Genomic DNA, 144,179 nt, shown 5'->3' with positions numbered 1-144,179 from the left:
ACATAATTTAATTTAAAATAAAAAAACAGAGGGATTAGAGCAAGCTAGTTTCATGGGATCTAATCTCTCTAATTATTTAATTATATAAAACTTTGATAGAACAGGAACACTAAGAGATTATAACCATGCATGCAGCTCTCATGAGGATGTACTGTCTCAGTACAGCTTGAGCTAAATGCGTCACCACTAATGTTGCTGTCGCCATGACAGTGCTAGCATGTTGGAGTTTAGCAGGAAGTGTTTAAAGAAGTAGCAAACATTTCAGTTTGTACATTATGCGATAGATTTGAAGCCAGACAAGCCAAATATGAGACAGCAGACAGACTGCAGACAGAAACGTAGCTTAGCTTAGTACAAAGACTGGAAACTTGAGAAAATGTGCTTGGCTCCACCCAAAGGTAACAAAAACAGCTGCCAGCTCCTAACCTCAGTAATTAACGTGTTATATTGTATATACCATATGTTAGTTTGTTTGACCTGAAAAAGCAGAATATCAAATAAAAAAAGGTTAGGATTTGACTGTCTTATTTGCGGGAATGTTTCTTGGCCAGGCAAACATTGTTTGTACCATTTGCTTTTTGACTATGATCAAATTAGCATAATTATTTTGACCTCAGAGCCATGCAGAACGTTTTTCTTTAATTTGTCCAGGTTTTGAGATAGATCTCTGTCCACACGCCGACACAATGGCAGACAATGTGGTGCAGAATTACATCTACGCATTATTTTCCTTATTTAACCATTGTTATGGGATTAAAGAGACACTACAAGTCAACTAAAGCAAAACCCATCTGCATGGCTATTTATCTTCAGAGGTAAATGAAAATATATTATTTAGGTTCACATACCTTTTAATGTGAGATAGGGGAAATACCTGACAATCCCCCTATCATGACATTGTGATAAGGACATCATGATAATGACCGCTGATCCTAATCTGGTCGAAAGACTATTTCAAGCTCCTTCATGAGACAAAGGAGGAATCAGTATACAGGATCAACGCTTACGTCACCACAAGGAGAGCGTGTCTCTTATCTCATCCAACACATTTTCCTGGTCGGATTCTGACGTCATGTTCTTTAATTAGATCAGTAGAATGGCTGCACTAGTAGTTCAAGTAAAATATTGAAGGATTTAATAGTTTTATGAACATGGTTTGTTCTATTGTTGGAAACGAGGCCTGTTATGTACAAATGCTGCAGTCTCCTGGCAAACTTCACACAAAAAGACCATAAAAAGACGGCAGATAGAAAACATTCATCACTGCATGTTCCAGAATGTTCCTGGAATGTTTGTAAAGATCTAGATTTATGGGTCAGAGAGAAATCAAAAGTGTCCAGAGTTGATGGATGTGGCGGTACGCCGCCTACATTGAAACACATCCCTAATGCCCTGAGGCGTTGTTTTCCAGATGGTGAGTTTTAGTGTTGCAGAGTTTAGAAGTGGAACTAATCACTAGAAGGTTCAATGTGATGTTTAGTCATAGAGGAGATCGGCCTCAAAACGTTATAATGTCTGAAGAAAAAGGTCACATCTGTAACGGAAGTGGACAAAAAGAGCTTTCAGTCATGTCTGGTGTTGGGTTCATGGAGAGCTGTTTGCTTGGTAGGAAAAACAACTAAGCCAATTTGTAGGCAGGATTACAAATTCAGATTTCATCTTCCTGTGTCACAGACAGAAAAAAGTACATATTGAATACATTTAAAACGTTTTCCTTAACCTGTGTTTGTGCCACTAAATCAACCACATGTGCTATGAGGCAACCGGTCACCCTACCTTTGGTGTCCACTATGTTTCGTTAGATAACCCACACTAAATGTAGTATGTTGCACTTAACCACGTGAAGACCACACTTTGTAATTTTAATGTCAATTAGATGATGTGTATCACATAAGGCTGAGTTCCTGTACACAGCAGCTGGCGCTGTGACTATGGCTCATAGTAAACCTGTAAATGTCATCAGGCCATTACTCTTATCAAGCTTATCTATAAGGGTCCCCCCTTATGTCCACAAAAAAAGTTTTTAGATAAGGGTTCCCCCTTATGTCCAGAAAACACTTTTAAGATAAGGGTCCCCCCTTATATCCGGAACAAATCTTTAAGATTAGGGTCCCCACTTATGTCCGAAAAGGTTTTAAGAAAAGGGTCCCCCCTTATGTCCGGAACACATTTTCTTTAGATAAGGGTTCCCCCTTATGTCCGGAAATGCTTTTTAGATAAGTGTCCCCCCTTATGTATTTAACTGATTGTTTAGATAAGGGTTCCCCCTTAGGTCCAGAACTAACTTTGTGGATAAGGGTCCCCAATTTTGTCCAAAACTTTAAATTTGGGTTAAAAGGTTTATGGGTGAATGGTAAATCACGTTTTAGATAAGGGTCTGGACCAAATATTTTGATAAGGTTCCCCACTTATGTCAGGATTGTTTTTTTAAAATAGGTTCCCAGGAAACTATACACACACAAAACTAAAATCCTGACACGCCCTTATGTCCGAAGTCTACTTTTTGGATCAGGGACCCCCTTATACAGTATAGAGAGTTAACTTTTTAGATAAGGGTTCCCCCCTATAACAAGTTTACTTTTTGGATATGTGTGTTATATGTCCTTATGTCCTGACTCCTGCATATTATTTTTAGATAAGGGTCTCCCCTTACGTCCGGAATAATTTTTTTAGATGTTTAAGGGTCACCCATAACTTAAAAAGTCAACTTTTTGATTAGGGTCGCCCTGTCCGGAACTAACTTTGTGGATAATGGTCCCCAATTTTGAGTTAAAAGGTTGGATGAATGGTTATTCACTTAAACAATTGATCAGTTGTGAATAAATAAGTTAAAAAACATTCCATAATTACTTTCTTCAACTTGAGTTTAAGCTGGGTTGAGTAAACGTTTCCAAAAACTTGATATCATTGTTGTAGTACCGTTTACATCCCGACAGTAATCAAATGCTGTTTATGTTCATCATGATAATTTGACCTTTTTTTAATGTTCATTTTTGGAGAATGGCTCGGAGGGAGGACTAAAGAGATTAGTTTTGTTGCTATATTAAGCATTAATCTTAGCTAGCATCTAACATTTAGCAGCACTAGCTCCAACAATAATTATTGGTGCTAGTGCTGCTAGCTGCTTTCATTGGAAAACAGTTTGCAACACTGGGCAGGTCTTTTTCTGTTAAATAATTAAAAACTTGCTGGAGTAGTCACTGTCTACAAGTGTGTTGATCTTTTTCTTTACTTTTCCCCGAAGCCTTTCACCAGTTTGTTGTGCTGGATGATCAGCCCGCTCAGACAAAACATGAAGTGTCCTTGGGCGCCCTGCCCTCCCTGCTCCTCTCTGCCTCGTTTCACCATAGTAACACATGGACAGCAGAGGAGGTGAAGCAGCTCTCTGCTCGCTTGAGTGTCACGTTGTTTTAGTGTTTTACGCTGTTCACATATCACTCACTGCAGGCATGTCAGGGTTATCCATGTTGGTGAAAGGTGGAAATAAACAGTTCACAACACAGTAGGCCTACTAGTCATGTGTTTTTCCCATTCAAGCATGAAGGCACACATACATTCCTTTCAACAGATTCCATTAAAATAAAAAAACAACTGAAAATATATTTTTGATACAGTCCCTTAGAATGACACACAGAAAAGTTTCCGACTACTACAAATAGCATTGTAACTTTTTTTTTAACTCAGGCTGTTAACCCCACCCAACCCTTATCTCAAACCCTTAAATACCTCTCTGTCCTCAGCTGAACAGTGACTTCCCTTGTGACTGTTTTTTTAATAAACTCCAAGCGCTCCAAGCTGAATTTTCCGGCATTCTATACAGTATAAAGCAGATTAAGTGTTTAACACAGGTGAAATGTGACTTGTTTTTTCATTTATTTTATTGATTGTTTAGATTCTGAGGTAATTAAGGACATTTATTTTCCACAAAGTCTCCAATAAGGATGGAGGGCAGACACCGTAATTCATTGTGATAGAAGAAAGATAATTAACTAAGGCAGCTCATTGTTTATCACCTTCTAAATGAGTCATATGTCTGACTAATTCATGGTGAAATCTGAAAAGAACAGAATTGACACAAGGGACGAGCTTCAGGTTAAAAAATATGACACAATAAATGAAGGAAAACATGAAATGTGCTTTGTATAATATCAAAGAAACAGCTACCGAACTACAACGCTGCTGTGACAATTTGAAAGCTGTGAAATATGCAAATAATCATCCTGTTCAGGGTTTAAAACAAGCACAGAGGTCCAATGAGGTTTGAGTTCGAGCTCATGCCTGAACATGCAGAGAGAAAACAAACCGCTGGAGGATTCCCTGTAGACAGTGGTGGAAAGTAAGGCAAGTCAAGGCAAGGCAATTTATTTGTATAGCACAATTCATACAGTAATGCAATTCAAAGTGCTTTACAGGATCAAACAGAGCAAACACAATACATTGAGAAGAAATTCAAAACACACAAAATAATTAATTAAAAGAAAGAAAACCATGTTTAACAGTTCGAAAATTAGAACATTTAAATTTGAAAAGCCATATTAAAAATAAATGTTTTTAGACCTGATTTAAATGATTCTAAAGTGCTAGCCATTCTCAGATGTTCTGGGAGTTTGTTCCATGCATTAGGAGCATAGATGCAGAAGGCTGCTTTCCCACGCTTTGATCTCACAAATGGAACAGTGAGCTGGCCTGCGCCTGAAGACCTAAGGGGTCTGCTGGGTTCGTACCACTGAAGGAGGTCGTTGATATATTTGGGTCCTAGCCAGTTTAGTGCTTTATATGTGTGCATTAAAATCTTAAAGTCAATTCTCTCACTAACTGGAAGCCAATGCAGCGATCTCAGCACTGGAGTGATGTGATCCGTTTTCTTTGTCCGTGTTAAGATTCTGGCAGCAGCATTTTGAATTAGTTGGAGTTTACGGAGTGATTTTTTTGTGAGGCCTGTGAAGATGCTGTTGCAGTAGTCAAGCTTGCTAAAAACAAATGCATGGACAAGTTTTTCAAGGTCTTGCTTGGACATAAGGTCTTTAATACGCGAGATATTTTTTAGATGGTAGTAGGCTGATCTGTTGATTGCCCTGATGTGGCTGTTAAAATTGAGGTCAGAGTCTAAAATGATACCTAAGTTTCTTGCTTGACTTTTCGGTTCGAGTAATAGTGATGTAGTGATGTTACGTATTGTGCCGAGGCTTCGGAGCATGTGTCGAGTAATCCCTGAAGCTTTTTGTGAAGCTTGTATCGAGGCTTGTATCGTTTTTGGGCCAGATGACAGACGAAGCCTCGCTGCCTGTCGATACCACGTGACTGTTTCACGAAGCGATTCAGATCGGTTGAACCACAACGCTCATATGCATAATACCGTTCTTATTATACATCCATGCATATTACCCATGGATGTATAATAAGAACGATATTACCCCTCTTGTACCCGGGCCCGGTGACACGATGGAATTAAGAGAGCTCAGGGGCCTCATTTATAAACGGTGCGTACGCTCAAAAGATGGCGTACGCCAGTTTCTAGGCAATGTTTGCGATTTATAAAAAACAAACTTGACGGGAAAACGTGCGGTCCTCCATGCAAACTCTGACCCATGCGTACGCACTAAGCACAAAAAGGGGAGAGACGAGAAACTGCGACACCGTTGGCAGAAGGAAGAATGGAGAGAAATATGTGGAAATAATACCATAAACAAAATGTTACCTCTCATTTATCATATATGAAGAATTCATTTTCAAACATTGATTAAAGCCAATCTTAAAATGATTAAACAAACGCCTGTTTGGGACTCCTCAGTGCACACAAAAACATAACTTGGAGAAATAAATAAATACGGAAATGTTATTGATCACCCCTCGATTATGTTCTCTTGTTAAGAAATGTATTCTCATAAATGATGCGGTAAACAGAAGGATAGAATTACTTTAAACTGACGCCGTTTTGCATTTCTATAGGTTGTAGATACGAGCATGATTTTATCATGTTTAATCTTGTTTTATGCCGTTCGCCAATAGCCTACTTGATAATTCGCTCATAAAACACAGGAGGTTTGGAAACTAAGAACACCATATTTGGTAAATTGTACAGCTAATATAACAGTGAGTTATCCGACCGGCCCACCACGGTACCGCAAGTAAATAGCGCTAGTAAATTGTCGACGGGAGTGGGGGGGGGGGTGCTAGTGACTTATCCGACCCAATGGCCAGTCCGCCACTGGCTCAGACCCTCACTTATATAGAGGTCGGAACATATCATAAGTATAAATAAATAAAAGCATAAATAAATGTAGGAATAAAAACATGAATAAATACAGGAATAAATACGATTCAGTGTTTTCAGGTAGATTCAGTGTGTGTGCTGTGGCTCAGCTTGAAAGCAGTTGACTCATGACCACAGGGTCCCTGGTTCAACGACTGGTCAATAAGTATTTTTGTTGTTTATAAAAGCTACAGCTAAATTAGATAATGTAGTTAATAAATGTATTCTTTGATATGGTTTAGCCTTTCTCAGGCTACAACATGGTTAAGTTTATGAATATTATTAAGGAATACAAATCCCTCTTTGCAATGTTTAGCAGCCTCCTTAGGCTTTTCAATCACAATCATTCAACTGGAATACAAATATGATTTAATGTTCGTTGTTTAGAGTTAGTCTAAGGCTTTACTCATTGGGAACTCGGTATGAGATAGAGCACACTGTTGAGATGTCTGCCTGTTTTACACACTTTGACCAACAGGGGGTTTGTGTTCAAATCATAGGTTCAAATGAAGCCCATGATGAAGCCTCATGAGATGAACCCTTTTGCGAACCAATTGGCTGGAAAGCTTCAAAGCTTAGGCTTCATCTTGCCATCACTAGTGGAAAGTAACTAAGTACATTTACTTCACTGTACATCTTTGAGGTACTTTACTTGAGTATTGTTCTGCTACCGTGTGCTTCTACTCCACTACAATTAAGGCAAAAAACATTATTTAATTAATATGAAAGGGGACCTATCATGCAAAATGAACTTTTTGATGTCTTTTATACATAAATATGTGTCCCCAGTGTGTCAGGGAACTCACGCAGCGTGAGAAAATAAAACCCTCTCTCTTTTCCTCCGTACCCAAATCTCTAAAAACGGGGGTACAACGGAGCTGATCCAGATTTGCGGCCGATATGACGTCAAATCGGCGGCGGACCCACAGCACTATCAGAAAGTTGCTATCAGAAACAATGCCCGACTGTTTTGGACGTAATATGGTCGGTGTTTACATTAGCATCGCTAACACTCAGAGCTAACCTGTACTGGAGAGCATGTGTGTGAAGAAGCAGGAAATAAAAAGGAACTCGCCTTGTGGTATAACCGGCAAGAGAGAAAGCCTTTGAGCTCCATACTGTTTCAGAGATAATCCTTGATCTAATAATCCTTGTTTCATCACCACAGCATTTTAGACAGTATCTGCCAGGTCCCGCATGAGCCGGCATAAGCTCCGCCCCCTCTTATTCTTTATTTTGTTCAGTTTAAAAAAAAGAAAAAGCTTTATTTTTGTATTAGCCTTTATTTATACAGGTGAACATCTCATTGAGACACAGGGTCTCATTCTCAAGAGAGACCTGTTTATACCCAGAATCAGCACTTAAGTAACAGGAAGAGAAATAGAGGGATATGAGGCATGGCTAGAATGGGTGATCTGTTTGGTTTTTTGATCAAAACACTTCATAGACATGTTTTTTATATATTTGTATATATCTGAGACCTATGCTATTGCCTAAAAATAGCATGATAGGTGACCTTTAATATTGTACACCACGCTTGTGATTAGATAAATGTAGTTATTAAAATATCATAAACAAATACATCTGATGCATTTTATTATAAATTAAGCTACCCAACAGTAGGTTAAGTGATAAATAGGAACCAACCTTCAGCAGCTGTAGCATTGAAGACCTATGCCTAGGCATATGCTGCGCATTTATCTATCTTTGATAATGATCAATATAAATTATATCTAAAATGGGCCATAACAAGTTGCGATGTGAAAACTTTGCTGCCTTCCTTTAAAGAAGTACTGGCTTGAAACGATACAAAACAGCATTCAAATAATTTAAATGGCAGCCATTATGAGAAAAGTGTGAGGGAGAGAAACTTCCTCTGCAGAGAACTTTGAGATTTTAGCCTTTTCAGACCATTTACATGCACAGATATATAACACAAAGTATAATAGGGTCCCTTTAACGTAACAAGGTATTATATTTTATAAACTTGCCAGTGTTGCGGATGTTTTCCAACTAGCAGCTGTCAGATACAGTTTTAATACAACAGTTACATCTGAATTCTTGTAGTATAAAGAAGCAGAACATGGAAATGAATAAAGTAAAGAACATGTAGGAGGACGTAGGAGAAATAATCTATACATGCAGAAGCCTGACAAAGGGCATATGAGGTTTCTGCTGCCTGTGCATAGAGATTGCTTAACCCCACCTCAACTCTTCGCTGAAAAACAAAATATAAATGAAGGACAGACACTCTCGACTCGCCTTATTCGACCTAAATCTCGCAGCCAGCTGTGCCATAGGTCGAAGCTGCAGAAATATGCTGCTCACGTGGCCGAGGCAGACACACACAGTATATAACATGATGTTTCATTCACAGCCCTGGCTGTGGTCCAGGCCGTCCTCAGGAAACCTCACATCCTGCTGTTAACATACTGTAAGCCTATCTATCGTGCTCTCGGCCGAGCTAACAATGTAGGGATTTGCAGAAGCAGATAAAATGGAACAAACAGACTGGATCCAGAGCTCCATTAAACACAGACGACGGGTTTTTACGGCCCTGCTGTGACAGCGGCTATAACTTTGTCAAGATACACTCTTCTTGTGTTTTATTTTGATGGGTTGTGAACTAAATGATCATATGTGTAACACTAGAAAAATGTTAAACTAATATACGAATGTCCTTACATTTTTAGAGGTTGGTGTTTGTGCTATAACTTTATCAGCTGGGAAAAGCAGACCCAAATGTTGCTGTTTTTATATCTTGAGTGATAACAAGATGTTGTAAAAGGGGCACTTTGCTGACTTTACACATGAGGTCAATAGAGGATTGAAACTACAGTAAAACTGCAAAAAGCAGCATGTGCTTTTATTTGCTTTAGTTATCAAATGTTTACTTATATGGATCTATAGAAAGGATGGGAAATACTAGGAAATTGTTTATTTGAAACTTGTATAAATATTAGGCTATTGAATAACGTCTATCTAGCTCTGATTTTGCTAACAAGGCTTGTATCACGGCACCCAAGGCTTACAGCACTAGCATGCAACACAACTCTATATCCTCCTAAAGAGAACAGATTATGGTCATCATGACATGTCTCCATGCTTTAATGTTGAAAAAGCTCTTTTTGTTTCTCATACTGTCTGTGCTGCAGCACCTCTTTTCACCCTCTGTTCCATACCAAGGACTTTAAGGCAGACAATAACTCAGAATAAAAAATAATCTCAAAGGAAATCTTCCCTCCAACTTTAAGAAACAGCTTTATATATGTTACCTAAATGAATCATTACTTTGAAATATTGTAAAATGTACTTTAAATACCTGCCCAATTTCACAAATATGTTGCAATGATGAAAAGTAAACTCAAAATCTTTTAAATGTTTAAGATGTTGATCAGTTTGTGTTATCAAGAACAGTAATGCACAATATTCACTTCATATCCAGGACTCATTGACCACAGTAACTGAGTAACCCATAATGTTGATCATTAATATATGTTTGACAGTGATGTTGATGAAAATGGCTGTGTGTAGGGTGAAATAAGGTCCCGAGCAGTGATGAAAATCACAGAGAATTACACAGTTGTGTTGGAAACGGTCAGTTTGTGTTGATGTTTGACAGCCACCTAGTGGAGAAAACACAATAAATGCTGTTTAAAAGATAAGTGGTGAATGTTTTTTGTATAACTCTTTAAAAAATCCCATATAAATAACCAAAACCTCATATATCTTCTTTAACAATGACATGTTCCTTTATTACTATGAAGGCACACTGTAGTTGATTTTAACAACATCCATCTTGTTGCAATACATACTCACTTTGGCAACAAATGTGGATAAGTCTGACTTTGAAAAATAGTCCACAAAATATAAAAAAAATATGCCATATATTTATAAAAATCAATACATGTTAGTTTGTACCTTTACATGGTATTTGAGATGCGAGCGGAGGAATCGAGGAGGGGAACCGAGGAGAGAGGAGGGGAAGCAGCAGGCGGTTAGAGAAATGTGAAATCCTCTCCTCTAAGCGGTCATTTTAAAGAGACGTCCATTAATGATGACAGGAGGCACAGCAGCCCTCTGTCTGATGGACAGAACTGCGTTCATGATGATTTATATACTTTTGCTAAAATGGAGAAATTAAATTACGGCCCAAAAGTTTTAATTACAAGTATTAAAACCTAAGCATAGTACACCAAACCAACTGAGACGTGTCTGTCCGCCTTTTACACACACACACACACACACACACACACACACACACACACACACACACACACACACACACACACACACACACACACACACACACACACACACACACACACACACACACACACACACACACACACACACACACACACACACACACACACACACACACACACACACACACACACACACACACACACACACACACACACACACACACACACACACACACACACACACACACACACACACACACACACACACAGCTCCTAAAGCATATAATATATAGGCTATCAGGATACAGCCGTTGTGTATTTTATTATGTGAAGCACTAAATATCGACTCTTTGTTTGTCCTCCAGAGAGCCTCCTCGATGCTCGATCCTCGAAGTGCATTTAGATAAATTAGATTACCTTCAACGGAGCGCGCTGAAATCCATTTCCGGGTCACTATACCGGAGGACCGAGGAGTCGAGGAGGGGAAATTAGAGAAATAAGAAAGGCCCCTTGTATCTTTTGTGAGTGAATAACACAGCCGATATACTGCACACTCCTCACTGTTGAACCCATTACAATCAGTGTTGTTGTTGTTTTTGATATGTTTTAACACTGGGTGGCTTACTGGTATAAAAGGTTGGATGGGTAACAGGTGGCAGTGATTGAGGCTCTTGCGTGAGCACACAGTTGTTGACCGTTAAGCAATGCACTGTGGTCTGGTTGTAAATAAATGGTATTATAAGTCATTAGCGTTGTTGTTGAACCCATGCGTCCTCACTAGTTTTACCCAGTTTAGCAATCCCTTGATGACATTGAAGGTTTCTCATTTCTCTAATTTCCCTTTCGACTCCTCGAATCCTCGGTCCTCCGGTAGTGACCCGGAAATGGATTTCAGTGCGCCATGTTGAAGGACATCTCATTTCTCTAAACGCCTGCTGCTTCCCCTCCTCTCTCCTCGGTTCCCCTCCTCGACTCCTCCGCTCGCATCTCCTGTGGGCTAAGACACCAGGATAGGAGTCGAGGAGGGGGATTAGAGAAATGAGAAACCTTCATTGAGTAGCAGTGTTTACCACACTCACCTTAAATGTGTTTCCCCTCCATCTGCCTTCCTGTTCATAGGAGTTGATTATTGGCTCCACCAAGTGGAATATTTCAGTATTACAGCCTGCCCCACAAATACTTTATAGATGAATGTGCTGACCATCAGGCGCATGATTGTCACCTGATTGTCAGCTCCTGTCAGCAGTTCCAGAGTGACCAACACAACCACGTTGGCTGACTTGGGACAAAAGCTGATTGAAGAATGGGAAGCCATCCCACAGCACTGTGTGACCAAGCTGGTGACAGCATGAGGAGGAGAGGCTGCTGTGGCTTCTATGATTCTTCCATATGCTATTGAGGCAGCTGTTTGTTAAATAAATAAATTGTTGAATTGCCAATATGTCTTGTTTCATCAGACTTCAATCATCCAATCCACCAAACAAGAGTCAACAGCTAAAAACAGCTGTTTGGCATTGGCAAAGAAGAATTGGCAAATGTTTGATGGGCGCACCCCACATATTCAGCTCTGCTGCTCATCCTCACAAATGCTTGTTCCTCACAAATGTGGCACCATTTAAACGGAAAATAAACAGGCTTTCCAACGGTATAAGATTTATTGCCAAGAAGCAATCTTTTACATTGTCAAATGTTTCTGTTTATCTTATGGAGCTTCTTTTTAAAAAAAATTGTTTTTACTAAGTTTGTAGTAGTATAGGCATCAATGTTCATGTTTTTCTCTATCTTTATAAACACATGAACAAACTTTGTGTGAGAAATGGGAATATTTTGTAAAACTCTGAAGCTACACATATTTTATTATTTGCTGGTTTACAGATAATGATAGACGCCCACAGGCTCTGACATTAATCACTCAACATATTTTCAGTGTCCAAACCTATGCTCAGTTCAGGTCACCTGTACATAGCCGAGTGACGCGAGTAGATATTCAAGTTCATTGAAACGTTATACTGTATGTTCCTAGTGTTCATCTCTTACATGCAAACAGACAATAAAGTGTGGAAAATGATGAGTGTCCAGGTGGAACCTGAAATGACAAAGGGACAGATTAATTTAGTGTGGTCTTTCCTATAAAAAAAGATTCAAATTTAAATAAGAAGACAAATGCCTATAAACAACCTGGCAACATTAAATGGAAATCAAAACTTTATGAAAGATAGTCAGATAGTTCTTATTGTCAACCAATCTCATGATACGACTAAAACCAACAGGAAATGTAGGCCTAAAAGGTCATGTCTGCGTATCATATCGTGATACAGTATCTTCTTCCTATGTGTCAAAAAAGGCGATATTTCCTAGTGACCAGCAGTTTAGGAGAAGTATCCTACTCAGGCCCGGTTCTACGGGGGTGCATAAGGGTGCATTGCACCCTCAGTTGAGTCGTTATGCACCCTCATTTGAAAAATGAAAAGTGAAAAAATGAAAAGTGAAAAATATTACATTTTGCCTACTATTACTAACAATAGTAGTAATAATAATAATAAGAAGAAGAAGAATATAGTTGAAATAAAATAAATTGTAATTGTGGTTGAATAGCATTGTCTGCTGCATTTATTTGATCAATTTAAACGGTAAGTAACGTTATTATGTCAGGTGCGCGTGACCTGTGCCGCTGCACATTCATCATCTGCAAGGTGCTTACACAGCAGTCAATGATGGACATCAGAAAATGGTTATAACAACCAGCCCTTATCGCCAGCAGTAACACTGCATCTGCTGCAGGTAATAACAGTTCAGATCATGGGGACATTACGGCTACAACAACTGGCGCCATGCTCTTATAGGCTATGTGATAAGGGACTGGGAAGGCATAATCAAACAAAGAGCACATAGATCCATAGATCTCTTAATGTTGCTCTCAAAGTGCACCAGATTGATGGTTTTAACTTCAATATTTAAAAAAAATAATAATCCCGGGGGAACATGCCCCCGGACCCCCCCCCCCCCCCCAGAGGAGGTGAGGACCCCCCTAGAGGGTGTTAGGTCCACTCCCCACTTATAAAAATAGCACTTTACCACTGCACCCTCTCTAATCTCAGATGCACCCTGAGTCATTTTGTTCTGGAACCGGGCCTGATCCTACTAAACATGTGTTTCCTCCTAGCGAGCCATGTTGCTCTTTGGATGTCGATCATATCGTCCATCACTTTGGTTCATACTTTATTTTCAGTTGAAAGCTTAAATTTGTCCAAAAGTTTGGACAAGACAAACTCCCTACAAAATTAATGACATTCACATGTGCCTGTGTTATGCTGGTTAGCTTATTAAATGTTAGCATGATGGTGAACATGATTATACCAGGTTAGCATCAGAATGCTATAATTGTAAAAACCCTGTCAGCATAAGGTTTAAAACACTGCAATGCTAAACCCTGCAGAGTGGTGCAGTGAGGATGTACTTTTGTAGGCAGACTCTTTTAGCAATGTCGTGGAGCTCTACCAAGTCTGGCTCTTCAGTTGCTAAGTGCACCCCCTATCTTCCCCAGCTATTTTCTAACTGTCTGAGTGCTGTTTGATATGCCTCTTTAGTAGAAAACTGCACAGCTTTAAGCTAAGAGCCACAGACAGAAAGACACAGTGATGATTTTGTTTTTTTTGGATTTGTTGACAAGAAGAAAGCATTAGATTTATAGTAAAAGTACGTTTGGTCTGTATGACTGTGAAGCGTGCTTCATGTAAACATACCTGACTGATCCCCTCCACTCTTTGGAGCTGAGGTGACATACTCTAAAGAAACAAAGACATCTTGTTAACCCACAGTATCACAGCATGTATTCTTTTTGATGGATGTTAGTCCCGCCTCCACCTGTCAGACTCACCTGACATCCTGGCCAGCTCCATGCTGTAGTCAGAGAACTCGTGGGGTTTGCTCACCGTACAAACGTGAGCACCAAAATCCTCCATGTGGACGTGTTGGATGGTGAGTGTGATGCTGCCGGGGCTGTAGCTGATGGTGTACCCCCTGGTGCAGTTCTGGTAAGCTTTGTGTTTGATGTAGTGACACAGCAGCTGGTTGTTTGGGCCCCTCCACTGCACAGACAGCTGAGGGATGTGTGTGCTATCCTCATAGTTGTACGAACACGGAAGGGTGACTTGCTGACCAGGCTGACTCAGCACTTTTACAGCACTGCCTGGGGACAGAAGAGCATTGAAGAGGTCCTCCACACTGACACACCCAAACACAGGCATCTCTTTCTTTGCAGCTGCCACTGGGCTTCAAGCCTGTTTAAATCACATCTCAATATCACACAGTGGTGAAAGAAATATTCAGATCCTTTACATGTAACTGTGAAAATATTTTACTTCAATTAAAATCTGATCAATTCATCTGATCATAATTTTCTCAATGAACTGTTTGGTAAAGTACATTTCCAAAACATCTTGTCAGTCCAAAACCCAAAGATTTTCGGTTTAGATATGATGGAAACGGTAAAAAGCAGGAAAATCTACATATTCAAGAGCCTAAAAATAAGCGTAAAAGCTTATTTGATTCTCACTTTTTAGTCAACAAATTGTTGAAGCTCTACCTTTTTCAGTAACATCTTCCCTATCAGTGTTGTTATTTGCTGTATTCATGTTTATGTTGCATTTTCTCTGATGTATATGTTTGTGATTGTACTAATTTATATCCTGTATTGGCTATTTTAATCTACAATGCAACATATTCTATCAAATGTGTTTGCAGATACATTTTCTGTAAAAAGACAACTTTTCACAAGCTCAGAGATACAGCCCTGTTGTTTTGTTGATGCATTTCCATTTTTGTTGCACTTAAGAATTATGAATACTTTCCATACCTATAAAGGAACACTTAATTTATCAGTTTGTCACAAACATCAGAAAAGCAGAGATACATGGTGTTCACTGGACAGGAAAGTGATGACAAACCTTAACTGGAAAAGTAATCACTGTTATTCTTTGCTAGAACTATGAAGCCAGACGTTCAACAGTATCAGTCATGGGTGGTATTTAAACAAAAATAAATCCAGGGGATACAATTGTCAATAAAAGAAACGTCCTACATGTTCAATTAAATCTGATTATCTGTGTCATTGAACCTACCTTCTCCAACAATTTGCGACATAATTATTCCGAGGAACAGCGCAGCCGTCGCAGTCTGTTCTAGAGGTGTCCTCCACATTTGGTGATGGATTCGAATACTGGAATTCATGAATATAATTCAGGAATATCAAAAACCTCCAGCAGAGAGTTCAGAGATGATGCCTGCCTTGTTTCACTTTTGCTTTCAGTGTTATATTTAGCTGCATGAGATAGCACTCTGTGGTTACCAGGCATCATAAGACTGCTTGTAATAAGATCATATGTTTTGGTTTTAGTTTGAAGTGTATTTGTGTTTTTTAGGGGGTTTAAACATTGAGTCAACAAAAACAGCCTGTACACAAGGTGGTTACATCCTTTCTAATGATCAAATCAAAAGATGACACAGAGAACGCCAGACTCTGAAGGGTCAAAATAATAATATTTTTATGTCATATATTATGTTAATGTTTTAATTACGCCAGTACCATTTAAACCACACTTGTGTCTCCTGCCAGCAGGTGAAGCTTCTCTTGCCCAATGTGAGCAGTCTACACATTATATGTTTACACACTGCGGCTTCAACATGCTTTCAGCCATCATGTAAACATTTTGATCGGAAACGCGTGAACACGTTGCTAGCGACTTTTCCTAACAATTATGTTTATTGAATTTCGTACCATGCCATGTCTTCAGAGACTATTTTCAAGAATAGAAACAGTTGGTTGAGTTAGATAGTGACCCCAGATTTACAAAGCTTACACAGGAAGGTTACGGTTGGGCGATTGATCATAATTGATCAAGTTAAACTTTCCCCCAACTCTTATCAGTTCATCTTTAAGTCCAAGTGAATTTTTGCCAAATTGAAATGAATTCACACCGGACCACACTAAGACAATCAGCTATGATGAAAGGTCAGAGGTACAATTAGATGTATTTATGCATTTAGGATATTTATATTAATAAATGATCTTGCGAGTTGTGTTTGTGTATAAAGGATAAACGCAACATCACATCGCTCAAGAAACAGAAATCTGCACAGAAATCTGTTTAATATCATTCAGTGCCATTTACACAAATAGACTTTTTGTTTTCAAACACACTCACAGTAAAATACTGTCCTAGCTAAACTTCCATTGTATAGAACTACTGACCACAATAACATTATCACACTGTGCACAAAAAGGAGAACACACTGTACACTGCCACAGGCCCACTGAGGTATATGTACAAATACACACACACATACATGCACTCACACACATTCAGTCTCGTTGTGAAGTTTATTTACAGGTGCTCCACCATCTTAAATACGACTCATCTTAATACTTATGTACAAACTCTTGTAAACAAACATTTGGACAATTATTGACGGGGAACGGAAACTGATCAATGATTTATGAAAGTTGTTGACTTCAGGCCTCGTGCAAGAACCTCGTGTGCGAAGACAGAATTTTAACATATACAAAATGACTGAGTATGAATAAAAATACTCAGTTTTCTACAGGGGAGAAACACCTGTTTGACTTAAAAATCTAAATGCCAATAATACATTTATGTTGTATTCATATGGTATTTTATTTATATACCGTAACCCGTCTGATTTACCTTACTTATTTTGTAGATATGGCTAATTTGACCAGTTTGATTTGTTTTGTTCAGCTTGCTTTGTTAGTTATTTCTCTCTTTCTTTGCATTATGTTGTTCATGTTTTCAAGACATCATAAAACTAAATGAATAAAATAATCGTATTTTCTCAATATGATATGTACAGCTTGAATGTTACTATAATAGAAAATGAATTAGTAAAACAAAACTTTGCATTGTGCCAATTGACGGAGATTTTTTATTTTTTTAAAACAAACAAATCAAAGGGCTGCATTGGTGGGAGTGTGTTTCTTCAGGTATCAGTGAGACATTTGAGTTCCACATTGAAAAGACTGAAGGCTTACCAGACTCCACAACACTCTACTGTGATAAAAGCATACTATAATACAGAACTTAATACCTGTGCAAAGCAGAGACTTGTATCTTTCTTTTCTTTTTTGGGCCAGAGTGCCTTTTTTAAGAGATATCGTGGTAAAGGTGTGAATCAGAGGGGAGGACATTGCCTGAAAGTTCGTCGAGGCAGATTCTAACCTGTGTACTGGACAAAGGACTCTACCTACTGGCCACTCAGCTAAATGGCAGCCTGTAACAAAACAATCTTTAACCAAATGTTTTTTAGCATTTTCAATTCAGAGCGTTTCCCCTGTAAGTATGGTTCTACTCTAATGTGAAATTGTCTTTAGCTGTATTAATATATTCAAATACTGAGAGATACTAATGTTACTTTTTTGACCTGCTGATTTCTTTAAAAAAACAGACTTAGATCTCCACTGTGTTTCAGCCTATGATGTGTTTGTGAGTTAACAGGTGGCCCGAGAGGCCACAAGAGGTTGCATTCATCAAGTTTGAACAGCACATGTGTGCACTTAAGCAAACCTCAAAGCAAACATAAAAAGAGGTTCATAATGAGAATACAATCATAATCTTGCATGAGGCCTGACGTGTTCTGATTTTAATTGTTGATTCACATTTTTGTTCTTGTGCTGACAGCTTTGAGTGTTCTAAGGGAAGTTAAGATGTGCTGAGTGTACCTGAACTGTGCTGTGCAGACTCTCCCTGATCCGCATTATCCATCATCACGGCCGACTGGAGGTTAAAGTTGGGCACACAGATTGGACTGAAGTGACCATCTATAGTTCTGTTAGCCCACTTAGCACCAGTGGTAAACCTTTACTTCAGAAAAAGACAGTGCTTAGGTGTTGTTACTTCTTTTGTGCCCAAAGAAGGACCTTACCACCCTGCTGCTGCTACTGTGAAGTACAAAACCAATGAGACACATAAACCATCACTGTACAAATGCATGTAATATTTTACAGTTTTAGTTTTCCTTCTGCTTGTGCCATTCCACTGGCTGGTGATGATGCAGCGCTTACTGGATGCCTCGGAACAAACACATCGCAAACACCATGGCGAAGAGCTGCAGAGAGTAAAGAAACAACATTCCCCTGTATGACATGGTTGCAGTGTTATATTTTATACTGTGCTGTACTTTGCAGTGAACTGGGTCAATTCTCTGCAAAGAGTCAGTATATTTGAAATTACTAAATTATCTTACAGCAGATTTTGCAATAATAGTGTCAACTACAATAATAAGTGCTCCGGCCCCAGCTGTGTGCATCTCTTTTTAGTGTCCCCGTTTCGGCGGACATGTTTTGGTGAGTTATTCTTCATTTGCATGTGTTTTGCCACATTTGTGTTTTTATATTTGCAGAGTTCATGAAAGTGCAGCACGTTCCTAAACGAAATGTTTTGGGCCATTGTAGCACATTTGCAAATGTCGACAACTGTACTACTCTTGTTTAATATGCACACACACACATACAAACCCTTTTTTATTTAAATTTGAATAAAAGCTTGCTTTAAATAGAATCAACACAAATCATTCATAAAATGATGCATGAAATCAGCATCCTAAAAGATAACCTAAGGAAAGTATGTTTATTAAAAGGAATTGATCGGATTTCTTTGGTGTAGAAAGTGGCAGTTTTAGATGTATTGTTTCTGTTGAAAACCTAAGCGTAATTATTGTTAACCTACATCACTGTCCTAAATCCCTGGCATAAAAATAAATAACAGGCGATAAACATTATTCAGTGTTTTAAAAAATAAGGAAATGAGGAAACAGAACATACTTCAATAGTCAGCACCACGATGGCCAGAGCTCCTGCGGTGTAAATATACATCTCAAAGTAGTCCACCACGGCAGAGTAACAGCCCTGCATGGATGAAACATACAGCGATATGAAGAAAACTGCCTGGGTATGACATTTTAAAAATATTTATCTAAGACAGCCATATGGTGATGTGTCCGTTTAACTGGAATAACGGGTTAGAATTAAAATACTTGTTGAATTATCAAACAATATAGTGTTTATAGACTTTTTTTTTTTTTTAAATATCAATACTAAAACTCATCAAATATTGATTTCAGGAATATTTATTAACTGAATAAATAAAGCTGCATATGACCTTGTTGTGTCTGAACACCATGCTGCCGCTCACACACTGCTCCATACTGACGTCTCCGGGGTAACTGTTCCCCTGGCAACAGGCCTCTGGGACCATTTTAGTGGGGCTGAGGAGCCTGAAGAGGCTCTCGTCGAAGTCCTCTGGGCCACTCACACCACAGCAGTCGAACTGTACACAGACACATGAAGGGAGGGGTCGATTAAAGGTGGAGAGGAGGGTGAAAAGAGGAGGTGAGTGTAGAATCAATGCTTCACCGTGGTCATGATGGCGTTCCAGGTGGATGTGAGGACATCAGTGTTGTTGTGACCTTGGTAGTGACGTTTCAGCTCCCTGCTGAAATACTCTCTCGTCAACTGGAAGTAGACACGAACACAGAATAGTTTAGAAACCTGGAAAGTAACTAAGAACATTTACTCAAACTCTGTCTGAAACCAGAGCCCAGTCTGCTCTGATTGGTTAGTTGGCCGGCTCTGTTGTGATTGGTCAACCTCTTAGAGATGAGTTGGAAATCTCACGTATGTGTTGGTGCGCTAGCATATAGAAGCGAAAGTGTTACATAGTGATGTCACTATGTTACTGAAGAAAACAAAGGAGTCCAATGGAGGTGTTTCAGGCAGGGGGGGAGTGGGAGAGAAATGGATGGAACTTGGGGATATTAGCCTCTGCAGATCATTTACATGCTCAAAAACTATACAACACACTACCGGAAAAGGAAATTGGGCCTCTTTAAGTTACATAATTGGGCCTCTTAAGTTCATTTTAGGTAGCCTAAATGTACTGTACTGTAAATAGGGAATGGGTGGGATGAAACCCTCTTTAATGGTCACACATACAGAGCACAAAGCACACACATTGAAATGTAGTTTCTGCTTTTTACCCATCCTAGTACTAGGAGCAGTGGGCAGCTATTGTACAGCCCCGGGGAGCAATGGGAAGTGGGGGCGACATGTGCCTTGCTCAAGGGAACCACGGCAGGGGACTTGAACCGGCAACCCTACGGCTCCAAGCCCCGACTGACTGAGCCACTGCCGGACTTGAGTATTTCCATTTTCCAGTACCTTTTTTTCTTTTACTTCTTTTTACCACATTTCAGAGAAAAATACTGTGCTTCTTACTCCCCTACATTTGTCTGATAACTTAAGTTCATTGGCCAATTCAGATTATTGATACAAAATATAAATAAGTGCATCAATGGAATAAGCATCAGCTCCACCTTTAGAAGGAGCAACATTAAATGAATGCACATATTAATGCATCAATAATTATAATCAATGATATAATGTCTATGATTGGGAAATTATTCTACGTTTTAGTACTTAAAGCATATTTTAATGCTTATGCTTGTAAACTTGTACTTTACTTGAATGCAGGGCTTTTCCTTATGGCAGAGTATTTTAACAATATAGCAATGCTATTTTTACTTAAGTGAAAGATCTAAGTACTTCTTCCGCCTCTGATCAACTCTTAAGGTACGATTGTCGGTCTGTTAAAAACACAACGTTACAACATAGCCAAACATTAGAGAAACGACATATGTACTGCTTCAAACAAAGGATAACATCTGCAATAGATATTCATGTGCCTCCCATGTCTCTATTCACACATGCAGACTAAGCACTGGAGCTGCCACTCTTTGTGATTTAAACCTTGGAATAACATCCTGGCACCACCCAGGGAGACTCAAGGGTCAAAGGTCAACACGGAGAAAGTTCAACTTTGCTTTGCCTCCCAGGGGAAACAGAAAAACGCCACTGATAGTTACGCCAACTCAAGTAGGATATAAAACAAAAGATAATCTGATCCTCATGGTTCTTATAGCTTCACGATTCTCTATGAACTTTAATTAGCTTCTGGGCTACACTTAACATGTCCACAACTTGACGCTTCTTAAAAAGGAAAAAGAAAGTGTGAACAGGGTTGAAGCTCAAACTACATTTTCTGCATCCATGTAGCTGCAGCTGTCTGCATGACATCAATTTTTGTATCTGTCTTTGAGGGTGCAGGTCAAACTTCTACAACCACACCGACTTTACATGTTGACTGCACCTGATCGAACACATCTGCTACACTGATAGACAACAGACTGTGTGTGGTGACATCCATACATCTTTTTACCATCAGCTGTTAAGTAAGGAGGCCTCTGACTTCCCCAGCTTCATAGTGCAACTTGACGGATAATTTTACAGTATTTGTTTTTAAAGATGTTTTAAAATTCATATATATATAAAAAAATAGCAGACCCCTCCAATGTCTTGTATACAGAATACAAACTGTAACCATCAGGTAGATGCTAAAGGTTAGGTTAAATACAGGAAAAGAAGAAGTAAAACTTCTAAACTCTGGACATAAGGACGGTGTGAATGAGGAGCGTAGATGAATGCACTTTATGTAGGCAATTAACAGCATGATGCACTCCACATCTGTTTAATGATAAGTTTTATTTTATTTAGCAGACTTTATGTCCAAGATCAATTTCCCTAGGGACAATTAAAGTGATTTTGACATTTTAGCTCCGTTGAGACAGTACTCACATGCTCCCTGAAGAGGAACGCCAGGATGGCAGCCGCCAGCTCGGCCAGGAAGATGAAGAGGATGAGCATGAAGAACTAAAAACAGTGAAGAAGAAATAATTAGTGTAGTCTAGGCAACGTATTTTTAATACAAAGATATTCTAATAATCATAGTTATACTCTGTAAAGAATGTCAAATGCCTAGTTATGACTCAAGACATGAATATTTTGGACAAAAAACATAATTAAATTGTCCGTTTACTCAACATAAAGTGTACTGAGTGTGAATAATAGTTTGTCCATAATGAATTTGTCTGGTGAAGTAATGGCTGAATAAAAAAAAGGATCGTATAAAGTATCTTGTACTTTTTGTAGACATGCATCACTACATTCCTCTAGATGGCGCACTTGTATTGTTTCACTCTGCTATTACATAACTTTGTGCTCCGGACTTGTTTTGTAGCATTTTTACCACTTTTTTAAGGCAAATATGAAATCGCAGCACTACATTTTAATTACATAGAACAAAACTGCTGTAAGAAATAAACAGAAAAGGCTTCTAAGAGTTATTAGTATATTATTCTGGGACTAGAGATACCAGATTTCTTTATTTAAATTGTAAAAAAAATACATCATCTGTATTTGTGAGTGTATGTGTTCTTTCTAGAACATATGAGTGTAAATACATTATGTGCTTATTGGATACTAGCCTTAAGGTAAAATAGATCCAAATAATTAAAATAATAACCTCTGCTTTACTACGTGATTAGAGTTCTCCAAGGTAATGGGTCAATCAATAGTAAAAGTACTTTACAGCATTATTCTAAATTTAAAAATGTACTTAACCCTGTTTTACTTTTACTGAAATAATCCCACAGGATTATTATTTTTCTTGCTGTAACACTAAAGCAAATATGTCCCTGTGTTCAGAAGATGTGAGACAGGTGACGCTGCAGCACACTCACAAACATCAGCAGACACTTGTTCTCCCTGATGGCTCCGCAGCAGCCCAGGAAGCCCAGCAGGAACAGCATACTGCCCATGGCCAGGATGACGTAGACCCCGGTGAACAGCACCGGGTTGGCCGCCACGATCTCCCTGAAGCCCATCGGGTCCACCAGCACCCAGACACCCACACCCAGCAGGAAGGAGCCCCCCAGCTGGGAGAGAGAGGGCTCAATGTTCACTTATTAAGACAGCTTTCCCCTGTCACAATAACTTATTTTGTTGGAAAATATATGGTGCCAGAAAAAAATTCAATAAAGTTATATAATTAATGACCATTTGATGACACTAATGTAATGAAAATATAATAGGGAAATAATGCAAAAACATGATTTAAAACAACAATTAACTTTGAATTCTTTAGAATATTCAAAAATTGGAGTTAGACTATGAGAAATATAAAAATATTCTAAATAAATAAAATATAACAACTAAAACAATAAATCAAATGGCAATTCTGGCACAATGGAAGGATGTTGACCACTGTAAAAAATATATATGGCCATTGGAAGGACGAAGTTGTGTCCTGTAAACTGTGATTTTGGGTAAAAAAAATATTATATTTGTTTTTACTTTAAAGTTAGCTCGATTAGACTGCTGGTAAAGTCTGATCTTCTAAAGCTTGTGTTTGTTTACCCATTGGCCAGAGCTACAAAATGTAGCCCCTGTTGTGATAGACTGCAGTTCTATCTCACACAGGCTCCGCCCTCTACTGGACTCTATGGGTACTACTCTCATCAATGATACGCAAGCGTTCACACACTAAAGTTGTATAAACGTAGCCGGCCAATCAGGGCGAGCCTACCTGAATGCGCGTGCAGGCTCACAGTATATAAGGCAGAGCTACACGTCCTGACTGTCATCCTTTTCTCTTCAGCGAGCGGGACAACACCTGAGAAAAGCATTCGAAACAAGTACAAAGTATCTTACCTCCAGGCAAGCGAATGGAGTCGCCACTGCAGGAAACCCGGGCCTGTCCCTCATGCCCAGCTTAATAGCGGGCGCCGATCCCCACCAGCTCTGGTTCGAGTGCCTGGGACCAGACCACGCCGAAGACGAGCTCGAGGTGGTGGACGTGGGAGACCAGGATATGGCCGAGGCGGCGCCACCAACGTTCGCCATCCCAGCCGTGCGGGTTATGGCTCTGTTTGCTGAGGAGGAAGAAGATGACTTCGCCTCATCGGTGTCTGAAACTTCCGGGTCCGGAATCCGCGGAAGTCCACCGCACATGTCTGCCCGCCAGGTCGCGTCAGACTACCGCTCCCCCCACCACTGCCGCCGAAGCCGGTAAGCAGGTTACGGTCCAGCCCGAACGGCGCAACCGGCTTTCGTCTCGCCCCCATTGCCAGATATCTGGCAGTGTGTGGAGGCGTCGTGGCAACGGCCACTGAAAGCGAGAGCTCCGGTGGCAGGAAAGGTAGGTATTCTGAGGGTGCGGGGCCGCACGGAGACCTCATATCCCGGCGTGCCCCCCCCCTCGATGAGAGCCTGGCAACACATCTGCCGCGTGACAGGGCGGCTGAAAATAACACTGGTGTGTTGGGCGTCTCGCTGATTGCTCTTCCGCAAGATGCCCCCACCTCACCGGATCAGAGCGATTATTTGACTGCAGCATCGGCCAAATTAATATCCTGGTCCACGTTATGGCCGCCGCTGCTTGCCGAGTGATGTCCCTGGCCACAGTGGGATCACGCCGCGTAGCACTTTCCAAAAAAAGACTGTGATGATCTCCTGGGAGCCCCCGTGTCTACGGAAGGGCTCTTTGGATCGATTTCCTCGGTCACGTGGATGAGGAGAAGTCGCAGCATGCTGCTTCTTGCTCATCCTCAGAGGAGAGAACACTGTCCCACACTCGCCGCCCCCGCTGTAACTCCAGTAAAGGAAGCAGCAGGTGGGCGTGTGCACGTGAGTGTAATAAACTTCAGAAAGTGCTGTCAAAGTGCTGTCAAAGCACTATGCGGGTTCAGGGACGCTATAGCCGGCATGTTGTTGTCAGAAAACACACCTCGCCTGGTATAATAGCTCCGATTAATGCATTTCACCGTTAATGTGAAACATAGCATTAATACGAAGGCGCGCGGCCCCGCGAGAGTGGTCGTGGTGCATTCAAGAACTTTGGCGGCGGAGAGGGCCACCAGAGAGTACCACAGCTTCTTAGCTGCGGCTCCACAGCTGCTTCCTCAGCTGTGTACTGACAGCATGGGTGGACAGGACACTGGGAGTGGGTTACTCACTCCAGTTCTGCAGCGTCCCCCCTCCATTCAGAGGCAAATCTATCATCCCAGGAGGAGATAGGTTTCCTTTCAACAGAAATTCTGGCCCTGTTGCAAAAACGGTGGGTTACGTATTGTAACCCTAGTTCTATAGGCACAGGTGGAGCCCTCTATTGGACTATATGCTCTCATAGAGAGAGAAAAAAATAGAGGGCAACCAGAGAGTACCACAGCTTCTTAGCTGCGGCTCCACAGCTGCTTGCATGTCCCCTAACACAGTTTTATGGGGAATGGAAGCTCAGCTGTGTACTGACAAAATGGGTGGACAGCACACTGGGACTGGGTTACTCACTCCAGTTCTACAGCGTAACCTCCTCCATTCAGGGCTGCAAAAAGTTCCACATGTTAAACAGTTACTGGAACTGGTGCAGCCGGGTGATTGGTTCACAACCATCGACCTGAAGGACGCTTACTTTCATGTTGAAATTGCTCCAAAACACAGGAAGTATTTGCGTTGTGCCTTCCAGGGGATAGCCTACGAGTACAACAGACTACCGTTTGGCTACTCCCTGTCCCCACGCACGTTCAGTGTACGCCCCCATCGAGAGCGAGGTGTACGCCCCAATCGAGGGAGAGGTGTACGCCCCCATCGAGAAAGAGGGCGCCACTCTGTCAGAGAACAGACGGACGTTCCTGCTTCCGGAAACAGTTCTGAATTGGTTTGAATCCTACTTAAAGGACATAAACAACTTTGTTTCTATAGGTAAATACACATCTGAGTTGACAAATATGACATGTGGGGTTCCTCAAGGCTCCATCTTGGGGCCTCTTCTCTTTAACATCTACATGTTACCACTGGCTCAGATAATGAAAAACAACAAAATAAGTTACCATAGATATGCAGATGACACACAAATGTACGTAACAATTTCACCAGGAGACTATGTTCCAATTCAAACACTGAGTAAGTGCATTGAACAAATCAATGACTGGATGTGTCAGAACTTTCTCCAATTAAACAAAGATAAAACTGAGGTAATGGTTTTTGGAGCCAAGTCAGAACGTATAAAAGTTAGCGCTGAGCTTCAGTGTGCAATGTTCAAAACAACAGATAAAGCCAGAAATCTAGGTGTAGTCATGGACTCTGACCTGAGTTTCATTAAAGTCACATTAAAACAGTTACTAAATCAGCCTACTATCACCTAAAGAATATATCTAGGATTAAAAGACTAATGTCACAGCAGAATTTGGAAAAACTTGTCCATGCCTTTATCTTCAGTAGACTCGACTACTGCAATGGTGTCTTCACAGGTCTCACTAAAAAATCTATTAGGAAGCTGCAGCTGATTCAGAACGCCGCTGCTCGAGTCCTCACTAACACTAAGAAAGTGGATCACATCACTCCTGTTCTGAAGTCTTTACACTGGCTTCCTGTGTGTCAAAGAATAGATTTCAAAATACTGCTGCTGGTTTATAAAGGACTGAATGGTTTGGGCCCAAAATACATTTCTGACCTCCTGCTAAATTATGAACCATCCAGATCTCTCAGGTCTTCAGGGACTGGTCAGCTTTCTGTCCCCAGAGTCAGAACTAAACATGGTAAAGCAGCGTTCAGTTATTATGCTCCAAATATCTGGAACAAACTCCCAGAAACCTGCAGGTCCGCTGCAACTCTGACTACTTTTAAATCCAGGCTGAAGACTTTTCTTTTTGTCGCTGCTTTTAATTGAACTATTCATATCTTAGACTGCACTCTAACTTTTATCCATGTACTTTTTCTTTTAATGTTTAATTGAACTATTCATATCTTAGACTGCACTGTAACTTTTATCCATGTATTTTTTCTTTTAATGTTTATTTTATTAGCTTTTCTTTTTAATGACTGATTTTAAATGCCATTTTCTTAATGTCTTTCATTTTTTGTAAAGCACTTTGAATTGCCTTGTGTTGAAAAGTGCTATATAAATAAACTTGCCTTGCCTTCAGGCAGTTTTCAGACTGTGACGGGGGGCAATGGTGACAGCCCTTACCATCATGCAGACTTTGGGTCTCATGGCGGCTGCTCACCAAGTGGTACTGCTGGGGCTACTGCACATGCGTTGCCTATAGAGATGGTTTGCCAGCCTTTGTTTAGATCCCAAGCATAAACGACGTCTGGTGACCATCGACAAGACGTCGTTTCAGTAGAGGGCAACCTCCGATACTGGGGGTCCCCAAAGCATTTGCTGAAGGGGAGGGACCTGCCTAGAGACAGCTATAGGTGGTGGCTGGTCTCTGACAGAGACCCGGCACATCAACCTTCTCGAGCTACAGGCAGTAGTACTGGTCTTACAGCACTTCAAACCCTTACTACAGGGCAAACATGTGCTGGTGAAGAGCGACAACCGCACCACGCTTACATCAACAGGCAGGACGGAGTCAGCCCCGCCGCCTTGTTGAGTGCAGCGGAGAACCTGTGGTTGTGGGCCTCAGAGAATGCTTTTATCTCTAAAGGCTCCCCACATTCCGGGACTGGAGAACAGTGGGGCTGGCCTCATGTCAAGAGGCGGGTCCCTGCCAGACGAATGGTGATTCTCCCTGGCTCGGCAGGACAATCCACCCTTGGGGGTGGACACGTTTGCACACGAGCCATGGCCAAGATATTTGCTCTACGCCTTTCCACCGCTGCGTCTCATTCCCCCACTCCTGGAGAGGGTGAGACAAGAACAGTTGTCGGTCATTATGGTAGCCTCAGGTTGCCACTCGGCGCCGTGGTACACAGAAGTGACACAAATGATGGTGGGCCAGCCCTGGACAGTTCCTCAGTTCTGGGGGCGCTGTCTCAGGAGGCGGGTGCAATAGGGGCGTTACCCACTCAGGGCCGACCTCTCCAGGCTTGGCTCCTGAGAGGGACAGGCTGAGAAGGGGTGGACTGTCTGACAAGGTAATTCAGACTATCCAGGCAGCAAGAGCGGGATCCACCACAGCCTGACGAAGTGGTTGGGATTCCTGCAGTTACTGGAACTGGTGCAGCCGGGCGATTGGTTCACAACCATCAACCTGAAGGACGCTTACTTTCATGTCAAAATTGCTAGAAAGACAAAACACAGGAAGTATTTGCGTTTTGCCTTCCAGGGGATAGCCTACGAGTACAACAGACTACAGTTCGGCTACCCCCTGTCCCCACGCACGTTCAGCAAATGTGTGGCCACAGCACTTCAGCCACTACGCGACCATGGCATGAGGGTTTTATTTTATCTCAACGACCTCATAGTCATGGCCAGGTCCAGGGAATGGGCAGATGTTCCACACAGCCCAATTGATCTTACACCTAACCAAGTTGGGGGTTTGCGGTCAATTGGAAGAAGAGCAGTCCCATACCTCACCAGCAGGTGGGGTATCTGGGGATTTTGCTCGATGCAGCCCCCATCGAGTGCGAGGTGTATGCCCCCATCGAGAGAGAGGTGTACGCCCCATCGAGAAGGATGGCAGGCTACGTGCCACTCTGTCAGAGAACAGACAGACGCCCCTGCTTCAGGCAGACTGAACGTTGGTGCGAGGAAAGGAGTCTAGAACCTCTGTCCGGTACATTGGGCTCTATTCTATCCTATCTACAGTTAATGGTGGACAAGGGGCTTGCTCATGCCACAGTCAAGGTGTATGCATCTCGTCCTGTCATGAGGGATTTGGCGGCAGATCAGTCTTTAGCCAACCGCTTAAGAAGCATTTTTTGCAGGGGATCAGGAGACAGCGCCCAGTGGTGCATGTCTCCACCCCGCAATAATAACTGATATTGGTGCTCGAGGCTTTGGTTACAGAACCGTTGAGGCCACTGGGGTCCGTGCACACTCTACACGTGGTGTGGCTGTGTCGACAGCCTTGTTCGACGGCGTGAGTGTGGTGGACATATGTACTTTAGTTTATACATTATTCGAATAATATAGGAATAGTAGATAGGATTACTTCAAATATAGTACCTTATATTTAATCTTTTTTCCCTTTAGACCCTTGTGGTTTATTCTTAAAAACCTTTACCCACCCCCCATTTTCCCTCTGCTGGTCTATGGCCTTGTAGAGGGTAACGGGGTCGCTTAGATAAGCGGGGGAGTGCATCTGACGAAGAGATAGGTTGTTATGCTCCCTATCTCTGTTTCTTATCCTATATCTAATAGAACTGCTCGGGTCTTGATAGATTGAGTGGGGAAGTTCATGAGATCTTTCTAGAGGGTTATCAAGAATAACTTTTATCCAATGACCTTTTCCCTCTTTGTCTGTGTCTGTGTATTCTCTTGTTCCGATTAACCCAGCCAAATCTTTTTTCTTGTTTTGTATCTACGCCGGGATCCGGAGTCGAGGCTGATCCTCTTGCTGTAGTCCTGTGTCTTGGATCCTCTATCCTGAGTTCTGGATTAAGTCGTGGACTTCGGGTCGTGGCTGAACCTGTCTCTGCGGTCCTGCCTTGGGTCTCGTCATGCTGCTTCCCTGATGGCTTCCTCAGGATTGTAGCTGACATCCTCGTGGATTCATCTTCTTATTACAGACAAATGCATTTCCTAACATTCGGTCTATATGCTGTAAAATGTATTATCTCTTCGATTTACACCCGGCATCTATTGCACGTCTGTCCGTCCTGGGAGAGGGATCCCTCCTCTGTTGCTCTCCCTGAGGTTTCTCCCATTTGTTCCCCTTAAACTGTGGGTTTTCTCTAGAAGTTTTTCCTTGTACGATGTGAGGGTCTAAGGATAGAGGGTGTCGTTTTTCTCATACTGATATTCTGAAGAATCTGTGCTGTTGTATTTGCTGTAAAGTGTTTCTACTGTAGGCTATTTTTATTATATGTACAGCACTTTGGCTCGACCAAAAATCGTTTATAAATGTGCTATATAAATAAAACTTGATTTGATTTGATTTGATGTACGGCGGCGTCTTGGTCTACGCCAAGCCGGTTCATAAGGTTCTATCTTTTGGACATGTCTGGCTCCTTCTCATCGTCTGTGCTTGCTGGGGCAACACAGGACTGGTGAAAAGAGGGGGGCTGTGGGTCGGTAAGCTGTATCTGACCCCCTGGGACATAATACACTTACGTTTCCCCATGCTCCTTAAGGACCTGGGAAACGTGGTGCGCAGTGTGTAGTCACTTGCGCTGGCACCTGCAAGGTGGAGCTATGGGCTTATTCAGACCAATTAGGCTCTACCCAGCCAAGTAAGCTGCGGCCCCGACTTCTCCACGGTCACAACCGGGTGATAGGAAGTTGGGGTGTGATGGCTGTTAACCAACAGGGTGTTTATTCATCGGGGCTCCACCCACTGTACCCATAGAGTCCAGTAGAGGGTGGAGCCTGTGTGAGATAGAACGGGGGGTTACGCCGTGTAACCCTAGTTCTATAAGCACAGGCGGAGCCCTCTACCTAGGGGCCCTGTCTTCCCTATGCCGCTCGCTAAAGAGGGTGTAGGATGACAGTCAGGAGGTGTAGCTGTGCCTTATATACTATGAGCCTGCGCGCACATTCAGTTCGGCTCGCCCTGATTGGCCGGCTACGTTTACAGTATACAACTTTAGTGTGTGAACGCTCGCGTATCATTGATGAGAGTAGTACCCATAGAGTCCAGTAGAGGGCGGAACCTGTGCTTATAGAACTAAGGTTACAATACGTAACCCCCCGTTTTCCTTTACAGATATACTCTAATCATATATAATGAATCAAAGTAATTTATACATGACATCTTGTCAGTAAAAAGCACAAGAGATTTAAAAGAGACGTAATGATCTCAGCATTCACTCACAGCTGAAATGTTCACAACATGAATATCTTCTGCTGTCAGTTAATTAAATAAGGGAATATTCAGACTTGACTTGAAAGCTTATAGTTAACATTTTAAACAACAAAAATGCATCTTACAACAACAACAACAAGGAAAGATGCTGCATTTTAAAACATTCATTAGCATAAAGCTATATTGGAAAACATATCAAAGACATGATTATAATTTTACAGGATTGTTTTCTGATTTTATTCTGATGTTAAACCACAGAAGGAGAGAGCACGAAGAGTGTTGAACTCACAAAGATGAAGAAGTTGAAGATGAACATGAGGTACTTCATACAGCTGAGGCAGTCCCCCTCCATGGCTGAGCCTCGGGCTGAGACCTCCCCCTGCAAACACACACACACACACAGTGTTTATTTAGCAGCATGAGACACTTTTGATTTTCTTTAGGGTTTGTGGAGACGATAAAAGAGCTAAAAGAGAGTACATTCTGGACATATCATCAGGTGGACAAAAACAACAAAATAATTATATTGTTTATCTTTAACTGTAAAACGTGACAATATGTAACTGTGTTTATTTCTTGTTTCACCGCCCCCCAAGTGACCAAAAAATGTATTAAGGCAGGTTTCAATTATGTACGAGTGATTAAGAAAATACTGCTATCAGCGATGCAACAATTAATCCCCTGATACCTTGATTATGAATCAGCTTCCTAAAGTTGTGTATTTTTTATGTCTATATCTCTGTAAATGTAATATCTTTTTGGTGTTGGACTGTTGTGAAACAAAAATAAGCAATGTTACATTAAGATCTGGGATATTCTATTGAGTTTATTTCACAATGTCCTGGACCAAGCATTTAACCGATAAATCCAGAAATATAAGCACAGTAATTGATTATGTAAAATAATAAGTTGTTCCAGCCCAAAATCCCAAATCTTAAAGCATCATTCACATGATACGCAACTCTCTCTTTGGAGCAGAGGTTGGGCGCAGGGCCTTGCGGTTGAAAAATATAGTTCAGTTTGAATTCTATCGTTACCTTACCTGCTACCTTGCAGCTACCTTGCAGCGGTGATCTGATTGGTAGGCGTCAAAAGATAAGCAGTAAACAAGGTCAAAGTTGAAACTATTTGAATTTGAGCGCAGCGCTAGGCAACAATTTAGAGCGGTGTGCAACGCCAATGGTAGCAACACGCAACTCGAGCAACACGTCAACGCAGACCCGTTTTACCGCATACTGTATTATGTGAATGATTAACTTAGTCAAAAGAACAATCTAAACATGTTATATTGGATATTTTATTGAGCTTTTTTCAGAGATTTATGGCAGTTTGTCGACAACATTTAATCAATGAATATAGAAATATAAAAAATATATGAATATTGTAAATTAATAAGTTGTTGCAGTCCTAGTAATATAAGAATCTTAAAGGCTAAACGTTAATTCAGCAGGAATCAAGAATATATTTTTCTGTTATTTTGAAGGCGTAAAGATGAGGGAAATTTCTTACAAGACAACATGAATACCGATTTGTCGCAAAGTTAAAACAATATGATTTGTCTTGCAGCATGCATACTGTAAATGTAACTCTATGCAGCATGTTGCATAAAGCTCCTGAACACTCTGTGTCTTATCTGCAGTCGATATGAGCAAACATGAGAAGCAGGACGGAGGAAGGTGCGATGACATTTTGTCAGTAACAGTTTTCGTCAGAGGACGTGACACTGCCAGCCTGTCCCTGTGGCTTGGTTTGACTCATGGAGGGACGTTGGCTGCTACTGAGGAGGACATGTTGCTGTAAGTGGGTCCATCAGTGGGGGTGTGAAGAGGACCAACTGTGCACTTATGGTCCCTGATGGTGTTTACCAGACAAAACATGCAGCCACCTGTCATATCAAAGAGGACAGAGAGTTTTCTTTAATATCAAATTAAATCAAGAGCAAGACTACTGTGAAAGGTCCTTTTAAGGGCCTTATTTCAGATGTAATCACATCAAACGTTGTGTCTACTATGGTTAGTATTTAGAGACAGATGATCACTTTTTATTCCGTCCATGTTGGCTATAGCTGTTTATGTTGACCGACTATTTCCAACCCTATTAATTGAAGGGAAAAGGATTCTTTGGAAAGGACACACAGTAAGATGTAACACACTCTTAGCGATCAGTATTGTAAATGAAGAAGCTTATAGGTTAGGACCTTGAAGACTTTGTCAGTCCGCTCCATCCTCATTTGTTCCTACTGAAGATGTAAATCTACAAAAACAACTCAAAGTTTGTATTATTTTCCTAAAACCGCTCTAATGTTTCACTGCAGTATGTTTACATGTTAATGGTAATGAAGGGACAAGTCACTAGGTGCAACAGTGTGGCTCACTGATGTGTTTTGAGCCTCGCTAAAAGTCACAGACTGTGATCGTTTTATCAATCAATCAATCAATCAATGTTTATTTATATAGCCCAATATCACAAATGTTACATTTGTCTCAGTGGACTTTACAGTTTGTACAAAATATCAGTATGACAATACGACACCCTCTGTCCTTAGACCCTCACATCGTACAAGGAAAAACTTCCGGAGAAAACCCACAGTTTAAAGGGAAACATGGGAGAAACCTCAGGGAGAGCAACAGAGGAGGGATCCCTCTCCCAGGACGGACAGACGTGCAATAGATGCCGTGTGTAAATTGAAAAGATAATACATTTGCAACATATCTGTGATCGTTTTATCCACTTCACACTGAATATTTTACGTATTGAAGTACTCGCGCGAACGTCCATGTATGCCTGACTCTTTGTAGTGCAACCATGAGGTTTACATGTGTTTCTTAAGAATGAAATTGGATGCAGATGTTTGTGTTTCACTCAGGATGAATTGTTATTAATTTGGCCCTAAAGACATCAGTTTACATTCTATTGACATTGCCTATAGCCAACTTTCTCTATACCTGACAAAGTCATTTTATTTTTACCGCAGTAATATCTAGCAGGTCATGGACGGCACATAAGTATCTGAAACCTTTCAATGTGTTGTTATAGAAAGAAGTTACAAAGAACAGATTTGGTTGTTCAATTTGGAGGTGAGCTGTTTTGGTGAAAATGTTCTATGCACTGGTCAACTCTGACATTTTGGGTTATTCTTTTTTTTTTTTATATCAATTCTGCATTTAGACTATCCATCTATCCATTGTCCACTGCTTATCTGGAGTCGGGTCGCGTTGGAAGCAGTGCCTGCAGAGGGTCCCAAACTTCCCTTTCCCTGGCCACATCAAACAGCTCTGACTGGGGGATGCCAAGGTGCTCCCATGGAGATATTATCCCTCCAGCTGGTTCTGGGTCAGCCCCTCAGTCTCCTCCCAGCTGGGAGTACCTGGAACACCTTTCTAAGAAGGTGGCCAGGAGGCATCATGACTAGGTGTCCGAACCAGCTCAACTGTCTCCTTTCTACACAAATGAGCAGGGGCTCTACTCCAAATCTCTCCCAGTTGACTGAACTTCTCAGCTTATCTCGAAGGGAGATGCCAGCCACTCTCCAGAGGAAACCTATGTAAGCCGCTTGTAACCGCTATCTCGTTCTTTCGGTCATGACCCATCCTTCACCACCATAGGGGGAGAGTAGGAACGAAGATGACCGATACATTGAGAGCATTGCCTTCTCAGCTCGGCTCTCTCTTAATCCCAACGATGCAGAAAGCGTTTGTGATAATGCTCTTGATGCTCCGATTCTACGGCTCATCTCACACTAAATTGTCTTTTTTAGACTAGTGGTCTAAAAGTCCAAAATAAACATGTTCTTTCACTAACTTTGTCTCTTTGCGTTTGTAGATTTCTTCTAAATTAGAAACAAAGTGAGCATTAGCTAATGCCTAATTTGCATGTCTAAACATAACATTTTAGAAAACATGTAGTACAAAAAAAGTTATGTAATAAACTGGGGAAGTTTCAAGGTAATATCTATTTGTCGAATGGTCTACCCTGTTTTGCTCTTTTACTATTGTCTACATTATCCTAGTGTTTGAGCAATACATTCTGTATTTACTTCCATTGTAACTGGAAATGAAGCATGCTTGTCTTCTTCAAAATTCACAATTGAAACGAACAAAGATTGCAGGGAAAAAGAGAGGTTTGAAAGTGAGATCTGTAAGATGGCCTTATTTTTTGGTGGATTTCAGGTGTCCTGTGTAACAACTCCAGTAATTGCTCTTTGTCTGACTGCGGTGAGCTCTCGACAGTGTAAATGTGTATTTACTGCTAATTTGACCGCTGTGTTGAGCTTTTATTTTAATGGAGCGAAATGGCGGTAGCTTGGCTTTCACAGCAATTAGAAACGCAGGTTTTGTGTCAGCCAGTGCACTCTGAGCAATTGCTGCCTCTTTGGCTTAAATAAGAAATTTGTCTGCACATGCACTCAGCTTTATTAACACTTCTATGTAAATCACTCATGTCGGCACAATTACGCAAGGATTACAATTACGCTGATTGATCTGTGATTGTGAACAAAGGAAGACTGCGGTTGTAAGAAGAAACAACAAGAAGAAACAAAGAGCTGTCGAAATATAACAACAAGTGTTATGGCAGTGTGTCAAAGAAAACCTGATTACAGTCACATTTACTGCAATCATAAAACTGCTGCCATAATCACAAACAGACATCTTGATTAAAGCACCAGGGGTCCTAAATGCTAAAAACAGCTATCACGGTTACAAGTAATCACGATTTAATTTATCATAATACATTACTACAATTATATTCACCGTTATAATTGAAACAGCTCTTTTAGAAATTAAACACTATTAGTAATGTGTTTTTTCTTTATCTCAATGTAGAATGCAAAACTAGATGCACTAGAAAAATGGCTAAAAACTATTCAGGCTTCTGTTTCTGTTGAAACGTTGGAATTGGGACAGTCCTTATAAGAAGAAAACAACAGTTTGGCACCCAGATTGTTGACATCCATCTTCATCGATCTTCATCTTCAACTTTAAATAGACACTTGATTTTTCAAGCATTTGGACTATATTGTAAATGATCTGTTTCATTCAAACACAACTTCCCTCCTCTGTTGCTCTCTCCGAGGTTTCTTCCATTTTTCCCCGTTAACTGTGGGGTTTCGTTGGGTGTTTTTCCTTGTCGGTTGTAAGGAAAGAGGGTGTCATATGTATTCTGTACAATCTGTAAAGTCCCCCTCAGAGAAATGTAAAATGCGTGATATTGGGCTATTTAAATCAACTTTGATTGATTGAACAGTTCTTCCAGTATTGCTTATGTAATAACAACAATGCATTACTTTGAAGTTGTTGTCTGCAATTATGAATTATATATTTATAATCCAAGCAAAGAGCAAAGCAGTATTTTACCTTCAGAAATTTGTATCATATTTTTGTTGACCAATACTCCATTTATTTGTTACTTGCAACTCTATCAGATGAAGTGTGTTTGAATGTTTTGCAGCAGGGAGATCAATCTGTGTTTCGATACTGGTGGGTAAGTGCTGAGCCACCAGACTAACTGTCTTTAGGCTGAACAATCAAACATGTTTGCAGCTTACTGGAGGATCCTGTTACAGAAAATGCAGGTCCTACTCTTTCCTCTACCTTCAGTTTAAGTGTGTACCTCACACAAAGACACACCTACGTTCACAGCAGCTCAGAGTGGTGTTCAGGTCCCATTTAGCAGCTGCGGCTCCTTTCAAAAACAGGTCTTGGGGCAGCTGGGTAATTTCACGCAGCCAGACAGAGAATGGCCACAAATAATTCCCTCTCCTCTCTGCAGTCATGGAGAATTCCGCGGTTTGGCTCAATAATCCTGCAGGGGTTTCCTGTGGGCCAACACTGGAGATCCTTCAGGTATTCAGTTTGATCAGCTCACACTGGGACGGCTTGATACGCAGATGTATACATATGTTATTATCTGTCTTGACAAGATATTTCTTTGCTCTTTGCTCATCGTGAGGCAAGACGCAGAGCCTTGCGGAGAGACAGCCAGTTAAGTTTTCTTTCTATAGTTACATCCCCTGCTTGACTGTGGCGCTTCATACAGTTGTCATCTTATTGGTTGCACTTGTTTTAAGTCAGCGGTAATTGAGGTTAAAGTTAAAATAATGTAACAATTTCCAGCTAGGTAACCAACCAAGAAAGTGAGCTGGAAATTGAAGCAAATGCTGGAAGTGGTCAAACAGTGGTACTACAATTGATGTGTCAGATGGTGATGTCATTGGGCCCAAAAACAATTCTTCCCACTGACTTACATTGGAAAAGAGAAGTCCTTAGCGTAAATCAGCACATCATTTATTTTGAGCTTAATAAACTACCCAGTTTGAACACTTCATTAGGCCCTAAAAGTTATAAAACTAAGAGACGAATCCCGAGTTGTTCAACTCATTTGACTAAGTGGAGACCAGTTATAACAGCGGATTGGGGGCGGAGCTTATGAAAACGCAAGTTTGCATTATCTATGAGCCTAGATACATCGATGATCCGGGTATTTTTATAATCAGAAGTCTCTGCATTTTGTTTTCTTGCGTCATTGAGCAACTTTCATAGGAATGATCAACTATCTCCATAGGAAAACAACCGCACAGTCAGCGCAGAGCCATTCTACCTGCCATGTGAAGGCAGCTTGAGCATCTGGTGTGTGTTTGTGTCTGTTTGCCTGCCTGAGTGCGTACTCCTAATATAAAGATCTGTCTCTTTAGCTGCTAAATGCTCCACTATGTTCACCAGCAGGTTGCTAAATGTGTCTGTCTTGCTGAAAAAAATACTGATATGCGAGCTTTTAAGGATCTAAATGACACGTTCGGGGTATTATTTTAGCAACATTGACATATTGCTATGTTTTCACTCTCCCTTTTTGTGTTGTAAAGGAGATTCTCTGTGAAGGCTATCTTATGGCCCAAATGTCTGCACATACAAAGGTTACTGAAAAATAGTGGCTGCCTTTCAGTTTTCCCTCAGGAAAGCACAGTTAGCTTCGTCAGCACTGTTGCTGTTGTTTGTACTGTCCGTGCTGTTAGCAGCATGAATTCCCTATAAAATCCTTGGTAGTATAAGCCTCTAAGGATTAGTCTAAATTTGACAAGGTTTCACAAGGAGACATTGCTTCTTCCAAATTTGAGTATAAAGCCAAATAATTCCTCAAGAAGGAGAGATGTAAAAAAAAAAAAAGTATTATTATTTTACTTAAAATAAAAATGTTTTACTTCCAGTTACATTCATTGCTTGTGACAGCTTAATAAGCATTTATAACAAAACCACTAGTCAGAGAGTTGAGCACTGCAGAGTCAGCATAAAGCGGCAGTGAAACTGGATCCCAGTGTGAATCCTGAAGCTTTCCACAGCCAAACTGTGGACCTGTTTCTGCACAGATTACCCAGAAGTGACAGGACGCTCCGGTCCAATAAATCACAGAGCAGGAGAGGCTTGCAGGAAGTGCAGCGTGTACAGAAGTGCGTTTCCTCTCGATTGCCTTCATCCATCAGAGCATTGCAGCAGTGAACGTGGACAGGGATAAAACCCAGAGGAATTACTCTTTCTGCATCCCTACATCCGTAATGAGACTGGAAGAGTGTATTGATGTTGATAAATCTCAGGTGTATCGGTGTGGTTGATACTCAAAGATGTGGGAGTCTCATCTATGTGTTTCTTTGCCTTTGTAAATAACTGCTAAATATCTCGATGGATTATGGTGATTTTGATGAGTTCCAAGGGTTACTTTATAATCTAATTTTCTTTTTATGGGATTTGTTAACCTGTTAAGCCCCAAGGACCCCCTCGGCGGGTCCTTTTTTTTCTCACGACACTGTGTCTCAGGGCATCTTAATATTTAAGAACCTATTAATGCGTTATACCAGATTAACGGGAAGAATCTCAGCTAACTGACGATACAAACCATTTTTTACAAAAACAAAAACACAAGTCTCATAAGAAGCATCTAAATGACCCGTGAGCGAAAAATGCTAACGCACTTTGGCACAGAACTCAAGATAAAGATACCCTTATTACTTATCGTAGCTGCACATACAAGATATCCGATTAAAGCTGAGGTTCCACAGATTATATAGGTATAGTATCATCACTGAGCGATCCGAACTCGCAACAGGGGAAGCAAACACAGACATCACAACACGTACCTTTACGGAGCTTTTACGGGAGATCGTCTCACCGTAGCTGTCAATCTGATCAAAATATGTGTTCAATGGCATTACAACGAGAAAAAACGCGGCTGAATCGGTTAATCCATAGGTTGATAATGTGTCTGTAGTTTTGAAAAAATTATTTATAATCCATAATTCCATTTTTATGTAAAAATCGGAGAGTAAAAGTTAGCTGCTAATGGTAGCCACCAGAGTTATCGCAGCTTCCGGTCTTGGCTATGCGGCAGTCTCACACACACACATTACCAAATAAGGAGTATGTGGGATTCCATTGGCTCTGACGGTTAGAAAGAGATGTCAATCATCAAAATCGACCAAGGGGGGCCAGAGAGAGGTCAAATCCACCCAAATGACCCCAGAAGTGTTTGTTTTTTTGCTAAATCTCTCTAAAAAGGTCAAATTTAACTTGTTTGCATCAATCTTGATACAGGGTACTTATTATATGTTGTAGTTGTTTGGATTCCTAAAGCTTTTAGTTTACCATCCCATCATTCAAGGGTGGTTTTCACTATAAGTTTTTTTTTTGTTTTTGGACAGACACTATAATTTACATTTTTTTACTGTGTTCAATCTGAATGTACTTTAAAATAAAAACATCTATATTGATTCTGACACTTCTACATCCAACTCACAGGTGTAACCTTGCTTTGAGAAAAAAGATTATTAATTTAAACCCTTTAGAAGGGAGATATGTTGTTCTGGGAATGTCATTTACGAGCCTGAGGCATGAAAAACAGGCTTGGGGCTTACCAATGAAACAAGTATAGTAAGCATACTTGACTCCCTTATGTTAAATGCAGATTTAAAACAGCTTAGAAAAGTCATTGTACATTTAAAATGATCATAGTGGCTGACAGGTGCAAAATGCGCTACAACGGCCCAAAAGACTTCTATTAGGAGAAACACGCTGCAATTATCCTACTTTTTCATTATATTGAAAAATATACTGTCACCGTTGGCACAGTTAGTCTGTTTCATAATTTTAATTGTTTTGTCAGTGTATTTCAAATGACTAGGTTAGCTACGTCAGCTAGCTAGCTTACAGCAGATCTGCAATAACATCGGAAGGAATCATGTGATCACATTTTTACCCCGATTAAACATTATAAAGCCAATAAAACTTACATTTTATAATCCCTGAACAAGCGCTCATGTCCCAGTTGTGTGCATCACTTGTTTGTGTCTCCTGGAAACAATTCCCGTTGTGTTATGATCTTCTTGCAGCATTTCTTTTCAATTTGCAGCGGTTTTTTTTATTTGCAGCACCTCGTTTATGCAACGCCTTTATTTTAATGCAGCGCATGTTTCGAAGATGTTTTTTTCCTTTGCATGTGTTTTGGGCCTTTTGTGTTTTTTAATTTGTATCCTTTTTGAGACTGCAGCGCGTTTCTCCTAATGGAAATATTTTGGGACGTTGTAACAGGTTTGTACCTGTCAGCTTAAGACTCAAATAGCATTAATAAAGTTGTAATAAAAAACGTTTTTAATTGTGCTGGTATAACTCAAGAATCGTATTGGCTCCTCGAAACTCTTAGTTTAGTTCAAATTCTGCAAATTGAATGAAGGATTTTGATATTTTTTTCAGTTTTGAAGTAACGGAACGAAGGTACTAAAGAAAAGAAAAGTTGGACAAAGTAAGCCTAATGGGAGTGTTTCTAAAGAGGCAATAACTACCACTCATATAACCTCGCTGAAAGCTACCTGTTTGTGGAAAAGCTGTCACGTGAAACAGCCTTTTCTCATTGAGGGACTGCCATTGTGCCTTATAGCCATAAATACAGCCAGGCAGGCGAAACATCAAATGATCTTCTAGTTTCACCCACTTTGATTTTGTAAAGATCCTGAGATGCATAACAAATAAAAGCAATGGATGAAGAAAACATAAAAAGTGGAGGTTGGATGGGTCCTGTTCCTGCTCTGAATGCTTAACAGATGTTGAAGTATAGAAGTGGAGAAGCGAGAAGAAATTAAGCTCTCAAGGGGTCACCAGCAATTTCATTTTAATTAGTGAAAAAGTAATAAACTGCTTCAATGAGGCTCTCCAGACAGATTAGGTCAATAAAGTCCCACTTCTTCCCCTATTAGCTGCAGTGCAGAAGTTAATGCCATGGAAGCAATTTAAAGCACCCACTACTAATAGAGGGCTGAAGCCCCACTTTTGGGCTACATTTGTATGTATAAAAAAAGTCATGACTTCAGGTTCAGGCTAGCTTCTCTCTCATTTGTTTCTTTAATTAATGCAATAACTCATTTAGGGTTTCTTTAATTAGTCTTTCTGAGAAGAGAATGTTACGTGGGTTGTTTAGAGACTGATTAAAAATCAGTCCAGTTTGCGTGTATCATTTTTCCAACCCAATTGAGATTTAACCACGCCCACTTCTGCATCGGTGTAGCTCCACGTGACTGTGACGTGACAGAAATCAGCCAATCACAAGAGGGGTTTAAAAAGGAATCTAATCTGTAATAAAAAGTACAGCAAAGCTAACATCTCTGTCAAGTTTTGAGGAAAGTGGTGGGTAAAGCTAAATGCTAACATCAACAAGTTAGCATGCTAATGTTTAGCGGGTATGATGCTATCATGCTAACATTAGCAATTTAGAAATACATCTAATCTACGTTTTGGCTGATGTATGTATATGTCAAGTTTTGTAAGTACTTTTCAAAAACCATATAACCGGACAAATTGAAATTACAAGCTGATGATGGCGATAGATAAAACGTCAAAGGATGCACATTGTTTAGTACAAGGACAACTATTTTCAGGTGTGCTCATCCTTGAAGCAGAAAGTATCTCAGGACGAGTCTGAATGTTAGAGTCTTCTTTTTATCAGGGTAAACTTGGGCCAATGCAGCATTGATCTTGGCTAAGTTTCTGTTCCATTTCAGCACCAGGAGTGGAGTGCACCAGCTGGGCGTAAAAAAGTAGGGCTTAACTCTAACGTCGGGCTTAGCGACGTCCGACGTAGTGATTCGAATTTACACCGAGTGCACCAAGCCTGACTAGTCTCGGGCGTAGCTGCGCCTGGTCTTAAGATGCACGTCCACGTGAATACACGCGAAACAGTAATTGTTGCCAAGCAACGCCATTTTACAGACTCAGAGGACCGCAGAGAAGAGGGAATTCCCACACCCACAGCGTCAGCAATGACTCAAGGGGAATCCCAAATGGCCACACCCCGAAAGAGAAAGAGGGATTTGTCAGAGCTACAGCGGGAACTGACGGAGAAAGAAATCGTTCGTGTGGAGGTGGAGACCGTCAAATTGAGAGCGGAACACGAAAAAATTGAGCTGGAGAAGGAGAAATTGAGACTCTTCTTAATGCCCTTTCATTGTTAAACATGTAAACAAGACGCCCTGCCATCGTTAATATCCTTCTTGCCTGTTTTACGTTACTATGGATACTAGTCTGTCTTTCCGATTTACGCCTGCTCCATACTAGGCATAAAAGTTACACCCCGGGCGCAACGCATACAGGGCTTAAGTCTAAGTGGTGCACTAGTCATAACTTTAGTTTGGTCTTAACCTTCGGTTCTACGTCGGACGTAGAGTTACGCCCAGCTTACGCCCAGCTTACGCCCAGGTGGTGCACTCCACTCCAGGAGCAGTCCATTTTCTGACCTTTTGAAATCAAGACCCAGTATTGGTCTGCGGCCTCTCTCATAAGAAGGTTATTGATAATAAATATAAAGCATTTTCGATAAGAATAACATGAACCTCACACATGTAGTGTTATATCTGCAGCAGAGATTTGTAACATACCAATAAGGCTGTGATGTTACCCAAAATATTGCGTACACCTCACAAATATACCATAAAAAGTTTTAAATCTTCTTTTACTCAGAAGCATTTTAATTTGTTTTGCTAAGTGAACGTGATGTTCTTCTCAAAGTTGAATTGAGGTGAAAATTATGTAATGATGTGTGCTGACTGCACATTGTAACCTAAAAAAAGAGTTTGAAATGTGTTTAATTATTTAACACATACCTAAAGTACTACTTGACTCACTATTGGCAAACATGTCATTTTTTAGTAAGAACACTGTGTTCTGCTTTTCCAGTCTGTTAGTTCTGAGCCGTCCACCGACTCCAGAGGGTTAAGGTTGACGTGAGGAACAGAAAGATGCCGTCATCCTCTTCTCTCTGATGGTCTAATGCCACTTTAATAATACTTTTAAAAGTCAAAATGGCAGCAGTGAGAAGTGCTGGTACATTTACTCAAATACTTCATCCCAAGTAAGATTTGTAGGTACTTTCACTGTACTTGATTATTTCAAATCTTATCCTACTTTGTATCTACTCCATTACAAGGGAAATGGAACATTTTATTTTTACCTTTTACCATTTTTTATTTGACAGCTGCTTTTCTTAAAGGTCCCATGTCTTGGCCATTTCTACTGATCATAATTCCATTGTTGAGGTCTACTAGAATAGATTTAATGTTCCAAAATCACATTGGTTTCTCATACAGCATCTCTGTATATTATGTATTCACTCTCTGTCCTACACGCCTTGTTGGAGCTCCTGCCCCGCCCCCCCTCCCTATGAGCCCACTGTGCTCTGATGTGTGTTTATGTGTTACAATGGCGTTTGTTAGCAACCAGTAAATGACACCAGTAATGACAAACAGATGAGAATGCTGCGTGGGGTCTGGGTGCCATGTTGGCGGGACGTTGCGAGGCTCGAGGAGCAGACAGTGTGAGGTGGATTACTGGTGTCGTTTCCGGAGCACCGCGGAGCTCAGGCTGCGTGTGTGTGTGTGTGTGTGTGTGTGTGTGTGTGTGTGTGTGTGTGTGTGTGTGTGTGTGTGTGTGTGTGTGTGTGTGTGTGTGTGGTGTGTGTGTGTGTGTGTGTGTGTGTGTGTGTGTGTGTGTGTGTGTGTGTGTGTGTGTGTGTGGATTGGTCCATTTGGACTTAGTGACGTCAACCTGCCCCGGAAGAAAACAATGGAAAAAGAGAAATCTCCAACGAGGCGTTCTGGGGCAGCACAGACAGGTCTTTTCTGTGTTAGAGTTTTACTCGCTACAGGGTGTAATTTGAGGGTTTGTGACTCTGCAGATCGTTTACATACAGAAAAACCTTCATAACACACAAGCGGACGGGTAATAACCAGAAAAGCATATGATGGGACCTTTAACTAAACGTACAATACATTAACATGATATAATGTATATCAGGGGTGCCCAACCAATCGATCGCGAGATGTGTCTAAAAATAGAACAACAATATTCTGTTTTATCGTTAATGTCCTATAACATAATCTTCCGTGCCAGAATAATGCTCTTGAACGCATCAAAGCTTTGTGATTGGCCGGCGTGACGCACTTTTGGGGGACAGTAAAAATAACAGGAGCATTTCAACAGGTTTTTGATATAATAAAAACTCAAGTTATTAACCGTTATTACCGTTATTAATCAGCTGTACGTTTTAGTTTGTTTGAACTTATTCATTATAATTATTGTACAAAATGGTATAAGAATGCAAACTTAAAAATTGATTATAGTCTATTATCAATTCAGGTTAAGAAACTAGTGTTGCTTGCATCCTATTTTAAAAAGGCATTTCTTTTTATAATCTACTAAAATGCAACAAAAAAAGGGTTTGATTCTATTAATGTTGTCTTTTTTATTGCACTTTGGCAGCAGATTCCTGTGTAGCTTCAGATCTGAGTTGTCTTATTAGTAAGCCTCATTTATGCTTTTGTAGCAACACTATTTGTATATAATAGCAAATAAAGGGTTCAGAGTATTTTCTTTTTTCCTGTGTCATATGTGGCAGCACTGTTCAATGTTTCTTGAAAACATTACCCACTGTAGTATGTGACGTGTGAATAAACTCCAACTCTGTATCAACAACACTGTTGTGTAACTTCAGTTAAATACTTGTACGTGTGTAGATTAGAAAAAGGTATGATAAAGGATCTGCAGTATTTTATGAAGTATTCATCGTACAAAGGTCAGTTTTATACAAGTAGAAGTGTGTATTTACCTGGCTGTCAGTAATGGCTACGCCTCTCTATTTGGACTGGTAGATCTCGGCAGACTGGCAACTTTAAAAGTAGCTCTCGGTTCAAAAAAGGTTGGGCACCCCTGCTGTATATAATAGTTATGGATGCACAATATTGCATTTTTGCCCATTTCTAAAATGGTAAGAAACCCTTCTTATTATAGCCAATTATGTTCCAACATACGAACATATTTCTTTCCACATAATTGCAGAAAACATCAACTCTCACCTGCAGTTGAATTTTATTATGCCTTCTGTGTAAGTGATGGCTCACTATAAATAAAATACATTGCTTTTCTAAATGAACCCATTCCACTGGTAAAATAATAACAGCTTAGGTTCATGTAAACAATACTTATTACATGAACTATTACTTAAGTGTAATCCTTAAGTTTACTTGGAACAGAGTATATAACGGAGTGATATTACGATTTTTTTATTAAGTCAAATATTTGAGTACTTTTTCGAGCGAACAGTTTCTGCAGATTTCTTTCACCTTTAAAATGTTTTGTGATTCTATTGTATTAAAAAACATAAACTAGTATATTACCTTTGCAAAGCTTAGTTTATCTGTCTGTTTATCTGTCTGTTCCTCTCCAGAAAACGACAGGAAACTTGGTGGACGTGTGGAGCATAGGCAACAGAAGAAGGCTTTTTTTGACATTGTGGATCTTGACCTTGATTGATAGGGCCTTTTTGCTGCATTCATGTGGTGTCAGAATAATCAAAATGAGTTCCCGGCTGGGGTAAATTCACGTGAACGCTCTATCAAGTTGTAACAACAACTCTGAAACATATATCAACGTGTTTTTTAAACTCAATGAACAGTCAAATACAAACACATCTTCCTTGTAGTGTCCATGCTGTTTCCATGAGCAGCATGTGAAGGCACCATTGGGCTTTGCAAAGGTCTGCACTCGCTCAGTGGAGACAGAAGAAAATATATGTTCAATATTTGGTTTAAACATCTGACGAGCTTTACTGATGAAGGGAAATAAACACAGCGAAACTATCTTTTAACTGTAAAGAGGAATGAACAGTGAAGCTCACCATCTGCCACAGACACACACGCTTTCATGTGTGTTTGCATAATTATGTAGGAACGAGTGCATGTGTGCTGCATTTTACACCAGGTGGTTTGTCACTCAGACACACTGTGAGGAGATACATTAACCTCAAATAAAATCACGTTCCAGACTGAAATAGTAAATAATACTGCACTTTAAGTGAAACTGCATAAATAAACAGTAATATGTTTAATTGAAGTCGACGGAGCGCCTGAACATCACAGACAGTGTAAATACTTCATTTGATCAGTCTGACCTCTGGGATTCACAATCATTACTCTGTCTCTAGAGAGCAGTTTGAACTTAACCAGAACAAAGTCACGTTTGTATACTGGACCCAATTAATAATAATAAAAATAAGCACTTTAGCATTAGAAACAGTAAAATAATTGCAAGGTATGCCTCCAAAAAGGCTGCACAAATTAATATTTAATAATAGAATATGTTTAACTTTTTCTTTGGAAAACTTAAATCCTGTGTGTAGGATATTCTGCAGTTTTTTTGAGTTATTTCCAAAATACTTAAGTTTTCCCCTCTAGAAATGTGTGACAAAGGAGTGAGAGGTCAGTGTGACTGAGTAGCAACAGAAAGCATCCTACCATTATGTACCTGTTTATGGCTCTCGGTTGAAATGTAGGTGGGAGAACGGCAGGTTGGACCCTTGACCTCCAACTGCTTTACATCAGCTGTAGAGAGAAAACAGAGGAGTTACTGTTGGGTTCATAAGGAAGCACAGGTTAAACATGAAAGCTCTAAATAATCACAAAGTGGGACAGTAAACCAGTTTGGATTGCGATATATTAAATGCCGGATGTAAAATACTGTGCATCTGGATCTCATACGTTATTGCATAATAACAATATAATTGGTATAAATTGCTTACAAGTTATTTTTCCATGACAGTAGATGGTTTGTTTGCCATAATATTTGAAAATCAGATGTCATATTTGCCAGAGGATGAATCTGAACAACTTTGGTGAACTTCGAACACCATAAGGTTCTTTAAAGGGGCCCTATTATGCTCATTTTCAGGTTCATATTTGTATTTTGTCAGATGTTTACATGCTTTAATCTTCAAAAAGCTATTTTCTGTGTTCTCTGTCTGAAACTGGAGCAGAGTCTGCTCTGATTGGTTAGCTTGCCGGCTCTGTTGTGATTGGTCAACCACTTAGAGTTGTCCTGCCCCTTAGTGTATCAGTACAATGTATCTGTGCGCTAGCCAACAGAAGCGTGAGTGTCACTTTGTCGCAGAAGTAAGTGAGAGTCTAATTGAGGCGTTTTAGGCGGGGGGGGGGGGGACTTTAATTCTGTCCAATATTTAGTAATAATTAGCAAATGCTTACGCATAAATAAGATAGTGAACATGGTGAATAATTAAACTAATGTACATCAACATGTTGTTTTTGACATTTTGAGCATGGTATTAACATGTAGCTCAAAGAATAGCATGACTGTAAACTCCTTTTGAGTTAAAGACAAATATCCTTTTCAAATGGATCTGCATTCTGTACGAGTTGTTTACCATTATGATTCTATATTACATAGCTGAAGAGAACCCATGCTATAAAACTTTTAATACACAGGTTCCAATATATTTCATAGGCCATGATGCAAAAGTTTTCCAAAGCTCTCCCTCCAGACAAAACAAAGATGATTTCACACTGTGATCTTTGTAGTCCACATCATGTCTAGCTGTTTCTATAGCAACCCCCACATGCGAGCAGCAAATTGATGATGGATGTTGTTGCTGCGATGGTATTGTATGCTACATACAGTACAGTACATCAGGTAAACGCCAAAAAGGGGAAAAACTCACTTTAGTAATCGAGTGATTCATCATGCTCCAATAATGCACAGTGCTGCGTGATTCAGTTTTTTTTAAAAACGTGATTCAAAACTGCAGAAGTGTTTGATCAGTAAACACATGAATAGAGATGACTAACTGTGAAGCTGTAAAGTTCATATTATTCTCTCCACACACACACACACACACACACACACACACACACACACACACACACACACACACACACACACACACACACACACACACACACACACACACACACACACACACACACACACACACACACACACACACACACACACACACACACACACACACCACACACACACACACACACACACACACACACACACACACACACACACACACACAACACACACACAACACACACACACACACACACACACACACACACACACACACACACACACACACACACACACACACACACACACACACACACACACACACACACACAATACTGCAGCGGAATTAAAAGTGCACAAACTAATCCTTCTGTACTTAGCTGCTCTTTTGTTTCCGATTGCACCGCCGACAAAGCTTTTGTTTAATATTGGACATGACCGCGATCCCCTGTGAGCCAACATGTATTGATCTGTGGGAGCTGGTGAGCAGACTATTGTTTCCAGCTCATTCTGGATCAAAGAAACAAAAACTTCAAAAAAGCAGCTTTAGGGTAAGGAGATTGTCTCTGACTTTGACTTAGCTTTTGATAATATAATAGGGTCAGATCAGAGATAAAAATAATTCAATATTTCAAAATATTTTTTTACTCTGTATCATAGATATTTATTATAAACTGTGCAACAATCAGGATAAACAAAAGTTTTGAATGTCGTTTATTCAGAATTTAACATTAAAAATTCAGAATTCTGGACAGATTTACCAGAAAAACAATTTATTTTACTTGTTACCTGGAATTGTGTACATGTGTTTGTTTGTTTTTACACCGTATTACAAATCTTTATTGTTCATATTTTGTTTTTTTATCTGCATTGTTTTCCTACTTTGACTGCATCTGCTGCAACAACATTTATTTTTGAGTTGTATCATGTTTTATTCAGATATTAAGATTTTGTCCAGATTTTTTTGACTGTAACTTCAAAACTAAATATACAAAACACAAAAAAGTCAGCGAAAACCCTTTTCGTCTGAACATTTTTACGAAAGACACACACAAAATAATATTGGCGTGCTGTATAGGTTTAAATATACATCATATATATCAAATAACAATATTGTTCTCAAACTCTTGCCTGTATTCAACATTCAATGTGCTTGTACTGTACAGTATGTTGCTGGTCACTATGCAGTAGGGGAAGGTACTTCAAAGTGATGCTGTATATACATATATAGTATATAGTATATACATACTGTATATTCTTGGACAAAGTTGACCTCAGTGAACTTAATCTGTTTTTTTATTTACCAAGCAATTTTTACGCCCTCCAGTTTTATTTTAAAGTGGACCTATCATGCTATATTTGAAGAATATATTGTAGGGAGCATACCTATATAAAACATGTCTGTGAAGTTTTTTTTTCAAAATACCAAACAGATCATGCATTTTAGCCATGCCTCATTTCGCTCTATTTGCTCTATTCCAGCCCTGTTTTCACAAGGGCTGATTCTGTGGCAAATGAGCTGCCTCGCCCCCCTGCAAAGGAGGGGGGCGAGGCACGAGCGTCATGTTACCATGCTGTTACCATGCTGTTACCATGCCACGCAACCTCTCATTCCCCTGATAGGTGGAGAGTTGGCCATACACTCTCCACCTGACCCCGTTTCTGACGTCAGAACAATTTCAAATCTGTATCAGTCTGTATTAGATCCGTTGCAGCCCCGTTTTTAGAAATTTGGGTATGGAGGAAAAGAGAGAGGGTTGTGTCCCTGACACACCGGGGACACCTATTCTTCATGTATAAAAGACGTACACAAGTGCATTTTGCATAATAGGTCCCCTTTAAAGAGGAAAAACTCCACAAAAACAGGGTGAAACTTCCAAGAAAAAACCCCCCAGAAGGAATCAGATGAACTGTAATAACCGCTCTTAAATAAGTATTATGACTATAGTTGAGGTTAAATAATAATGCATTTTAAAAGGAGCAGGTGATGGTCTCTTAATCCTGCACACAGATACAGGTTTCTGCTGGCAGCTGTGCAGAAGCTGCAGGCCTTTCAAACAGAAGGCACATGACTCACGCATGTGTAGGACCAGATCTGTTGATGGCAGTTGCTGCCCACACAAAAAGAAGCCCTTCTCCCCGTTTCTTACTTGCTCAATTTCTTTACAAAACAAAATCACATTCATGTGCAGATCAAGTGAGAAGGTGACTAATCCTGCACCATCTGAACATTTCTTGAGGATATATGAGTAACCGTTTTTCATCTCTGAAGTGCTTAATGATATGTTTGAGATGAAATTCAAACATGAACTCTGATGAAACAAGATCAAAAGCTGCTTCTGCCTTTTTGACGAGTCAACTCATTCACACAGTTGACAAAATGACTGCTCCAGTGCATGTCAGTCAGAGCAAGCAGGTTTGAAATTTCAACCAATGCCTGAAATATGCAAGAGTGTGCATAAACTGACACAATAGACCCAGAGAATCTTGACCAGACACATTTTTTTTTATCGGATTGCTATAAAAGTCAAAGAATGGCTTCAGAAGATGTGATGAAAAGAGAATAATTCCGAATTGCCGCCAACACTTCAGCACCTCAGTGCCATTTCAGAGTGCTGAGCTGTCTAACCTTAAAAAGATGAAAGTAAATCCTCCAGAGACCCAATTACACAGGAACCTGAGAGTTGGATGCAGAGGCGGAGAAGAGAGGCGTCCCACCTGCACATCGCCACTTCTATTAGCTGTTCATTAAGTGAAATCAATGCACAGGGTTTGACGAAAAGCAATTTTGTATGCAGATGATCTAACTCTGTTGTGAACCCCTGGTCTGAGCGGGACCACACATGCAGCAGCCTCCTCTCGCTGTAATTGCCTCACTGTGTAAAAGAAACCATCTGGTTCAGATTTGGGAGAATAAACGGAGAAATACTGTCTGCTGGTTTCCCTCAGCGGACATATTCAGGCTCTGAGTTATTGGCTCTCACGTGTTAACAGTGTGTAGGGGTGGCTCGGCGCCAAATGCTCTGGTGATTTAGCCACTGTGTTACAGCTGCACCATTTCTTTTGTGTTTTATAAGACCACAGCAACTGGTGCCCAAGAATTTTGCTGTGGCAGAATGCAGTTAAAGCTACCACACTGCATGCAATGTACTGTTGGATATAATTATCGTTATATTGTAAATTCTTTAATTTAATGAGTCATGAGTCAGCTTTTAAACCCAGGAGTGACTTTCTAAACATTAGTTAACATGTCAGGTCTGCTATTTCCGATAACAAAATATTCAGAAAACTTGACTTTCCTTTGCCGTGTGCTTGAGTCAAGAAGCTTCTAGATCTATGTAATGTCCGTTCTGCTGCATGATTCCCTACTACCAAATTCAAACGATCAACAGCCCTCAAATACAAACTGAAATAAAATAGCCACGTTTATTCAATACAACCACTTGGTCCAGACTAAACTGTACAGACATTCATGTCCCCCAGAGGATGAATCGTACAGACTTTGTTGATCTTCTGACTTTTCCTTTTGCGCCAACAGCTGGTTTTCAGTTGTGATTTTGAGAGACATCTCTCTCTTTGATTCATTAACTTCATTATCATTTGATACAGTCGATTTTGTCCAATATATGAATCTGTTGGTTGTGACTCATGAGAAACGTTTAAGTCTTTAGGATTCAAACTATTACCTGTATGAAACAATCTCAGAAGTATTTGGTTCACTGGATTGGTTTTTAACAATGCAACGTAATTTATAAAGGTATGATATATATTTTCGAAACGTTAGTTTAACTGACAGCCAAACAATTATATGTTTACCCAAACTGAATCTGGCTAGCTGTTCCACCTGCTTTCACTCTTTATGCTAAGCTATCTGTCTCCTGGCTGTACAATAGACGTATGACCAAATACTAATGAAAGTTCCATCTGCCCCAGCTGTTATTTGGGTTTAGTGCTAAATAGCTAATGTTAACATTCTTTCTCGTTCAGTTAGTACGTTTAACATTTTTTAATATGTGCTAAATATTTGCTACACATACCACAGTTCCACAAATCAAACCAGGAATTACATTTAACTGAAACTACAAATGTCAGCATGTAGGATCAGACATCAAAGTGATCCCATTATATGAAACTGAAATGTTTTTGTACCACTTTTTGACCAAAAGTTAATGTTTGGTCACCAAAGGTCCATTTAACAGCACTTCTTCAGAGAAACAAAGTCATTTGGTAGAATATAGATTAAACAAACAATTTCTGTGTTGTCTCATACACAATCTTTAAGATGTTGAATATTTAAACCTAATTTTACCAGCTACATTTAGTGATGCTTGTTTTGTTTTATGTGTCTTTTATACTCTCACTTATATTTTCCATTTCTAATTTATGGTGAAGATCTTACACAGCTTCGGTTAAGAGTTAAATAAGTTGTGTAGTTGACTAACACAGGAACTCAACATGTGTTAGGAGAAAGACAGCCAGGAGAGAGAAGAGCTGGTAGAGACCCCCGTGCTGCAGCAGAACAGAGTTCGGGGTCGGGGTCGCTCTCTGGAGGGAGACCATCTGCCTTTTAATTCACTTTGACTGAATTTAATCTCGTTAAAACCAGAAACCTTTGAAAGAGCCGTATGTGTCTGCAGTATGTTTGAGAAGAATAGGTCGTGTTAAAGGCTCCTAATTCAATCAACAAATCAAGGAAACGACCCTCTTCCTTTTTTCAACAGATTACCACGAATGTCTCATTAGCAGAAAGACATGTGCAGGTTTAACACATGATAAAAGAAAAACATCCATTACAGAGAATTCTTAATATTTTTCTGGATACGTTTACGGCTTTTTGCCTTCAAAATCCTTCTGAACATAGAAACCCGGAAAATAAATAAAAACTAGCAGAAAAAATAGTTTCTTCCATCCAAAAGATTGTATTGAACTTTCCAACACAGCTGCTTCTGGACCAAAACAACTACTACTTTCTTCAAATTTCCCACGGTAACATCTTTCAACAGCTCTTTTTGTCCGATTAACTGTTCAAAACCTCATTTACAAAATATTACAATCTTAAAAGCAGAAAATTGCCAATTTGCCAATCTGAAGATTTTGAGTTTTGGCTAAAAAATAAATCGCATATTATTTTTTGTTTGGACAAATGAATTCACTGTCTCAGGAACAGAAATTATAAAAAGGTTGTACACATTTTTTGGGGGGATTTTAGATTGTTAGTCAAAGTAAACAAAAATGAATTTAAAGAGTTCCCTTTCTACTTAGGGATCTAATGTTTTTCACTATTTTCTGACTATTTTATATATTGAAGAATATATGAATTGGTAAATGAACTTTTAAGGAAAACATTTAAATATTCAAACCTATTTTTTCTTTAAAAAGAACAAGCAAAGTGCTTAATAACTTTGGCAAAATGTGCTAAGTAAAGAACAAAGAAAATTGAACAATGACAGCCTTATGGCGTCTCAAATCTACAGTAATGAGGGGCTCTATTTGTCAGACCTCTGTCCCACCAGCAGCGTTGCTCCCCCATGAGACGCTCTGCAGGCGGGATGGGAAGTAAAGTAACAGCCAGTCCTTGCGTATCGCTCCCCCTGAGCTCTGCTGTTCCTTTTGTCCGGCTGCAGCAGCCATGCTGTGTACCACAAATAGACTAAGTGCCTCAGTGCTGCTCATGAAAAGAAGGGACAGATGGACCTGAGGTTCCCCGTCGCCACAATGCCTGTCCTCCAGAGAGACACACGACCTGAACTCTCAGGATGTGGAGGTGGTGAGACCGAGAGCAACACGGACTCCTCAAGAAAAACAGAATCAAATCATGGCTTGTGGCTGGACTGGATTTGAGAGGGTTTTATCCTCATATGTCTGTTCTTTTAAAGATTATTTATCGATTGTTTAGCCGAGTGACAGCTAACATTGGTAGACTAAAGCCCCTGTCACACTGTCCCGAAATTGACACCCGATGGACACACGAATATGGAATTGTGAATTTCGCACGAAGATGGCCCCGAACCACACACGAAGGCAACATTTACATTACATTTAAGACCTACAACTGCAACGAAAGTAACAAAAACAATTATGTTACAGTACTATGATACTGTACTGATATCTTCAGACTTTGTTCTTTACTTTATCCGTCGTTATATGTAGAAAATATTACATTTTCTCCGTAATGTTGTTTCCATAGCAACAACAACTTCCTGTCAACTGTCCTTCAAAATAATATATTATATCCTTTTTAGTTTCACAGAACAAAAATTGGGTTATTTACATAATATATTTACATGATTTTGCTGTGCAATAAAACAACCCGATGGACACACGATAAAGTAAATGTTCAAATTCGGCTGTGATCGTAGCAACATCGGGCCATTCGTGAGGGCATCTTAAGCCTTCGTATGACCGCCGGTGGAGTTTCTCAGGCTCCGGCAGCAACTTCGTGAGCGGTGGCAACATCTTTGGCATGCCAAAAAATTGCCGAAGGACCTTGCGAAGGTTCATTTTCGTGTTGAATTCGTGTGTCAATTTTGCCCTTCGTAAGGCCATCGTGAGGGCATCTTGTTATCATCGGTGCCATCGGGCATTCGCCCCGATCAGAGTGAGGGTGAATGCACCGATGATAACACGAAGATGACACGATTTGACAAGATGCCCTCACGAGTGCCTTACGAAGTTGCCGCTCACGAAGTTGCTGCCGGAGCCTGAGAAACTCCACCGGCGGTCATACGATGGCTTAGATGCCCTCACGAATGGCCCGATGTTGCTACGATCACAGCCGAATTTGAACATTTCCTTTATCGTGTGTCTATCGGGTGTCAATTTCGGGACAGTGTGACAGGGCCTTAATGGGCCGCGACATGCAACAATAGTCCTGGAATCAAACTGTAGATTTGCTACGTTCTGTGGCACGAGCTTGACAACTGGGAGACAAACTGACACAACAATTTCAACTTTTAAAATCCTTTCACATGCAGGAAATATACAAAGAATATAGGTTTGGAAACCAACAGTCGGTTTGTCAATTCATAAGGAACAGTTTAGAAGATTAGTTAATCTTTTATCAATGAACAAGACAGAGAGTCCACAACAATGCTAGCCACAACAACACTACCACTGTCAACCTCTTGGTGGCCCTAGAGGTGATGTCAAACAAAATGTCAACTTCATGGTGGCACTTAAGATCCTCAGGAGAAGCATCTATATTTGTACATTTTGTGGGAAATGTATTAAGTAGTTTTTGAGATATTTCAGTGCGGACCAAAGTGTTGGACAAACAGATCGACAGATTGTCTTCTCTAAAACCAGGCTGCTAATGCTAATGCCTGTTGTTGCTTTTTCTCCCCTGATTTACATTAATTTAAATCTTATATTCTTCAGTTTTGGACTGTTGGTTCTTCACATTGGGCTTTCACATTACAATGCATGTGTCGTATTATTTTCTGACACTTTTTAGACTAAAGACTTTATTGATTATTTAAAAAGAATAATAAGTAAGCTTGGCCAAAACGGCCATCGGGTGAATTTAGGGTAGATTCTCCCTTTAACTTGTAAGCTATGTAACACAACCCCTTTTGGCATTGCTGTCCTGAACATTATTTTGTGCACGCAGAGAAAACTTCACACAGAAAATAAGATGAGTCTCTCAATAACATAAGAGGGCTCTCAGAAGAAAAACATGCAAAGGGTCAGAGTATGTGTTGCACAGACGTAAAAAGCTGTGAAAGTAGCAACTTCCCGCAGCCAAATGCTCGTTTGGCCACTCCACTCGCCGCCATGGCAGATACTCAACTCTTATTTAGAGATTTTAATTTTTCTCCAAACATAAAGCTGGCTAGTGAATTGTCAACAGAGAATTTGGTTTTTAGCATTAAGGTATTCTGATTCTGATATCCTAACTGGTTGTACTTTCTTTATATTTGTTTACTGATACTCCTGCATTATCTATATTTATATATCAGAACAAATAGATATTCCATCCAATAAGATATTTGAGGCTGGTGCTGAAGGATGTTTGAGAGCACAATCATTGGTCCCAATATAAACATGTAACATGAAAAAATAACAAAATAATCGAAGACTCTCAATATCTGATTCACCATTCAAGTCAGTTTTTTGGAATTAAACTCACGCAAATAATGTATTTTTTTTTTAGCTTCTCTGATGTGAAGATTTTCCTCTATCCTTCTTTGTCTGATCTGAGAGTTTTATAAAATCATTTATTGAGAAAATAATCACCAGAAAGAAATAGGTTGCAGCCCCACATAAACAAACACTGTAACATCCTATCCTAACCTTAACCTATCCTGGTTAAATAAAGGAAAAATTAAAAATTCTTAATTGTTGTTGTTATTTTTAAAGAATTGTGAAAAGATATGTTCTGAGCAGAAATGTTTTACAGTGTGCAAAGAGCTAGTCAGTGCTCTTATGTAATATACCTCAAAAATACAGTAGGCTATATTGTGCATTTCTACCTTTATATATACAGTCTATGATTTCTACACTTTGATTTATTGTGACTCATCGGCTGACATGTTCATTTGGTTAATACATAATAATAATAATAATTACAAAATCTTGTTTATGCCTATACAGATAACAGTGAACTCAACCCTGTCCCAAATTATTTAGTGGACATCAAACTGTGATTCCATTTATTTATTTGTTTACAACTCTATCTAGGCGTTAGACACGTAGTATAGCAAGTATTGTCTTTTTTCAAAAATAAAATATGCTGCCGTTATCAAAAGTTAGCCTATTTAAACTCTTGCACCCAAATTAGCCTTGTTCTCATTAATTTTTAACAATGTAAAGTGGTACTTTAACAGTAGCCTATATATAGTTATCACTATATTACTTTATCACAAGTTTTTACGGTCACCAATGAACACTAAACTGTGGTTACACTTATGAAAGTTGGTGAATATAGCTGCCAAAATCATTAATTTAACGTATTTTCAGGAGTAAATAATTAAGCTAGCAGTTAAATACAAACGTAAACACTGCTGTATGAAGGTACTGTTTGTAAACTGTAGGCTGCTGTACGTTAAATAAACCGCTGTAACTTACCGCTGAAAGATGAGAGCTTCTTTCTCAGAAACGTGTCTTTTATCGGTTGTAGGAGTGAAGTAAACTGTCTCCCGAAAAACTATTAATTCCAACAAACCCCTGTAAAACAGTCACGCCTCCTGCAGTTGAGTCTGCAGACTCGTGTTCATTCCTCGATGTGAGCTGTTGGTAGCGTTTACATTCATATTTAAAGCACTATTCGCTTCCGGTACCACATTTCAGAATAAAACTACTTCTGGAACAGGTGTTACTGAAATCAGGTACGACCAGATCAGTGTTGGGAGCTTTACATAAACAGTGTATGGGTGCGCAAAGTAGGCCTACCAACAATAGAGTCTAACAAATACAAATTACAAAATAGTTACCAGCTAAATGAATTCTGAATATTCTATTAAAGTAAATCGTAGACTAATTGATGGGTTTCAGGAAGTTATGTTATCATATACTGTTATATCAGATTATTAGAATGTTGTTACTGATGTTGAAACACATTTGACTGTTACAGCTGGTGGAGGCAGGGGCGGATCAAGACAAATATTCATGGTGTTGCAAGAGGGTGGCAGGAGAATTTGAGGGGTGGCATCCCCTGGCAGAAGTGCTGATTTAATCGCAGTCACATCAATCAATGTGAACTTGGAAAGCCACAATATTTATATTTGAACTCAATAACATTAGGTGACATTATTGTGGCAAATCAGTAAAGCCTTAAATATAAATATATAAGGTGCAGTGGCGGCGCCAGAGATTTTCTTTTGGGGGTGCTGTGGGGTAGCTTGAGGTTTCATAGAGGGTTCTCAAACATTTAGGATTTCCCATTAATGTCCCGGGTGCTACAGTTGAATTTCAACCCACACGCACATACACAGTGTACCCGCGACTGTTACAATGAAGGCTTGATAATCAGCTCACGGCATATAGGTGTAAGCAGGGTAAAGTACAATTTTTTTTATAAGTGGGGAGTGGACCTCACATCCTCTAGGGGGGTCCGGGTGCATGCTCCCCGCGAAGATTTATTTTTAAATATTTAAATGAAATGCATCAATCTGGTGCACTTTGAGAGCAACATGAAGAGATCTATTGATACATCTCTCAACACCCATATGAGACAGAACTGTAAACAGATTTTCTATTTCTTTATGGATATTTTACAAATCACTCCCCGTTTAAAATGTATTCTTGTTTTACTGTCATAGTATTTCATACCTGTTTTTCACATATGCTCTTATTTTTTTTAAACCTATAATGATCATATAAACGTGTGCCTCAGAAATACACATACATTTCTTGGGGGTGCTTAGGGGGTGCTATGGCTATCCTGGGGGTGCTTTAGCCCCCCTGGCGCCGCCACTGATAAGGTGGCAGACATAATTTAATGAATTTTAACTGAACAATAACTGAATGAGTTTGTCTCACTCTTAGACCAGCAGGGGTACCAAATCTATGCAGACTGCTGCAATAAATACATTAATTAACTGTCTCGTCAATGTTTGTCTGAATTAATATGATACTATTAACAATCATATTATTCCTATCAGCTGTCAATCACTGTTATGATTCACATATTCAGTGTTATTATTAAATAAACTATATTTTTTGGAGGAGTTAATGATGAATGTTCCTCAAGATGCTTGCTCACCATCCTTCAAATTTGAAAGACAAGTAATTACTATCATATATCAAAAGATCCAAAGGAACAGTTCAGCGCCCCACAACTTCATTGCAAACAGTTACAACCTTGACTTTACATCAGAAAGAACAAACATTAAGGAAGTGACTAACTGCATCAGTTAAGGTTAAAAAATGTGTATTCAGCTAAAACATAAACATCGCTGCAGTTATTATCCAGTGGAAAGCCCTACTGGCCTAGTTAAATTAAAGTGGTTACTTTTTTTTGGCTGGGCAGTGAAGTTTTACACACCGTCTTATTTGACTTTCTCAGGACTGGAAACTGTTTTTTGGGGGCAGACCCCCATAAAGAAGAAAAATGTTTTACACACGTAAGGTCATCATCTTAACCAGTGGTGTAGTGGTCGTTGGATGCGGGGGATCGCCGTCCCCCCACTTATTTGGAGCCCCCACTTTTTTGAAGCATGATTTTTTTTAATATTCTAATAAATATTTAAAGGGGACCCATCATGCAAAATGCACTTTTGTACATCTCTTGTACATGAATATGTGTCCCTGGTGTGTCAGGGAACTCACCAAGTGTCAGAAAACACAACACTCTGTCTTTTCCTCCATACCCAAATCTCTAAAAACGGTGCTGCAACGGAGCTAATACAGATTTGAATTTCTCTGACGTCAGAAAAGGGGTGCTCCGCCTATATGGGCAACTCTCCACCTACAGTATCAGGAGGATGAGAGGTTGAGCCACGGCCACGGCCATTGCCCAACTTCTCATTCGCATATAGGCTGTCGGAAAGCTAAATCTCCCCCAGTCACATCTGTGTGTTTGCCTGCTCTTGCCAGGTTGTCTAAGGGAGTTAAACATTGTGCTGTTGTTGGCTGCAAGAATCGGGACAAGGGACTGCATGCAATGCCATCCCAGGAAAAAGACAAGAATCTGTGAAGACTCCGGCAGATTAGGGTGGCAGCTGCCACCCCATGCCACCCCGTAGAACCGCCACTCGGTGCAGGTTGTGCAATATCTAACTTTATACTGTTAAATAGTTCCATTTGAAGAACATTATCTTATTTTATAAATGTATGATGATGCATGATCACTTTCATATATGACATCACATTTTGCTTGGAAAAAAGGCTAGATCCGGCAAAGGCTGGATAAAATGAAAATAGTAAAGTAAACTACTGCTACTACTATTACTACTACTACTCACTGGCGAGCCGTCAGGGCCCTCTCTGAGGGCCTAAGATATTCTAAAAAATGATATTTGAAAACATTAAAAAAAACATGTTTTTTAAAATATTTGTTTTTAAAATATTTGTTTAGTTATATTTTTCATTAGTTTTACAACAAATAATTTGATTTAATTGTATTTAAAATAACATTTCCAAAGAAATAAATCCTTCGAATATGCCTGTTCAGTTTCTGTTGGAATGTGAAGGGTTAAATGAAAGAAGCTCGTCTGGCCCTCTCTGCGAGTTACTGTCCTGCTGTAAATTCACAGAGGGCCAGCTATAGTAACTCAATGAGAGAGTAATGTCAAATTACAGTACAATTGACCAATCATATCTTCCCTCTAAATGGGTGGGCTTTATTTTCGCGGACTTCATGACAAGTTCCGCCCGCTGTGAAGTTTATGCATGGTTGCATTCCAATAGTCCATTTAGCTTAGGAACCTTCCTAACGGAGTGAAATGACCCGGAAGTACGTCACTGGCAGCCATGATAAGTGTCGTTCCAATTCTCCAAATGAAAGGAAAGGAGGTTTCAAACTTCCTTTATAACCTCCTTTAGCTTAGGAACCACTGGACCTCCCTAACCGAAAGGAGAGGAGAAAATGCTGCCCCACAATGCATTGCAGCCGCAGCATTTGCCATCACAACAGTCGGCCGTTCACGGAAACAACCGATTATGACCGAGAAATGATATCATGAAAGTTACGGTGCTTATTAAGCATTTTAAAACGTATGTGGTAAGTTGCCAAAGTGCTTTTTTCTGAACGTTCATCAGTATTATAATCAAAAAGAGAAATATGAACGTTAGTTTTTACTGAAATGATCAAATAAAGTCAACATTTCACAGTCTTTACTGAGCTGTGGGGTTTGTTCAACTTTTAAAAGATGTTTGAATGGTGATATACACAGTGATAGATGTTAAGGACTAACGTTTATAATAAATACATTTGTATTGATTTTAAGATATTTTCATACAATCATACGTATTGGGATCATTTGTATTAATGTGGACCGGAGGGGAGAGGGTGACGAGCATAAGTTTCACTTTCCTTTTTTATTTCAATTCCAACTTTGGTCATGAAGAATATGTTTCTCTGTTGTCCACGTTCATAACGCATAAAGCAACAGCAACAGCATCAGAGCACGGTGCAGAGTCTCTAGATGAGTTTACAGTAGTCCCTCGTTCTTATTATACATCCATGTTGTAGTCCGTTGTATAGAAAACTGTAGTTTCCATAGTTTCCCCACAGCAGCAGACGCACATTCATGACGTCCGCTGGCGCATCATAAACACGTCGGATAGTGAAAGTGCATTCGGATTCTCTAAAGTACCGCGGTCTCTTCTCCTAAGTCCTTTTGAATTCTCCTATCCACTATCCCTTAACCCCGTGACGTTTCACTCAGAGGTCAAGGAATAGGAGATAGGGTTAGAATTTAGGAGCTGATTTTTGGATTATCGGAACGGGATCGAAAGATATGTCTCCATTGACTTCAATACATTATTTTTCCGAAATAAGGTCCCATGGACCGGAAGTAGATGGGCGTGACTTCGCCACTCTATAGAGTGGTGCAGTGACGCATCCTAAAACCCGGAAGTAAGCTGCGCTCGGGTTCCCTCGCCAAAAAAGCAATGGGATTTCTCCATAGGGTTTTGGAAAATAGCTCGAAATAAGGTCTGTTGAACTAACCTGTTAGATAAATGCACGTTTTGTTCAGCCGGATAATATCCACATGTCTATCCTACTTTTATAATTTTCGAATCATAAATCTAATCGATAGATTTATGATCGATAGATTTATGATTAGCATAAGTTCATTCATGATGGCTCATGTCAGTGATAGTGATGACATCGTCAGAGGGCCCAGGTATAAAAGTCACGGCTCACCACTGCTACTACTACTCAAAATGTGTGTATCTGTAAGTCATCAGTTGTGAATTTTTGATGAATCACTCAGCATTTTCACTTTTCTTTTCCCATTGTAATTCATAAACCAATCCATGTAAAAGTACCACGTCAGAAATATTACACTACAAAGTAACCTCTAAAGAAAAACATGCACAGTTTGCCCTTCTCATCTCTTGATCTTGAATTTGCTCTCAGCTCAGAGGTGTATGCTAATCTACAGCAGCTAAATGTAGGAAGCCATCATTCACACGCTGCATGAAAACAACTGAAGAATATGGAATGAGAGCAAGGATAAAAAGGATGACACATCTAGTCCTCCTTTCTCTCCACTTGTGTAAGCTCTGTGTTTCCACCAACGCTGGGTTCACTTTAATTGACTGCTGCAGATTTGGTTGATGGGCCAGTGCAGCCATGATGCCTGTAGGCAAGGTGACCTACTGCTGTTTGATCATTAGATGCTGCACACAGTTTATTGTGTTCCCTTTAACAGTGTAGTCGACAATGATTTTGAGAAAATAATAAAACATCCAACAAATAATTTGTTCACAAAACTAAAACAACCATAATAAACAAGGCACACATGTGAAACTTTATTCTTGAGTAACCTTCAAAAAGGGGGATCAGAGGGTGTGTGCCAATTACAGAGGCATCACACTACTCAGCCTCCCCGGGAAAGTTTACTCTAAGGTACTCGAAAGGAGGGTCAGGCCGATTGTCGAACCTCAGATTGAGGAGGAACAATGCGGATTCCGTCCTGGTCGTGGAACGACGGATCAGCTTTTTACTCTCGCAAGGATCCTGGAGGGGGCTTGGAAGTACGCTTATCCGGTCTACATGTGTTTTGTAGACTTGGAGAAGGTGTATGACCGGGTTCCCAGGGAGTTACTGTGGGAGGTGCTGCGGGAGTATGGGGTGAGGAGGTCTCTACTCAGGGCCATCCAATCTCTGTACTCCCAAAGCGAGAGCGTGTTCCAGTCACGTTTAGCCGGGAGGAGACCGAGGGGTAGACCTAGGACCAGGTGGAGGGATTATGTTTCTTCTGTGGCCTGGGAGCGCCTTGGGATCCCCCAGTCAGAGCAAGTTGATGTGGCCAGGGAAAGGAAAGTTCGGGGCTCTCTGCCGGAACTGCTACCTCCGCGACCCGACCACGGATTAGCGGGAGAAGATGGATGGATGCATGGTGTGCTAAAATTATATATTATATCATGGTTGGACTTAGACGCTTAGACTATCACTCTATGTTGACCTGTTTTAATCCTCAGCCCTGAACCATTACTATACAAGTTTTGTTTGGGGGAAATTGGATTTACTGTTTCAAGCCACAAATTGACCAGCACGCCACGACATTCGATGACAATATAAGATTTTGATTACTCTTCATCCTCTTTCGATTCTTCAGAGATCTGTCATGAAAGCTGCCATGAACACTATCGTGAAGTTTGCCTGATCACAGACGTACAGAGAGGAGGTCAAGACCCTGTTATCTTGGTGCCAGGATAACATTACATAATTACACAGTAGGTGTGCAACTGTATGTTATGACAATAAACCTTTTAATCTTGAACATGGTATTTTGTTAGTTATATAATAAGATTCAGACAATAATAGACAATAGGCCAATGAAATGGATGTTTGATTCAGCCAATCAAACATCCTCTTATAATCGGACAAATGGCTTGTTTTAACCGACCAATCAAATGATTACAGACCAATCCAATTGCTTGTTTCATTGAGTCAATCGAGCAGCTTATTTCCAAGACAAATCAAGCGGCTTATTTTAATCGACTAATCAATAAACTCTATTCAATTGGCCAATGGCTAGTTTCAACCAGCAAATCAAATGGCTCACTTAATTTGGCCATTTATAAAGCTTGTTTTTATCGGCAAATCAAAACATAAAACAAATTAACTCTGATATAGTCCTGATTTATAATAGTTTATGCTTTCCTGACGAAAAAAATTACAATGGATGTTAAAGATGAAAAGATTGATATATGGATATAAGAGTCTTTTCTATATGGCTTTTCTTTATTCATCCTTCACTCATACCATAAATTATATGATAACACATTGGTAAACTAAGTGGACGTAACACAACTGTACATATTGTAAGTGTCTGGTGATCCTAAATGTTTTAATTAGGGATGCACGATATTGGTTTTTTGAAACCGATACCGATACCGATAACTTCCTGCTTCTCAAGACCGATACCGATAATAAAAAAAAATGTACGCCACTAATTATTTTAACGCGATTAACGCATGTGTATTTTTTTTCCTCGGCCGCCCCGTAGTTTCAGAGCGCATCGAGTTTAAAATACCATCTACAAGCTGATGCTGACAGCCCCGCTCCTGTCGTCCGCTTGTGGCAGACCACACTTCCACGCTCACCGGCAGGCACCGACTGGTTATTGGGAGGACCGGGAGGGTGTGTGTATGTGTGGCCCGAGCGAGCGAGAGAGAGACCTTACGTGCATTGTTGTTGTTAGCATCTGGTGCTAGCTAGTTGCGCTAACGGATATACGGAGCTGTTTAAATGAAAACAGAGGAGCGACATTTCGCCACAACTGCGCCGAGCACTTGACTTTATGCAGGTAGCCAGACAGTGGGACATTGTACGAAAAGTCAGCACACTCAGCACGGATAGTGCGCAACATGATTGCAGCGTCCAGGCAGCTCCGGTTCGAGCATATGCCTTGAGTTGCACATAGCTCCAACGCCCATACCACCGACGACATGTTTGTTTACTGTCCTGGCTTCACGAGCGCTGGATTTGTGAAGAACTCCCCTCTTCCTAAACCACTAATACCACAGTACTGGCAAAACGGGAGGAGCCGAGTGAAAAACAAGCGCCCCTCATCCCAATCCACCCACACCGCAGTATTTTTTTCTTTTTTTTTACCCAAAAAATATATTGTATATTATCGGGGCTATTAATACTGGTATCGGGTTTATCGGGATGACGTCATAATTCCTAATATCGGACCGATAATTATCGGGCCGATAATTATCGTGCATCCCTAGTTTTAATATCCTTTAACTGAATCTTACTTTTTGTGATGGTAAGAGATTGAATCATATGTCTTTGTTCCCCCTATGGACTTTTGCAGTACTCTCTTCACTTACCGACTTCATCTTGCAGAACATGCTGCTGCAGCACATCACACCTATTTCAGGATCTTTAAATGGGCTTCCTGGCTCTTTAAAAATTCAAATTGAAGTGTTATCACTAAGTTATAAATGGTTGTACATGATAGTAACACCTCCATACAAGGAAAACTCAAACTTAACCTTTTTAATATCATTTTTTAATCTTGCTTTTAAGTTGTCTGTATCCTGGTTTTCATTGAATCTTACTGCATCGTGCTGCACAAATAAAGACTATTTGTTCCTTTCCTTGCTTTGTGCAAGAAACATGTGGTCCTTTCGGATATCTAAAACCAATTTCAATAACTCAGCTGGGTATTGTTGTGTGAAGGTTTTCAGACTACAGCCCACACAGCTAACTGCAGAGAAGCATTGTCATCCTCCTGCTGCTGAGCCTTGAACACCTGTGTTCCCTCCTCTGAGTGAAGAACACCGGCTGGCAGAGTGTGACAGACACCAGGGAGCTCGTTCAGGGACGGCCATGAGTAAAACCTCACCACCTTCTCCATGTGTGGGCCATCCACATTTTCAGTTTTGAGGCACCTTCTCTCCTTGTGTATAAACACAGATGAACAGTTTGTTTTTTGCTCAACCTGCAAGGACCGGGAGGGTGATTTTTTAAATAATGCAAAGACATCCCGCTCTCACAGTGGGTGAGATGCCACTCACAGTGGGAAACCATAACACATCTCCGGGATTTGTATTCAGCTTATAACGATTGTGCTCTCTCTGGAAGCACAATGGTTGGCTGCAGCCACTTGTTTTAAAAAAACATTGTTTGCAATACAAAAAAAAAAATGTATTCCCATGTTTCAAATCTCCAGAAAATGTATGTGCGAAGAAATGTGTCTGGCAAGGTCACAACACCTTCTGCTTAATACACAGAGACATATGGTGCAGACAAACAAAGCAGCAGTTTTTGTTTGAAGAACAGAATGTCAGACGGCACAGATGAGATAAAACACTTCAGCCTTTCCGTAAGTCAAACAGAAAGAAAACCCACTCTGCATACAAATTGCTCTTTTTTCCCTCGTCCCAAAACATCACCTGCCATCCAGCATGACAGCTTGTCCGTCTCAAATCTGCCGCCCACCACCAGTGAAATTGAGATTCTGGCTGTGTGTGGCTGTCCTCTGTAGAAGGGAGTTAGACGTGGAGCAGTGAGCTATGAGTTTGAGTCTTGCTCTGTCGCTGTCCATTACCTCAGCGTGTTCCCCTGTCACATGTGATGGGCACAGCGATCCCGCCGGAGGTGTCTGATGTATGAACCCTGACAGGCCTCAGGAGGAGCTGCAGGCATCAAGGACTTTCAGCAGAGAAAGGTCGCCCGCTGAGGCGCGAGCAGGGGGAAGATGTGTGTCTCTGCTGTGATTGAGAGAGTGCTGGAAAGTGTCAGTTTGATGTTTTGGGACAAAAATGTTCTATGCAATTTGAAGTCTTTTACAGTAGAAACACTTTTCTTAAACTTGAGAGGCTAATGTTGATGAGAGGATGATTGACTTTTCATTTAAGAGGCCCTATTATGCTTTTTGGGGGTTGCCTTCCCTGTAGTGTGTTTTAAAGGTGTATGTGCATGTAAATGGTCTGCAAAGACCCAAAGTTCCCTCTAGAGCAGTGATTCTCAAATGGGGGTACGCGGACCCCTGGGGGTACGTTGGGGTACTGCAGGGGGTACGTGAGATTTAAAAAAAAAAAAAAGAAAAAAAAAAAAAAGGTTAATTAAAAAAATAATCTTGGTAAAATAAGTTAAATAGAAAACACGATTTTATATCAAACATTCCTAGAACCACCAAGGGGGTCCTCATATAAACATGTCAAATGTGTGTATTGTATTTTATAGTTTTTCACAATAAAATTACTTAAATTGAAAAAAAAAAGGAGTTAATACATCACACACTGAGGGAACATCACTATATTGTAATTATTTATATAGGCTTTTTCGATCAAAGATATTCGGGATCGGTCAGGGGGTACTTGGCTGAGAAAATGTTTCAAAGGGGGTACATTACTGAAAAAAGTTTGAGAAGCACTGCTCTAGAGGGATTTTCTCTTCAGTAGCCGCTTCATACATCATGATTTATTTAGTGAGTCTGTTTCTACAGCAAATTTTGATCTCAGCCCAACAGGAAAAACTTCTTTGAGATATTTTTTATTTTCCGCGTATTCACTCAAACTGGCTTTCCAACACACTCGCAAATTGTTGCTAATTTACAAAAAATGGTCTTAGAGAGCATCATTATCTTTCATTAGGAGTCGTGTTTGTGTCCACCACATAAATGTTAGTGCAATTTTTCCTCTGGTGCCTTTTTTGGTCGTTATCTACACATGGTTTTCAGACGGGGCAAAAAGGGCAAACTGCTTGCACATTCAGTTGCAAGGTATTTAGTTACCTCGTGGTAGCAAATTGTTCTCTGGAAGATTGAACTGGCTTTTATTGTGAAAGGGAGATCGGGACCCTAAACAGACATCAAAAAGCCAGTCCTATAAGGAAACCAAACTAAAGCCAGATGGTGTCATAATTCTTAAGCCGTTAACTTGTGCAATAAGTTAGAACAAATTATTGTTACAGGATTGGACTGAAAAAGGGAAACAGTGGTAATGCATCAATCAAACAGATAGTCAAGGTCTCAGACTAAAGTTTTTTGTTTTTTTATCTAAACAATTATATAAATAATTTGAGCACAATAAAAGGCCACCTTACCAGTTCGGGATCACTGAATAAACTTTTTCTCTCTTGTTGTGGAGATCAGCTCCAGGTGTGTGACTTCCAGGTGTGTGACTCTCCACACCTGCTCCCAACATTGTTCATTGGGAGTGGGCGGAGCACCTGGCAGGTAGATGCCTTTGATTACCCCGCCCCTCAGCCCCTTACAGTACATGTTGTAAATTGCCACTTTTAGGCAAATACACATACTTTGAAGTAATGTTACTTAAAACAAATTAATGTGTTTATTATTGGTTTCAGCAAGGACACAGGGGTTATACTAGGACGGTGAAAGTGATGATTTGACCATTCATTAAAAGTGCAACAGGCTCCTTTCAACCTATATCAACTAGGATAAGGTGTATAAGTACTCAGATGTTTTACTTCATTAAAAGTAGCAATACTACAGTGTAAAAAGTACTCTGATAAAACGAAAAGTCCCCCATTTTAAAGTAAATGTGCAAAAGTAACGGCATTAAATCCCCACCATCAAAGTACAAGAAGTAAAAATACTTATTTTAAATAATTAGATTACTTGATTATAATTTGAGCTCATTGTAATACTTTAGAAACTGGAGGAGGAGGAGGAGGAGGAGGAGGAGGAGGAGGAGGAGGAGGACTCAGCACATACAGAATAACAAACACTCTGCTGCAGGGAAAGACACCTTGGAGACCCTGTGGACCTTTTACAACTATGTCAATAACTCCAGGTGAGTTCCTCCATGCTACATCACCCTCATGGACATGGCACCAGGAGCAGCAGAGTGTCGAGCTTAAAGCCAGAAGGACACGAAAAAATGATTCATGCAGCACTTCAAGGGCCAATCCATCAAAAAACAACCTACATGTAGTAGCAGCCGCCAATATGAAAGGATTTTCCAAAACATTTTTGTTGCCATGAGTCCATAAAGCTTCAACCTAAATCAAATCCTCTCCTGTTCGAAACATCAATTCAAAGTATTTATCATGAGGAAAACAAAAACTTTTTACCCATTTCTAAAACTAAAGCATACATTTTTACAGAGCTATTTCCTGATTTTGCTTCAATTGAATTATTCTAGCTGGGTGGTCAGAAACATGACGTGTATTCAAAACCTGGGTGGCCAGCTAAGTGTAGTTAGAGTATGAAAAGTGTCCCTAGTGATGTAAAACGTGTTTTACTATTATATATGATGTCTTTGGGTTAATATTTCTGCTGTGTTTGTTTCATTCTACTGCTTTAGATGTTGAAGGTTATGCTTTATTTAATTACTTGATTTACTGCTGTGTACATGTGTAGTTCCATTCACCGCAATTTATTATATTTGTTTTATTTATTTATCTAAAAAGAGACAAAAGCACATTGATTAACATGGGTAGTTGAGACCATCATGTAAATGTGCCAGATTTAGAAATGTAGGCTTATTTTCAACTGAAGTCTCTGGCAGGTAGATGGCATTAAGCTAAATCATACAAGCCCAATTACAGCACATATTAAAGCACACATTTAAAATGAAATACACCTGAATACAAACCTATAAACATGCAACAGACGGAAAAAAACATTGATAGCACAGATACAAGCTAACAGGCACAGACGATTACAAATATATATAATATAACCCCTACTAGTTTATGGCAGTGTATTTAATTGTCCAGTAACAACTGTCTGTTTACAGAGTTAAGAGATGATCCTTAGATCTAGTTAAATAGAGCGGTGCAGTTATGACATATGTTTGTAGTTTCACCAGGAAATTAAACTATAATTTCACCAGGAAATTATAGCTTCGACAAAAATCTAAGGGATTTCCTTTGGATTTTGGAACATTGCTGAAAATAAGTGGCAAACACACATTTATGATACTCAACACTTTTGTTCACCAGGATAATCTCCACATATTAACACCACTTTTATAATAGCTGTAGCGTAAATGGAATCTCCAGAAGCCAAACAACTCGCTGCACCCTCGCTGCGAGGGGGACCCAAGTTCCCATCAGCAAAAACACGTGGGTTTGCTATCCTGGCTCCAAAATGGTGGAATGAGCTCCCCATTGACATCAGGACAGCAGATAGCTTACACACCTTCCGGCGCAGAATGAAAACTCATCTCTTTCGACTCCACTTCGAGCAATATAATTACTATCAAAGCACTTATATACTAATAAAGGACTGGCTTACCTAAAGCCAGTTGAGTAGCACTTGAAATGTTTTTGCTCTATGAAACCTGATGTACTTATATGATTCTGTTTTCTTCAAGTTTGTATTTTGTTGGTCGAACGCACTTATTGTAAGTCGCTTTGGATAAAAGCGTCAGCTAAATGCAATGTAATGTAATATAAAAGTAAAGAGCTAACGCTAGGCTATAAACAAACTACATCCTGGTTGCATTGCATTGCATCGTCAACACCGCTAAGCTAAAGCGTTTAGTAGTGTTATTCAGCCACTTGTTAGCAACCAACGTTTTTATGATACATAGAGGCTTCGGAAAATCACAAGTGGAGTGTTTTATGCTGTCAAAGAAAAAAGTGAAAATCTCTGCTACTTGTGATAACCACAGACCCTATTTCAGTTGTAATAAAAAAAAGAGAGAGAGGACAAGGAATTGGAAGTTGTAAATGCTAACTAATTTCCTGGTTTTGGGACACATTCCTGCACCACTTTATTGTGTTCCATATTGCCCCCTAGGAAAATGCTGACTGCCAAGAGGTACTTTTCTATAAGGTTTTTTACAATGACATCATATTCTATAAGATCATCAAGTGTTTTATTGCTGTGAAAAACACATATCTCTGTGTTGGTGAACCACCAGCAGAGATTCATCAAAATGACCTCACACAGACTCACATCCACACCACTAATGACTTCCTCTCTGTGCATTCAACGGCCCTCATTGTGAGGTGAAATCACATTATGCTTAACATGGCTGATGGTGATCTCACTGGTCTGGACCGTGTGTGTCTTGCCTGTTTCCTGTCAGCTGTTGTTTCTACCGTCTGCGTTGAAGGACGTATGGCGTGATTGTGTGTGTGTAAGTTTATTTAGTCACTTCCTGAGCATGTCACATGTTCCAGGGAAGAGAACACATCTGGAACAACCAATCAACCATCCATCAATATGCTGTCAACACCCTCAGGTACAGTGGCTTTACTATAGTATATGATCTCATTACAGGCTACTACATGGTGGCACTTTATGGTTTGATGTAATCAATGGATGATTTTTTTTTGGTTTGGAGCAGTTTATCCTCAGAATCAGGACAAAGTAAATTCTCATGTAACAATGGTGTACATGATCTGATAACAGTATATTCCTGAGGTAGGCCAAGGCACTTTTGATTGCTGTATTTCTTTCATAACTTTAGTTGTTTGCACATGTTGTGTTGAGTTTTGGCAAAAGATTTCTGAACTTTTTGCTCTGGGCAGCAGTTGAATGTTGGAATAGTGTGTGTGTGTGTGTGTGTGTGTGTGTGTGTGTGTGTGTGTGTGTGTGTGTGTGTGTGTGTGTGTGTGTGTGTGTGTGTGTGTGTGTGTGTGTGTGTGTGTGTGTGTGTGTGTGTGTGTGTGTGTGTGGCTTCACTTTGTTTTTGGACAATTTTTTAAATGTTTGTTTCTGTTTTTTGGGAAATACTGTTTTTTTTTAAAAAAAATTCAAAATAAAATATGAGGGAAACATTTCTCTCCTATGAATAATACACATTTTATTAATAATCTGTAACAAGGCGGAATTGTCTGTTTATAATGCGTTTTGAATTATGTCAGAAATCAGAAAGAAATCTATAAAAAGTAACCAAATATATAAACATGTGTTTTTTATACATAGAATAATTAAGCTCTCCTTGTACTTAAACAATCTATTTCCGACTTTATAAAAATAAGCTTTATTGAAAAAAGTTTGGAGCATATTATGTCCTGTATTCATTTAAAAGAAGTACATTGTGCGTTTAAAACATGTCAATCATACTTTCTGCAGCATCTTTTGCATAACTTGTCTAATCAAGGAACTGACCATGACTATTAGTAGGCATATGCATCTCTAAATGAATAACAATTCCGAGGACTTCCTCACTCTCAGAGCTGTTATTCTTTTGTCTCTCATTTCTTTCTCTGTATGTAGTGTAGTTTTTATGCAAAGCGACATTACCCTCTGGTGGTTTGCACAGGAACTGCACAAAGTCTTTGTCCACTGAGTGGATTGTTTGTTTATTAATAGAAAAGGTGGAACAAAATCCAAATAAAAAGAGGTATGGCCTATTATTGTAATGTAGGTATACAATGCAAGCCACTGGGTCACATGACACAGAAGCTATTCAAGAAAAAACAAGATTTACAAATTGAAAAAAGCTGAATTTTCATAAAGTCCAAATATATAACAAAAAAAGCATTACAATCTAATAAAGAGTTGTGTCTAAGGAGTCACATGACACAAAAGCTATTTGAAACAATTAATTGTTCATAAAATATTCATATAAAATTGAAATAAAAACACTAATACCACAAAAACTAAAATATATCGAATTTGGGGTCAAGTTATCACGCCATAATGCCTTTTGTGAAGATTGGTAGATTTCAGGCAGGCTACTAAAGGTGAACTACACCCTTTTTCAAAACTACTACAGGTTATTTCCATGGTCTATAGATCAAAGCATTAAAGGTCCCATGTCATGGCCATTTCTACTGATCATAATTCCATTGTTGAGGTCTACTAGAATAGATTTACATTGTTCAATTTTCCAAACTCACATTGGTTTCTCATACAGCATCTCTGTATAGTATGTGTATTCACTCTCTGTCCTAAACGGCTTGTTGGAGCTCCCGCACCTTCATAACACACAAGGGGACGGGTAATAACCGGAAAAGCATGACATGGGACCTTTAAAGGCTACACACAATTTATTTTACACTATAGTCATTTCATTCGTAAATAATACAATTTTGATGATTGCAGCTTTACGACCTCAGAAAGTGGATTAAAGACAAACAACGAGCCACTGTAATCAGTTTATTGGTCAAATGAAAGGATGAATGTTGTGAGTACACACTTGCGTATCAAGCTACCAACAGTCCATCTAGTTACAAACATACGTACCCTTTCCGTCTAAGAAACTATTATAAAGGTTAATGGGTTGTTTTTCATACTGACTGTACATAAAAAGAAACCAGGAACTGGATTTGTACATTATAAAAACACCACAACATCTTGGATGAGAATGAAAAAGTTTACATAAAGGAATTTCAAAAGATTTTTCAGTATAAACAAATTTCCAAGACGGATCTTCGCAAAACATATTTCTTCTGCCTAAATAATTGTATCCCCTTTCCACATTTAAGTTCATATATTTCAAAAACAGTTAAGAAACATTTCACTCCTTAAACTGGATCTATTTTACGTCAAATATAAACTTAAAGCTATCTTAAAAAAGGAAAATCTTGTTTTTGCTTGTCGAAGACAATTGTAAACTCGGAGTGATACTTTCACAAAACAATTATCATAAATTCCTCTTTAGTACCACATTATTTCTATTATTTCCAGGACAAAATTTAAGAAAAGAAATACACAAAAAACTGCCAACTTTTAAAAACCAGCTACTACATAAAACACTGGCAGACTTTTTTTTGGAGTAAAATTCACACAAAGAATGACTCAAATTATATACAAATGACTAAAAACATTTCACAATAACTCAGAACGCTGGTGTATAAAAAACAAAAAACATGCCTCACACAGAGGATTTTTCCAGTTGTTCAAATCAGTTGTCATGCTAACGTTAGCTTAGCTTCTTACGCTACAGACGATAAAATGTGATTTCTCTTCAGATTTTTGGGGAAAACTAAAATCAAAAAGCGATCATTTACAGAGATGCTTTAATCGGAACCAACAGGTTCCTGATAAAATGTAGTCTTATATAAATGTAATCAAAATCATTTTCAGCATCTCTCTCTAAAGTGCACAAAAAAAACGAAGTCACAGAAATAAAATAAGGTGAAAGTTGCTCACGAGAAGAAGAATCTAACAAGATATAAAACAAACTATTTTACATTTGGACAAATGTTTCACCAAATACAAGATGGTGAACAAAATGCATTATTTTAAGGTTCCCTCTCTTTCTTTCTGTTCCTCCAGTCAGCTGCTTTAGTACTTTGGCACTTTGGTGTAGTCCTCTGTGTGAATGTTCCTGCACAGGCAGATGGACAAGATCATCCCCACCAGCTGTCAAACAAAAACATAGATCAATACTTCATTAAAACCTTTTTCATCTTTAAGACATGTTTTATCTATGAGTGCACATCTTTAAATATTGTATGTCTACGAAACTTTTTCTATCTCTAAAACATAAAATATAAATAATGTTTATCTTTAAAAACACGTACTTGTTTGTAACGGCTCTTTTTGATTGAAAGTAAGCCGCAGCCTCACTATGAATATGCTGTTTGTCACTGTTTGTACTGTGACATGATGTATGGGGGCTTTTACTATGTGGTCACTACATTAAAGTACTTAATAGACAGCGTTGTTTTTGAATTCATGAAAAAAGAAACATATCTGCAATCACATCACTGTGTGGTTGTTCCGTTTTGTCTTGGTTGATTGTTTTATCCGCCAGTTGTACTGAGAGCTTTCATATCAGCCTAAAGACTTTGCGCCCCTAGTGTAACTTTATAGAAAGACCATGACAATGTATCAATGACAATGTACCTCAATCAGAGCCACTCCAAGGCAGATACCCAGAACGACCCCGAGGTTGGTGAGCAGCCAGCTCTCCACGCTGGCAGCACAACCCTGGAGGTGAGTAATCAGAAGACCGAAGAATGAATACACGAAGAACACAATCATGTAACAGGAAACAGGAAACTAATGTAACCTTTAGAAAAAAACAGTGTTTACCGTGTCGTATACGGGCCAGTCGGGCGTCTGAGCCTCACAGAAGCTGCTGTCGGAAAAGTTCCCGGTGGAGGCCGAGATGTTCTGGCAGGAACAGGGAAATAGCAGCTGGGAGCTGTTGGCGATCACCTCGTTCTCGCTCCAGTCCAGACGGCTGCTCCAGCCACAGCACTCCATCTACACACACAGAAATACACTTATAAGGTGTCCTTACTCAACAAACTTGACCTATAGGTCGTCATTGAATGCAGCTCATTACGACCTCTAGTGGCTGAAGTAGTTATGACTGGAGCAAAGGAGGAAGTCATTTGTCGTCGTATAAAGACAGTCAACGAATACGGAAGATGACAAGGTTCAGGGTTTGGTCTGACAAACCCAAGACTTTCATCCAGGAAATGTGTTCCTTGAGAAACTAAAAGTACACACATTAGGTTGTTTTACGTAAGTTACAATGTTAGTTGTACCATGTCACATACGTCACAGTTATATAGGCAACACACTTTCTTATTTTCAACCCAAACAACAATATTTTTCTAAAACTAACCAAGCAGTTTTGTTGTTTAAACTTATCAAAGTTGTGTTGTTTTACTATGTCAACTAGAATGCTCATATATGTTGTTTTGATCATACCTTTACTTGGGTCTGTACCTTTAATGCCATTTCTACTCAGCTTTAGTTACTTTATTTAGAAATTAGGTTTTTGCACACCTTCTGTGTCATACAAGACAATTCAGCCAACAAGCCACAAGTCAATTATTACCGGTATTACAGCCCCTTAATGACTTGAAGGTTTATAGTTTTTTAATTGATAAATTAAATTAAGTGAAGGAAAATATGTTTCAATGATAATATTTAAAAATAAATGAACTTATCCTTGAAGTGGCCTTATTCAGAGGTCACCTGAATCCTGCAGTTTTGTGGTCAGTAGTAAAAGATAATGAGAGTTAATGGGTTTTGCTGTTCAAATGCGTTTTTTCCCTTTTTTGCTACAGTATGTGTGTGGCACTTAAAGGTGGGGTAGGTAAGTTTGAGAAACCGGCTCGAGATACACTTTTTGTTATATTCCATGGAATGCTCTTAACATCCAGATAGCAATGAATATCTGAAGTGCTTTGACAAATAATCCATAAAGAAATGTCATCTGTGGAAGCCGTAGTACTGTAAAAAGCACGACCAATCATTTTAGCCGGCCCGGCTAAAGTAACTGGATGGCCTACCTGCCTGTCAGCCTTCCATCTGTGCACAAACTTATCTCGTGCCCTCATTGGTCATGTGCGCGTTCGTGTGTGTTGGAGGAGGGGCTCTCTCTGTAAGGCAGTGGCAGATTTTCTCCGGTCGTGTATTTTCAAATTCTAGCGATCTCGAGCCGGTTTCTCAAACTTACATACCCTACCTTTAAGGGAACATTTTGATATTCTTTTTTTATTATTATTCATTTTCATCCATGAATCTATTGTAAGTTGAGGCCTGTGTATCCAGATATATCTTTGAATAACAGGAACACTCAGGGGCAGCGGGTACTGTAGGCTAGGGAAGGCTAAGCCTTCCCAAATGTCACTGCATCCTGGTAAAATAAAAATATAATGTATAATGTTTGTGTCTTTGACATTAGCGCTGCTACGCAACCACCTGTGCCCTGTACTACGAAGCCAGTTCAACAGACCCTGGATATGTTTGAGTTATCTTAACTAACCCTAACAAACGCGCTCTCGCTAAGCGGTCCTACGACGCTGGTTATCAACTCGGTAAATCAAGCCAGGGTTTCTCTCTCCAGCTGAAAGCGTTCACGTGAAAGGGGCGGGGCTAGCAACATTTGATCACAAATAGGGACAGCGCAGCGTCATACTTCATTAATGAAAAGTAAACTAATATTAGACAAATATGAACTTTGAACATCCATGATTTAAACATATAATCCAGGATACAAGCCACAGAGTTGAACCTGCAAGGTGAATAGAGAACAACTGGTTAAAAAATAACTACCGAGTGTTTTAAAGCGTACAAAACAGGTTTATGATATCACTGCCCCATCTAAGACACGAGTGGATCTGACTTTAATTACATTTGAGTTGAGTGTTTCGTAACACTTAAGTAACAACACAAGTAAGTCACATTAAGTAACTTAATGTGTTTCTTAAAATAATACTTCTGCATACAGTATGTGACCATGTAGGTGATGCACGGCCAGATACGGCTCGAGAAGCTGACTCAGATAAGGAAATGTGATATATTATGATATTATATGAATGATAAAGTGCGACACGTCGGCGTCTTCTCTGCATACGGCAGTTTAAACTGTATTTCCTTTCTCCTGTAATATGACTTGATAGATTTAAACTCTGCACACTGAGCTCTGATTGGTCAGCAGGTGGTGCTTTCACTGAGTTGATCTCTTTTCTATAGACGCCGGAGGCGGGCAGCGTCAGGTAAAAAAAGTTATTTAGCCTTCCCAAACCTGAGCCGCCTATGGGAACACTTCTTTCTGTACTTTAGTTTATATTACTCTGTCATGATATAAAATCCTTTTGACAAAAAGAGATAGGATTATAGGACAAAAAGAGCATCTTGAATCGAAGCCTGGATCAGTTTTTCCAACTCACATTCCTCTGGATGAAGTCCCAGGCCTGCTCCGTGGTCGAGTTTTTGCCAGAGTAGTCCTTCAGCACCTGGACCACGACCGTTGACATCTTTTCATTTAACTGAAACGAAACAATTATGTTCATAAAATAAATGTATTTTGATGCAAAGTATAGATTCAGCAATGTGAAGAGGCAAAAATCAGCTTGAGCTTGCTTGATCTGAAGCTAAATACTTTGCTATTCACCGTTTAAAGTTTGTTTCATTATATATTTCTGTCTTGTTTTTTCCCCCTAGTTATTTGGACTGTTCGATAGTGATGCTTGTTTTATGATAGAATAAAATAAAACTATTTATCCTGTAGCTGCAGATCATGAATGTTCTGAATAAAGATCTTCAGAAAAAAGTGAAACTTCTGGAGTTCCCTGGTAAGTCCAACGTCACTATAAAATGCATATTATAGCATAAAAGAGGGGTGAAGACTTGCAAAATGTGTGATTAGAATATAAATAAATGTTGAGTTAAAGTAAATAAATACATTGTTCCCACTGTAAACATACTGAGAGCAAGACATAAGATGGATTCAACTCTCATGTCTTTCTGTTAAATATGGAGCTACATCTTGCGGCAAGCTAGTTTACAGTACATAGCCAAACAGTTAACATGGCTGTCTCCAAAGGTAACAAAACCTGCTTTCAAGCACCTTTAAAGCTCAGAAGCTAACATGTTATAAGATAAGATAAGATGGACCTTTATTAATCCCCGTGGGGAAATTCAGTTGTACAAGCAGCAACAGGGTAAGCGTGAAAAACAGGACAGCACAGATTCACACAGATTAATCTAATCAGAAATCAAATCAAGAAAATGTTTTCAATAATAATGATAATAATAATAAAAGACTATGAAATAGGAGATGAGTAAAAATAAGAGTAAAATAACTGTCAGCATATATACATAGTTGGTCATCTAAATTATGAAGTACGAAATGAGTTAAAGTGAAAAGTTAAAATGGACATCTGTACATATAGTGACATATCTACATATTTGATCTACTACTAATATATTAACATGGGTTGTGGAAACAGTCCAGTGATTTTATTTAATTTATATCTTGTTTGTTTAATCTGTGTGTAAAACAACTTATTTGAAAGAGCCAAGCTTTTACTGTAGAAAACATAAGTGGTATCGATCTCCCACTCAAGAGTTAGACATTAAGATATCACTTTCATGTCTTCCTGTTAAATATGAAGCTACATCTTGCAGCTAGCTAGCTTAGCTTAGCATAACCAGCACTGGCTGTAGCTTCATATTTAACGTATAAACATGAGTGCTATCAACTTTCTTGTCTAATTCTCAAAAATAAAAAAATAATCAATAGTTCTTAGTTACTGTCTTTTAGGTTTAAGTCATTTTAACAAAAACAGCAGCATTACTTAACAAAGAGGGAATTTTATGGGTGTTTAACAATACTAAAATGGCTTATAGATCAGATTCTTGTTTGACTTGTGTTTCTCAACAATCCGATTTTATTTGCATGTCTTGATTTTTTAACTCAAACATAAGCTTTGAATTCTTGCGGTAAAGATTTTTGACATCCAGATCTGTGAAATCTGAATCTTTAGGATATACAGAAACATTTCAATCAGAAGCCAAATACAGCAGCACCTTTAAATGTATCACATTATCCAAATTGCTGCACACCAGACACAGAAAATCTGAGAGTAATTGTTGATTAAATCTCTAATCCAAGAATGTTGAGACACTCAAGGTCTCCAGTGAACACATGCTGAAAAAGCAGATACTCTTTTTTTTTTTCAAGTGGAGGTTTTGCCTGGGATTCTTTTTGGCAGAAAAAGCAAAGTAGCTGAAAAACGCTTCCAACAAACTTTCAGATACAATAAACAGAGATCTGCCTGCACTCCCAAGAACCAAATTCCTCCTTTTTGTAGCATTTTTATTGGATTCAGATGATTTATGCCTCTGGAAATTTGTATCAGCAAGCTTCTGAGATTTTCTTGCAGCTTTCGAATCATAAATGTGCACATAATTATTTTAGGTGTGGGCGAGAAACTATAAAGACCCTGCCCAGCTGGCGTAAGTCGAACAGTTTGAATCATATTCACAAAAAAACGTTCATAGAGCCTTCTCAATCACAATATGCACCAGGCACAGTTGGGAGTAAAAAAACAACAACTACGAGAATGAATGAAGACTTAAATTAAAATGTACACAGCACAGCTGCCATATGATGAGGATATTCGTCACCGGAAGAGCTTAAAATTAAGATTGGTATTTGATGTGAAGTTACAAAAACATTATTTTACATTTTAAGCACTTGTTAAAGCTATTAGATAGATCTGAGTTTCACGATTCTTTCACACACAGTGACGTCACAGCTACCCACAATGCAACGCGCGCCATATATATTTTTATAAAGACGCCATTTTTCTGGAGGTGCAAAAATCCTGGGAATGCTAATATAAACAGCTAGCTTATGTAGCCAGGCAGAGCGCACTAGGTTTTTTTTCTGAATTAACGACCGAAGAAATCGCTGCATGTCTTCGGATTACATCTCTGGACTTGAGAGGTGTGCTCTAGGTCGTTACCAGCGTAAACTAGAGCTGTGTGGGTTGTTGGATGTACAATGTATGGAATTACGACCCTCAAACGTGGCCTTCGGTCGATTTTGGCTGCATCTACGTCTATCTTCTGGAAACACCAGGTGAATACCCCACTTGTCACAATCATATTATCATGCCAATGCATATATGTGGTATTTTAGAGTTGACTATATTGATTAAGGCAATCGACTATGATATTCTGTATGCACCTCGCGTGAAATGGTTGATACCGGAAGTACGGTGTCGCCCTCGGCCCAAAACCCGTATGTGTGTGTGAAAGAATTGTAATTACAACCTGGATGTTGACATAAACGGTACTTATGAGTTGAAACTGGTAATTTGTATGATATGAGCCCAGCATAAAGTCTTGTCTCAGGGAAACACAGATGTTTTGCGTTAGAGTTAATTACTGTCCATTTAAACATCCAAGTCTGAAGTAGTGAGCAGAGAAAAAGTGTGCACAAAATCCTCTTGCTATTACAGTGCTGCTCTATACAATGAATGTAGTAAACTATTTACAAAGGACCACAGGTTAAACATTATGTCATGGCCCAGGCCCACCGTGTCAGTAATGGCGCGTTTCCACTGCAGCGGGTAGCTCGCTTTAAGCATGCCGAGCCGTGCGGGGCCCGTTTTTGGTTGCGTTTCCACTTGGCCTAGTTTTGGCCCGAACCTACATTTTCACCTTTTTGCTGGCTCGACTAAATCGTGGTTCTAGGGCCAGGAACGGCCAGGAACAACCAGGCTGAGTCGGGCTGAGTATGCTAAACTAGAGAGAATCGCTGGCAAGGCGGCTACAACTACAACAAGATGAACATATTTGATCGTGATTTAATTGTAATACACGTTTCAAAATGATGCCGAAGTAACAACATACTGATACCGGTTAGTAAAAACCATGAATTAATGCTTTGACAAGTCTCCAGACAGACGGCAGGCGAAAAACCCTTTTAAAATGCGTGTTTTCTAAATGTAGCTTGGCTAAGCTAACGTTATATATGCTCCGACCGTCCACACTCACAACAACGGCCTACAGACATAAATAAACCAGCGACTGTATTCCCCATGACACAGGCAGTCTGTGGTTTGTACTTGTTTAACTTTTGTCTAGTTTCTGAACAGATATGAGGAGCTGTGAGCTCTGAGTGCTAAGAGCTAACGGCTGTGTTGTTTTTCTGGGGCTCTCATTGAAGATGACTTCACGGCTCCGCCTACACGGCGTTACTATAGTAACTGCCCCAGTTCCTAAACTGTAATGGAAGCGCAGCATTAGACTCGAACACGAACAGATTATCTCTGTCAGTCATATTTACAACTAGTTCTTGAGTGTTGATTTAGCTACAAGTTTATCTGGGTAAGTTTCTGCCTAAGAGGGAAGAGTTGACTAAATAGTCACACACGTTATCTATTGGTTATGAGAGAAGATGAAGGCCATCAGAAATACTCCTCACTCTACCACATTGGAAGCTAAAGCAGGGCTGAAATGCATTACTCTGCTTCTACATGCATTGGTTATAAAGCATTTGTTAACTTTTTAGTGTTTGTTTTTTTTAACTTTTTCTCATGTATTCTTGTTTTTGAAGCTGTTGTTTCAGTGCCTTCACAAATCTGACTGATTAGTTGGATTGTGTTTCTGCAAAGATATATCATATTCAAGACCCTTAAAATGTATTCTGATAAGATGTTTACAGACAAATTAAAGTCATCCATGATAAATCATGAGTTCTCTTTTCATGAAAATATATCTTTATTCTAAAACTGCCCTGGTTATTGTTGATAAAAGATCAAGTGCAGTACGTCCCAAACTGAAGCCAACAGAACTCTTTAAGAGGCAGATAAATGTTGTTTGGCCTGGAAAAATTATCTCTGCAGATAAACATGTTATGAACTGTTTCTTCTTTGGACATCATCCAACTGGGTCAAATGTGATCGAGAACTCATCAGCAAACATATAAAAGGTTTTACTTAGAAATGATTATCGTATTAAGTTACAAAAGCAAAAATAATGAGGCCACCACACGTAAAACGCATTTAAATTCAAAAGTTACATTAATCCATTCTCTGCTCTTTCTGTTCATCTGTACAATTTCTCAGATTAAAACACCAGAGGGCGACGTAACACAAAGGCATCAGTTTCAATTCAAGTTGTCTGGTGTCCCATGACCACAGCTGAATATTTGTGGGAGGTGTATAATACATTTCTAATCACAGCAGGTGTTGTTTTTAAGTGACACGCATAGTTCTGCTTGTTATGACACATCGTGACACATAATAAGAAGATGAAGGTGTGTTATCTCTGCTCTGCAGAGAAGGTGATCGGCTGCAATCTGCCATCCCTCCACGCCTCCAGAACCCTGAGGCGGGCAGGGAAGATAGTGGCCGACCCCTCCCACCCTGGACACAAACTGTTCACCCCCCTCCCCTCTGGCAGGAGGCTGCGCTCCATCAGGACCAAAACCTCTCGCCACTTGAACAGTTTCTTCCCCTCTGCTACCGGCCTCTTAAACAAGTCCCGGCCCCCCCCACTGAGACTTTACCTCAGCCACATCATAGACTCTATATGCATTACATTAATGCACACAATGCTCAAATACGGCTTACTGCACATATTCTTATTTCATACTCTATATTCTATCATTCACTACACTCTATTTCACTGTAAATTACTGCTTTATTTTATTGCCATTTAACTATATTTTATTACAGTGTCCTTAAAGGCTTTTTGTTTTATATTTTATGTATGCACCATGACATCAAGTCAAATTCCTCGTATGTGTGAACCTACCTGGCAATAAACCCGTTTCTGATTCTGATAAGTGTGCAGCAACCCTTCTCATTCCACTAGTCGGAATCACCTCAACTAACAAAAACAAGGGGGAAACTCCCATGAAGCTGTCAGAGTGGTGCAGGAATGAGTCCTAAAAAACTAGACAACTAGAAATGATTTGGCATTTTACCATTTCCTGTTCGCACGCCTCTTAACTTTTTTGTTTGAGGTAGCTATATACCCAAAATAAGGTCTGTGGTTTACTAATCTTAACCGATTTTCACGTTATGTTATACAACATAAAGTATGTCAGTAAATACCCGACTTGTGAATGTGCAAAACTTTAAGACTAAACGAGATTACTAAACGTCACGTCAAACATTTGCCACCTTTAGCTTAGCAGTGGTGACATGAAGGCATGCAACAGTTACGTTAGATTTTTACTTCTGCTGATTGCATTTACAGAAATCACAAAGCGTTTAAGTATCATAGACGTGTGTTTGCCACTGAGCCAGAGTCCTGCATCGGGTCGGGTACCCGCGGGTGTTGCATAATAAATATATTAAAATAAGAACAATTTAAATCCTCAGACCTCTCCCCTGCAGGACCACCCATAATCATAACCTCTGCACCGCATCCATCTGCTGCTGAGCGCGCCACATTCTAAACGGCTGAGGTGAAGGCGAAGCTCTCTTAAGAAGAATACAGCTTTGTCAATAACTCTTCCTCAAGAGCGAAATCCAACGACTGGGAGGCTTTTGGTGTCATCCTAGATAGAGAAAACAACCAGGTCGTATAATAAAATTATTAACATCCCACGCTTTTTGAGCCAAATAAGCAACTGCGTGTGTTAATAATTGCATGTCTTCACTGCTCATAGGATATGCGGGTCGGGTCGGTTTGGTTTGCGGAACTAATTGGCAATATGTGCGGGTAGCGGGCAGGTTCAGTATTGCACGCTGTGGGTGCGGGAGCGGGTCTTGAAAATCAGACCCGTGAAGGACTCTGCACTGAGCTAATTCTCTGTAAAATTCCAAAATCCATTTGAAAAATGCAATTGCTATTTTGGCGTGGTAGCACTTGGGATGCTAACTTCAGGGTTGGCCTTCAAAAATACGTCATCACTGCACCACTCAATGAAATCTAGGACAGAGGAAGAGGAAGTGACATCACTCACCGTCTCCTTCTGGAAGTAGATGAGGGCGCCGGCTGCTACCTGAGCGATGACGATCAGCAGGAGGCAGGTGAAGTACTGCGGAGAGACAGCACATGGTAAACTCATGTGAAACATCTGAGTGGTAAAACATGTTGGCGCAGCAGGAGCCCCGTAAAACCTTTAAAAAAAGAGATCTTACTGGCAACAAACCAACTATAAATGTACCAACTTGAAAGTGGTGTGTGTGTGTGCATGCATATTGAAGCCTGGCAACTCAGTAACTACATTTTGTAATAGTTGTATTCTTTGCTGTATACATGGTAAAGAGTTATGTACTCTATGAGCCTCCCGTTAGGATTAAGATTCTTTCTGGGGCTTTTATTTTGAAAGCCCGCTGGAATACTTGAAAACTCATGAAGTTAGGCAGAGAGCTGTTTTTGGTCCTTTAGGAGAAGTTAGTCCAACTACTTACACAATAAATCTTCTACTAGCACATCGCCTGTCTTACTCATCATCATGTTTAAATGATCAGAGCGTACATACATTCAGACATGTGTAGAAGTGTCACTCACCAGGCCGAGCAGACAGCGGATCTCGTAAATGGCCCCCAGGCAGCCGAGGAAGCCCATGAGCATGGAGAAGGCCCCGACGCCAATCAGAATGTAGCAGGCCGCCTTCACAGATGTGGAGTTACCTGTGTGGACAGAAGGTATATGTTATTGTTTGGGAACTGAAGGGTCGCCGGTTCAAGCCCCAATTGGATCAAGTACAGAGTTATTTTGGTAGGTGGAAAGGTGCCGGTTCACCTTCTGGTACCAGGTACCGAACCATTGGGCGACCCGTGGCTCTGTTTGTTCATGTGTACCTGTGTATATTTCAGGCCTATTTGTAACCTGATGTAAAACAAATGAGTAAAAAACTGAAATTAGAAGAAGAAGCAGAGTAGATTACTGCAACTGTAAGATGTTTCTCGACCAATAGGACTTTAACAATTTTCTTTTTTCAGTAGTTTCTGATACAACGACTATTAAATCATGAAAGCAATTGCCAGAATCTCATCAATGAACAGTAACAGTGAGTTGTAGCCCTAATACTGACAAGAGGAAAACTCTCAGTTGAGTGTGGACAAAAAGGAGTGTTTTCTGAAGAGTGTGCACTTCAGCATTGGCAAACAAAGGCATCTGTGTGCCACATCACTGTCTACACAACAGTCCCAAATAGAGGATCCAGAAGTGGGAATCATCTCGTTCATGTCATCGAGTTTGAGTCCAGACGTCTGCCAAGAGCTCAGTTCAGAACTAAAAACAGACTCCATGTCAACAACCTGGTACAAATTACATGCAACTTCAAAATGGGGATTGGCAAGCACCGTGATTATACAAAGTATGGCAAAAAGTGCTTTAAATATATACAGTTTGACAGCAAAATACTTATGAGGTTTGAATTAATGTCATCTCATTTGACGGTCTTTAAAATGAATTTTTCAATTATATAGAAGTCTACAACACAATCAGAAACATTGACTAGATGTGACATCAACCCAATAGAGTGGTGCAGTGACGAGTCCTAAGACCCGGAAGTGAGTTAGCATTTCATCACTACCGGTTCCCTCGTCTCAGAGTCAATGGGATTTCTCCATAGGATTTTGGAAAATAGTTGGAAATAAGGTCTGTGGTTGACACATTTAAGAGACGGATCACGTTTTGTTCTACGACATTAAATACATCAGCAGCTGGTGATTTTTGAAGAGTTTACGTGTCTGAAAAACGATGGTTGTTAACAAGTGGCTGAATAGGACTACAGAAATTGTCGAGGACGTTGTACGTCATTACACCGAACACGTAAACACTCCCGCTAAGTTTGTTTGCCCTGTTCTGCTTGAAAGCAAGTACCTGCCTCCTGCAAACTGTTCAAACAAACACTTCAACTTGTACCATTTTGAATCTGTATTTTTTAATATGGATCTTAAGTCGGCGTGACGTTGAAGCAGCGACCCTGCTGTAGTTTGTTTATAGCATAACTTTAGCATTTTGCTTCTGGCGATTAGATTTATGATTCGAAAACTATAAAAGTAGGGTAGACATGTGGATATTATCCGGCTGAACAAAACGTGCATTGATCAAACAGGTTCATTTTCCACAGACCTTATTTCGAGCTATTTTCCAAAATCCTACGGAGAAATCCCATTGCTTTTTTGTTGAGGGAACCCGAGCGCAGCTTATTTCCGGGTAAATACGTCATCCCTGCGCCACTCTATTAGCTATAAAACAAGATCAGCGGCTGTGTCATGTTTGACAACATGATTTCGACCCAATACACAAGTCTCTGAGATCTACAAACTTGCAGAAATGAACCAGACGAGCACTTCCATACAGCAACATGTGTGATGATGAAAAACAAAGGAAATTAGAAAAGTGTTCGTCTGCAGCGCTCCATTTATAGCAAGTTACCAGGGACCAAAGAAACACAGGGAGCTCAAATAAGAATTCAGCTACACTCCAAACCCTGGGTCGCAATTTGATGAGCACCCTTTATTGATGAATCATGACTCATCAAAAACAGAGCCAGTTTCAAATGATTCATGACAGAAATACAGAATCTGCTACTGCAGTGGAGAACGTATTGTCACTCAAAAAAGGTTGTGAACAAGAAGCGTGTAGAAGTCTGCCAATGAGCCGTTTTAAAGACAAGCCCCCCCTCCTCCTTACTGGGTCCTTGTGGCCTCAAGCCATCATGAGATACCCCCGGGGGATCAGTGAACCAGGGCATGCTGCTCCAACGCAAGCCACCGAGAAAAGAGGGAAGTTTATGATGGAAAATTAGGCTACAGGGAGAGGGCAGTCAATTAAACCTGTGTGTGTTATATGCTCTTACAGACAGGTTCATGTGTTTAGGGTCCCTGTGAATAGACTACCTGTGCAGTTCTATAGCCTACAAAATGCTGAGTCAACATTTACAAATACTCATGTTGTTGTCGTTTTCAGTGAATTCTTACCAAACTGAAGCAGTCCCTTTTAAGATTTCCTGCCTAAAATGACGCTTAATTAAGAAGCCCATTCTTTCTGAAAGACTGTTTAAACAATTCAATATAAAATAAATATTTTATATTTGTCACAGTATATCAAACAAAATTTCCTGGAGTACTGTACTTAAATATTATATTTTACTTGATTATTTCCATGTTCTGCTACTTTATACTTCGAATCTACTATATTTTAAATAAATTAAAAAACTACTATGGTTTTTGGAGTTTTCCCTTTCCTCTAGTGTGTTATATAGGTTTTTGTGCATGTAACGCAGTTGACCAATCAGAGCAGACTGGGCTCTGGTTTCAGACAGAGGGTGAAAAGAGGTGTTGCAACACAGGCAGTATGAGAAAAATAAAGAGCTTTTTGAACATTGATGTAAACATGTCACAGTCAAGGCACAACATACAAATATGAACCTGAAAATGAGCATAAAACGTCCTCTTACTTAATGTTTTAATGAAATCCTCAAGTAAAAAGTATAATAATATATAATATTGATTCCCTCTGAAATGTAGTGGATTAGAAGTACAAAGCGATACAAAATCGAAACACTCTTAAGTTACTACTTAACTTAATACTTGATTACATTTCAACCAATAATGGAATGGCTTCAGTCACAAGTGTTCCTCAAGGTCTCACTGCTCCACATGAAGTAATGTTTACAACCTGTTCTATCCCATCAAACTGGATGATTTCAAACGTGTTGAGGCAGGAATGATGTGTGGTTGTGACTAGTGTTGCACGGTGTACCGATACTTGAAAGGTACCGCGATACCCTGCAGTTACAAACGGTACGATTCCTCCGTTTCATTAGTATCGGTACTTTAAGAATGACGGGGAAAAGTACTCCGGTGAGAAAGCGCCGTTTTAATAAAGACCCGTGTGTGTTCAGCGCTCTGCTTCCACTCCCTGCACTGCAGCCGTGCCTGCAGTCCCGCCCCTCTCAAGCACGTTCTAAGTCCCTCCCCTCTCTCGTGCACGCGGCCACGCGCTAGCTGCCAGAGCATGTGAGAAAACGAGAAGCATGGCTGCAAGTGGGAGTGCAGCTGCCGCTGCGCCTTGGCTTGTTGACAAGAAAGACGCCAGAAGCGAAATTTGGAAGTATTTGAGCTATATCTCTGACAGTGAGGGCAAGCCTACGGACACCACGAGGCCTGTCTGTAACGGAGCGTCCACACAGCAGCGTGCGTTGACGCTTGGAGGTGGGCGTATCTGAAGCTTGGGGATTTTTTGCGAGCAACACGACCAACAACCAATCACATGAATCTCCCGCCCGACATACAAAGCAATAGCAATGTTAAAACGAAGTAAACTGGATATAAAATCCCCAAACAGGCGAAAACCTACCAGTTTCACCCACTGTCTCTGCCACCTCCCTCCATGCCTCGCTCCTCCGGTTTGTATCCCGGTAGATGAACAGAGACTGATCATACAGCACCGGGTGATTCTCTACCGCTATAATGAATTTTCCCTCAATTTTTTTGAATATGAGGAAATGACCTGCGTAGTCTCTCCCAGCATACACGCGGTTTGATTGGCTAGTGCTTGTACTGGCAGATTTGAATAAACGGGATTTCATTGGCTGACGCCTCCGTCGAGGCGTCAAAAGTTGAACATTGCTCAACTTTTGACGCCAGCTACGCCAGCAACGCTCCACGTCGCTTCCCAAAATGCAGTTCGGCTAAAAGTGACGTCACCCCATTCAAAGTGAATGGGCAGAAGCGTTGGAAGCTTCAACGCACGCCACTGTGTGGACGGGCCGTAAGACATGTTTTAGATCCCTGCAAACCAAGGGAGCCAACACATCAAACTTGGCTAAGCACCTCGCCAACCGGCATCCAGACAGGTTAGCGAATGTGATAGATAACATAATTACATCATGCTCAAGCCCATGCCCTCAAATCTAAGTCAAACCAGTGTAATTTATTTTGTGACAAACGAGGCAATTAATGGCAATGATAACTGTCTAATATGGCTATCTTTTTAGCTAACTTACCAATGTGGCTAACATCTGCAATATATATTTTGTTAATAATTATTTATATTACTGTACTATTACATGTTAATAAAATATTAAAACAATTATATTTTATAAAATAAAAAAGTTGTTTGAGATGATGCTGAATTTTATTTAATACGAATTCTTATCATTTATTTTGTTTATTGTTCTCATTGTTTAAAAGTTTGTGTTATGGTTATGGTTCTGGTGTGAAATAAAGCACAATAACTCGCTCGGATCTGTCATTAGCCCGCATGGTTTTTCTTACCACTGCTACGCTGATGACACCCAATTAATTCTGTCCTTTCCCCGCTCAGAGACCCAGGTCGTCGCACGCATCTCTGCTTGTCTAGCTGACATCTCTCAGTGGATGTCTGCTCATCACCTCAAGCTCAACCTTGACAAAACTGAGCTGCTTTTCCTTCCGGGAAAAGATTGTCCCACTCTTGACCTAACAATCAACATCGGCACCTCAGTTGTTTCCCCGACTCAGACTGCAAGGAATCTGGGTGTGACCCTAGATAACAACCTGTCCTTCACTGCAAACATCGCTGCTACAACCCGCTGCTGCAGATACACGCTTTACAACATCAGGAAGATACGTCCCCAGCTGACTCAGAAAGCGACTCAGGTTCTGGTCCAGGCTCTCGTCATCTCACGCCTAGACTACTGCAACTCCCTCCTGGCTGGTCTACCTGCATGTGCCATCCGACCTCTGCAGCTCATCCAGAATGCAGCGGCTCGTCTGGTCTTCAACCTTCCTAAATGTTCCCACACCACTCCGCTCCTCCGCTCCCTTCACTGGCTTCCGGTAACTGCTAGAATCCACTTCAAGACACTGGTACTTGCTTACCATGCTGCGAATGGATCTGGCCCTTCCTACATCCAGGACATGGTTAAACCGTACACCCGAGCGCGTGCACTACGCTCTGCATCAGCCAAACGACTCGTTGCGCCCTCGCTGCGAGGGGGACCCAAGTTCCCATCGGCGAAAACACGTGGGTTTGCTGTCCTGGCTCCAAGATGGTGGAATGAGCTCCCCATTGACATCAAGACGGCAGATAGCTTGCACATCTTCCGGCGCAAACTGAAAACTCATCTCTTTCGACTCCACTTCGAGCGATAGAACTATTAACGAAGCACTTATATACTAATAAAGGACTGGCTTATCTAAAGCCAGTTGAGTAGCACTTGAAATGTTTTGGCTCTATGAAACCTGATGTACTTATATGATTCTGTTTTCTTCAAGGTTGTGTCTTCCTGGTCGAATGTACTTATTGTAAGTCGCTTTGGATAAAAGCGTCAGCTAAATGCAATAATTACATTTAAGACTGTTTCCCTTTTTTTAAGAAAAGAATCGCAAAATAATCGGAATCGCAATTCTTGACTTGGTATCGGTATCGAAACCAAAATGTTGGTATCGTGACAACACTAGTTGTGACTCAGCGCTGTCTTTGTACGATCAGCTGGTTCCAGCAGCACCAGGCTGAGCATTGATTCACTTGTGATGAGCAGTGACGCCGCTTTCATCGAGCATCAATACTCCTCGTTTATGTGTGAACACAAAGCTAAACTGTGCACTGTACTTGAACCATGTGCTCTGATGGTTAGCGTCGTATGACCACAACCCCAGCCCCGAGAAAATGCCTGGTGTGTGTGTGTGTGTGTGTGTGTGTGTGTGTGTGTGTGTGTGTGTGTGTGTGTGTGGTGTGTGTGTGTGTGTGTGTGTGTGTGTGTGTGTGTGTGTGTGTGTGTGTGTGTGTGAGATGAGTAAGGCGGTGAGCGCACTGGGCTGATGTGATGCATGCTGATGCTGGAGCAGAAAGAGCCCAGTGTCTGAGGGGACGACACCTGCAGAGAGCCCACGAGGACGGGAGACAAATGTCCTCAGTGGCGCTGGCTTGTTCTGAAAGCGCACGCACACACACTACACACACAGTCCTCTCTGACAATTGCTCAATGTCTGTCTCTATATTTCTGCATCGACACTTCTTCAGTGGTGTCTGAGACTTTGTCTCGCTCACACTGGTCGTTTCTTTCTCACTGTTACTGTTTGCAGAGTTTAGAATTAACGGAATAGTTCAACATTTTTTGGAGTTAAGGACACAGAGTCAGTGTACAATGGTTTTAGTTTGTTAAATGTAACCATATACATTTACTCAAGTACTGTACTAAAGTATAATTTTGACATTTGTACTTATTTGTATTTCCATTCTATGCAAGTTGATATTGATATTTGTCCTCTTGATTCACTATAGTCATCTTAAAGTTTTAGTTACTTAAAAAAAAGTTTGATTTTTACACACAAAAAAATATGAAGTTTATAAAACAGTACAAAGTGTTATTTGATAATGGTTTAGTAATTTTTCCAACAGAAAACACTGTATTGATAAAGCTTCTCAAATTTGCTGATTTTCTTAATAGTCAAAACCGTTGCAGTGCATTAGTATTAATGTTGGGTAATTCCTGTGGCTTTTTTAGAAAATAAAAAAATCAATCAGAAAACTAATCCATATTGAAAAAAAGTAGGTAACATTTGTATAAGCCTCTTCTTAATGAACTACAACAGTTCAATCCTTTCATATGAATCAATGAGTAATAATAATCCTAGGATATAATAAACAATGATATACTTGCTATGTACATTTTCAAGTTATACTGAATTGCTCCTGAATTCAGGTAACCCCTTTTTATCACTTATCTCAGAAAACATGACTTCCTATGTAATTGTATATGTACTTACATATTTTCAAAAACAAACAATCTAGTGATTAATGGAGAAATATTCATTAATTAATAGTAAAAGGGAGGAACACTGGGATTTAAGCCTTTGCAGACCATTTACATTCACAAAAACCTAGATAACACAATACAGGAAAGGGAAAACCCGAAAAAGCATAATAGGCACCCTTTAAGTACTTTAAATTAAGTAAAGAATCTAAATACACAAACCCGTCTAAAGCTCACTATATTATTTTTATCAAGCAAATGAATAAGTGTGTTCCCTAAATGTCAAATGAGCTCTTTATGTCAGATGTCTTTGAACACTCAGTAACAGGAGAGTAATTGAAGCCACGAGAAGAGGATACGGAGGAGGACCAAGACAGAGGGAAAGATTTGTGGCTTGAAGGAATTTCTTTTTTTGAACACAGTCCAGAGAAGCAGACAGACAAACGTGGAGGAAATCTGCTGGACACTTGTTTTTAACTCAGCAGCCTCAACATACCAGTGAACACACAGAGACCCCAACTTTATGGGGACACCTAAACATGTTGGCCTCTTTGGAGACCAAGTCAGAAGGGATAACTGCATTAAAAACAGCAATATAGATCGATGCATAGGCTGGACACATTAACACTGACAGTGGAAGAGGAGTTGTTTTAGTTAGCCTCCAACAGATGGATGTTGTCTGGGTGGAAAGTTATCCAGTCTAAAAGCGACACAAACGTATCGCTTCTGTCGAAGTGCTGTGTGGAGGACTGTTAGAAAAGGGAAACATCTAAATTGTCTTTTAAAGAGTCCTGAAACTTTTATAAATATCCATCATTCTGACAATTCTTATTGTGTAGTAATTCTATAAGATGATACATCTTTAATAAGAAGTTATTACGATATTAAATATTACACAACTGGAAACATGTTCAAATATGACCCTGTGTCTTTAAATCCCAAATCATCCAAATGATATGATACCAGATTTAGATAAAAATTCATGGTGAAGCCTTTTATGATTTTTACTTTCCGTTTTCCGTCCTAGGTCTCAGATTGTTGTTGGAGTTGTTGTATACAATTTTACTTGTACATGTTACAACTTTATTTCAAAACAACTTTATTTCAAAGCACAACTTTCAAAACTGTTTGAGAATTAAGTTTCCAAAAATGACTGCTTCTAAAGGATCCGTCTGACATAAATCTAGGCAAAGGCTTTTCCAAATCCTTTGTATACATTACAGCGCTGTACACAGGTTATAGTACTGTGCAGTATTAAAGGTTTGTCTAGACGTCATAGTTCAACAGTTCACACTAATAACAGGTGAAGTTTTCAACAACTCCCGCCTGTTTCCCTTCCGTCTCTCACTCTCACAATTATAGGGCCTGATTTGCCCTTTTAAGAGAGTGACAGTTGAAAGGGGTAGATAGAGGGGAAGACACGTGTAAAAGTCACCGCTGGTTGGATTAAAACCTGCTATTGCCTCAGCTGATACTGAGCAGCCAGCTCTAACCGCTGAGACATAATTGATCCTATCCCAACTCCAGACAAAAGCGATAACTTGAACAAACGTGCAAATAAAAAGTCACGTCACACAAAGTAAACGTGGTAGATCATCATCAGGAGAATGAAGGAGGAACTCACTCAGGACGACGATGAAGCTCTGATTGTCCAGCAGGAGCCACAGCCCGAAGCCCATGATGACGACCCCACACAGCTGGAGAACAAAAACACACACGTCAGCCATAAACAATGCTTCAGACATGCTGCAAACGAGCACATTTCAACAGTAACAGATTAAGTGCAATTCACAGTTTTTTATACTGGTGAGCTATATTTGTTCTGGTGTATCAGAGTTTCTTCATTCAGATTTTTGCAGGAATGCTGAACCATGATCACTGTATTTGTCACCTTCAAATGTTTTTCTCTTCATCTAACATCTCGCTGTGGCTACCTTGCTGCCAAACTAAAAGTTGATCTTCTGACCAAATAACACCAAATAAGTCAAAACCTTTTGGTGTAGATCTGTTTTTATTGAATAATATCAAAAGGGACATTAATCAACATTAACCATTAATACATGGTTCAAAATAAAAGCCTCCTGTTGGTTTGTCTTTCAGAGGCTTTTAAGAGATTAACTTTTTTTAAAGTACCAAGGGACAAGAAAAAACTAAGTTTACTCTGAATGGCAAAGTCAAACATATGGTACTTGTATATGATTTTAAAGGGGCTCTATTATGCTAATGTTCAGGTTCCCATTTGTATTTAGTGCCTCTACCGTGACATGTTTACATGCTTTAAATGTTCAAAAAGCTCTTTATTTTTCTCATACTGCAGCACCTATTTTCACCCTCTGTCTGAAACCAGAGCCCAGCTCTGTTGTGATTGGTCAACCGCTTAGAGAGGTGACTACCCCTTGGCCTTTCACCTAGAATATGTTGGAATGCTATTCAAGATCGAGGTCCTTTAGGTGCTTGCATTTTCTTTTATACAGTTAAGAAAAAAAGACCACTCAAAAATATGCAATATATCCATTTGCTGAATTAAAACAAAGAACATATTGAGATAATGACATCAGTATTAACTACAGCCATGTTCTGTACCTTCATGTGGTGTACTGGCAGGACATACTGCAAGTGAGTTTAAATATACATTATTGGGGGAAACCAAACAGTAATGTAACTTAATGACATCACGTTTCTCTAAGCAGGAACTGAATGTACTTTGCAGGAAAGCACAGCGGAGGGTAATGCTCTCAATACCGAGAAATACAAACGCACAGTGTTTATCTGTTGCTAAGAACCTCTAAACCTTAGATCGTAAGATTTCATTTCCACAGAAGGAGAGGAAACAAGAAAGTGAGTATTACCGTGGTTACTGCGGACACTGAAATTAATACTCAGAGTCAGAGAAAGAGAAAGAGTGGCTGATGTCTTTTCAAGCTGTTCAAAAACTCTTGTTGAGAACTGTAGCAAGCAACATGACTACATAATATACTTTTATACAATTGTTCCCAATAGTCCATTTGTATTTGTTTTCAGTCAGCTGCTCTGCCCTGCTCTTTTAACGCCAGTATTTTCATCAAATTCTACCCCAGATTGTGTTAGAGAGGACACTCTCTAACAAACTAATCATTTTCAGGTTCATATTTCTATCGTGTGCCTCTACTGTGGACATGTTTACAGGCTTCAATTTTTTTTCAAAGTGCTTTATTTTCCTCATGAAAAAATTGCTCCGATTGGTTAGCTGGCTGGCTCTGTTGTGATTTGTCAACTGCTTAGAGACGTCCGGCCCCTTAGCCAATCACATACAATGTGTTGGAGTGCTAGCCAATAGAAGCACGAATGATACCTAGGGCCTTTCTCATATCACTAATGACAATTGTTGTCCTCTTCTCTGTGAAAGCTTTTTTGGCTGTTCTTTTGCCATTTTGAGATTTAAATTTCCAGCGGAAAGCTAAACCGGGAAGAGGCGCACGACGTGATGCATCTGAATGAATCACGTTGTCAGAAATTGACACCAGCCAATGAGATTTCGTTTTTTGGTTTAAGACCCCTTAACGAAGTTAACGTGTTAGTGAATGGACTAGGTTGCAATGACACCACTTTACCAGTGTTGCAAAAGAATGGACAAAGGCATGCTAACTCAGCTAGTTAGCAGCTACAAGGATTCCAAGGAACAGGAGGGCTGTGTATTGGGTAATACATCTACAAGTGGTAGTCCTCCCTGGAACTCTCTGGGTGCAAAGCCTAAGAGTAAATAATTTCCATGGGATTTGAGAGGTCGAATAACAGGCAGAGCCCAGCGCTCTGAAATCTGTGATGCGACCGGCTGGCCTGCATTGTTAACACCCAAGAAGAGCGCCTCTTCAACCCCTATTCATACTAGGAAACAGCCGTGGACAGCTGCTAAAGGGAGAACTATAAACAATCCTCCTAAACCACCAAGTGTGCCAATCCAGAACAGCTACGCTCCGCTGACCGAGAACCGGAGATCTCTTTCTGATGACCTGGATAACGTCTTCAAACAGCAGGGTAAGGACTAATAGATACTCCAAAAGTAAAAGGCTAGAGGGAAAGCTAACGACTGGGCCTGAAACTCTGATTGTGGGTGACTGCTGTAAGAGATGTAAAAAGTCTGTGTAGTAAGAACAACACCAAAGTACTCTGTTTTCCCTACGGATATGGTCTCTGACTTGGCTGAGAAGATCCTGCATATTGGGGCTGAACATCCGACTGTGAAAAATGTGGTACTGCACATTCGAACAAATGATGTTGTGAAACAACAGTCAGAAGTGCTGAAAGAAGACTTTAAATGTCTGTTGTTCATCAGTGGCCTTCTACCGCCAGTCAGAAGAGGAGTGGAGAGATTCAACTGTCTGTACTGACCATTCTGTCCATTTTATTGACAATTTTAACTTTTTCTGGGACCGCAGACATCTTTTTAAGGCAGATGGAGTTTGCACAAGTCAGGAGTGAAATTGTTTATCTCTAACGTATTCAACTGCCTGCGTCATCAATCTGTTCCCTCTGCCAAGGACAAGCGGCAAGAGGAATCAAAACAGGAGAAAAACACAACACATCGCGCAGAAAACTTTGAAGAAGTATCACTGCACCCGCCTGAGGAATGTCTTGATTATGGGAAACATATGAGACAAATGGAGGAGTCTCCACTGCCCTTCACCCCCCCTATCACCTTTGAGGATACTCTTCCTTCACCCCCCAGCTGTCTCTACTCTTTACCCTTTCACCCTCACCCACCCTCCTGGAGTTCGACCACATGAAGGAGATACAGAGGGTTGGCACCAAGTCCTTCCTGGAGATCAATGACCGCATGAAGGCGATACGCAGGGTTGGCAGCATGTCCTTTACCCCCGCCCAGGGGCGCCGTAAGGGGGTGAAAAGTTAGGACGATTCTAAGGGCCCGTGACTGACAGGGACCCCAAACATTTTTAGAACATTAACCTGTTTAGCCCTGAGCCTGTTTTTCAGGTCTCAGGCTCGAAAATGACATTCCCAGAACAAATGACCATATCTTCCCTTCTAAAAGGGTTAAATTAATAATCTTTTTCCTCAAAGTAATGATAAACCTGTGAGTTGGATGTAGAAGAGTCAGAATCAATATAGATTAGGGATGCATACCGGTATCCGGTATTACCAAAATACCGGTTACTGGTGGCTACGGTATACCGTACCGAAATCAGATCCGGTTTCGATACTTTTATAAAATAAAAATAAATAATATATATATATATATATATATATATATATATATATATATATATTTTTTTTTTTTTTAAATTAATTTTAAAAGTGAGTGTTATAAATTAGATTGCATTATCTTTTTTCTTCATATTTTATGTATTTTTCATTGTTTGTTCAATACTAGAAAGGTAAAAGTCCCACAAATGAACTGTGATGGGATTTGTTTTCTCTCACCAGTGAAGGTAAATGTTGATTTTAAAGATGAGATTTGTTTGTTTGTGCAATGCCGAGATCTCATGACCATTATGTATTTGTTCTCTAGTCGAATCTCATGTTTAACATTAATTATAACGGTGCTATAACGGTCTGTTTGCATTGACAAGATGTGCTATTCACGTGGCACACCTGATGGCGGGTGTTATAAAAGATATTCCATAATCGGTTTTCTTCATATTTTTTAATGTATTTTTCATTGTTTGTTCAGTACTAAAAGGTCCAAGAAGTCCCACAATTGAATTTAATATTCATTTGACATGTTAACTATATCGTAAAGCGCTTCATGGGAGTAATTGTGGGATGATACATTTTCAAAGTATCACGATATGTATCGGTTGAGTATCGGTATCGTTCAGTGGTATCGGTATCGATATCGGTATCGTAAAAAAGTCAACGATATGCACCCCTAAATAGATGTTTTTTATTTTAAAGAAAATTCAGATTGAACATAGTAAACAACTGTAAATTATAGTGTCTGTCCAAAAAATCTTTTTTACTTATAGTGAAAACTACCCTTGGATGATGGTAAGGTAGACTAAAAGCTTTAAGAATCCAAAGTACAACATATAATAAGTACCCTGTATCAAGATTGATGCAAAACAGGTGACATTTGACCTTTTTAGAGAGGTTTAGCAAAAAAAACTCCACCTCTGAGGTGATTTGGGTGGAAATGGGGGTTTTACCGTTTCTCTGGAACCCATTGGTCGATTTTGGTGATTGACATCTCTTTGACCGTTAGAGCCAATAGAATCAAAGGGGAATCTCCCCACTCACACACATGGTAAAACAAAAAGGTGGGGGCTTCGTGTACACATTTTGCATGAGAGTGAAGCTGTCTCTAGCTCTGACATCTGGAAACCGAAAAGCAGGAATCAGAAATCATTTCAAAGGGACACAGACACATTGGATTAACTTCAGCAGCGTTTTTATCGTTGTAATGTCATTGAAGACCACGTTTGACCAGACAAAGACACAGGTGAGCCATGTTAGCATTTTTAGCTACCTAGCGCCACATGTTTTGATGTCTGTTTTTGTTTGTAAAGTCGCGATTTCGTATAATTGAGTGATAATGAGGGTACCCTTCGATTCTGTGTCACCTCACGATGTGAAACGATGTGTTGTTGGATGTGCAAAGATAAATAATAAGGTTTTGTGAGTGAATTTCGGTGCAGTAATCTGTTAGCATTTTTCGCTTGTTGCTAATTCAGAGGCTCAGCGTTAGCATTGTGGATTTTATTTTGAAAAAAATTAAATAATGATCAGTTAGATGAGTTTCTTTCCGTTACATGGATATAAAAACATTCATAGTTTATTAAATGAACATGCCCTCAGACACTGTTTCCTGCAAGATGTTGCGGCAGTGCCCCGGTACCGGGGTCTCTCGGGCTTAACAGGTTAAGAAAAAAAATGTAAGTAACCTTTCATCAATCATCAATAATTCACATTAATATAACGTTAAATTGATAATGTACTCACTAAACTTACGATTCATTTCACTTGTTTTCTTCCAAAAGTTAATTATCCAAAGCCTCTGTACACCCCCCTCTATTTACATGTATTGGTTTGGTCCTGCCTCCAAACGCTGTGCGGCACCGCTCTTTCTAGCAGCAGAGAGTGAGAGCATGTGAGGAGGGATGCTTGTACTTACTAGGGATGGGAATTTGAAAGCAAATGTATATTCGAATATTCGACCCCCAAAAAAACAGTTAACCGATTAACCGAAAAGTATATATCCTCTAAAAAAAAAAAAGTGGATTTTACAAACAAAAATAAATACATTTTTAAAAATAAATAAATACATGTTCAAATAAGTATAGAAACCAAATCGAATTTGTAAAAATGTATTGAACTGGTGATCACAGTTTGAACAGTTGACAGCTATAGGCCTACAGCTTTCATGCTTAAAACATAACTTGGTTTTCTGATGGCTTTGGACATAAACGCGAGTGAAGTATAACCGGACGCGAGAGAGAGAGAGATCAGCACCTGCAGCTCTGCCCGCTGTGAGGGACCGGTGAGCGGAGCAAAACACACCTTTAGACCCAACACATTTAGCTATGGCACTGTCGTATACATTGAATTATTTCATTTGATAATATGTAATCAACTTAGGCACCCCTCCCAAAATAAAAAATAAAATAAAAATAAAAGAATGATGCTTTTTATCTTTGCTTTTAAATGAGTGTTTCTAGATATCATTTTATATATTTATGTTTCTTAATGTCTTTCATTTATGTAAAGCACTTTGAATTGCCTTGTGTTGAAAGGTGCTATATGCCCTGCCCCTGATTACATGGTGCAAACAGCGGTCGCGGTACTATACGTTATGTTAGAATGCTAACTTTTGGTGAATTTAGGAGAAATCTACAGATGCAAATAGACAAACTATAGCAAAAATAAACATCTAAATGTGTATTTTGTATGTTTTCCTTCCAAAAGCCTGAAAGAAAACATGTTATGGAATCAAAATAGCACAAAATCGCAAAATTGACCAGTGCATGAAAAACTATGTTTTTGCCTGCCGTGTCTCGCCTTAATAGCCAGAAGATAACCTTGATGGTGTTAATGTTTAACAAATATTAAACAAAAAAACATTTCGATTTTTTAGTGAATCACATGTTTACCAGCGTTTCTTATTTAATGGCACATTACTATAATTTATGAGTAATATACTCACAAAAAAGATGAGGTTGAAGAGGAACAGGAAGTACTTGGTCACTGTCAGGCAGCCTTTCCCCATGATGCTGGATCTGGAAACATACGAAAGTCACAATATTCGTTATACATACCGATAGAATGTTTAAACTCACAGGTCTGTCAGACAGCGTTTTTTCAGTTTCTCAATATCATTTGATTGCGAATTGAGATTGCAAATATCGTTAATTTTCTCAAGCAATTATTTGTTAATTAACTACCCAATTAATTAAAATTTGGAGATAATTTTTTCATTTCTCAGAGGACCAAGGCTGGATTCTCTCTGCCTTCTTACATTCACTTCTCATCACAACAGAAGAGTTGTTGGTGTTCAAATGTAGAATTTGGATTTAAAGTAATAAATTAATTAAATACACAGATACAAATTATATAGACAATAATAATAAAAAAATAGGGAATCCCTTTCCCATGCCACCCCTTCCCTCCCCACCCATCTTGCCATTTCACAGAAAATCCTACCTGATGTTTGTTAGCAATCGTCTGAGTTCATCAGATTATTTATATTATAGCATAACAATTTATCCAAATACATTCATACATTTTATTTTTTTAAATGAATTGAAATTTGCTCCTAATAATCTTAAATTTACATGAATGATATTACCAGATCAGCAGCTCTTTTAATAGCCTCTAATGTTTTCCCCTTAGCCTTATTAGCAGAAGCGATTGCCAGCTCTGAGATTAGTAGGTCATAGAATGATGATATCCATTGCTTAACCCGTTAAACCCCAAGCCTGTTTTTCAGGTCTCAGGCTCCAAAATGACATTCCCAGAACAAACTATATCTTCACTTCTAAAAAGGTAAATTAATAATCTTTTTTCTCAAAGTAATGATAAACCTGTGAGTTGGATGTAGAAAAGTCAGAATCAATATACAGTAGATGTTTTTATTTTAAAGTAAATTCAGATTGAACATAGTAAAAAAAAATGTAAATTATAGTTTCCTTAAAAAAGGTATTACTTATAGTGAAAACCACCCTTGAATGATGGGATAGTAGACAAAAAGCTTTAGGAATCCAAACTATAACATAATAAGTACCCTGTATCAAAATTGATGCATAACAAGTTAAATCTGACCTTATTAGAGAGGTTTAGAAAGAAAAAAACACTTCTGGGGTCATTTGAGTGTATTTACCATACCTCTGGAACCCATTGGTCAATTTTTGTAAATAGGCGCATTCACACCGCAGTACTTTTCCCACAAAGGTTCATGAGAACTTAGTTCTCATGAACTAAGTACAGATCGCGTTCACACCGGAATAAGTCCCTGGGGGAGGATTAGGCAAATGAAGCCGCTGACGTCACTTCTTCTTCTTCTGCTTTGGGTTTACTGGCAGGCCGCAAACCTACTGCCGCCCAAAGTCCCCGGAGTTGGGGACTGGCTTCAGTAGAAGCTGCTGGGACTCCTAGCAGCTTCTACTGAAGCCTTCCGAGTAAATCGCCAGAACGCCGACACCTCCTCATCTCCACCGCTCCCATGTTTTATTTTGTGTTGCCATAAGTTAGTCTCTCTGCGTTTCTGCGCTGGGCTAATGCTAATGCTAATAATGCTAATGCAAGGATAATAAAATGGCGGCTTCACAAAACTTTTTGGGAGTTTTACGGGGCGTGGTTTGCAATCCGCCTAGCCAATCAGACATAGGAACCTTTTTCTCCCACGAAAGTCCCTGCTCTCTAGCAGGGACGGAAAGGGGGTGAAAAGGTTCTCATTAACTAATTTAGTTCCAGCTCTTTTTGGTGTGAACGCAACATTTCGGAACTATATCGGAACTAAAGTGGGAAAAGTACTGCGGTGTGAACGCGCCTATTGACACCTCTTTTGAACCGTTAGAGCCAATCCATCTACACGTTACCAATAGGCGCTTTCACACCGGAGTACTTTTCCCAAGAATTAGGCCAATAGGGGGGGGGGGGTGGGGGGGAGATTTGGTTTCACACCAAAAAGATCTGGAACTAGTCCCTAGTTTGCGTGAACCTTTTCACCCCCAGATAGTCCCTGCTAGAGAGGTGGTACTTTCCTGGGGAGGAAATGGTTCGTGGGTGTGTCGGCCACACTAACAATTTCTGATTGGCTGGGCGAATTGCAAACCACGCCCTGTAAAACTCCGAAAGGTTTTATGAAGCCACCATTTTATTTGCTCGCATTAGCATTATTAGCATTAGCCCAACGCACCAACGGAGAGAGACTAACTTATGGCAACACAAAAAAAACATGGGAGCGGTGGAGTGATGAGGAGGTGTCGGCGCTTCTGGCGATTTACTCGAAGACGCTACCCAGCAGCTTCTACTGACTTTGGGTGGCAGAATACGCCGTGAAGTTGTTTGCGGCCAGCCTGTAAACCCAAAGCTTAGGAGCGGCATTTCAAAACAGTGCACACACGCTACGAGACGGAATTCCCTCCAAATTCTGCCCTACGCTCCCAAAAGGTGAGGGACCTGAAAGGACAGCTAAATGCACATCAGTCCATTTTCACCATGCCCAACAACAAGAGCAAGGCTGCTACCATAGCATCTTATCGTGTCAGTCACATTCTAGCGAAACACATGAAGTCTTTCAAAGACGGCGAAGTTGTGAAAGAAGCATTCCTGGAGGCTGCCGATGCGCTTTTGGGGGACAGTAAAAACAACAGTAGCATTTCAACAGGTTTTTGATATAATAAAAACTCAAGTTAGATACCGTTATTAATCAGCTGTAAGTTTTTGTTTGTTTGAACTTATTCATTATAATTATTGCACAAAATGGTATAAGAATGCAAACATTAAGATCTGTTCTGTTTAAATTGATTATAGTCTATTATCAATTCAGGTTAAGAAACTAGTGTTGCTTGCATCCTATTTCAAAAGGCCTCTGTAGCTTCAGATCTGAGTTGTTCTTATTAGTAAGTCTAATGTATACTTTTGTAGCAACACTATTTTTATATAATGGCAAAGAAAGGGTTCAATGTCTGTTGTGTAACTTCAGTTAAATACTTGTATGTGTGTAGGTTAGAAAGAGGTAAGATAAAGGATCTGCAGTATTGTATGAAGTATTAATCGTACAAAGGTCAGTTTTATACAAGTAGAAGTGTGTATTTACCTGGTAGGCTGTCAGTAATGGCTACACCTCTCTATTTGGACTGGTAGATCTCGGCAGACTGGCAACTTTAAAAGTAGCTCTCGGTTCAAAAAAGGTTGGGCACCCCTGGTTTAGTAGGTCAAGAGAAGAATCATCATTCAACAATACAATATGTGTATGTGAACTCCAATAATCTCAGAAACAATGTCAATAACTCGTTTCCAGAATGTTCTTACTGCAGTACATTCATAAACCATGTGTACATACGTGCCAATAGTCTTTTGGTTACAGAGAAGGCATATGGGGCTTGGAATCATCCTTAATTGACAGCACTTTCTGGTTGACAGGTAATATCTGTGTATCATTTTATACTGCATCAATTGGTGATTGACATGTTCTCAATATTACAACAAATATTTCTGACATTTCATAATGATTCAGGTCCTTTGTCGAGTAAAATATTCTTGCTAAATGTTTCTGATCTATACAATTGTTTGGGTGATGGGTTATTGGTTTGACCAAACTAACCAACTTATTATTTTCATGATTAAATGAATGTATTATATCGTTAATAAAGTCATTGAAAAATGTGTCCAACAGTCCAATGCACTGTACAAAATGTAACAATAATTTCCATAAACAGAGTGCAAGTGAAGTTATTCTGTATGAGAGCAGAGCAGGATTGTGTTTGCAGGTCTGCTGTGGAGAAGAGCGTGATGTGAACAAGTGGTGACAGATGCTATAGAACAACAGACCTCGGAGGCTAAGCTGGTCCGGCTGATCATGATCAGGAACTGGGGGGCTCAAATCCTCCAGGATTACACCCGCAAAAACAACCAGTGCAATCACAACCTCAATCTGTGAGCGGAGAGGTCATACCATCTGTGACCTGCTCGCTCTGGAGCTCCAGCCCTGTCTGTTCCTCAGCTCCAGATCCTTACATGTCTAAAGATGAAATCAGTATATCTACACTACTGTAATGTTGAGTAATGCGGTGGCTTTACAATTACAGCAGATAAGGTTTTTCAAAAAATTCAACTTGAATTATTCCTAAATTTATAACATAAATATACAAAAGGTAACATTTTAATCAAAGCCAGAAAACATGAAATATCAGCCATCCACATGCTTTTATAAAGTGGTCTCTTGGCATCGTCTTCCAATTTCTAACTTGTAAGTTCATTGGGAGCAACAAAAAAACGAAATTACGCGTTTCAATTTATTCTAATTAGCTGATTTTCAAGTGCAGTAATATTCTTTCTTTCTTTATCACCCCCCTTCACCTGGTCTCAAATCACAAGTAATATGTAGAATAAGAGTTTAACTTTTTTAACATTAACAGTTCAAGTTCAGTCCAACTAGTGCAGATTGGAAAGAGCAAAAAGTGCATCCAACTCGTATTCAACACCAGAAAAATGTCAATGACCTTTCTCCTTTCATGTGGTTTTTCATATTTACAGAAATTCTAGCCTAACATGAACGCAGCAACTCTCTCTCTGAATGGTTTTCCATCTTCTCTTCACCTCCCCGCAGCGCCCCCTCCATAAAGTAATGGCCTCTTACTGTCCAATAAATCTATGAAACTCTGGGTGAAATACGGCGGCCCGGTTCGATGTTTCCTCCCGGCAGTGAAGCCCATAGAGTGAGCTCAGCGTCCGTGTATCCAACCCATATTCCCTTCACTGTAAATGGGTTACTGTTACATGGTTGCCTGTGACAGTGGGTTGCGGGGGTGAGGGGTGAGGGGGGGGGGGGGGAGAGGGGGCACCTGCAGGGATGACAGAGGAAAGAGAATATGCAATGGGAAAGAGATTTTGGCGGTTTCAGCAAAGCCAGATGGAAGGTATTATAGACTTTAAAGAGAGCAGGCGGAAGTCTTAATAAAGACCAGGTCGGCCTCTGATACATAAGACTCTTCATTTAAGTTTAGGCTTAGACTTTTGGTAAAGAGACCTGAAAGAAGTAAAAGGATAACGATTGGTATAGTCCATATTTTGTTTTTTTTACAAGAAAACTCTTCAAAACAAGACCAAAACAACAACGTGTAAGTCAGTCTCTCAAAACGTCCTGACTTTGTGTCCGTGACTCAGCTGAAAACATTTAAAAGGCTCCGTTTTTTCCTGAAACAGCTGGTAATTGTGCAAAGAAGTACATTTGCATATAGAACATTTACTAATGCAAGAGGGTGTATGAGGGATTGACTTTTTGCTCAAAGTAAAAGGTACAGTAATATCGAGGTTGTAGCTGTGTGTCACCGTCAACTGTCCTTTAACCTCCATAGTTTTGTGTCAGAAAGTAAAAACACGTAATTTATTAGTTTTGTCCATTTAGCGACAGAGCTACGCTAACATCTTATGTGCTTGCTGATCAAGAGTTAGCAAGAGACATATTTCTCTCCTTCAATAAAATTCCCACTAAGTCCACTTCTAAAATAGTGCCTGCAATACTGTATGTCATTATGGTCATGCCAATAAAGCTATTTGAATTGCTAGCATGTTCGCAGTTAGCATACCATAGTCCTTTACCAACTAGCCAAGAGAGTAGCTGCTAAGTACACACCACACTTCGAGCCAAATATAAATCACTTTATGGAATGGCTATCATATCAGGAGTTAAACTGTTAAAAATAACTTGAATATTGTGAATTAATAGCACTAGCATTTTCCTGACTGGCTAATGTGTTAGCTGTTAGCTCACCAGCTGCAGTGGTACACATAGCTACTATCATCATTGTTGGTTTTTGTCTTTCCATGGATTTGTTGACAGAAGAAAATATAAGATATCACCAGTTAGCTTTTTAAATCATAACATGATATTAAGGCTTCTACAGAGTTATAATTGTTGGACTGGATCTTGTGAACATGAAAAATGCATTTATGCACTTCTGGTAGGAAAAAAAGATCTAGAAACAAAGGCTTTCTTAAAATGTAGTAGTGCCACGCAGAGCCCCTTTGTACTGCAGCTGCTGAGTGAATAAAACATGTCTGCTTCAGGAAAGTACACAATGGTTCAATTAATGTATCAGCCTCAAAGTTGTTGATTATGGCACATTTTTCACATTCAAATGCGTTTTAAATAAAACCATAGGGAGGAAACTATTCACAAACAAAAATAGAAAACATGCCATCCTAATTATTTCCACAGAAAGTTTTCAACACAATCTGGAGCACATTACGAAGGCACGTCATGAACTGAGACAAAGTCATAAAATGTTATTAAAAATGATTATTGGACACATACAGAAGCTCTTCAGTCTGATCTGAGCCCTCAGAAGTTTTGACCCAGTTTCTATAGATTAATAAACTGGGTTGTCTGACAACGTTAAACATCCTGTCACAACACAGAGGTCAACATCGCCAACACGCACAGAGACAGTTGGCAAAATGAGAGAATCTACGTCACCACAAGAGCGAGACTGAGCTTTTCTTACGGAGAGTGCCCAAAAGAACTGGCGTCTTTCCTTAACCTAGAGATCTTTCTGAGATTTACATACATTTTAAATTATAGTTCATGGCAAAAATCGATTTATTAGCCGATACCAATAACGGATAAAACATCATTCTCATGGTTTACAGTATGGGGCTATGGTTAGGGTTAGGGTAAGATAACCGATAACTTTACTATATTTTAAAAATGAAGTATATAACATGTAGTAAATGTACATGCTTCTTGTCCTTCTCAGTGTCAATTGTAGATGGCAAACCAACATTTAACGATAAACAAATACAACTTGTGACTGCATAGATTTGATGAGTCTCTTTCCCCTTTTTGGTAGGCTATACTTAAAACTGGAGTCATTACACCTAGATGTTGGAAGTTTCCAAACAACCAAGTATCCATTGGACCTTAACATCCATAAAAAGCCCAGTCTGTTCTAAACAGTCTTCATATTTACAGCTGCTTCTTCTTTTCTCTTCATTTACACTTTGGTTTCATTCTGAGTTGTAATAAACAAAACACTTTTTCACAGTTTGTCCCTCCTTCATTTTTAATGTTCCTCCTCCGCCTCCTATAGCCTCTGGTTGTACCAGGCACAACAATACACCGCTCACTGGCTCTGAATGAGCCACAACACTCAACGAGGAACATAAACCAAAGAAAATAACAGGTTTTCCTTATTCTAATTTTCATTTCAGCACCTTACGCAGTGCAGAGCGATTTAAATACAATATCACATTTCAATGCCAACTTTTTAGTTCTCCAGTTTCCAGCCGACATTACATTATACCATATATAGATAAATACAAAAATTGAATACATCAAGAAAGAAAGTATGAGGGCCAATTTGCGATCCACATTTTTCACATTGTGTCTAGATGTATCTTATGACTGTGTCTCACAAATGAGTCACTACATGCACCTCAATACAAATGGTACTTTACCCCAGGTACCTAGCATTCATATCAGCAGGCGGAAGAAGTACTCAGGTCTTTTACTGGTACCCCATAATTGTGCTCAAGTACAGTACTTGAGTAAATGTACTTAGTTATTGTTCACTGCCGCATTTAATTCATGGGCTTAAATATGTTTCATTTCCATCCTTGTTTCCATTCTATATAGATTTCTGTCTACCAATGGTTTCCCTCCGTAATTTCAATATGTGTAGCAGGTTTCTGTTTGACACACACTTGTGAGAAAATGCAGATGAGCCAGCCACTATTGTCTTTTGTAACGAGGTGTGTCTAAAACATTGGTTAAATTCCTCCTGTATAACGGTCACTTCTGCTGCATAAAGCAAGCTGAGATAATCAGAAGTAAACACAAAGCAACTTTCAGTTTCTTTTTTTAGCTGTGTTTTCACATCAGTCGCTTTCTGTTGCGCAGTGATTCAGCTTCCCAGTGTTGGAGATAATCCGTCTTAAATCTTTCCCGGGCAAATATCTTCACATCTTTTTATTTAGAATCCCGTTATAATCCACGGCAGCCGTTCACTTCACGCTCACTCTGACAACGCTATTGTTGGGCAACAAACATTGGTTTTCTCCATTAGAAAACAATGGATTACTTTTTGAATATTCACTAGTATATTTGAGGAAAGCGGCAAACTTTGGATTCCTGATGGCTAAACTGTCCTCAGTACAGAAAAGTTAACAATAGAAGGAAAGAGGTTAAAAGACAGAGCACTGGACAACAGAGAAGCCAACTGAATACAGTCAAGAAGTAAAAACTGGAACGGGATCATTTTTAAGTCAATAAACTCATTTTATTCAATATTGATAGTCAGGTGGTTGGTGTATTTAGTATGTGGCCGTGTAATAAGCAGTTGCACATTATCCCTTACTAGTACAAGTTAACAAATAAAGTGCTTGTTGCCTGATGTTTCTACAAGTTGTATTCTCTAGTTCTACGTGTTGTTAATGTCAAAGCTCATGGTGTGATGATTTGCTGCATTTCTCTGTTGTTGGATTATATAAAAGTATATTTTATAGGGTTTGGACTGTTTGAAAGAATATCCCAGGCTGTTGGAAGTTAGAGCAGGCACTATTTGTAAAGACAAAAACATCAGAAAAATAAAGAAGATAATTGCAAAACGAATGGATAATACAAATAATTGTTAGATGCAGCTCTATTAAATGTGTGACGAGGCAAGTATAGGCTACAAGTGAACTTTGGCAATAATGTTTTATTCTACCCACATTGTCATTTATTTGACATATTTGACAAAAAAGAAGGCGCTTTCTCCTCATTACAACATGTTGTTCTTCTGACAGAGACTTGGCTGAAGGCGTCAGTCAGACATGTCATCCAAGACTCTTACACACTCTTTGACTCATGCAGAAATGTGCAGGAGGAGTGTGGGGCTGCAGCAACAACAACAAACACCACAATAAACTCTTTTGTCACCACTCTTCCCTCACTGTTCTCTTTGACACAATCCATTTGTAGAATTTCTGGAATTTAAATCTCTTATTAGGACAGCAGAAACAAAAGAGGCGTTTATCTTTTTTGTGCTTATTATTCACGGTTTAATATCGGTCAATTGGTTCCTCACACAGAAGCAGTGAGTGTTTATCAAACTACTGGCCTTTTTTTTTTAGAAACTTTTTTTGGTATTTGGAGTCAGATGGAATTGTCGATACCACTCTTGTTTGTGCGTTAAGACAAGACTTTAAAAGGCAAAAACTATTAAGAGATTTTGGGATATTTAGCTTTAATAACATGTATTTTTTCACATTGGTCGTAAGAAAACATCAAAAATGCACTTTCAGATGTTCGACTAACTTTGTCTATTTGCATCTGTATATTTTCTCAAATCCAACAAAAGTTTGCAAAAGATGTGCGTCATTTGCAGATTAACACAGTTAAATGTGGGGTAGGTAAGTTTCAGAAACCGGCTCGAGATACACTTGTTATATTCCATGGAATGCTCTTAACATCCCGATAGCAATGAATATCTTAAGTGCTTTGACAAAAAATCCATTAAAAAATGTCATTTGTGGAAGCCGTAGTACTGTAAAAAGTACAACCAATCCATTTAGCCGGGCCGGCTAAACGGATTGGATTGCCACCCAGTCTGTCAGCCTTCCATCTCGTGCACGCACAAATGTATCTCGTGCCCTCATTGGGCGTGCATTGCGCGTTCATGTGTGTTGGAGGAGGTGCTCTGTAAGGAAGTCTGAAGGAAGGGGCGGATTCTTTTCGGCTGTGTACTTTCAAATTTTAGTGCACTCGAGCCGGTTTCTGAAACTTACCTACCCCACCTTTAACAGTTTTATGGTATTATCTATTGGTCTTGTATACATTTGAAGTTGTAGTCGGGAGGATGTTAGCTTATGTTAGCTTAGCACAGTGGTTCTCAAAGTGGGGTGCGTGAGAGATCAGGAGGAAAAATGGTTATTTAAAAAAAATTAAAAAATCTTAATTTAAAAAATGATTGATTCGAAAATAATATGATACAGTACAGTACTATTACGTCTGGGTCTCTGTGTTTCATCAAAGCTCGGCTCTGTGTGTGTGTGGAACAAGACATTATGTGTGCGTGCACAAGCGAGAGAGAGAGCGCACCGGTACCGGAGATCGTTGTTGTTAGCTTCTGGTGCTAGCGAGCTACGCTAACGGATATAAGGAGTTTTTTCAACAACAAGGTGGAAGAGAGTCCTCTCCTGTCAGACTGAGAGGCTCAGTGAGCTAAAGGACTCTCAGTGTTTAGATAGTTAACTTTAATCTAAATTATCTCAGTGGGTCTCAAATGTTTTGGTCACCATTAATGTAAACAATTATTTCCGAGACACACGTTTATATGATCATTATAGTTATAAAAAAATAAGAGAATAAATGAAAAACAGGTATGAAATACTATAAGACAGTAAAACAAGAATAACGTTTAAAAAGGGTGATTTGTAAAATATCCATAAAGAAAAAGTAAATCTGTTTACAGTTCTTTTTCATATACAGTGGGGCAAACAAGTATTTAGTCAGCCACCAATTGTGCAAGTTCTCCCACTTAAAAAGATGAGGCCTGTAATTTTCATCTTAGGTACACTTCAACTATGAGAGACAGAATGGGGGGAAAGAATCCAGGAAATCACATTGTAGGATTTTTAATGAATGAATTGGTCAATTCCTCTGTAAAATAAGTATTTGGTCACCTACAAACAAACAAGATTTCTGGCTCTCACAGACTTGTAACTTCTTCTTTAAGAGCCTCCTCTGTCCTCCACTTGTTAACTGTATTAATGGCACCTGTTTGAACTCGTTATCAGTATAAAAGACACCTGTCCACAACCTCAAACAGTCACACTCCAAACTCCACTATGGCCAAGACCAAAGAGCTGTCAAAGGACACCAGAAACAAAATTGTAGACCTGCACCAGGCTGGGAAGACTGAATCTGCAATAGGTAAGCAGCTTGGTGTGAAGAAATCAACTGTGGGAGCAATTATTAGAAAATGGAAGATATACAAGACCACTGATAATCTCCCTCGATCTGGGGCTCCACGCAAGATCTCACCCCGTGGGGTCAAAATGATCACAAGAACGGTGAGCAAAAATCCCAGAACCACACGGGGGGACCTAGTCAATGACCTGCAGAGAGCTGGGACCAAAGTAACAAAGGCTACCATCAGTAACACACTACGCCGCCAGGGACTAAAATCCTGCAGTGCCAGACGTGTCCCCCTGCTTAAGCCAGTACATGTCCAGGCCCGTCTGAAGTTTGCTAGAGAGCATTTAGATGATCCAGAAGAGGATTGGGAGAATGTCATATGGTCAGATGAAACCAAAATAGAACTTTTTGGTAAAAACTCAACTAGACGTGTTTGGAGGAGAAAGAATGCTGAATTGCATCCAAAGAACACCATACCTACTGTGAAACATGGGGGTGGAAACATCATGCTTTGGGGCTGTTTTTCTGCAAAGGGACCAGGACGACTGATCCGTGTAAAGGAAAGAATGAATGGGGCCATGTATCGTGAGATTTTGAGTGACAACCTCCTTCCATCAGCAAGGGCATTGAAGATGAAACGTGGCTGGGTCTTTCAGCATGACAATGATCCCAAACACACCACCCGGGCAACGAAGGAGTGGCTTCGTAAGAAGCATTTCAAGGTCCTGGAGTGGCCTAGCCAGTCTCCAGATCTCAACCCCATAGAAAATCTTTGGAGGGAGTTGAAAGTCTGTGTTGCCCAGCGACAGCCCCAAAACATCACTGCTCTAGAGGAGATCTACAAGGAGGAATGGGCCAAAATACCAGCAACAGTGTGTGAAAACCTTGTGAAGACTTACAGAAAACGTTTGACCTCTGTCATTGCCAACAAAGGGTATATAACAAAGTATTGAGATGAACTTTTTTTATTGACCAAATACTTATTTTCCACCATAATTTGCAAATAAATTCTTTAAAAATCAGACAATGTGATTTTCTTTCTCATTTTGTCTCTCATAGTTGAGGTATACCTAGGATGAAAATTACAGGCCTCTCTCATCTTTTTAAGTGGGAGAACTTGCACAATTGGTGGCTGACTAAATACTTGTTTGCCCCACTGTAGGTGTTGAGAGATGTATCCATAGATCTCTTCATTTTGCTCTCAAAGTGCACCAGATTGATGCTTTCAACTTCAATATTTAGAAATAAATCTTCCCGGGGGAGCATGCCACCGGACCCCCCTATGTGAGGTCCACTCACCACCTATAAAAATAGCACTTTACCCCTGCTTACACCTATATGCCGTGAACTGATTATCGTGCCTTCATTATAACAGTCGCGGGTACACTGTGTATTTGCGTGTAGAACATTCCACTGTAGCGCCCGGTACATGTCTGAGCACCCTCTATGAAACGTCAAGCTACCCCACAGCATGCCCAAAATAAATCTCTGGCGGCGCCACTGAGCCTGACTATTTGTGTTGGGGGGGCCCGACTTTTTTTTTCCTCCAAAGGGGGCCTGACAGAAAAAGTTTGAGAACCACTGGCTTAGCATAACAACTGGAAGCAGTAAGAAACAGCTAGTCTGGTTATGTTAAATCATTCACCGACTAAAGCTAAGTCAGTAACATGTTGAACAAACAAATGTAAAAGCGAAAACGTTCTGCAACAATTTCTTGGCAAAAAAGTTCTTGTAGGTGAGATTGAAAAACATAAAAGTTTGAGCAAGATAAACGGCACAATGAGCTGAAAGACACTAAAATACAGGTGATTATCTGTGGAGTCACTAAAAGCGACATCTATCATGGTTTATTCAGTAATTAATACATATAGTAATTAGATCAGCTTGGAAGTATATATGTACTAACGTCTTATTGGAGCAGGAGAACGAAAGGTATTTGCCATGCCGTCATGATTAATATTTTTTCTATGAGAGATGTGACGAAGGCAGCTGGAATGGTCTCATCATGATGTATTCTAACATATATACAAACATCACCATTTCTATTTTTTAGTATAAATACATTTTTATCCAATGAATCAATTTGGTCGACAAATGTGAGAACATTTGCATTTTTTAAAGGATTAGCTTTAGATAGGTAATAAATGGCTTCTTTTTTTCTTTTTTTTATCCTACCGACAGCCAAATCGAGTGTTTGGCATGAAAATTACTAAAACGATGAATTCATTTTCTTTGATGAATCATTCTGACGCCCCTTCTCTTCCTCCCTCCACCTGAAATAAACCCCACCTACACACCCTTTTAATAACACCGCAGCTCTCACAGTCCCACTCTGACGGGACGCCTCAACAATGACAGCTTTCAGACACAATTTCCTCTCTGGAAACAAAAGGAGAAACTCGACACACCGTGAGGCTGCTTTACTTTTCTTCTGCACAATAAAACAGCAGCAGCAGTTTAACAGACGCCCTTTTCTCACCATGACACTTTGTTTTTTCGGAGACACCGGACATGAGTTTACTTTAGGCGATGTAAAGATGTGTAACACCTCGTGGAAAGTGACTAAAGCCAATCAAATAATATTTGTGAATACAAAAAAACATCCTACAAGGATGCACTGTAAAAATTAATAATAGCTCAATACATAGCTTAATCTGCACAGATATATTAACATAATGTTTTGGTTGAATTCATCAAAAGTGGACCATGTCCATCACAATATTCTAGTCCAGTCAGTTTCAAATCTAAAATGATTGTATAAGAAATGTGTTTTAATTAATAAATTAAACCGCTTATTGTTCAAGCACTGAGATGGATACTCTAGTATATTAAATACATTATGTACATTGGTGTGGGAAGAGAAGACAGTGTAAATTAAATATAAACATTTCTGGTCAAAATTATTATTTTAGTGTCTTTTATTGTGCATAATCTTGTTGAGTTATAGTATAACAAGTAACTTAAATTTGAAAGATAAAAATATCTTGATTATTTCATTAGTCTCCTGACGTTACTGGTTGCTTCCACCTTGTCTAAAATGTAAGAGGCTGTGCATAACTGGTCATGGCCAAAGAGGTAATGGAAAGTAATTAGTTTAATATTTTGATACAGATAAGGTTAGTGAATACTTTTTTTCCAGTGTGCGAAAAAGTACACGTCCCACCGTCCGGGACGTGTTATTTACAATATCGGACAAGTAGATCTGTCAATTGACTTGTCCGGCGGACAAGTGACGTTTATTGACAAATTGTTGATACATTCAGTTTACAAAAGGCAGAACTCATTCGCAAATTGTACGTGTCCGCCATTGTTTGTTTAGAAATGTTAGTTTCGGTTCTGCTTGTCGAATCCTAAGGAAATGCATCTCGCCGCTTTCTGTACAGTTACCCCCTAATCCCACCATGAGCGTCTGCGCTGCGTTGCGCTGCGGCGTTTTTAGCTATCGCGGCCACTCTAGTCAATGGGTGCTATTCCACCAGACCCGCTGCGCCGCGGCTCGAAGCGTCCCAGAAGCTCCTCGCCGCAAGGAATGAATCCTATTTTTGATGCGGCGCAGCGCGGCGCAGGCAGGAAGTGGAACGTTCATCCAACAACTGCGAGGCTGCACACACGACGCTCCGCTTCCGCAACGTTTTGAAACGCGCCTGGTGGGTTATGACGCAGGAGGAGGTCGCAGGAGGAGGTCGCAGCGCGGCACAGCCGCAGCGCAGACGCTTCCGGTGGGATCAGGGGGTTAGACGGGGGCGGGGCGGGGAGTGTAACACAGTGCCAGGGTTGGGAAGCAAAACTCGGTTCCGAGTAAGAACAAATAACAATTGTCCGGTACAGGGATTAATAAGAGTTGTGAGGACAGGAGGCGAGGCCGAGCCCCGCAGACTGCAGCTCTCTCTATGCTCCGTATCAGCTGATCGCTGCACGGTGCAGGGCGTCTCTCTCTCTCTTTCTACACACAGCGATCCACTGCCCGTTTAACAGCCTCATCTTTGTCAAACTTTCTTATGTTCTTTCTCTAACACATAATGAAGGTTATTAAGCGTTTTAGCTCATGTGTTGTTAATATTGACCGCCATTTCCTTTATGAAGTGAAGCAGCCTCCCTGTCTGTGTCCTCGCGCTGTCCTCACATCCCCGGACCCCCAGACTCGGAGGAGCACAGGGATGTCAGTATTGTTTATGAAGCAGGGTATAGAAAGTACATTATTGAAATGAAAATACTATTTATTTACTTTTACAAACAGTGAGCAGCTGGGCAGCTGTAGCATGTGTATTGCAGGACATGTGTAAGCGTGCAAGCGTCTTTGAGTTGTAGAAAAGCGCTAGGCCTATAGGCTATAAATATAATGTATTATTATTATTAGGTTATGTCCTATGTGTTGGACATGTGTGGTTGGACTGTGTCTCACAGGCAGGTTACCTGCAGTGTAACATCAGAGGAGACTGGGCCAATTGTACATTCTCAAACTGCACCAGAACTAACTAAACAATGCAGAGATTATTTTTATATAATTGTATTCAATAACTGCAAGAAATTAAACAGTATGAAGTGATTTGTAAATAGGAATACAGATTTGACTTAATGTTTTCATAAATATATTTTTCTCCCAGTTTGACTTATTTTTACCCTCTCAAAGAACCGGAATCGAGAACCGAAAATAACCGGAATCGAAAAGCAGAACCGGAACCGTTAAAATCCAAACGATATCCAACCCTATGTGTGATGCAGTAAAATCTTACCGCTCACTTACGTTAGCGGTGTCGTAAAAAACGTGGGAAAATGTAAAATACGATGACGAAGAAGAAGATTCCAGTGGCCCCAATTTTTGTCCATTCTGGACAAGTGAAAAATGTATTCGGACAAGTAAATTGCCAAACTCACTTGTCCATGGACAAGTACTCTCTAAAAACTTTTTCTCACACTGTTTTCCCTACGTGAAAATGTTAATTGTTAAGGAAAACATGTTTAATGTAACCCTCCCAACCCTGCTGGTGGGCACACAGACTATCCAGCACTTTCATGTTTCCACCAAAGAGAAAATTCTCATCCTAACTCCTCACATGGTTTCATTAAATAAGTGTTTGACACAAGTGTTCAACACATTTGATACGATAAGTAGGCTATATCTAACCAATAATACTGTACTAATAGTGCTTTCACATCATTGTAAAGGAGTATTTGTACATTGTGGGTTCGCTACTTTCTGGCCCAAGAATTACTTTCACCACTGACACAATTTCAGAGAATAGAATAGTTTTTAAGAGACAACCGTGATGGTTTCTTCCATTTACTGCTGCAGTGACAACAACTTGTCTTCTAGTGGGGTGAGGACGATGGAGGACACACAGTAAGAACAAAAGGGGGGAGTCACCAAAACAAAGCGAGGTTCAGCCTGGTAAGTTAACCCCACCCACCACCATAATTAATTCAGTGTTGTACCACTCGGTGGTGGCAAAACCAGTTTGGGCCTCCCAGACGTCAACTGAAAGGAGCAAGCTGTGCACGTTTCCATGACTACGCTGCAGCAGGGAGAGGTGGGGGGCGTGTGGGAAAATGGAGTCACTCAAATCTCATACTTGTTTAGTGCCAAACTCAGGCGCTCACTCCCACAACGTGAGGCATGTAAACAGAAACCTCACTTCCACTAATACTCAATCTCATCAGCGTTTTCACCTAAACACGGATCCCTATTAACGAATACATTCCTTTTTGACTGGCACATTGCTTAGCTTCGGTAAAATAACTTGTTTTGTCAGACCGACAGTCAAAAAACAGAAAGATATTCCATTTACAATCAACAAAACCCACAGATATTCACAGTTAAGGGGCTCGAACCTGTAATTGTGGTGAGATTTCCTTTGAAAAAACCACAACAATTCTCCTGTCTAAACCTCTGCCAAGGCCATCTCCATGTAATAGGTTTTTCTTTGGCTCATACTGCACCCTTTCAACAATGCTCATGAAATGTGTGTCATTGCATAATCTGGCTGACAGACAGACATATTGTCTCTCAGATTTTCTCAAATGTTCCCATCAAAGTCCAGTAAAAACTGGCTTACCAACAAAGAATGACAATATTCAAGTGAAAATACAAACACTATACCTAAAAAGTAGGTACATTCATTGGTTGGTCTATTGCTGGGCTTTGACAGAAGAAAGTACATTTTCGTTGTCAGGAAAAGATCTAAGTTAAGAAAATTGCCCCGACAGCTACAGCCTTTCATCTCAAGTCCACCATGCATGTTGTTCTTTGTGCAGGAGAAATGTGAGCAGCTCGAAAGGCTCAAGCCTTATTAAACCCATAATTACCCCTCAGGGCTATTCCATTACATATTACTTTACTTGATTCTTACATACTTATTACAGTAAACAGGGTAAACAAGTTATAGACTCACTAAGGGTGAGTCTCCGGCAAACAGACAGACTTCACTCTTTTTTGTGAGAAGCAAACTGAATTAGGTTTTTCTACACTTGAAACACACAGACTGGGTGTTGTGTTAAATATCTCAGAATGCAGATTAACTGGTTCCTGTGGGCGAAAACATTCTTGTCTGATAGAACTCCGGCAGAAGCACTTCAACAAGACTTCGGTTCCCCGGTTATGGAAAGGTAATTAAGGTCACGCCGCAGTGAAGCCCGACCTGCAGCTGGACTAATTTACTCCCTCGCAAGTTGAGGACAAGATTCACCGATGTGCAAGAGGGGAAGGGAGAAAACTGAAATATTGACTGATGCCACCATGCACAACACTGACCCACATCCATATCTGTAATGCAGACAATCACCCTGCAGAAGAAGAGCTGGATGTTTTGTAAATTGATTAAATAGTGTGCCTACGTGGGTCAGTCAGGTTGGCCTCGGGGTTTGGCTCAGGCCTAAAACAAATTGTTGATCAGTTGATGCCAACCATTAACTAGCTTATCTAATGGGAGCATTTTAGTCTAGTCTTCCTGGGATACAAACAATACCACTTTGTAAATTATAAGCAAACAGTATTGAGACAAAAACCAGACTTCCCAGAACCTCCATTAAGTCCTTTTCAAAAAACAGATATCATTTTTTCTTAATTCTTTAAACTGTAAAGTAGGCTATAACTATTCAAAAAACCAACAAATGGTGTTCTATTGCATATATGGACATTAGATCAGAAAATGGTAGTATAAAAATGATTAATTTTGGCGTTTAAATTGGTGGCTGTTTGGAAAAACTTGCTGATGGTCTTACATTATCATTATAGTTATTATTATTCATTTTCGACTGTTGATTAGACAAAATACCAAACCAAGTAAACAACTTGAAGATTTATGACTGTTTTTTGACTGTATAGATGTCAAAATAATCCACATAATCATTCGTTTTAGCTTTTCAGTTAATTGCCTAAAACCCTGTGTCCCATGATGGTTTCAATCAGTAGTTACCACAACAGGAACCAGATTGATTAACTTCAGTTTCTGTTACACCAGACTACATGCAAATACAAAAAGTGTGTATCTAATGCTTGTCCTGAAGGGCTTTAAAAAAGTTAGTAAAGTTCTGACACATTTTTTTTCACGTGATCTTATAACTTGTTTTGCGTGCTTTCCTCCTTGATACTTGGACTCTAAAAAGTACTGTTATTATTCATATTTGAGTCCAGTTTAAACTTGAAAGTTGTACTTCAGTTCAGTGTCTCTCTGGCCAAACAAGTGGTCTAATACTGAAGCTCCTCATCGTGTCAGATATGTTACATAAATCATGCACACATGCGCCACATCACCAGTCCTGTTTACTCAATTAAAGTCATCAACATGTCTGAAATGCGGCCGTTTGTCACGAAGAACCGATGAATCGACAACCTGATGATCGATCTGAACACAGCAGCCTCACATGCCTCGTGTTCGCGGAAAAAACATGAATAAAGAAAAGAAAGCTTCCGTATAGAGAGCAAGAGTCGTATATTTACTTACTTGGTTGTTTTGTCAAACTGCGGAAAGAATTGTTTTCTGCGGAGAGTCGGCGGCTGCTCTGCGGCTCCTGAGTGCGCTGTGAGGGGACTGCTGCTCCGACTGAGTGACCTCCTCCGGCTGGACAACAAAGCAGTAGCAGAGAGTGAGACTGAAGGCGGACAGGCAGCAGCAGGACAGGCAGCAGCAGGAGAGGCTCCTCGGGTCCCCCCGTGTGGCAGATATGGGAATTAACGAGTCAAATAATGCCCCGCTTTAACCCCTAAATCCCCGCAGAGCACGCATCACCACAGAGGATTACAAAACAGGCTGTTCTGAGACAACACAAGTGTTTATTAAGCAGTTTACAAAAAACACAGGATAAAGTGGAGATAATCCATGGACATATGTTTTGTGTTATTATCATTTTTTGACTACATAATTTAATCGTCTGATCTGCATTTTTACCAGATAAATGTTTCAACGTTTTTGACGTTTGGTCTTAAAGTAGTTACATTTAAATAATAGCCTATACTACGTTAAAAAAATCCAATAAATATACATAGGCCTATATCACAATAAAAAGGTTTCTGACCATAACGCTTAACCTTAAAGGAATGCTCCACTCATTAGATAATTAATCAAAACTTCAGTATTTAGTTAAACATTATGTTTAAACCATACCCTGAAGAAATCAGCGATATTCCCCGGTAAATAATGATTTTATAGCTCTTTTTTATCAAAACCTGTATATTCCGTCAGGCCGCTGCCATTTTGCCCATTTTCAGTAGTCACGTGATGGTCGTGACGTCATCCATGCGTTCACTTTGTAAACACGCTCATTTCTAAGCCAAATGATCATCGACTGATCTGAATTTTAATCAGATAGAAACAAGTCAGGTTGGTGAACAATATTTTGTATTTATGTATTGGTCGATTGGTCCTAGTCAGAGTACTTCAAGGTGGGGTAGGTAATTTCGGAGAAACCAGCTCGAGATCGCTAGAATTTGAAAATACACAACCGGAGAAAATCTGCCACTTCCTTACAGAGCCCCTCCTCCAACACACACGAACGCGCACATGACCAATGAGGGCACGAGATAAGTTTGTGCACAGATGGAAGGCTGACAGGCAGGTAGGCCATCCAGTTACTTTAGCCGGGCCGGCTCAAATGATTGGTCGTGCTTTTTACAGAGCTACGGCTTCCACAGATGAACATTTTTTTATGGATTTGTTGTCAAAGCACTTAAGATATTCATTGCTATCGGGATGTTAAGAGCATTCCATGGAATATAACAAAAAGTGTATCTCGAGCCGGTTTCTCAAACTTACCTACCCCACCTTTAAATATACTAATTTAAAGAAAGACTGAAATCAGTCAATAAATATCTAATAAGATATACATTATTAGATATGTATTCGCTGATGTGGCCGGCCCTAAACATCTTCTGTAGAAACATTTACTGTTAATAATTTAATGTATTACTAATACTGTTAAGGTTTGAACTGTTGGTTTGACAAAAAACAAACAGTTAATTAATTGACAAAATAATCAGCAGATAAATTCCCCTCCACCAACTTCAACAAGAAAATCCTGCTTTATATTAATGTAAGTATTATTTAATGATAACATTTAATTAAGTATTTTTTTAATCAGGCATTACATTTATAGTTACATTTCCTAACATTTAAGTAATGTTTCAAAGCCCACACTGCCAGAAATAAAAGTTAGGTGGAGAAATAGTATTATACTAGTTTTTTGGTCATTCAAATGTAAGTTTCTTAAAAGACAAAAATATCTAAAAAATGTACGTTCTTAAAAGTAGAACCCTTTCTATTTGCATAAAAAAATACTTTTTTTCTAGATGTAATATGTCTGTTGTGTTGCAGCAGCTCAGCACCAGTGTGGAGGAGGAGGAGGGTGGTGGTGGTGGTGAAGTCAGGGTCAGTCTGACGAGCACAATGCTCCTCCACACACCAGCACACAGTCAGTCGGGCACAGTGTGTGAGGGAACGCGGGACTATAAATGGCGTTATTCTGCGTGAGCTAACCATCTTTGTGAGTAATGTGTGACGCTGCTGCACACTTTGGACAAAGCAAAAGACAGAAGACAGTTTCTCTCGCTGGACTTCAGATGGTTTCATAACAGATGAGTGACGCTGTGGATTGGATGACATCGTGACCTCACACTTGGGATTCATTCTCTCAGTAAGGGTTACATTGCATCACAGTGGCCTCATTCATTTCTTCTACTGAACCACAAATGAGACATCACATGTCACTGCCAGAGTGAAGTTCCCATATACTTGAGTGTTACTAAAAGGGGAACTCCACTGATTCCACACAAGACTGTTTCAAGGAGTAGAGTACTACGACAGATGGTTGTATAATAAATCAGTGTAAGGATTGTGAGTGTGCCAACCAGTCCGGTTGCAGTTCCAGACCCTGCCTGTCCCAAATGTAAAAAATGTGTATGAAATTGTCAAATTAATTCTTGAGTACGGGGCAAAAGTTGTGTTTAGAGGTCACTGACCCTTGTTTCCCAAAATCTAATCATTGTTCCACATTTTTAAAGAAAGTCCTTGTTTAATGCATTCCTAAGATATTGCAACCACAACACTGGATCACATTGCCAGTGGCGTTTTTATATGTACAAAAGTGGTGGGGCACAAAAAACGTAGATGTCTATATATAAGCTTCTGCAGTGAGGTTCATGGCTGGTGAGGCACTGGCACTGACTCTTCAGGTTTACAAATATTATATTTTGACCTAAATCAAAATATAATATTTTCAAAAGCTTTTTTTTATCTGATGCTTCAATTAATTTTAAACAGACAGTTCAACAAAAGGATACCCAAAAGATGTAATTTTATCATTTAAATATTGAATTGTTCTCTCTTAGTAAGATCCCATTTTCAATACAATTGCAGTCTTACCTTGACATGAAGATGAAGTCCATTTGCCTATCCTTCTGGACAAAAATCTCTACTTTTTTGTAAAAGTCCTCCTTATCTTCTTGTAGTTTCAAAAGTCTATCATAAATCTAATCTAATCAATAGATTTATGATTCGAAAATTATAAAAGTAGGGTAGACATGTGGATATTATCCGGCTGAACAAAACGTGCATTTATCTAACAGGTTTGTTTCCCACAGATCTTATTTTGAGCTATTTTCTAAAATCCTATGGAGAAATATCATTGCTTTTTTGTCGAGGGAAGCCATGCGCAGTTTACTTCCGGGTTTTAGGACGCGTCACTGCAGCTCTCTCGTCTCCTTTTCACACACCACACTTTTCGCGGCACACGTACTTACAGCCAATCAGCTGTGAATTATGTGAGATGACGTATGGTGGGGATGGCAGCTCTATGCCCCTATGGTCATTATTTGTTTGCCACACACATTAAATAGGACAATACTCTGAGCATGCGCAGTGTAGTTTTTACAGTCACCATTGACTTAAACAGGGAGGGGCAGGATCGGGTTTGAATGGCTCTAAACAGCTCAATAGGCACACACTGTAGACACTAATTAGAAGAACACTGACTAAAACAGAAATGTACAGACGTATCAGATGATTAAACATGATCTTAAAATGTTATATATATTTTTTGCATTTTTTTTAAAATCATTTTTTTTAATACTTTCTGCTGACACTAGGTGGGGCTGTGCCCCAATGTCAAATAAGTCTATTACATTCTATTTAGCATGTCACAATATTTAGTGTTTCACAATACAAAAATGCCAGGATTTGCTACTGCATCTGGCAATGAGCTGCAACGCAGATCAGATGGTGTCAAAGTTCAGTGTTTAAGTCCCATTCAAAACCCATTTGGAGTTAAGGTTCCTCTTCAAAAATAAAGTGCCTTTTGTCATCTTACAAGACCACTATTGGGAACAACTGGCTTACAAACAGTGAAAGCTCTCCGAAAGGGTCGCCCCATTATACCTTTTGGGTTCTCTTTCCTGTTTGTGCATGTAATTAGACTGCAAATGTTAAGCTACCCGTGTTCGCTCCAGAGGGAGTTTCTCTCCCACAAGCTATGAACAAAACCATAATGCTTGGATTAAAATGTTTAAAAGATTTTATTAAAAAAAGTACTATAGTTTATCCACAGAATGTAATCAATATTAAATAAAGTGCAAGTGAAACGTCCACTGATGATGTAAAAGTTCTTTTTACATCAAGGATTGCTGAGCAGAGCGGCCGCCATGGTCTTGACGATGGACGAGTTCAGCTGAGGGATGAGGCTGATCTTCATCAGCTTGCTGCTCGAGTACTTGTTCTTCACAGCCTGCAGAGGAAAAAGGGTTTTATTTTTGCTACAACTCAAAACTTTAATGCTTATACTTGGTCGTTCAACTCACCTGGAACTTTGTCTTCCCCTCGTTGACCATCACTATGTTTTTGGCGATGTGCTGCATGATGGGCTTCAGGTGGGCGGCGTCATAAGTGGAGTAGTGCTGCTGCTGAGGAGACTGAGACAAGACAGACAAATTAACTCCAGGAAAATGAAACATTTTAAGTGTAGATGCCCCTCCAATGCCATCACTCACCCAGGGCAGGGCTACCAGCAGCAGCTGGGAGAGCGCCAGAGAAGCAGCAGCGATCTCAGAGGGCCGATAGTGCACCATGTTGTAGTCAAGGAGCGTCAACTCCATCAGGTACTTGGCCAGCGTGTGTCTCTCTACATCAGACTGAGGCACAACCATCCAAACCAGTGAAATCTCATTCATTTTTTTACAAAATCTCAAAGATTTATAGTATTCGTTCCTGTAGGGCAAATCTAGAATGAATTAGTTCTTTAAATTACCTAATCAATTCAAATTAAAAAGGAAAAAAAAGCTATCACTGGTAGCTCTTTATGCAAGGTCAAACTGAAAACACTCAGTGAAATGATTTGCAGATACTGTAGCTCTACACAGCATTGTCCAATATAGTCCTTAAACATTGCCCAGACAATATTGCAGTGGTAAATGTTTACAAGAACCTACATTTCCAACTTTGGAAGCCCGTCTCAGGAAGTGGAGAGGAAGAGGGCGTCCCAGCTCAAAGTTGAGGGCCCTCAGAATCAGCTGCTCCATCACCAGAATCTGAGCCTTTGTGAAGGCGTTGTCTGTGATGTAGGCGAAGTCTCCCACCTCTGGAGTGTACATCTCCTCGTATTTACAGGCCACCAGCATGGCCGTCACACCGACAAGCTGCAGCTTCCTGCGAGAGACCGGCTGGACCTGAAGCACAGCGGCAGACATTTACAAACAGCTCACAAAACACAAAGAAAAGACAGTTTAGACCGCTCCTACCTGGAGGAATCGATCCATGACGGCAACTGTGAGGTACAGAGTCTCCTGCAGCAGCTGGAACCTGGAGTGCACCTGGACCAGCCAGTCCACCAGGAGAGCCCGCATGCGCTCAGTGATCTCATAATGCTGCATGTAGTCGGGTCGTACAGCCTGCTCCACCTGTGGAAGCAAACAGATGTAACACTCAACCTTGCAGGGTGGGGGAAGAGAGCATTACTGGAGGGGTGAATACCTCCAGGACGTGCAGGTAGCTGTAGATATCTTTGACATATTCTGAGCAGAGCTGCGGCAGGTCCCCGTCCTCCTCGTCCACATCCTGCACCATGCGCAGCGCATCAGAGAACGCCTGGCACAGCTCCTCCTCCTCCACCTCCTTCATGGACACATCAGCAGACTCCTCTGAGACTGTGGGGAGGGGGTCTGCAGGGGCCGGGGCCATGGGCAGCACCACAGCTATAGCTCTAGGGGCAATGGAGTCTTTCACTGAGGGTTTGAATGAAGCTTTGGCAGGGCCCGTCTTCTAAGGAAACAAGTTTGGAAAGATGCATGTTTAAACATGGTTTTAGCTTTATGAATAGTGTCCACATATTCATAGCCAAGTAGCTCATGTGCTAGGGGGTTTCTAGTTATTTTTGGCTGACAGGGCTGATACACAACACTTCAAATAGCTACAAAGGAGGCATGAAACATGGAGCAGTAGCTGAACCAAACAATTCTTCCATGATGATGATATAACTTACCTTGGTGTTGACTGCTGCTGCTTTAAAGTTGGTGATCTCTCCGAGAGCAACTCTCCTCAGACCCACGACGGCTTTACCCATCTTCATGGGTTTCTCTCCGGCTGGGAGCTGCTAAAAGAGAAAAGGAAACAAGTCACAAACTACGGAGAAGCTTAAGAAAATAAAAACCCTGTTAAATAAGCTAATGCGAACATAAAGTCAAGCAAAGAAGCGGTAATGCTAGCTGGCGAAGCTACGAGCTTTGCAAACAATTGACGTGACATGCAGTAAAACAGTGAACTACAGTTTACTCACCACAGCAAGAACTTCAACAGAAGACATGTTAACTGTGGCTGCAACGAGGGGAAACAGATTCAAATAAAATACGGGGATATAGTTTAGCACCAACAAGCACGATTTAGCGACAGGATCCTTGGACACCGAGTTCAGCAGGTAAACAAGACAGAGACGAGCGGCTTTCAAATAGTGCTCCGTCAAATCTGATTGGATACTGCTTCAGTAGGACGCTCCTGATTGGCTGACAGCATGAGGTCAAAGGTAGAAGCCAGGTGATATTTAAATTCAGAAAATAACAAGAATATGTTTTGTTAAGTAATAAAGTATATGCATAATGTACCTAGCGTTGTTAATCTACAAGAGGATACAAGTTTCAGTCATTGTTTAAAGCAACTAGTTCGTCTAGATTCTAGAATGACTTTGATCGGCGTGTCATTTAAAACCAGTATGATCATGACCCTTATATATAATTATCTACTAAGTAGGCTACTGTACTTTGCTAAAATGTTGAGTGTATACACAACTTGAATATTTCAATTGAATGCTACTTTATAAATATGATGTTATAATTTAGAAGACAGACTTTATAAAAAATATAATTGGCGAAGTCACGCCCATCTACTTCTGGTCCATGGGACCTTATTTCGGAAAAATGATGCATTGAAGTCAATGGAGAGAGAAAACTTATCTTTCGATCCCGTTTGAATTGTGCCATGCATTATGATGTTTGTCAATCTTAAAAAATAATTTCCATGTAAAAAAAGTCACAGTTTGTCGTAAAACTGAAATATAAGACAATGAAAAATATGCAACTAGACAGACTACGGCCCAATCCCAAACCACTCCCTCGACCCTACCCCTCCGTGATGGAGTGAACTCCGTCTGTAGCCACACTCGCAGCTCAACGAGGCTCCCTCCTGTCAGATGGAGGGAGTAAATACAGCAGCAAGCTTTGGGACGGCCTCCCCTCTCTCCGGCAGAAACAGGAAATACGTAACTGTATGTAACAACGGTTTCAAATCAGTATCTCTTAGACAAAAAGTTTAAATGAATAACTCAAATAAAACTCCAAACATCTTTCATTGTGTTTCAAAGCTCTTTTAGTTTTAAACCTGATGTTTATAAGCTTCTTAGTTTTTGCAACGGTCTGTAAATATACACAACTTTATAATAAAATGCACACATTTACCTTTTTCTAGACTAAACACAGGTATGATCCTAAGTTAAAAACATATGAGGTCATCATGAGGTTGTTAACATCGCAGTTTATCAGTGGATGTTTGCTGGAACTAGGCTACTTGTAAACAGCGTGTTTCCTGACGGACACACACAGCGGGACTCCGGTCAGGTAGAGACCGGTCTCAAGTCAGCACCGCTGCAGACTCGCTGTTTGAGGGCTTGATAGCCCACTCCCCCTCCACACTCGTTGCTTTGGAACAGCCCTCAATATGGCGGACCCTCCGCGTGAACGCGCAAACGGAGGGGTAGGGTGTAGGGGTAGGGTGTAGGGTAGGGTGTAGGGGTAGGGTGTAGGGGGCGGTTTGGGAATGGGCCTACAAATCCCAGAGTCGCGTAGAGAACCGCAGTGACGCGTCGTAAAACCCGGAAGTAAACTTCTTCCGGTTCCTTCGTGAAAAAACCAAGCCCCCAGGAAGTGCGCCGGAGTCTGATGAGAATATTGGTGCTGGTCAAACGGTGGTAGCCTACTACACTTCCTTTAGGTTGCTGGGCCCGGAAACACTTTTTCCCATTGACTTACATTGGGAAAGAGTGGTCTGTAACTCGTTGGATACTTTTTTTTAAACTAAATAAACTACCCAGTATGAACGTTTGTATAGCCCTTATTAAAAACATTCGTTCCTCAAGTTGTAAAAATGTGCTAATAACGTTATTCTGAGAGTTATTTCCCTCTGCATTATGAACGTGCATCTAACCCACGGGACCGCGCTGCCCGGCACGTTCATGTTACGTGTTCAGTACTACATGAGTTTCTCTTTACCCATGGATGCACAATAACAACGGACCATATCGCCTTACTGCCAGCCCACGGAGCTGTAATAATGGATATATTGCACATGTTTGCTGTAATTCATCATTTGTAAAATATTATACTACATGGGCTGTATGATGTAAATCTTGTACCGTAAATGTTGTATTCAATAAAGTTAATATTACCGACGTAGATTAACGTTCCTGTAGCTTCTTATTGCATTTGCAATTGTTTTAGTTACTTGTGGGCTACTTAACATGAATAATCACAGTTACTATCCTTTTACTCCATCACATTTCAAAAAGAAATAGGCTATTGTTATTTTAACTCCACCACAGTAATCCATCATCAGCTTTACTTTTTAGATACAGTTTTAACTCACAATTGATCATAACAGGCTTCAACATATACATTTTTATATATTACCAAGTGGTTTCATGTACAACCCACACAAGTATCATGCTAAATGAAGCTCTGTTGCTTGGATATCACTAGATCGGAATGGAATAGGAATGAATGAGGCCCCGCCTCCCACGCTGTATCCAGTTCTTATTATACATCCAGGGAAAAAAACAATTCAAATTCTCCATAGGATTTTGGAAAATAGCTCGAAATAAGGTCTGTGGTTGACACACATTTGAGAGAGGGATCACGTTTTGTTCAGCCGGATAATCTCCACATGTCTACCCTATTTTCATGGGCGTCGCAGCCATTATATGAGAGTGGGACAAGTCCCCCCCACTTTTTCAAATGATTCGTTTAGACCCCCCCACCTTTACCATGTGGAAAGTCCGTGAATCGGTCTATCCGCTCGCCGCACTCTGTAGAGCGCTGTGTCAGTGCTTCACTATCAAATCCATTCCGCTTGCTTATTGAGAGAATGCCCAAATCAATGAGACTCCGTACCATGTTTTCACTGCTACTTTGTACCAAGGCAGATTCTCACATAGCACGCGCATGTTCAAGGAGTGTTGTCGTAGTTGGATCGCTCAGGGGCCTCATTTATAACGCCGTGCGTAGGATTCACGTGGGAAGGTTGCTTACGTAGTAGAAATCCAAAAAATAGGTACAGAAATGTTCCGACATTTTCCGATTCACCAAACATTGCGTACCGGCGAGGAAAGTGCGTACAGCACTTCCTACGCCGGTTTCCCTTTATAAATCACAATCGACTGGAAATGCGGTGCAGCTTTTGCGGGCTTCACGTAACGCCCATATTTGCCTATAAATAGTCAAAGAAACGCCCATTCATTCATTCATTCTGACTGACTGCATGAAGAAGATAGCAGGAAATGACGACAGAACAGCTAAAAAAGACATCTCACACCCAGCGCCATATAGATAGAAGAGTTACGACAACGGAAGTCCAAAAACGGTTATCGTCACGTGGTTAATGTAGACGAGGATCGTTCCCCGGAAGTTCATGGCGGGCAATGTGAATGCATTGATAACAGGAGATAGAACTACGATTTTTGGTAATTATTAGTGAATAAAGGTTTTGATTTGCAATATTTATACAACAAATCGATATGTGTATGTATTTACATCAATATGTTTTAAAAAATAAAATAGAATTTGCTAATATTAAGTGATAATATTAGGATTAGTGTGAACAACTAGTTTACATGTTAGGCTAACAGTGCCTTGTTAAAGAGCCTGTTGCTGTTTATTTATAGCTTTGAATTCTTTAAAACCAATATTATCTTCTTAAACTTGTATGGTAGTCAGGAGCATCACTTTCTAATGTTTATTGATATATTTAGAGGGAGGGGATCTAAAGTAATGCTTTAAAATTCAGATTAGATTAATGTCTACCATTTTCTTAAATTCATGGTAGTTTCAGTAATCCCATGGTAATTGAGGACACAAGTTATCTAAATGACTAATGTCATCTTTATGGCTTTCAGAAAGGACAGGAGACCGACAGGTGACTATCAAAGGACTAGCAGCAGCAGCATGATGATGATGTTAAATGTGTTGTTTTAGGAACATCCATTGCAAATACATGGAATTCAATAAACATTGAATAGCATATCATGCAGTTTGTCTGTGCCTTTTCCTCCATGTTGTCCTGGTTTGCTGTGCTGCCTCCTAGTCGCCACCATGGTTTGCTGTGCTGCCTGGGGATGCTCAAATCGCTCTGAGAAAGGAGTACAAATGTACAGCTTCCCCACTGACACAGAGCGGAGGAAAAAATGGCTGGCTCAAGTCAGCAGGAGCTATTTCACAACCAACAGCAAAAAAATATGTGATGTAATTATATACAAACACTGCATTTGCACCTTTTCACAAAACGAAAACCACACCATTGGGAAAGCTTAATGTTTTGTTTAATACAAAAAAACAGGGAAAGGCTTGCAAAACACAGAGTTGAGACTCAGGGTGCAGGGTGAGGATCTTAGTGCAGGTATTCAGGCTCCATTGAATCCCCCTCTGGTTCTTGTGCTGAAAGAGGGAGTAACAGACAGGAGAAAGGGTTATACACACCTATATAGCACACCTATTGGATGGGAAATTGCCTGGGGGAGATAAGGTGTGGTCTTTGTTCCCAACTGAAGTTATGGAACTTTATTACTTGTGAGTTTAACAAAGTATGACAAATGGCATCAGTAACAGATGTGATATGAATTTCTATAAAGTTGTCTCACATTCTTGGTCATATTTTATATACAGTATGTAATGAGTATAACATGTCCAGTAAGTATAAAGTGTTTCCTAATACTGTGTATTCAACCACTATGGAATATGTATGTGGGCAGACACAACTGAGTTGTTCTGTGTGTGAAGTAACTCAAGTCACTCCGCAGGCACATTTTAATGCAGACCAGTTTGTCAAGACAAAAAAGGGCAAGACTAGGCTGAGAGCAGAGGCTATACCCACCATCTTCGTGCATCACCCTGTGGTCAAAAAGAGAAGGGCCCCTGCACCACGATTCACCCCAGGACCTGTATCTACAAAGCCCATAGCTCATGATCACAGCTATAGTGTGAAAGGTGACACAGGTATAATAAGTATGAACTCTTAGTAACAAAAGTAATATTTCTTATTTTTAAGTGGTATAATATTTTAAATGTTCGAAAATGTACAGTGCCATGTCTTCTACTTACATTAGTCTCAAAGATTGAGGGAAGAAGGGAAGGGATCACTGCCCTCCACCTGCCAGAGGAGCGCAAACAACAAAAACAAGCAAGGTGTCCCGTCATGTACCTGGAAGTTTGGGTTGGCAAAATGGAGTAAGAGAGGGACTTGAAAAACCTTGGTGGCTGTCTACTCATGTTGTTACAGTTGTCTTGGTTACAGCTTTCAAGTTTGTTTTTTTGCCATTTCCACATCTTTAGAAAATATGAAATAAAAAATTGAAGTGAAATCAACTTCTTCTCTGGAGAACAAACTTTGATTTCTTTATCTTGTGAGTTTGCAGTCTTGCTCCTCCACCTGTAACATCACTGCCCCTCCACCTGCCATACAGTAGGTTACTAACAAGATTACTTATATAATACAGTGATAGAATACATGTTTAATATGCTTACTTATATAAAACAGTAGTATTAAACTTACCTTGTGTGTTCACTCTCACTTAAGTCCCTCTCCCTTTGCCATCAATCCAAAATCAGCTGAGCTGCAACATTATACAGACAGGTAATAATCAACATAATCACAAGGACACAATATGGCTCTGCTAAAAACACTCACTCTTACACGCACCAAAGTTATATTTATCTAATATTTAACTCCCTCCACCCCCGCATACAATCCCGTTTAGAAGCCCCTCTTCTCTAATTCAACAACGTTGGACGAAATGACATTAAGAGAACGGAATTTACAATTAAAAGGCTGTTCAACGTGTGTTGCTAACTTGCTTCGGTATCCTAGTTTAATCTGTTATCTGTAAACGTTCCCTAAATCTACTAATTTAGGGATAATCCACTGACATCCTTTAATACACATGTTAATTTGAATCAGATGTACTGATAATATCCGCAATATAAATCTTTAAACTAGGGCTGTCAAACGATTACAATTTTTAATCAGATTAATCACAGCTTAAACATTTATTAATCATGATTAATCACCATTCGAACTATGTCCAAAATATGCCATTTATTTATGCATATTGTTGTGGGAATGGAAAGATAAATGAAAGAAGGCGGATATATCCATTTAACATACAGTATCTATGTTTATTATAACATTTTTCTGCGTGTCAAAATGAAAGACAACCCACACACCTATCAATCATCAAACCGTGGGGTCTTAATTCATTACGTGTTGATTTCTATCAACGGGGGAGTACTTCAGGAAAGTCGACGGGGGGGGGGGGCGGCAAGTGGAGTACTTCGTGACCACAGTGTGAACGTTGTGATCAGCTGTTTTAGCGCCGTTCTCCAGTGAAGGGGGGGGGGGGGGAGAGAGAGAGTCTCCCTCCGTAGCCGGTTGGCGTAGTTTTGGCACAATTCCGTTGTACAGACCGACGTTAACAGCAGCCCTGTCTGTGCACACGGAGACCGACTCAGACTTTATTTTGCTTTCTTTAACATCATTTTTCATGGTGGGGCTAAGCCATTTCTTGGTATGGGTGTAGCCTACCCCAGCCATACCCTGGCGCTGCCACTGGTGGCACGTATGGGGCGGGCCATTCTGCACATGCGTTAAATGCGTTAAATATTTTAACGCAATTAATTCAACAAATTAATTACCGCCGTTAACGCGATAATTTTGACAGCACTACTTTAAACTTCTTCTTACCTTTAAAAGTCCGTCACGAACGGTCTATTATGCTGCAACTCTTCAGCTCTGCTAGCCTTGGCGCTAACTTCCGGGGAACGATTGAGAGGCTCCACGATCCGCCATTGCTGTAAACAAGTGGTCCATTGGAGTGAACGGAGATGACATAACTCTCAGTCTGTATGGCGCTGCTCACACCGTGTCAGATTTTGGTTATTTTGGGGAGGTCGAGATAAATCATATTGTTTGGTGGATGCCGTTTGAACCAGAGTAGCAGCATGGAGGTCGGATCGTCACAAAAATAAATAAATAAGTGGTCCGAAAAAGGTTCATGACAAAAAAAATACACATAAGAGGCTTCTCAATACTCAAATTTCCCCTCCTCGACTCCTCGGTCCTCGGTCCTCCGGTAGTGACCCGGAAATGAATTTCAGCGCGCCATTTTGAAGGACGTCTCATTTCTCTAAATGCACACCGAGGACCGAGCATCGAGCGTCGAGGAGGCTCTCTGGAGGAGCAATAACCGAGGATACACTGATTGTTCCTCCACGGCTCTTCCGCGGATGCATTTCCGGGAACGGTGGAGGCGTGACGCACGGCCGGACTTATCTCAGCCAATGACAGCTCTGCATGCATCCTCTGGATATTATTTTAGAAACTGCTTTCATCACGTTGCGATGTTTACAGTGAGAACAGCTGTGAGGTCTGTGCAGAAAGCAGAGCAGTGTACAATATCACTCAGTATAACAGGCCTACATTACTCTCTTTATTTGCTGTAGTACAAAGAGTCGATATTTTTCTAAGACCATTTAGTGCTTCACATAATAAAATACACAACGGCTGTAGCCTGATTATGCTTTAGGAGCTGTAATGGCGCATTTCCACTGCAGCGGGTAGCCCCGTTTAAGCGTCCTTAACCGTCCTCAAGCGGCCAGGCCAGTTTTTGGTGGCCTTTCCATATAGCCTAGTACCGGCTAGCGGGTACTTTTTCCCTCTTTTTCCGGCCCCATAAAATCGTGGTTCTATCAGACCAGGACCAGGGCTGAACTAGTGACGTCAACACTCTCGACTGCTGATTGGTCAGAGAGAATCGTCACAAGATCGCGCGCGAGTACATCCCTAGCGTCGCATATATATTTAGAAGCAAGCTTGCAGCATTTTTATAAACAGCATTTTGTAAACGGATGAGCTACAAAAATGGCTACGTCTAATAAGAAAAGCACACCGTGGTCGGCCGAGGAGGTGACGACGTTCCTACATCTCATTGGGGATGATCAAATCCAGCGGGAGCTCGACGGAACAACTCGAAATGTGAACAAAAACAAAGCCGATCGCCCCGCCTACACTGCGTTGCTACCCCAGGTCCTAAACTGTAATGGAAATGCGCCACGGCCTCGGACAGCCAGCGAGGCAGCCCGAGGCCTGAGCGAGGACGCTTAGGGACGCTTAAACGGGGCTACCCCGTTGCAGTGGAAATGCGCTATAAGTGTGTGTTGTAGGCAGTGTGTATGTGTGTGTGTGGTACAGTATGTAGGTGTGTGTTGTACAGTGCGTAGATGCGGCGGACAGACGGGTCTCAGTTGGTTTGGTGTCCTCTGCTTACTTTTAATTTAATTTAATTTCAAATATTTATTTATACAGATAAATCCCATTGAGATCATTGATCTCTTTTTCAAGGGAGACCTGCTCAAGTAGTTCCACATGAAACATAAAAACATAAATAGAACAACAAAAGGACATCATACAGCATCATTTACATAATTATCCACATAAACAGGTACCAATAGCTTCCGATTGACTAGCATCCAACCGAGCTTTAAAAACATTTAGTGGCACCAGATTGTTCAGTTTCCATTTAATTTGCATACTATTCCAAGACAAAGGAGCTGCGCATCTAAAAGCTGTCTTCCCTAAAACAGTCCTAGCAGTTGGCACATTTAATAAAACTACAGCATTCGATCTCAGGCAGTAGCCACTTACAATTTTCCGTGAGATCAGGGAGCAGATATAAGATGGAAGTTTCCCTAACATGGCTGCTTTGTATGTTAGGGAAACTTCCATCTTATATCTGCTCCCTGATCTCACGGAAAATTGTAAGTGGCTTATTATTATTAGAAGTTAATACTTGTAAATACAACTTTTGGCCCGTAATTTCAATTCCCCATTTCAGCGACCAGAGAGAGGGGGGATATATCCAGTCTCTGATTGTGTTACGTTATTATGAGAGTGCTCTCATACTTTAAATTGTATATATTTATATACATATATTTGTGTGTGTGTGTCCGCATCTGTGCCTGTTATTGTCTCATTATACCGCACTCTCAATTAATTCAAAGTAAATATGTGGGGGAACAATGTTCAGCTGATCTAACAGAGATTATAAAATACAGCGCTATGACAAAACACTCGACAGCTGATGCAGCGTTGCCACGTAATAATGAACGGACGTCGCTTTAATATGACCGCTCAGAGGAGAGGAGTTCTCATTTCTTTAAACGTCTGCTGCTTCCCCTCCTCTCTCCTCGGTTCCCCTCCTCGGTCCTCCGCTCGCATCTCCTGTGGGCGGGTCTAAGTCTCGAGGAGGGGAACCGAGGAGGGGAGTCGAGGAGGGGAAATTTGAGTATTGAGAAGCCTCTATTGCCTTCCTCAGCCAGTGTGTTTGTACCGGGGACAGGAGACACCCCCTTGATGAGAAACTAAGAAATGATCGGGGAATCCCTCCGGAGTGGAGTCATGACGACTGGATCTGAATTATGTTTTCGTATTTGGTGGTTTGTGTCCCAGCTGTCGATCAGCTGTGCGCAGCATCTCCACTGCAGCAACTCTATATCCACCAGTTAAAGGAAATACAACTAATGTGTTGTTATATTAGCTGTACAATTTACCATATGGTGTTCTTAGTTTCCAGACCTCCTGTGTTTTATGAGCGACTTATCAAGTCTTGGCAAACGGCATAAAACATGATTAAACAGGATAGTATATAAAACCATCCTCGTACAACCTATAGAAATGCAAAACCGCATCATTTATGAGAAAACATTTCATAACATTAACACAACATATTCGAGGTGGTTTTAAATAACATATTGTAGTGCCGAGAGATATGGAGTCAGAGGCGGTGCAAGGAAGGTGCAAGAATAGAGATTTATTCACAAGCTGCAAAGGACATGTTGTCGGGTCGCAGCCCGGGTCGACAAGAGAGAGCCAAGAGGGTACACACTATTTATAGGTAACCCATAACATGTCCGTGTGGGAACAATAACCGCAATTGTAGTTCCAAGTTTGAATTATGTCCCAGTGGTTAAATAGGTGGTCACCACACAAGCCCCCCCAGAATTCAAACATGGCAAAAAAATATATATCCCCACGTCCGTGGAGAAAGCACCACAAGGGCCGAGGAGGGTGGAGCCGCAGGTGAGGACCGGGACATGGAACGGGCCACGAAAGGGGGCCGCAGGAGAGGGCAGGGGCCCTAACGAGGGCGAGGGCACCCACACCGGGGGCGGGCCGTCGTAAGGGGGCCGCAGTAGGTGTCGCGGAGAACCCAGCAGGAAAGAGCGCAACCCGGCCGCAGGCAGACGCACAACGGCGGCGGGCACGAAGTCCTCGGCAGGCGTCGAGGTATCCCCGGAAGAGAGGAGCAGTCCCCCCGGGAGGAAGGAGCGCAACCCGGCCGCAGGCAGACATGCAACGGCGGCGGGCACGAAGTCCTCGGCAGGCGTCGAGGCATCCCCGGGAAGCAGGAGAGCAACCCGGCCGCAGGCAGACGTGCCGCGGCGGCGGGCATGAAGTCCTCAGCAGGCGCTGAGGCATCCCCGGGAAGCAGGAGAGGCCAGACAGGGTCCCGGAGCGCGCCACCCATGGGCTGATGGAGCATGGGCGACGTCCGGAACTGTCGAGGCGAGAGGGGGTCCAGGAGTGCGCCACCCAGGCGCCGATGAACGTGAGTGGCGTCTGGATAACCCCGGAAGGCAGGAGAGGCCAGACAGGCTCCGGAGCGCGCCACCCACGGGCCGATGGCAGCATGGGCGACGTCCAAAACCGTCGAGGCGAGACGGGGTCCAGGAGTGCACCACCCAGGCGTCGATGAAAACGTGAGTGGCGTCTGGAACCGCCGTGGAGGTGGTGAAAAAGGTGAGAGTGTCCACATGAGGTCAACCGGCTGGTCGAACCTCCTCTCCAGCACCAGAAGAAAAAAAAAACTCAAAAGGGCTGATAGCCGTTAGCACTAGCCGTCGTTAGCCCCACGTGGTTAGCCGCTAGCTGCCAGCCATGGGTAGCTGCCAGCCGTCGTTAGCCCCACGTGGTTAGCAGCCGGGACGTGCAGCCGCACGCCCCGAAGAACAAACCCATGAGGTAGCAATGGGGTTGCTGGTCGACCCAGCAGGTCGTGCATCGTCCCCCCGTTGGATAGAAAGCCGATGCGGGATGGGCGAGCAACGTCTCCAGCCTTCTGCGGAGCGCGCACCGAGCCTCAGTCCGCGTGCCGGTGGCAGCCACGGACGTCTCCAATCAAACCCCGGCATTTCGAGAAAGGAACTCGAGTTCCTTTTGCCGTGTTCGGCTCCGTCCCGGAAACTTCTCAAGACGTATCAGGGTCACCAGTGTAGTGCCGAGAGATATGGAGTCAGAGGCGGTGCAAGGAAGGTGCAAGAATAGAGATGTATTCACAAGCTGCAAAGGACATGTTGTCGGGTCGTAGCCCCGGTCGACAAGAGAGAGCCAAGAGGGTACACACTATTTATAGGTAACCCATAACATGTCCGTGTGGGAACAATAACCGCAACTGTAGTTCCAAGTTTGAATTATGTCCCAGTGGTTAAATAGGTGGTCACCACAATATCCGTATTTATTTATTTCTCCAAGTTATGTGTTTGTGTGCACTGAGGAGTCGCAAACAGGTGTTTGTTTAATCATTTTAAGATTGGCTTTAATCAATGTTTGAAAATGAATTCTTCATATGATAAATGAGAGGTAACATTTTGTGGTATTATTTCCACATATTTCTCTCCATTCTTCCTTCTACCAACGGTGTCGCAGTTTCTCGTCTCTCCCGTTGTTGTGCTTAGTGCGTAGGCCCAACTACATTTGTCCAAGGGCCAAAATGTATCCAATAGACACTATCACGGGCCAGCGATTTTTATATAGTCCAGAATTTTGAAGTTGTAGACCGGGGGGGGGGGGGGTATTGAGTGTTCTGTAATCAGTTACTGAATACTGAATACATGGCTCTGAAAGTAATCAGAATACAGTTACAGTTACGTGTCTTAAACGTTGGAATCGGGTCTACTTTAACGTATTCAGATTACTTTTAGAATACTTTTTGAATACTTTCTTTCTCCATAACAGATGGGTATGTTTTGGTGAACAGGAGACACGTATTTTACTGTTTTAATGGCTTATCAAGAACTCAAACACAACATCTTGGTGTCATTCTGGACAGCTCCCTCTCATCTGCACCCCGTATAAAAAACATCACCCAGACTGCATTCTTTGTACTGCCTTAAAACCTTTCCTTGGAATATGTTATGAATTGTAAGGTGTCCTTGGGTGCTTTGAAAGGCGCCCCTAAATAGAATGAATTATCATTATTATTCATTATCTGAAACGATGTTATAACTTTTAAAACTGTTTCCAGTCACTTGCCCCATGCATTCAGCAGCAGCAGGCCATTCACTTTGATTTGACCCCGTTATGAAATGTTATCATTTCGACAATAAAGAAATGCTACATAAACGTTATCTTGCACATTTGATCTAACCATCTCCGTTTCTAACTTTCAATATATTTTAAAAGAGATCCCTCTCTCTCATCTGCGTGCGGGGGCGGGGCCTCACAGACACACTGCATCTCTCTCGCTCACAGACATGCTGCAGCGCTGTGCAGTGTGCACACAGCTCTGCCGGTAATGAATATTACATTTTGTGAGGAAACTTTTCCACCAATAATTCCAATAAGTAATCCAAAATGTATTCACTTCAGGTTTACGAAAGTAACTGTAATCAGATTACTCGTTTTTCAAATGTAACGCCAGCTGAATTCAGTTAGCCTACTTGATTTTTGTATTCTGATTACGTAACGCCGTTACATGTATTCCGTTACAACCCAACCCTGCTTCTAGGCTACTGTCCCGCAACTCCTGCCTCTCTGTTGGACTCTGTCGCAGCGGGGCTGCTGCTGTGGTGCGGAGCGCACAAACCAGACTCTTCACAACGAAGGATCACTTCTTCTTCAAGACAGGGAAGGTTTTGCAGTACGCAGTCTACTGTCCCGCTGCTGCTGCCTCTCTGTTGGACTCCGGTACTGCACACAGTGGTTACTGCGAATGCAGTAACCACGCCGCAGTCACCCCCGTCGTGCGGGCCGGATGAGAATGTCTGGCGGGCCGGATGTGGCCCGCGGGCCGCCAGTTGGTGGTCACTGGGTTAGAGTTTGCGTGGAGGACCGCACGTTTTCCCGTCAAGTTAGTATTTTATAAATCGCAAACATTGCGTAGAAACTGGTGTACGCCATTTTTTGAGCGTATATCCCTTTATAAATGAGGCCCCAGATCTGTTGTATGAAGCGATGCCGGTAGCGGAGGTAAGGCACACACATCAAATGTTCAGGAAATGGTTAATACAGCGAAAATCAAAGCTGACGATCTCTTGGTTTGATATGTTTTCTCCCCCAGACAACATGGACATAAGAATATTTTTTTCAAAGAAGAGGAAAGTAAGTCTTCAGCTGGTAGCAGTTAATCAGTTAACAGTGATGGCGGCAAAAAAGCGTCTCACTTCTTGAGAGGAGTTTCGTCTTTATGTCATGATCATAGACTGTATATATACAGTCTATGATCATGACATAAAGAAGATCTCTCTATCATGACCTTTATATATATATAAAGGTCATGATAGAGAGATACAAATAGCCTACTGAATAATTTAGATGAGAAAAGGCATCGAAATGCCAGGTTACTAGTATTTATCATGTAAACAGGGAACATGAATAACCCGATCTCTCTGTGCTCATGTAAACACCATGATGTCCATGTAGCAACGCAGTCAGTGTGTTTTACTCAAGCGGCAAACTCTGGGGAACAGCCGGGAAGCCAATACGGAAGTGCCACACACTGCAGTTCATACATGGGCCGCTAGGGACTGGCTGCAGAAAGGAGCAATTTCCATAGACCCCCATGTTCAAATGCCCAACTTTACAGCAGAAAAAAACATGTTTCTACTACAGAAGAGAGCGTACAAGCATTCGTCCTTCCCGCTTCCTCGCTGTTCGCTCCTCCTCTCTGTGAGCTGTAGTGACGTAAGGGACTTCCCCCTCTCGTTCGTCTGTGTCCGATATCGCGTTAAACAGAGGATTTCGACATTTTACATTCATTGCTTACTTCCACATGCCTTTTCTCCTCCTTATCTCTTTCATAACTTTATATGTAATACATGTTAACGGCGTCAATAGCCACTTTAATGATACTAATGGCCGGTAGTCCCGGATGTCGTCATGAAGGATTTTCAGAATAAAAGCTTAACAACTGGACGCACAAGAACTTCTGGTTTTTCAGTATAAAACAGCATTTAAACCATAGACTGTATATATAAATGGACGTAGGGTCCGTGACGTCACCCATAGGATTCTGCAGAGTTGCCGTGAAGCCCTTAGTAGGCGGAGTCGGCCACTAACGGCTCGACGGTGTCGTCAGAGTCTAACTCCCGCCTTCTCCAAATAAGGGCAAAGAGGCGGAGCTGAGGCGGAGCCGAGGCGGGACAGGGCGGGACCTGCTGCCAACGAGCGTGACGTTCGAGTCCTAGCTCAGGCTAAGAAGCTAAGCTAACATGCTCTCAGTATCAATCGAATATAAAACATGATTGATGAAAGTAGTAAATCGGTCAGATTTGACCCGAAGACAACAGCAGGGTAAATACCATATTCACTTAGTAACGCATGAACAACTTTTACAAACATTTCTATATAGTCTGTGTTGGTAAATGTCATCTAGGTTGCACATTTCCTGCTGAAATACATGCATACCAAGTCACTGCGTGGCACTTTGGTTTTGATAAAACAGTGTAGTTCCACTATATAAACGTTACATTCATAATCAAACGAGACAATCTGCAAGATAATTAGCTATTTGGTATTATTCTTAATGCTTGTCATTCACACGTTAATAAAATAAAATAAGTACCGATACATAGCAGAATAATTGTGGCGGTGTTCAGCTTAATAAGCCTTGCTCAACATCATTTATTTAGCTAATACTACAGCGGGCTGCAGGCGAACCAAGTCCGCGTTACGATGCATTCCTTGATCTCCAGTTATAACGCCGGACTCCGCCGCTGGCCGAAGCTAACGGAGCCCCAGGGTGCTAGCTACGGCCGCCGGGACGCGCTAGCGAGCTAGCACCCTGCAGCCCCGTTAGCTTCGGCGGCGTGGACTCCGGCGGCCCACCCCTTTTAACATTTGCTCCCGTTTAGCATTATGGGCGTCATAGCCATATAGTATAAAAGTCTTACCCAAGGCTGAATCATAAACTAAACTGTATATATGTATAAAGGGTTACGTCCTTAACTGGCTAATAAGCTACATAACAGGCTAAGCTAACAAGCACACAAACACCTGCTAACGGGGTTAACATGTATAATATTATCATTTTACTCACCGAAAAAAGCTGAAAGTAGACTTCTTGGAAGATCTGTTAGTACATTCAAGCGCACAGCACAACATTTTAATTATCTGGTATTTGTAACAATATTCCCTAACAGGCACGATCACCACGAACACAGCTAAAGGATCAAGTACAGTAACTACAACTAACTAACGTTGTAGCCTCTATGGTTGTAGCCTAGCAGATTGGACAAGTTGCTGTTAGCTGACAGTGAGGCACGTATCTGTCAATCAAAGTGACCACGCCCTAATGTATGCACAAACTTTAAGACCTAATATAAATATAAAGGGTCGCGTTAGAAAACAATTCACTCACAGATCCATAATCATGAAGGTGGAATCTAACTATATCGATAATAAAATGTATGGAGCCAGGGGTAGAAACATGTTTTTTTCTGCTGTAAAATCGGGCATTTTAACATGGGGGTGGGTCTATGGAAATTGCTCCTTTCTGCAGCCATCGCCTATCGGCCAATATATGAACTGCAGTGTGTGGCACTTCCGTATTGGCTTCCCGGCTCTACCCCACAGTTTGCCGCTTGATTTAAACTGACGGTATGTTTAGGGTACATTATGCTATCAAAACATTGATTTTAATTTCTAACACTACCCATGGATGCAATACATATTATTATCGATATAGTTAGATTCCACCTTCATGATTATGAATCTGTGAGTGAATTGTTTTCTAACACGACCCTTTTATTTATATTAGGTCTTAACGTTTTTGCATAAATTAGGGCGTGGTCACGTTGATGGACACGTACATGCCTCACTGTCAGCTAACAGCAACTTGTCCACTCTGCTAGGCTACAACCATAGAGGCTACAACGTTAGTTAGTCATAGTACTGTACTTGACCCTTTAGCTTTAGCCGTGTTCGTGGTGATTGTGCCTTTTAGGGAATATTGTTACAAATACCAGACAATTAAAATGTCGTGCTGTGCGCTTGAATGTACTAGAACTTCCAAGAAGTCTAAAATGATAATATTATACATGTTAACCCCGTTCGCAGGTGTTTGTGTGCTTGGTAGCTTAGCTTGTTACTTATTAGCCAGCTAAGGACGTAACCCTTTATGCATACATATACATTTTAGTTTATGATTCAGCCTTGGGTAAGACTTTTATAGTCTATGGCTATGACGCCCATAATGCTAAATGGGAGCAAATGTTAATAGGGGACCCAATTATCCCAGTGGTGGCCGCCGGAGCTAACGGAGCCGCAGGGGGCGAGCTCCAGCCGGCGTCCCGGAGCTAGCCCACTGCGGCTCCGTTAGGTCCGGGCGGTGGAGTCCGTCTTTTCTCAACGTGTGAATGACAAGCATTAAGAATAACAAAATATAGCTAATTCTCTTGCAGATTGTCTCATTTGATTATGAATGTAACGTTTATATAGGGGAACTACACTGTTTGCAGTAACTTGGTATGCATGTATTTCATGTTAGCTTAGCTTCTTAGCCTGAGCTAGCTCTGTTTACTTCCAGTTCGGAGGCTGCAGGTCCCGCCTCGGCTCCGCCTCTTTGCCCCATAGACTGTATATATAAATGGACGTAGGGTCCGTGACGTCACCCATAGGATTCTGCAGAGTTGCCGTGAAGCCCTTAGTAGGCGGAGTCGGCCACTAACGGCTCGACAGTGACGCCAGAGTTCAACTCCCGCCTTCTCCAGCCTGCTCCAAATAAGGGCAAAGAGGCGGAGCCGAGGCGGGACCTGCTGCCACCGAGCTGGAAGTTCCAGAGCTAGCTGAAGCTACCAAGCTAAGCTAACATGCTCCCCATCTGCACGCTGCCGTCACATTTTACGTTTCTAAGGTAAGCGGACATGAAACTATTCAGCAAAAACTATAAATAATAATCTAAGTTATTGAGCTTTTAGCATAATACTTTCAGAATCTTAAAACCCCTTAACGTTTGTATGCAATTGTGCTAAATTCAACACTGGAATCAAGCAAATATTAATATGTTTGCATGACATTAGTTATTTATATTTTGATATCACTTAACTATACGTTTAATACATTTAAGTCAAGCTAAGGTACATGTGATGGTAGCTAGTTAGCGCTCTTACCTGTGAGGCCTCCTCCAAACAGCATAATAACCAGACTATCATTAAAACTAAGTACCAGTTATAGATCCTTGACTTTAGACAAACAATTCAAAAGACAAAATGTATTTAAAGACCAATCTTTATTTGAATGTGCCTCTTAACCTGAGATATTAGTTATACAGTAATAGTATTGACAATCTAAAAAAACTGAGCAACTCAACAGTCAACTTTATGTTTCTTATTGTCTAAAGCATTTATTATTTTCATTTTCCCAATCTCATATTCAGTGTGGACGGATTGAGACAGTCTGGTGTCCAGAGAGCTGCAGAGACTTCAGGGAGAAACCTCCGTGTGATGGACGTCCTGTCTGTTGGTTTGGAGAGGACTGAGGGTCTTTCCTCAGCGAGGAGGACCAGGGCTGATGAAGGAGCCCATGCTGGGCAAAGCTGATACCAACTGCACAGGCCTAGTCGGTCACTTTATTTGACTAAATGTGTTTAATACATTTAATAGGTTTACACCTTCTGTCCATATGTGCTTTTTATTTAAAACATTTGATTAATTTTGGTTCACATTTCAATAAATTGTATTTGTATTTGCACTCCTTTTGTCCATTATTCTTACTGAAAATGTTAGATTACACATTCACATCTGACTGAAGATTGGCCCCATTTATTTGTGACGTTGCAAAACAAGGTACATGTTGTGAAGCTCATAAAGTGAGGCAAATAGAAATAATCAGCTGATGGAGTGTAGATGTGGAAATAGCTGCATTCGATCAGCTGACTGTTTTTACAATAAAAGTAGTTTCTTAGTGAATGTCCTGTACTGGTCTTAAAATCTCATAACATCAGCTTTTAATGTTCCTCTTGGATGTTCTTCTTGACCCTCAGAGAAGGAGAAAATGTCCTGTCTTTCAGGCATGTCCTTTCCTAACAAAAATGACAGGAAACATAAAACATATTATTGCAGAACAAGTGTGTTATTTATGAAAGTGGTGTGTTTGTGTGTTTAGGGGCTGTAGATATAATTATTATTATTTTTATTTTTTTCAGAGGCTATTAGAATGTAATTTTTTTTTTTTTACAAATCTTTTTATTGCAAACAAGTCATAATCCAGCAAATGACAAGAAGTAAGAACAGTAGAAATCAATACAAAACAGCACAGATGTTACAGTCAGCAAATGTAGACAGTGGGGATCATTACAAAGGACCTCCTGAAAATAAATAAAGTAATGTATTGCTCCATATTCACTTCAAGGTTTGTAGAGAGTCCTTGTTACAGTTTTTTTTTCTTCTTTCATTTAACCCCCCCCACCCCCCACCCACAGGTTATGGTTGGCCCCAAATATTGAAATAACTGAATTAGTTAAGTAAAACATAAATAAATAATAATAATCATACTAATACAAATAAATAAAAAGAAAGTTCGAGAGCGAAAACAGTCTGTAAGAATCCGGTATAAGGGAAGAAAATAATAGTAAACATTGTCGTCTTGGTGAGGAAAAAGGAAATATAGCAGAGTAGTCTAGGGCAAAAGACAAAGGGTCATGGCGGAAGAGCAGTAATATGAATGGTCACTTTTATTTAATTTATTTCCTTTCAGAGAGCTACCTGCGACACAGCGTCAGAAGTGATAGGGAGTTCTTTGATAAGGCATAATAGTGGGTCCCAGGTAGTATGGAAGGATTTCAGAGATCCTTTTAATGAGAATCTTAACTTCTCCATCTGAAGGCATTGTAAGACATCACGTATGCACTGATCATGT

The 144,179-nt window shown here is 40.4% G+C and overlaps 3 protein-coding genes across 5 annotated transcripts; all 3 read right to left on the bottom strand.

Moving 5' to 3' along the window:
* Positions 1-16,590: 16,590 nt before the first annotated feature.
* LOC117557831 (tetraspanin-18-like) lies at positions 16,591-57,521 on the bottom strand. Of its 2 annotated transcripts, none has more exons than XM_034233796.1 (9): positions 57,354-57,521; positions 46,934-47,020; positions 31,406-31,495; positions 23,110-23,304; positions 22,166-22,240; positions 19,889-19,987; positions 19,635-19,802; positions 19,298-19,381; positions 16,591-18,582 (listed from the first exon to the last, which is right to left on the bottom strand). In XM_034233796.1, the coding sequence occupies exons 2-9, from the start codon at positions 46,934-46,936 to the stop codon at positions 18,535-18,537; spliced, it is 762 nt and encodes a 253-aa protein (XP_034089687.1). In that variant the 5' UTR covers positions 46,937-47,020; positions 57,354-57,521; the 3' UTR covers positions 16,591-18,534. The 2 variants fall into 2 exon arrangements, with proteins under 2 accessions (XP_034089687.1, XP_034089688.1); XM_034233797.1 differs by having other exon boundaries at positions 46,944-47,020.
* Positions 57,522-72,933: 15,412 nt separating this feature from the next.
* On the bottom strand, positions 72,934-118,917 carry LOC117557850 (CD82 antigen-like). Its single transcript, XM_034233827.1, has 9 exons — positions 118,701-118,917; positions 99,844-99,916; positions 93,331-93,403; positions 84,521-84,642; positions 83,970-84,044; positions 77,428-77,526; positions 74,831-75,004; positions 74,642-74,725; positions 72,934-74,155 (listed from the first exon to the last, which is right to left on the bottom strand). Exons 2-9 carry the CDS (start codon positions 99,904-99,906, stop codon positions 74,078-74,080), a joined length of 768 nt encoding a protein of 255 aa, XP_034089718.1. The 5' UTR covers positions 99,907-99,916; positions 118,701-118,917; the 3' UTR covers positions 72,934-74,077.
* Positions 118,918-122,742: 3,825 nt separating this feature from the next.
* Positions 122,743-125,321, bottom strand: LOC117557839 (G2/mitotic-specific cyclin-B2-like). Of its 2 annotated transcripts, none has more exons than XM_034233814.1 (8): positions 125,014-125,321; positions 124,720-124,830; positions 124,212-124,499; positions 123,980-124,138; positions 123,671-123,907; positions 123,233-123,373; positions 123,044-123,154; positions 122,743-122,970 (listed from the first exon to the last, which is right to left on the bottom strand). In XM_034233814.1, the coding sequence occupies exons 1-8, from the start codon at positions 125,038-125,040 to the stop codon at positions 122,860-122,862; spliced, it is 1,185 nt and encodes a 394-aa protein (XP_034089705.1). In that variant the 5' UTR covers positions 125,041-125,321; the 3' UTR covers positions 122,743-122,859. The 2 variants fall into 2 exon arrangements, with proteins under 2 accessions (XP_034089705.1, XP_034089706.1); XM_034233815.1 differs by having other exon boundaries at positions 124,720-124,827; positions 125,014-125,245.
* Positions 125,322-144,179: the final 18,858 nt, after the last annotated feature.

The sequence above is a fragment of the Gymnodraco acuticeps genome, unplaced genomic scaffold (genome assembly GCF_902827175.1).
Source record: "Gymnodraco acuticeps unplaced genomic scaffold, fGymAcu1.1, whole genome shotgun sequence".
In the NCBI taxonomy this organism is placed as follows: domain Eukaryota; kingdom Metazoa; phylum Chordata; class Actinopteri; order Perciformes; family Bathydraconidae; genus Gymnodraco; species Gymnodraco acuticeps.
Note: the sequence above shows the minus strand (reverse complement) of the source record. Positions and strands in the feature narration are given on the sequence as shown.

Coding starts and splice junctions, on each gene's coding strand:
- LOC117557839 (XM_034233814.1), bottom strand. CDS start 125,040: ATGTCTTCTGTTGAAGTTCTTGCTGTG. Junction 123,908..123,979: donor TCATGGATCGATTCCTCCAG/GTAGGAGCGGTC, acceptor GCTGTGCTTCAG/GTCCAGCCGGTCTCTCGCAG. Junction 123,374..123,670: donor GGGCTTCCAAAGTTGGAAAT/GTAGGTTCTTGT, acceptor GTTGTGCCTCAG/TCTGATGTAGAGAGACACAC.
- LOC117557850 (XM_034233827.1), bottom strand. CDS start 99,906: ATGGGGAAAGGCTGCCTGACAGTGACCAAGTACTTCCTGTTCCTCTTC. Junction 74,726..74,830: donor ACTGGCCCGTATACGACACG/GTAAACACTGTT, acceptor ACTCACCTCCAG/GGTTGTGCTGCCAGCGTGGA. Junction 74,156..74,641: donor TTGGAGTGGCTCTGATTGAG/GTACATTGTCAT, acceptor TTTGTTTGACAG/CTGGTGGGGATGATCTTGTC.
- LOC117557831 (XM_034233796.1), bottom strand. Junction 19,988..22,165: donor CGTTCCTCTTCAGGGAGCAT/GTGAGTACTGTC, acceptor GTCTACTTCCAG/TTGACGAGAGAGTATTTCAG. Junction 19,382..19,634: donor TGGTGTTCAGACACAACAAG/GTCATATGCAGC, acceptor TCATCCATGCAG/GGCTGTTACTCTGCCGTGGT.